This window comes from Myotis nattereri, assembly GCF_964212035.1.
Source record: "Myotis nattereri genome assembly, chromosome: 7".
NCBI classification, from domain to species: Eukaryota; Metazoa; Chordata; class Mammalia; order Chiroptera; family Vespertilionidae; genus Myotis; species Myotis nattereri.
This window is the reverse complement of record NC_138082.1, coordinates 19,605,099-19,749,277: the sequence shown is the minus strand read 5'-3', so window position 1 is coordinate 19,749,277 and position 144,179 is coordinate 19,605,099. Positions and strand designations below refer to the sequence as shown.

At 39.9% G+C, this 144,179-nt stretch overlaps 2 protein-coding genes across 3 annotated transcripts; one reads left to right on the top strand and one right to left on the bottom strand.

The window, feature by feature from the left end:
- Window positions 1-38,105: 38,105 nt before the first annotated feature.
- On the top strand, window positions 38,106-103,918 carry FN1 (fibronectin 1; the record flags this gene model as incomplete). Its single annotated transcript, XM_081095997.1, has 46 exons — window positions 38,106-38,199; window positions 39,139-39,267; window positions 40,175-40,312; window positions 41,661-41,792; window positions 42,737-42,874; window positions 45,741-45,899; window positions 46,649-46,840; window positions 47,982-48,161; window positions 48,793-48,969; window positions 50,014-50,166; window positions 51,625-51,753; window positions 52,787-52,930; window positions 59,126-59,247; window positions 59,767-59,938; window positions 60,361-60,537; window positions 61,299-61,427; window positions 61,523-61,612; window positions 62,336-62,530; window positions 63,538-63,810; window positions 65,655-65,921; window positions 70,337-70,431; window positions 72,331-72,499; window positions 73,180-73,266; window positions 75,304-75,495; window positions 76,793-77,065; window positions 78,486-78,668; window positions 81,192-81,281; window positions 82,576-82,845; window positions 83,611-83,727; window positions 84,295-84,459; window positions 84,899-85,054; window positions 85,926-86,039; window positions 86,838-87,101; window positions 88,247-88,434; window positions 89,242-89,329; window positions 90,157-90,333; window positions 90,983-91,072; window positions 91,306-91,485; window positions 92,606-92,695; window positions 93,835-94,295; window positions 95,304-95,442; window positions 98,021-98,173; window positions 100,901-101,026; window positions 101,535-101,641; window positions 102,197-102,307; window positions 103,101-103,918. The coding sequence occupies 46 exons, from the start codon at window positions 38,106-38,108 to the stop codon at window positions 103,170-103,172; spliced, it is 7,347 nt and encodes a 2,448-aa protein (XP_080952123.1). The 3' UTR covers window positions 103,173-103,918.
- A 7,565-nt stretch (window positions 103,919-111,483) lies between these two features.
- ATIC (5-aminoimidazole-4-carboxamide ribonucleotide formyltransferase/IMP cyclohydrolase) lies at window positions 111,484-139,408 on the bottom strand. 2 transcript variants are annotated; one of them, XM_081096052.1, is made up of 16 exons: window positions 139,278-139,408; window positions 138,848-138,974; window positions 136,369-136,445; window positions 135,169-135,235; window positions 130,973-131,061; window positions 130,276-130,427; window positions 129,817-129,973; window positions 127,571-127,696; window positions 126,649-126,756; window positions 125,916-126,001; window positions 124,796-124,885; window positions 123,493-123,621; window positions 114,944-115,036; window positions 114,039-114,221; window positions 112,309-112,464; window positions 111,484-111,977 (listed from the first exon to the last, which is right to left on the bottom strand). In XM_081096052.1, the coding sequence occupies exons 1-16, from the start codon at window positions 139,294-139,296 to the stop codon at window positions 111,858-111,860; spliced, it is 1,779 nt and encodes a 592-aa protein (XP_080952178.1). In that variant the 5' UTR covers window positions 139,297-139,408; the 3' UTR covers window positions 111,484-111,857. The 2 variants fall into 2 exon arrangements, with proteins under 2 accessions (XP_080952178.1, XP_080952177.1); XM_081096051.1 differs by lacking the exons at window positions 111,484-111,977; window positions 112,309-112,464; window positions 114,039-114,221; window positions 114,944-115,036 and adding an exon at window positions 118,536-121,303.
- Between the last annotated feature and the right edge of the window lie 4,771 nt (window positions 139,409-144,179).

Sequence of the window (144,179 nt, the reverse complement as noted above, 5' to 3'; positions counted from 1 at the left end):
TAGTGGATTGCAATTGATTAAAATGTTATAGTGGTAGATTACATTGCTACATATAAGCTCTTTCTATTTTATAAGGATTATGTTTGCTCAATAGTCCATGTGGATTTCTCAGGACCACATCAATGTAAGAACTATGTTATTGACATAGAATCCTTAAAACACCTGGAAATCAGCTTTCAGCCATACCACCTAGTTAGTTGTAGATTGCTGTAAACAATTTGCCTTAATCAAGTTTAAGGATTTTGTGAACCGGAATCGTATCCAAGCTGTCAAAACTGGAGAAAACCAGGCTGAAATGGTGATGTTGACCTCTAAGTTAACTGAAGTGTGTATCTGAGAAGTTGGCCAATGCATCTTGACAGATTTCTCCAGCTCATTCTGTGACTCTTAGGCCAACCACAAGAGCCATCCTATTGAGTTACAAATGGGGAAATAACTTTAAACTTGTCACAACCATATGTTTCCAGACTACCTGGGACTTGCACATTAAGTAAGAACATAACTTACTTACTATGTCTGTCCTTACTGCCTACTCATCTGCACCCTAAAATTTTATTGTTAGAATTTCAGACTTAGATCAGGGTATGATCTGGATCATTTTTGCTTCAGAGTAGGTACACAGGGGTGGCATCATCATGGTGCTATCTGTGAAAGTGCTCCTTCAAGAGCAGAACTTAATGGAAGCATTTTAATGCAAGCCAATCAATTTTTTTTCTAGTTCTATGGACTCACAAAAACCATAAAGCAACAATGTCTGGCTACTTCCTGTTCTAAAGTGGTCTCACTTGTTTCTCTTCTCCAGGCACTCACAAAAGGGGGGATTCTATGTTCAATAGGAGGGGAGATACATTAAATATGCCAGGCATTGTTATGGTTCAGCATTCGATTTGGAGGTGCAATGAAACTCAAATGATTTGAGCAATGTAATTTTTACAGTGTCAAAGAACTAGCTTGTTGAACGCTATTCATTATCTATGGCTGCATATTAAATTCTTCCAAAATTTAGAGACTTAAAACAATGCCAAGATCTATTTTGCTTACAGAACGGTAATTTAGGCAGAGCTCAGGGAGGACAGCCATTGCTGCTCCACTGGACCTCAGCCAGTGTGGCTCAAAGGCAAGGGGCTGAAATCATCTAAAGTCTCACTCATTTACATAAGTGATGGCTGATGCCAGATGCCAGCCTAGCTATTAGAAGGAGCTTTTAGCCAGAACAACTGTATGTGTCCCTTTTATGTGATCTGGCCTTTCTCATAACATGCTTGCTGATTCCAGAGGGGCAAATACCCTGAGCAAGAAAGGGAGAGCCAGGCAGAACTTGGATTTCCTTCTATGTCCTAGCCTTGAAAGTTGTGCAATGTCACGTCCATCCCATTCTATTGGTTGAGGCAGTTAGAAAGATCTACCCAGCTTCTGGGGAAGGAAAGAGACACCACCCTTCCCCAGATGGAGGCATGTCGATAAGATAGTGTAAGAGCATGTGGGGTGGAATATTTGTTGGCGCAGAAATGTATGGAAAACACAATCAGCCATAAAGGCCTACTATTTCTTTGGACATTTTCTCTCAGCCCAAACAGAGCAATGCCACTTTCATGGAGGCTTGTCTTACAGCCTCCATTTCTTTGAGGATGCCCAGGAGAGTGTTGGTTTTTTTACTTCTTTCTGGATGCAAAGAGGTTAAGTCTTTTTCTCTTACTCTAAGATGGACAAAATTCCATATAAAGACTATGCTATAGACAGTATCTTTTTTATGTCTGTGGTCTTCAGAACAATGTTTGCAATACTAAGGGGGAAATATAAAAAGTACATGGGATAAATTTTAATATTTATGATTAGCTTTATAATATTATGTAGATTATATTATAAAACACTATTGCTTTCTTGTTTGAAAATACTGGTATTGGTATTTTTTCAAATCCTTGGATTGTTATAAAATCAAGTTAATGAGTATAATGTGTTTGCAGTGCTAAAAAAAAAAAAAGAAAAAAAAAAAGAAAGAACCTGTGCAACCAGAGAATAATCATTTTATCTTTGAAACTGTAGATAACAAGTCACAAATTCACAGTCAGCATTTGTCAGCAATCCACTTGACAGATGGTTTGGTGAGATTCAGTGAATTAACAATATATTCCCAAAGAGGAGAAGCACTATAACAATATTTTAAATCAAGATTGTGTGTGCATTTGAAGATAAGATGACCATGAAACATTCATACCTTTTGTGAACATTTTGCCTTGATCTAGATTTTGCTAATTGTGCTAATCACATTCTATCAAATATACCAAATTAAGGAAAAAAAATTATGAAATATCTTCAAAAGACCAGATCTCTGTGACCAACACAATGGTAAATACAGCTGAAGAAAGATTATCCTACCTTTAATTCAGAGAATATTAGTAGAAGAAAAAAAATTATCAAAGAAAGAGAATTGTTGATTTAACATCTAATCAGTGTCTTAAAAACATGAAGAAAGGTAAAAACATTTTGGATTTATGGGCAAAATTCTGCATAACTGCTGACAATAGTAAAATTCTACTGTGTTTTTTAAGTTGGTGATTTTATAAGGAATGAAATGAAAAGCAAAAAAAGAAAATGTGCTGCATTTGTTTTAAGGGGAAAAAATGCTGACATGGTGTTTTTTTAAAGGAGATATGCTCTGAACATTTCTTGACAAGAACCAAAGGGGTTCTTTTCTTGTGGAGGCTATTTTGCTTGTGTTTTGTTTTGGTTTGTTTGCTTTTTGTCTTTGTAGTGTCTATACTTTTAAAAATTCCCCTAGTAACTGATTTTTAAAGACTATTGGTCAAACCTGGTAGATTTGAGGCAAGTAATTGATAAAAGTGTGGTTTAAAAAAAGCCAAACAAATAAACCTTGAATAAGACTATCTTTAAAATTAGAAGCTATGAATTGAAATGCTTAGAAATTTTTTAGCAAACTAGAAATTACTTTCAGCAAAGCCAAAATTGTTAGTGAATCAAGTTAATTTTCACAAATAAGTGTCTGAATTGCAAGATGGGGTAAAAGAATAAACAACTGAGGGGCCAATTATTACAGGTTAAAGTGAAATAAATAGCACAACTGGACTAACCATCACCCACCCACATACTTGCACACATTCGTAATGACAGTTCTGTCAATACATACATCTAAGTCACTTTTATTCTTTTGTACTTGTACTTGGTGTATGGAGAAACAAATAGATGAGGAGGAAAAGGAGAACTGGAAGCTAAAATATAATAATATGAGGACTCCATGTCATTTTTAAATATTATTTTAATTTCACATTTCCCCTCCCCCTTTGGACCGAACCAGTGTTTTAGTAAACCTTCTACCTATGACAATAGTGCTAGTAAACTAAGAAAGAAAATAAACTATTCAATTCACAGTGAGTTAATGCTTTCCTCATCCTCTCTATCGTAGACAAGGCTTCAGACCAAGAGAGGAGTTGTGCAGGCTCTAAATTTTGGGTTGAAAATAATGCATTGTATTGGAGACAATGGAGTACAAATGTAAAGTGCCCCTAACTTATAACAGATTTTTATTAGTTGTTACAACTGTATTCAATCAACTGTACCCAAGCAACTGAACTAAACTATTCCTAAGCAAAAGCCAAAAAAATGACAGGCCCATGAAAAAATAATTTTGGATGTGGGAACCTTTGCCTTGGTATCACACTCTTAAGTTACTTGTAAATTTTGTGCATTGGGACAGACATAGTACACACACACACACACACATACACACACACACACAAACACACACTCCTATAGCTGGCAAGCTAATTGGTACTGTAGCTATACAGTTCATAATTAAGTGAGAGAGAGGGCGGGGATGATATCATTGTCAGGCTCAGAGAGATGAATAATTGGGATGCCAGCTCTATGCCAACAACCTACAATTGATAAAGCACTGAAATTAGGTTCCAAGTTAAGTAGAAAATAGGCTAGGCTATATTTCTAGAGTCATGGTTTCTATAACCACTAACAAAGGAATAGAATATAAAATTTAGAAATCCTAAATATTATAATCTGTACCTTGCATAGGAAAGAATCACTGTTTTTCTTTTTAAATTGATTTTAGAGAGAGGAAGGGGGAGAAAGAGACATGGATGTGAGAGAGAAACATCAATTGGTTGACTCCCACACCCACCCTAACCAGGGTTTGAACTTATAACCTAAGCATGTATCCTGACTGGGAATCAAACCCACAAACTTTTGGTGTACAGGACAATGCTCCAACCAACTGAGCCATATGGGCCCCGGCAAAAATCACTGTTTCAAAGTTCCAAGTCTGAGGTTCACTACTTTTACAATTACAATGCCAACATTTTCCCTAAAACAAATGTATAAATTAGTTAACAGTTCCCAGGAAATAGTGTTGTTTGAATTTGGGGGGGGGGGGGTTGTTTATTTATTGTTTCATCTTTGCCTATCTTAGCAAACATTTCTTTTCTTAACCAATAAATGTGAAATGGAAAGAACAAAGTCAAGGCTATGAGAGATGATGGGATTTTTTTTTTTTTTTTAAGTCTTTGCTTTCATTCCTGGGGTAGAGAAAAGTGACTGTACATTGAGATCAGCCCTTCAGCAGTTTTAGAACTTTGACATTAATCTCTTATCATCACTGTCTCACAAGAAGATCTTTTCTCAGAAAAATCCCTTCCTTTTGACAACAGACCATTCATATCTATCCTGACATTTATCTCGGTTTACTCATCCTTACAAAAGCAAGTAGACATTTCATCCACTTATGTGGGTTGAAATGCTTTCATCAGAAATTGCAAGGGTACCTATTCAAATCACTGATTTTTAAAAATATATATATATTTTACAGGCTTTCTCAGATTGGTGGCCCATCAGCTTGTGTGGGGAACTCGAAGCCAAAAGCTGTTATACCCGAGAGCTCCCTTCAGTTTGGGAGAATTCGTTTTCTCCTTTGCTGTGGCAGCCAGCTGGCTGGAGCAGGGTTCCCCTTTTCTCACTGGCACATCTGTCCTCATGAGGAACCAAGTAAGGGAGCCTTAGATTTTTGCCTAGGAATGGCCATCTCCATCAAGTGTGAGCTCCAATAATTTAAGAATGATGGCAGGAGCCATGCTCTGTGTGAGCTATGGCCGTTAACACAGATATTTGTACCTCAAAGACCCCAAAAACCCCCTCTTCCCTCCAGCTCCTATCCTGCTGAGCTAAGCGTTCTTCCACCTACTTGTACTTCCAGCTTCTTCTTATGCAGTAAACCAACCATTGGTTGTGCGGCCCATCACTCATGCCCATCTATTTGCATAATATAACTGATGAATTTCATGCCATTTGAACATATGAATGGTACCCTTTCGTGGCCTCAGAAATGATTCAGAGTTTCCTTTGAATTTTTATGAGAATTTGGGAAAAGAAGGATCCAAAATACCACCTTGAAGCAGAAGCATTGTATTCTTTTCTGTGAAAAGGGCTTAAATAATATGCTTTGTGCACTAAAAATTTATTTTCTGAAAAATAAAGATTTCTTACCAAAGACATGTTTTTGTTTTTGCTTTTGTTTAGTTTTCTTCTACATTTTCCTCCTTATCTTTGAAAAGTTATATATTGACAAGATCTGACACTTGGTTCTCTGAAAGCTGGGTGGAAGATATTCACCAGACTGAAAGCTCAGGGTGATCAGAGACTGTGTCTTTGTACCTCTAGCGCCTCTCATAAAATAGGTGTTTAATTAATATTCTTAAATTAATGGAAGGAATGGCTGTGCAGACAACTGCTTCTTCATCACAGGGCAACATGAAGACTTGATGACAATGCCAAGGAATCTTGGAGCCGAATGACCACACACAGGGCAACATATATCCTTATCTAAGGTGAGAGGAAAGCAATATTCTTCAATTGCCTGGGCAGGAAGTAGAATTCCATAAACTCGACATGGGATTCGGGGTCATAATGGTAAAATACATCATGGCAGGTTTCATAAGAACCAGGATGTAGCACATTTTGTCACATCCCTCTACTTGAAATGTAGGAAAGACTATGTAACATTTCTTAGGAGGGGGAAAGGAGCTATTCTGGGATGATTTACTTTCCCTAAATCTATGAGAAACATATTTTGGAATTCTCACTAGAACATTTGACGTCCTTAGATTTGAAGCTTCATGAGTTCAGGAAATTGGTATTTGGCCAGGAATTTAAAGATTGTTTTCTTTATTGAGTAAGAACATAATTTCTGAATTTACTAATGCTTTTGGAACATGAGTCTTTTTAAACAAATCTAAAATGTGAAAAACATTTTTTTATTTCAAAATATTTAAAATGTGGGGGTACTTTGTAAATGAAACTGTTAATATTCATCTAAACCAGGGGTGAGCAACCTTTTTGTGAGTGCATGCCAAAACCAGCAAAATCTCTGACTCAAAATTCTTCTGCATGCCAACCCTAATTTTTTGAGAACATGTTATGCCTACTTGATATCTCTTAAGGTGTACGTATGTGAAGAACCTTAAAGAAATAATAAAATTCATTTGCGTGACAAAAACACAGTATATGATGATGAAAAATACATTTATTTTTTAATGTATACATGTTATGTAAAATTATTTATTTATCTAAGATGCACCTACACTGAATTTATCTGAAAAATAAAAAAGTCGATATTAAGGAAAAAAATTGTAAATGGAAGATTATAAGAGAGTGTTTCACATGCCAGCAAAAGTTACTGGCATGCCATGTTTGGCACGTGTGCCAGGAGTTGCCCACCCCTGATCTAAACCAAGGGCAAGAAAATCAATAATAGAGTGCTGCCTATTGTCTTACATTCAAAAGAGCTGAAAATGTAGAAAGAAATTTTTTATAAGGAATAAAATGTCATTCTTACTAAAAAGTTGTTTTAAAAAGCTGTTTAGAAAAAAATAAGAATGATAGGGTGTGATACAATTTTTAAAGACAATCCTTCCATTTGGCAAATAACTATCAAGGGTCTAGTATATGATAAGTACTGTTCTAGATGCCAGGGATCAATAACAAACAAAAAATTCCCTACCTTCATGGAGGAAATCCTAGTGGGTAGATATGAAAGCAAACGCAATAAATGAGTAAAATATGTGTGGTGATAAGTACCACAGAGAAAACTAAACAGGTGAGGAGAATGGAGTATACAGAGGTGGGGGGTTGTATTAATTTCCTATTGCTGTTATAAATTATCAAGTGGCTTAAAACAACACAAATGTATTATATTATAATTCAGGAGGTCAGAAATCCAAATGGACTTCACAGGCTAAAATCAAGGTGTTGGCAGAATTCTGTTTCTTCTAAAAGAGAATCTGTTTCCTTGCTTTTCTAGCATCTAGAAATCACCCACATTCCTTGGCTCATGGCCTCCTTCTAGTCATCACATCACTCCCACTGTTGCTTCTATCATTCACCCTTCTCTGATTCTCACCCTCCTGCCCCCCTCTTTAAAAAACAACCTGTGATTACATTGGGCCTACTCTGACAATCTAGGATAATCTCCTCATTATAAGATTTTTTTAAATTAATGTAAAAATAATTCCTAATTACAGTTGGCATTAGTTTCAGGTGTACAACCTAGTAAGTAGACATTGATATCACCTCAATAAGTCTCGAACCCATCTAACATCAGGATAATCTTCCCATTAGAAGATTATTGCACACATGGATTCCAGGTAACCAGCATTGACCGACCTGCACTTGGCGAGACTAACGCCAATATTTTAATCTACTTCTCTTTCTTCTGTGTCTACTTCCATGTTTCTGTAATGCCCTTTGGAAACACTAAATACTCAGTCCTGGGTACATAATTTTGCTGGGAGCGACTGTGTCAGGGTTTGGGAATTATCTTGTTTCCTAAAAATGATGGATATGAGGCCAGTGCTATGGATATATTGTGTGTCCTATTAACTCTTTGGGTTTTTTAGAAAGTGAGAAGGTAGACATTAAATTAATATAACTGCTGAGGTCCTAAAAACTCACATCCTTTTCTTCTTTTTTTTAAAAAAATATGTGTTTCTGTAATTGATTTTAGAGAGGAAGGGAGAGGGATAGAGAGATAGAAACATTGATGAGAGAGGAACATTGGTCAGCTTCCTCCTGCATGCCCCCTACTGTGGATTGAGCCCGAAACCCTGGCCTGTGCCCCGACCGGGAATTGAATCGGTGATCTCTTGGTTCATGGGTCAATGCTCAACCACTGAGGCACATCAACCAGGCATCGCACATCCTTTAATGAAAAAACAGCCCAGGTTGCACATGCTCTAAGAACCTCACCTCTCCCGAGCTATCCAGAGCCCCATACACCAAGACTAAAATGCTGAGTTGTAAATTAGGAAGAATAGCTTCTAAGCTTAATTCTAATGTAAGAATTTTGAACTTTGGCCTTTTAGCTCACAAGGATAATGACATTTATTTATATAATTTAATTTCTTTGGATTTTAATATCTACTGATTTTCATTTAAAAGGAAACTTTGTTTATGGATTTTATAATTTCTTCCTAGAACTGTGATCATTGAAAAAATGTTATACTTACATTTGAGAAATCTCTAAATTTTTGGAATTGTACTAAGACTTATCCGGCCCAAATATCAGTAGCGCCAGTGGAATTTCTCTGCATTTCACTATTGGAGTGTCTTTATGATATCATTTGATCTCTGAAAGACTAGAAAGGAGTATTCTGGACATCTTGTGGGCTGCGGAACAGAAGAGGATGTGAACATTCAGCCTTGGATCTAGACTGGCTTTGGAGTTAGTTGAATTAATACATTGCTCTGACCCACTTCAGAATTTTCTGGGTACCAAATCTACCCGATCCACTGGAGGTCCCAGGGGGAGCATCAGTAGAGGAGTGCTTGATATTGCGAGTGGCCCCAAAAAGGAGGGAGTAGGACTGTCCCTAGAGGGAGGTAGCCACTCTCCCGGCTGCCCATAGGTTTAATAGTTAATTCAGTGGGTTAAGAAAACTAAGAGCCAGGAAATACTAGTAGGAACCTTCCCCACATCCATGACATTTTCTTCCATATGGAAGTTACACTAGCTGTAACAATTCTGGCCTTTCTTCTCCCACCCCAAAGTCCTCAGAGACAGAGTGACTTACCTTATCAGTAAAAATAAATTGTTTACATTCACGGGGCCAGCCTGCTCACAGAGGCCCCTTTGGGAGGTCGGCCCCAGTACAGCCCTGCCTGGACTGGGGACTGGATAGAAAAGTCTGCTCAGGACTGTGGTTCACATTAGGAAATCCAAGCGGATCTAATGCCAACTGACATCTAATGGCAATTGATAGTCTTTATCAGTAATAAAGGTGATATTTGGAACCCTTATGATTTGTCTTATTTCTTGACTGGTTCAGAACCCAGGCACGGATGAATGGTGTTATTTACTGAACCCTTGAAAGATCCTATCAATGGGCAAAGAGTTGTCTTTCTGTTGGAGTTACTAGGTTAGTAGAATAGGAACCTGGAGCTGCTGGTAGACATCTTATCACTGTATTTGGGTGGGGAATGTTCTTTTTGAAAACAAGCCAATGAAAAGAAGGCAGAGCCAGGAGTAGTGGAAAGAGACCGAGTCCTGATGACAGATATTAAGCATCTGTATCTAGCTGTGTCTGATGCCCGTGAGCTTTTCAGTTACAGAAGCCAACACATTCCCTTGTTTGCTCAGGACAGTTAGTTAGATTTTGGATCCCTGCATTGAAAAAGACCTGACCAATATTGTTTAGGGATGAGCTGTTTTTCTTGAATCCCAGTCACAAAAACATCTGCTTTTTAGTTTATTTCTGAAATGGAAAAAATGTAAATTTCAAAGTTGCAAACCATTAGCATTAAGGGCAAGACCCTGGCTTGCAGACAAAGTAAATAGCTACTTTCAACGCTACACCCTTCAGAGATGTTCTTGTCAGATATCTGGAGGAGGCAGTTAGATGGTTGTGGCTGAGGAATAGAATGGTATTTTCCCAAATAAAAAAAGGGCTGCTTGGTGGGTAAACACATTATGTAACACTTGGTTTTGTGTGTACGTGTGTGTGTGCGCATGTGTGCAATTTTCTTGTTTTTGAGCTTTTATAGCAAGTTAATTTTCTTTACTTTTGAATATATATTTGATTTTAAAATCTCATGACAATAACTTTAGTAGCTCATAATATGAAATTTTAGAAAAGTGGCACTTCTTATTCAGGAGATGTTAATGGGAATGGAAAGAAATGTGATAGCGAAATTACATATGCTTCCTTAGAGAAGATGTCAGAAGAAAAGGCATATTAATTAGAAATTAACAGCAGTAACAGTTTAAAACTGATTTCACGTCTGTCTCTTTAACATTTTAGGAATACAAATAGGCCTGTCATCACAGAAGAATTTTCTAAAGACGCCTTATCAAGACTCAATTGTAAAACAGAGGCAAATGCTCCAGGGCAAAGGAAAATCTGGTGGAACAGCAGAGGGTGGGAATCCTACTAGACATGTTCTCCACTAGGATCAGAGCCACTGGGTCGCATCTCTGAAATGAGATACCCACTGTGGTATATAATTGGTGATCACAAGGGAAGAAGACAATAGGGTTGAAGATACCAACAGGAAATCTAAACACAGACAATTCACTTAACTGTGAAATTGGTTGCTTAATGGTTGGTGTGTCTAGACTGAATCCACATATAATCATGCACAGAAACAGGAAAAATTTACCCAAAAGTTGGGGATGAAAAATAGTTTATCCTTATGCTTGAATTTATGAAAAGAAACCATGTGTAAATTAGATAACTCTTAGAGTTCATAATTTTTCTGTGCTTTTGCAGCTTTTCTTACTTTCAAGTACAGTGGATTCTTTCGGTAGTTACACATTGTTGAAACTACCTCTAAAAGCCACTGTCAAAATCGAGTAGATTCACTTCATTACTTTTAGCAAAACCTGTTCATGAATATGTGTAGTAAGAGCTTTTTCAGAAGGATGCTGCCATCTCAGTCCTAAAGTAGACAAAATGGAAAGGTAATCTACTGGAGTAGAACAAGTTGAGGAGAAATTTGTCTTTTATTCCTTATCAAAGGAACTAGAAAAAAACTCAGGGAAAAGAGAAAAGAAACCAAATAAAATGACACCATTTACCTTTGGGAGAAAATAGAGTTGAATTGTGCTTTATCCATGTCTATCAAATGTTAAACTGATGTAAAACCTTAAATATTAACTTTAAAAATGAGCTTCCCAGCATATTCAGAAAAAACCCTTTTAATTATTATAAAAAGAAGACAAAAATTTTGATAGCTTTGAAGCTTTTCAACTTTATGTCTAATACATGTGATTTGATGTCATGTATATCAAACTTTGATATGTGTGTATATATATATGTATTTTTAATCCCCACCCAATAATATGTTTTTATTGATTTTAGAGAGAAGAAGAGAGAGAAACATTGATGTGAGAGAGAAACATCGAGCACTCACTCTGTCGGGAGAAGGATAATCAAACTGCAACCCAGGTATGTGCCTGACTGGGAATCTAACCCGAAACCCTTTGCTGTATGTGACAATGTTCTAATCAGCTGTGCCACCCGGCCAGAGCATGTCCTGAAAGATATATCTTCAAGTTCATGCCTGGTGTTAACATTGGAGCTTTTTTCTACACAATCTGTAATTTTTACAACTTTCATTTTTTAAGTACAAAGAACTTGATCCAAGAGAATATTTTTCATTTATTTTCCTCCTGAAGAAAATGTATGTATAATCTTTCTACTGGTCACAAAGGGTTTGCAGGCCAGGCAGAGCAATAGGAATGACCATTTTGTTCTGTTTCTTTTTTTTTATTTTATTGCTTAAAGTGTTACAAAGAGTATTACGTATGTCTCCCTTTTTTTTTTCCCGCCCTTGACAATCTCCTGGCCTCCTCCCCTCCCGTCCCCCCCTCCCCGAGTGTCTTATGTCCATTGCTTATGCTTGTATGCATGCATACAAGTCCTTCAGTTGGTCTCTTACCCTCCCCCTTCTTGCCCCCCAACCCTTCCCAGCCTTCCCACTATAGTTTGACAGTCTGTTCGAGGCTGTTCTGCCTCTGTATCTATTTTTGTTCATAAGTTTATAATGGTCTTTATTATCCATAAATGAGTGAGATCATGTGGTATTTTTCCTTCATTGACTAGCTTATTTCACTTAGCATAATGCTCTCCAGTTCCATCCATGCTGTTGCAAATGGTAAGAATTCCTTCTTTTTTACAGCAGCATAGTATTCCATTGTGTAGATGTACCAGTTTTCTAATCCATTCATCTACTGATGGACACTTAGGCTGTTTCCAGATCTTAGCTATGGTGAATTGTGCTGCTATGAACATAGGGGTGCATATATCCTTTCTGATTGGTGTTTCTGTTTTCTTGGGATATATTCCTAGAAGTGGGATCACTGGGTCAAATGGGAGTTCCATATTTAGTTTTCTGAGGAAACGCCATACTGTTCTGTTTCTTTAGTCACTAAATTAAACTGAACATCTATCTCATCTAAATCAGTGCCATCTTCATTGTTACTTTTTTTAAAATATATTTTATTGATTTTTTACAGAAAGGAAGGGAGAGTGATAGTTAGAAACATCGATGAGAGAGAAACATTGATCAGCTGCCTCCTGCACACTCCCCACTGGGGATGTGCCCGCAACCAAGGTACATGCCCTGGACCGGAATCGAACCTGGGACCCCTGAGTCCGCAGGCCGATGCTCTATCCACTGAGCCAAACCGGTTAGGGCATTGTTACTTTTACACATCACATTACTCAGAGTTCTTTCATTACAACAACAGAAATGAACTCTAGCTATTGTAAACAAAAGGAATTTATTGGAAGAATATCAGGGTTTCCTAGAATCAGCATGAAACTGGAGAACTGGGTTTGGGGGTCAGAGTCTTTTCTGAGCTTAGACCTACAATATCTACAAGTGGATTCCTTAAAGACATCTCAGATGTCTTCCTCCCCTTTCTAGACAAACATCTGTCCTGCTTAAAGCCTTTCCATGACTCTCCATTGTCCTTAGTATAGTCAAGTATCCTCAGCAAGGCCTCTGTCTCCTTACACAATCTTGAAGGTATTGCCTATACTAAGTTCCTACCTCCCAATCACAACCAACTTCTCCAGTCCAGCCCCTGTCTACTTTGTCTGCATTCTTTCATGCCAAGTCCTCTCTTGAAGGCCAAGCTACAGCTTCCCAACTGGTTTGCCAAAGCTCAAAGCCCTTCTGCAAATGGATTGCAGATAGGCCAAAATTTGGGGGCATTTGGGACTGCCAGAGGCACAGGCTAGTCCAGTGATGGTGAACCTTTTGAGCTCGGCGTGTCAGCATTTTGAAAAACCCTAACTTAACTCTGGTGCCGTGTCACATATAGAAATTATTTGATATTTGCAACCATAGTAAAACAAAGACTTATATTTTTGATATTTATTTTATATACTTAAATGCCATTTAACAAAGAAAAATCAACCAAAAAAATGAGTTTGCGTGTCACAGTTTCGCCATCACTGTCCTAGGAGGACTTCCCTGACAACCCACATTTGGTTAGCATTCAGTCCCGCAGAGCTCTTTACTCCACCTTTTGAAATATTTGTCGCACGTGAAATTACATTAATTGGTGTGTGACTCTCCTACTCTATACCCAGTGGAGCAAGAACTCAGTCTGGTTCACTACTAAATTCCCAGCAGTAGAGAACAATTTGTTGAATTGATATTCAATACATTTTTGTAGATAAATGATTATCAGTCTTGATTTCCCAGATTTAGGTAAAAAAAATAAAAATAATGGCAATTACTATCTTATATGTGTGTGCTCTTTTAAAATTGTTTTTGAATTACAAGCCTTTCTTATTTGAAAATAAAGAAAGTGAATCACTGAAAACAAAGAAATTAACAACATGCCTAAGGCAGCACAACTCACCAATGGGAGATTAGTAGCCAAAAGTCAGGCTCTGTGTTATTAGAAGTTTAGGAAAACTTTGGGATTCTTTAAGGCTGAGATTCTTTGTAGGGTAACTAGAATTTTTTTTTTTCTTTTTTTAATAAACATGCATGACAGCCACAGTAAAAGCCAAACTTTTTGGTGACATGATATATTGGTCTGACCAATTATAGCAATCACCACATACTCATAATCACTTCCTGCTGGTATGTTGAAATTTTCAAGTACTAGGAGAAATTTGGTCATGAAAATTCTTGATTATCTGTCATCTATCAATTTATGTTTTGATTTGAAGAATACATCCAAAAATATGATAATTAACTAGATAAGGGAAATCCTTTTGCAATGTACACATAATCAAATCACCACAACGTACACTTTAAATATCTTACAACTTTGTTAATTTCACCTCAATAAAGCTGAAATTTAAAATAAATAAATAGATAAATAATAAATGTGATGGGCAAAATTCCCCTGAAGAAAGAAATAAAGAAAGGAAGAATAGAAAAGGAAAAGGAAGGAAAGGAGAGGAAAGAAAAAAAAACACAAAAAAAGATAAGGAAGAGTTTTAAAATATATTCAATTGTGATGGTCAGACAAAGAATTTCTTTTACCATTTTCTGAAACTGGGTTTTACTATAATGATTCCTCACAATTTAGCAGAAGAGATGGGCTTCTAGTAAAAATTATACCAGGAGGTAAATATAGCAATGACCCGTAATTCTGATTTCTTTTAATACATCATGTGACATTTCTGATTATAAATTGATGGCAGATGAACATCAGTATGAAAAATTTACTATTACGGAATGCAGACATGTTATTCATAACAGTATGCCACATGGAAATATGAGTATTTTAACTGGAAAGTGAGTTATTTGGTCTTTCTATTTTGTGTAAATCTTGAAAGCATAAATTAAAAGCAGAAGATGTATTGTATGGATTCAGGATTTAAAAACCTCTGCCATACTCTATAAATCTTTGAGCAGTGTGAAGGCCAGCTTATTCAACTGGCCAGACAGACACTCTTATCTCTTCTCTAGTGTTGTTGTTCTACTTTGGGATGATGGGATTAAAGAAAAATGTACCCTGAAATGAATATTTCCCACTCTAAATATTCAACATAAACCCTAAGGCCAGATAAGGTTCATTTTAGTTTCTATTCAGTGCTCCGTATGGTGCATGAGGTTGAAAGCTTTTTTATTCAGAAAACATTTCAAATTTCACGGGTTTTCAGTGTCTATATGAAAGAGGACTCAGTACACAGAGTAATGATATCCTAGATGCCTACTTGAAAGGTATTTATTTTATTTTCATGTTGCCTGAATAATTTATGGGGCATATTTTGCTACTTATGGAGAAGAGGAACTCAAAAGGCAATTTTTTAGAGCTAAGAAAGCTGTTTCCCCCCATAAACATCAAGCTAGTACTCAAAATGTCCTTATGAGCAATATAATAAAATAAAAGATGACTATTTAATATGTAAGTGGAAGTAGAAAAATTCACACTTACATTATTGCCATATACCTCAATAAATAAAAGAATTACGAAGCATGAAATATCAAGATGACAGAACCTCCAAAAGAGAAATAGCTCTGTTGGCCAGGAATGTATAAATTATTCCTACCCTAAATACCAGCAGAGGAAACCATACAGCATATTTCAAATTTGGGAACTAGGAAATAATTTTAATCTACTATATGTGATCGTGACAATGAGGAGTATTAAGTGCTTATGTTGCCCTGTACTGTCCTGGTCCATCCCACACATAATTGCCAGAATAGTCTTTCTAAACAAGCACAATTCTGAACATGTTGCTCCCCAAGTAAAAAAATGTTCAAAGGCTTCCTCTTATTTTAAAAGAGTTAAGAACCTTTGTTTAGCTATATACTGAAATATTTATAGATAAATTATTATTATGACCAAGGTTTGCTTTAAAATAACATGGGGCATGGGAGAAAGGGAGTGGAGGCATGGATGGAATAAGATTGGCCATGTAGATCACTGTGGAAGATGGGGAATAACTAGATGGGGTTCATTACCAGATTTTCTCTACTTTGTATATTTTATATGTGTTGGTGTTTGTTTTTTTAAGTATCTCTTTCCATTGACATTCAAAAACTCCTGTAATTTGAACCCAATAGTTTACTTTTCAAGTTTTATAGTCAACTTTTCAAGCATCCAAAGCCATATCCAAATCATTGTCAAAATATTGGCCCTGAGCATATCTTTTCTGAAATCATTGTCTTTGCTCAAGTTCTTTTTCCTTCCAGGAATGTTCTTCCCTCTTAGTTTCACTTGTTGGATTCTCTCTTCTATAAAATGATGGGCTTGAACTAGATAACTTCCAAGATCTCTTTCACCCTATAATTACTGAGCTAGGTTGACCATTCACTTCTAAAAACAAACAAACAAACAAACAAACAAAAAAGAAGAAGATAAACAAAAAAGATCTACTTAGGAATAAGTCTATAAATAGAGGACCCAACTAAGCCACAGTTTGAGCTAGTATTGTGAAGTGCCTACAATATCAAGTTGTCTGGAACCCTAGCTAGTTTGGCCCAGTGGATAGAGTGTCCGCCTGTAGACTGAAAGGTCCTGGATTTGATTGTGTGCAGGAGGCAGCCGATCAATGATTCTCTCTCATCATTAATGTTTCTATTCTCTCTCCCTCTCTCTTCCTCTCTGAAATCAATAAAAATATATTTTTTAAAAAGTTGTCTGAAAAATAATGATAAAATTAGATTTTCCCCATTTTTTATATTTTACTATTATTGACTTCCTGGAAACATATCATCCCAAAAGAAAGCTGTTCTAATTAATCTCTAAGGTCTACTTAGCAGTATATTCGATGATTTCATGGAGTGAGTGTGCCTTAGGGAAAGAGGTTGTTGGAAACAGAATAGAGCACCGGACTGGTTGTAGGAATTTGGCTAGAGTGTGAGACGATGAAGCATGGAAAGGAAGGATGACTAACCTGGCTTTGGCTCACCATTGTACCATGTGAGCACGATTCCCCTTATTTCAAATGACTTAGAGGAAACATTTTTTATGCATGTATTTCTGTTATTAAATGTTAACTAAAGTTATTTCAGAAATAAAAACTTTTAGCAGCCACTGAATTTAACAAAAGAGCAAGATTTTTAAAAAATGTTATTCTCCGATTCTAAACCTCACACACATTTTAATTGTTGTAGTTTTGTAATAACTAGCACAGTTCTCTTTTACTAAGTGTCAGGCACTGTGAACAATGTTTTTCCTAGATTATCTCATTTAATCTACTCAAGAAGGCAGATTATTGAAGATGATGCTTATTTTGCAAAAGCACAGAGAGGCTAACAGACTTTATTCAACGTCATATAATTAGTGATCAAGCATGGCTCTGAACCCTGACAGTTTGACTCTCAGACCCACACTTCATTTCTCAGCCTCTGACAGCACTGTTAGTCGGTATCACTTATCTAGAGCACTGTACCTGGCACAGAGCGCACGCTCAGTAAATAGATTTTATTGTTATCATCGTTACATTGCAATATTAGGGTCTTATTAAAATGCCCTGTGTTTTATTCTCCTCATAGCACCGTCCCACAACTTGTGACACTGGCATAACTCTTAACATGTTGTTGAATTAATCTATCAATTAAACCAGAAGTAGAAACATGCTGCATATCACTATCTCTATCAACAGAAAAGTAAGTGTGTGTTTTTTTCCAAATTTGAGAAGCAGAGGTCTTTTGTATTTTCTAAATTTCATAAATGTACCAATGATTTTAAATCTTATGCTAGGTAAAAAATACAGAATGGACTCTCTGGGACACTTTCTCAGATTCTCATAAGATTTATTTTAATTTTATTTCCAGCTTTATTGAGACTATAATTGACATATAACATGGTGTAAATTTAAAGTGTACAATGTAATGATTTGATACATGATGTATATATTGCAAAATGAGATTACTTTTATTTTTTATCGTAACATCTTCCAGCTATTTTTAATACTGACTCATAACATGACAAATGTTATTTTATAATTTAGAATGGAACAAAGGTTAAAATTGAAATGTATTAGGACAGGGGTCCTCAAACTTTTTAAACGGGGCCAGTACACTGTCCTTCAGACGGTTGGAGGGCCGGACTATAGTTTAAAAAACAACTATGAACAAATTCCTATGCACACTGCACATATCTTATTTTGAAGTAAAAAAACAAAACTTAAAAAAAAAAGGCTCTCCTAACTTCAAAAAAAAGGCCCTAATAACTGCAAAAAAAAAAAAAAAAAATAGACCTCCTAACTTCAAAAAAAATAAATCCTAATTAGTTCTTACCTCGGTCCTCAGGCAGCAGCAGGCTCTGCACAGGCAAGCTCGTGACTCGTCTGATCGCACCCGAGACTGAGAGAAGGAGTCGAGAGACAGAGAGAAGGAGGGGAGTCGGAGAGTGCTGCACACATTCCACACATGCGCACTGTGGGCCTGGGACGAGTCGGCTGCTAAGCAACAGGCAGCAGCGGCAAAAACACCCAGCGGGCTGCATGTGGCCTGCAGGCCATAGTTTGAGGACCCCTGTATTAGGAGAACACTGACTACACTGAATACATTAGAAAAACCCTTCAAGGTTTGTCAGTTTTGAAAATACACTGCATCCTCTCATGGACATCTTGTAGCTGGAAAAGGGTTCTAGGTCAGGAATAATATAATTATAGTAATTAAGGATTTTACAACCAAGACATTTAATATATGTTGTAGACAAAATTCTAAAATGTCCCCCCACCCCATGATTTCCCATTCTCATATAAACAGCTCAAGCCTTGATTAGTTATAACATTTGAAAAGGGATTTTGCAGATGTAATTAATAATAATCAATTGGCTTGAGTTAATAAAGAAATTATCTGGATGGACCTAATAAATCAGATGAATCCTTTAAAAGAAAGAGCTTTCTCAGGCTTGTGGCAGAAGTCAGAGAGATTTAAGGCACGAGGAAAGATTCAATACACCATTGCTGCATTGAAGATGGAGGGGTCCACATGCAAGGACTGAAGAGTCACTGTATGTGGCTCTGAGACCAATCCGACAACAACTGTAAGGAACTGAATTCTGCCAACAATCTTAGTAAACTTATGAAGCGGATTCTTCTACAGAGCATCCAGATAAGATCCTGCCCCACCCTGATTTTTGGCTTGTGAGGTCCTAATCAGAGAATCCAGTGGAGCCATCCCAGATTTCTGATCTACCCAACTGTGAATTAGTGTTTTATTTAAGCTGCCCAATCTGTGGTAATTTGTTACACAGCAATAGAAAACTATTTTTCATTGATTGATTGACCTGTCAACATTCACTTTTTTGATCTACAGAAATAATGATTTCATTTGGTTCAACCTAATATTATTTGGATGTGTTCAATCTAATACTATTAATTTAGTTGATGGGTTCTTATAGACTTGACATCTTTGAAAGACAGCAAAAATAAATGTCCACAGACTTTACTATTTTGTCCTTCATTCCCCAAATTGCATATGCAAAAAAAAGTATATATGCTGATCTTGTCATCAGTCCTACACCAGAGAAAATGTCTCCCACCTCTCATCATGTTATTTTTAACTGCTGTTGTTACCAATTATGAGCTATATTATAGTTTGTGCCTGTCCTCAAATGTGATCTTCAAGTGTTTGAGTTCAGAAACTGTATCTCTGTTTCCAGTAGAGTACTTAAGGTAATATTCTTTTAATAAATGAATATTGCAATCTTCAGGCTTACACTGATGGTGCTTTGTAATGCAAACTATTAATGATTCTGTTATGAAGAGTGATATAAGGGATTTTGCTTTAGCAATGGCCACTGGGGAAAAAAGATGTTTTACAGTTTAGAGGAGAGATTGAGACTTTTAAACTTTTTATCTGCCAAGTGAAAGAGCAGTTGAGGAAAGTAAGTTCCCATATACAGAAACAAGACTGAGAATGTTCATGAGTGAGCTGACAATTCAGTACGCCAGCCTTTCAAAACAGCTTATGAAAGTATTTGAGAACAAAAAAAGGGCAGAGGAATGAATCTTCATTGGCATAAAGAATCCAGCAATCAGATTTTCTTCAAATACCTTAAAATGTACGCATTTTTCTTTACCTTTTACATATGCTAACCAAAAGATACAAAGGGTGAACTCATTTCAAGTAGGTGCAATGTTTTGACTTCAGGAAGAGGGTTTTGAGACAGAGTAAAAACCAAACAGCTCCTCCTAGTTGTCACTGAGGGTGTGGTATTTATTACCAAATCAGGAAGTCTGTTCCTGGTGAAGCCCAACTGTACACTGGAATAAAGAACTTAGTCATGTGTCTGGACCATTGTTGCCTCCAGGACTGTAAATCAATGTTGCTCCAGCCATCCAGACAACAAGAAGCTGTAGTTAGTTTATAAATTATGGGCATGTCACTGGAATCCATCTACTTAGCAAATCCTCAGGAACATGCTTCCAAATTATTACTGTCTCTTCTTTGGGCAGCCTTTGATCATGAGTGTCCCTTATAAGTTTTAGAATATGCCAAGTAATTTTTTTAAAATATATTTTATTGATTTTTTACAGAGAGGAAGGGAGAAGGATAGAGAGTTAGAAACATCGATGAGAGAGAAACATCGATCAGCTGCCTCCTACACATAACCCACTGGGGATGTGCCCACAACCAATGTACATGCCCTTGCCTGGAGTTGAACCTGGGACCTTTCAGTCCGCAGGCCGACACTCTATCCACTGAGCCAAACCGGTCAAGGCATGCCAAGTAATTTTACCAACAGAATTTTGGTCATTTACATTATTGATTAAGGAGTAACACACAGAAACTATTTTTAAAACTAGTAATAGAATGCTAATAGAATAAGGCACTTCTCACCAGCAAGGATCCTTTTTTAATCTCTAGAAATTGAGATGGTTCTTAACATCTTAATTTGTAAAAATTAATTTCAAATGGTTCTGTTCTTCCCTAACTGGTTTTAAATGTTCCAGATTCTTTGCTATTATTGTAAGCAAAGGAATACTGGGTAGTTTATTATGTTCTATTAATGAATATAAAGAAAAAAAACTTTAAAAGAGTTGACATCATTACATGTTTCAGTAGCCCTTATAGAATATTAGAATTGAAAGAGAACTTGGAAGTCACCTAATGCATTATAAGCACGAATGAGTCTCCTTCAAGAACTATCACCAAGTGATTGTACAGCCTTTGACTATGTCAGCCCATTTGAGTCTTTCCATTAGAAAGTTCATCTTTATGTTGAAATAAAATCTACCACCCTATAATTTCTATCTATTGTCATAAAATTCAAACTGTATTTAAGATTGCAGCTATTTTGTCCTTATCTTGCAGGTCTTTATCTAGTTACTATGAAAATTCTGCTAACATACCTATTCTATAAAAAATACATTCTACATTGTACATTGACATTGATTTCCATAGAAGCAATTCCCGCAAGTAGGATTTTAATTTCCAAATGGCACAGTCTTAAATATTAGCTCAGAAACCATTTCACTCTTCAAATCCATTCAAAGCCATTTCTGAAGTTTCTTCCGAAACACTTACATGAACTTGTATTGTAGCCCGGTCGGTGTAGCTCAGTGGTTGAGCATCAACCTCCATTGATTCCCGGTCAGGGCACATGCTGAAAATTAGTTACAGCTCCTTTGAAGTGTGTTATTTTTTAAATTTCTCCAAGTAAAAATGTTAAAACTAAAATGTCAAAGTAAGCAATAGTAATACTAACACAGTTAATTTTGAAGATACATGTTCAACACATGCATACATTTCTCTGCAAACAAGCATCTGCAAATGGAGAACCACGAGTGGTTTCCTTACAAACAAAAAGCGACTTGAAAAGTTATACTAAATTGCTCTACATGTCATATGTTGGCATTTCCTGAGATATTTAGAAAGTCACAAAGGTATATTTCTAGGCGAGATAGCAAGTAGATTTTGAAAGGGAACATTTTTACCCCGTTCCTGATAATTTTCCCAAAGCACAGTCCTTCTAACTCTCTTGGACCTTTTTCTCATTTTCTCTCTCCCCTGGAGAAGTGAAGTTACTTACTGAATTTGTAAATTTGGGAAGACTAACCAGACAAGCTGGATCAACTCTGCACCCCTTCCTCTCCCCTAGGTGTTAAGTCTGTTCATTGAGATCCTTATTGCTCCTCCATGCAGTTGGCCTTGTGGGGGCAATCACATGGGCGGTGTGGGTCACTCTGCCCAGCGGGGCCTGCAGCTGGCAGATAAGCCTCGCTAACTCCGAGTACAGTGAGCAGGCCCATTTTGCTCTCTGCCGAATCACTTCCTTCACCTTAGCCCCACCAGTTATCTTTTTAGCACTCAAGCAGGGAAGAGAAGTCTGTTTTATCATCTATACTTCCCACCTCTAGGGACCCCAAAAAGGGGAAATCATGAAGTAGAATAACAAATATATTTTGATTACTTAAACAGAGGGGAGAAACAAAGGTTTTATTCTTCCTAGAAGTAAAGCTTTAGTTCTTTACCTTTTCTCGTAAGAACAGAAACAAGTTGAGGATATATATTCCAATATTCTGGATATATGCGAATTATGCACATAAATAGATAGCAAGTGTAAATGTGTCATTTTATATTTAGGCATTTTTAAAGGCAAAGTTTTAAAAACTGTAATTGACAAGAGTTGTTTTATAATTGTGTACTAATTTTTTAGCCCATGGAGTAAAAAATAACTTAAATCAACACATTTGTTTTACAAGTGCAGAACCTGAGGCACAGAGAGATTGAAGCATAGTCAAGGACACACAGAGACCTAGCTGGTTTGACTCAGTGGATAGAGCGCCAGGCTGCAAACTGAAGCGTCCTGGGTTCGATTCCAGTCAAAGGCACATGCCCGGGTTGTGGCTTGATCCCCAGTAGGGGGCGTGCAGGAGGCAGCCGATTAATGATTCTCTCTCATCATTGATGTTTCTATCTTTCTCTCCCTCTCCCTTCCTCTCTGAAATCAATAAAAATATATTTAAAAAAGGGGGGGCAAAGTAGGAACCTGAGCACCAATTATATTAAAAATACTAATGATAAATATCATAAAGCTGAAAGCCATAATGCCACTGTAGACCACTTGTGTGCATCTTTTGACATATTAATGATGCAGGCAGATATAATTTTATTTAATTTTTACAAAAGAGAGTGATTAAGTTATAAAAAGAAGTACTTTTCCTGCAATCATAAAGCAAATGAAGAATAAAATTAATAGCCTATTTTCTATCAGTGCTTCCTATAACAGATTACACATATTTGGCACTTGATAGAATTATACACTGAGATGTTATAAAATACTAGAGGCCTGGTGCATGAATTCGTGCACAGGTGGGATCTGGCTGGCCTTCCCCGATTGGGCCGGGTAGGGGAAGGGGCCGTGGGCGGTTGACCAGCCTGCCTGCTTCCGATTGGGTGGAGGGGGCCGAATGGGGGCGGGCAGGCCAGGAGGAGGGTCTGAGAGCGGTTGGCCAGTCAGCCCCACCCCCTCATCGAACTTCCCTTTGAACTCCTGGTGGAGGGGACAATTTGCATATTAAGCTTTTATTATATAGGACTGGGTTAATTTTCAACACAAAAGCATTTCTTCTTAGAATAACAAGGAATCTTAGACTAGACCAGTGATGGCGAACCTATGACACACGTGTCAGAGGTGACACGCGAACTCAATTTTTTGGTTGATTTTTCTTTGTTAAATGGCATTTAAATATATAAAATAAATATCAAAAATATAAATCTTTGTTTTACTATGGTTGCAAATATCAAAAAATTTCTATATGTGACACGGCACCAGTGTTAAGTTAGGGTTTTTCAAAATGCTGACACTCCAAACTCAAAAGGTTCGCCATCACTGGACTAGACTGCTACAACAGAATCGTAATCATATTCCTGGGTAGCTAAAAATAAAAACAGCTAAAACAAGAATTACATGAATTACATATAATAATGGGCCTTTTTGAGACAGGTCTTTTTTGTTGTCAATATTAATGACATCTTATAACTAGGCTTTTAGGCAGTGTGCAGCAAGCTCTTCCATTTTGCCAAAACTGAGCAAGCTTGTAACAGCATCCTCATCGTTGTTGTGAACAATAACTAGTGTGCCCATTTTCACTAATGTTTTATGCACCATGAGGTCACTTAAACCTTATGGTCTTCTTTCACATCAGCAATTCTGGGAGCATTTTCTTTGAATTTTGCTGCTTAGGCAAAAGTCCAATATTGAAACGTTAGATGAGAAAGCAGAGAAATAAATCATGAAAGCTGATGTGTCACTTGGGAGAATGGCAAAAAAAGATTACAGCATCACAAATCAAAACAAATTGTGGGTCTAAAAATCAGTGCTTGAGCAAATGTTTCTATGTGGCTATGAGAAACTGACAGACCCCAGGAACTGTCACCTCTAGCTGGTGGAAGCTTCCTCATCTAACCTCCAAAAGGTGTTGTTTATTGTTTTTTGTTGTTGTTAATCCTCACCTGAGGATATTTTCTCCATTGATTTTCAGAGAGAGTGGAAGGTAGGAGGGAAGATAGAGTCCATGGGCTGATGCTTTAACCATTGAGCAACCGGCTAGGGCCTCCAACAGGTATTGATTGAGCATCCCTTCATGTGCTTAACTCAGTGTTCCAAGCTTGGAAGAAAGATTCAAAAGAAATGTAAGGATGATCCCTGCCCTTAGGGGGTTTATACTTTAGTTTGGAAGAGAAAACCAAACAGCTGACACAATCAGACTATAATCTCAATGTGAAGTCTCGTAAACATCTTCCCCTCAACCCACTCACCACATTAACCTATGCTCTGCTTTCTCTCCATATAACAGGCTAGTGAGACCCAAAGCATGTTGGCCATGCTGTGCTCACGGCCCATGGTCCCTCCCAACATGCCAGTGCTCTTCTGCTCCTATCAGTTGAGTTCAATGTTTACCAGTTATTGGATACTATGGTGTTTATTCCAGATGTATTTGTTTTTATAATCATGAAATTTAGCTAAATATATTTTTTGAGCTTTGGAAATAGAATATTTTATAAGAAAACTAATTTAAATTACTTTGAAAAGACAAAGTTGAGACACTTAAAATATTGCTTTTTAATTGGGTGTGAGAAAGACAACTAAAATGATTAGGAGAAATCCTATATAATAAAAGCCTAATATGCTAAGTGTCCGACCATTCATTTGACCAGTTGCTGTGATGCGCACTGACCACCAGGGGGCAGACGCTTGGACCAGTATGTTAGCTTGCTACTGGGGTCCGGCCTATTGAGATGGGCCGGACACGCCCTGGAGCCCTTCCGCGATCCCTTCCCTGCCCTGATCGTGCACCAGTGGGGTCCCTTGACCTGGCCTGCACCCTCTCACAATCCGGTACCCCTTGGGGGATGTCAGAGAGCCGGTTTCGGCCCAATCTCTGCAGGCCAGTCTGAGGGACCCCACTGGTGCATGAATCTGTGCACCGGGCCTCTGATATTATAATAATCTGAAAAGATACTTCACTCAGATGGTCTCCAGGGGTCAGCAAACTTCTTCCTACAAGGACAAATGATAAATATTTTCAGTGTTGTGATCCACTGGGTCTCTGTCACTATAAAACTCTGCCATTGTAGCACAGAAGCAGCCATAGACAATCTTTAAAAATGGGCATGGTGGTGTTCCAATAAACCTTCAGTCATAAACACTGAAATTCGAATTTCATATGATTTTCTCATGTTATAAAATACTAGTGACCTGGTGCACAGATTCGTGCACATTGAAAGGAAATTAATTAGAAGGTGGCCAGCAGGGCGGGACTGGGCGAGATGGGCCAGACACACCCTGGAGCCAACCTCCCACGGTCCCGCGGAGTGTGTGGGGTACCTCCAGCAAGTGGGAACCCTTGGCCTGGCCTGAGGGGATTGGACCAAAACCAGCTCTGCGACATCCCCAAAGGGGTCCCGGAGTGTGAGAGGCCACTCTGCAAAGTTGCTGTCATACAGAGTGTGGAAGGCAAATAAATGCAAGTGTGCAGTAAACCTGATTCAGGGCCAACAGTGCCTCAGAAACAACATAACCCATGGCCGAAGGTGGAATCGCGCCACCCTGCGAGGAATTGGGCTCCCTCCGCTCTGGTTTCAGGGTGCATCACCCAAGAACTGCCTCTGCCAAGTCACTACAGCTCAGCAGCTCCGGCATTGAGCATCTGCCCCCTGGTGGTCAGTGCATGTTATAGTGACCAGTCAGATGGTCGGACACTTAGCATATTAGCTTTTTATATATTTGGAAGATTGTTCTTTTGATTTTCTTCACCATTTTATAATCTAAAAACCATTCTTAGCTCATCGCCTCATAAAAACAAAAAGTGGGCTAGATTTGACCCTCAGGTTTGCCAATCTCTGGGTTAAGTCAGGTGTCTTTAACAAAACACACACAGAGAAATTTGGGATTTTTGCATTTTAAAAAAGCATGTGCATTTTGTTTTTAGTGTTCATTTATTTCTATTTAATTAAATACAGCTATAGTATAATTTTGAATATTTTTAATAGATATACATTAGATCAGGAGCATGTTCTGGAAATATTCAAGAGTCCTCTCTTCTGATTTCTGACTTAATGTCTACAATTCTTCATTCTCAAATGTCCCCTTGGTCAGAACACATTGCAATATCTGGGATCTAGGAACGAGCTTTTTTCTTCCCTTCTCAAAGAGCTGAAATAATTCTTGTTCGGCAAAGACTGCTAATGGGATTTGGGTAGTAGAATTCTCTCACTTGTCCTGGCCTCTTGTTATCCTTCCAACTCAGAAAATTACTGAAATACAAGAAACTACAAAATCTGTCTCCAGTATTAAAATAATTAGGAAGCTTCTGTTTAAATCAAATATCTTGGTTATTTTTTATTATTATTTTGCTTTTTTATAATTTTATTTTAGTTTTTATTTTTACTTTCTCTTTTAAACAATTTTTATTTTATCGTATTAAAAGATAAATAGTACTACAAGATTTATGACAAACAACTGTTCTCATTCTGTTCCTCCACATCTTTCTTTCCACCATCACCTTACCTATACTCTAAAAACTTCCCTTTCTCTCTTCTCAATTCCACTATAATTTTAAATAAAATCGATAATCAGAGTTTATGCTACCTTATTCTTTACATTTCTGATAGTTATTTCTTACCCTTTGAATGCTTATACACATATAGATTACTACTTTTTTTATTCATATGATATATTTTCTCTCTTCAGTCACTGATTTGGGGTTTTAATGTTTTGTTTCTCATTTTCTTTTTTATTTTTTAAAATGTTTTTATTGATTTCAGAGAGAGGGAGAAGGAGAGATAGAAACGTCAATGATGAGAGAGAACCATTGATCTCATTGATTGGCTTCCCCCTGTGTGCCCCCTACTGGGAATGGGGCCTGCAGCCAGGTACTTACCCTGACCACTGGGAATTGAACCGTAACCTCCTGGTTCATGTGTCCACATTCAGCCACTGAGCCACATTGGCCGGGCTGCATTATCTCTTATTCAGATCTTTTTGTTTTGTCTTCTGTAAATCCATTTTGATCTTCTTCATATTAGAAACTGTCCTCAAATGTTTGCTGACCCTGGGCTGCCTATTCAGGGTTAGAATCAAGGCACTAAAGATCTGATTGGAAACTGTCCACATGGAGGAGCTTATAAACTGACTGGTATCACTATAGGAGATTGGGTTGGAATCCATCTGTTTTATTTGACCTACAGATCATTATCTCCAAAGAGACAAAGTCCAGGGAGAAACTGTCTAGTCTGCCACATGGAGAGTAAATAAGGAGAATATCACTCTGTCCTCCTGTTTTTGGCACTGCTTCACCTTTCCCACTGATGCCGGTGAATGAAACTCCCCTGTCTTTTGGGGGAGTGAGGTTCTTGGGGCACTGCTAAAAGAAACATCTTTAGAAGCCCTCAGGGGAGGATGGAATGTGGAATAAGGCTTTACTTGTGTAAAGTTACATTTCTCGGGTTCCAATGTCCCCTGCCCCTTAGCCAGCCCCGGAGGAGGGGCAACTAAGAGTTCAGCAGAGTCAGAAACAGGGCCGGCATCCAGAATTTCCATTCCATGTTGCAGTGGGGCATAGTTCAACATTTAGGGCAGATTAAAGTCCGTCAGTCCATGTGTGGAATCCAACAGGGCCCTGCACCATGAGGGCAGAGGGGAGAGCAGCCGCCTGCAGCAGGAGTCCCAAGAGGGGGAGAGAGCACACTTTCTTTGTTTGGAAGTTTATGTATTTAGGTTTGTCATGCTTGCAGTGGCCATGCTCATCCTGGCTAGTGAATCACTCCCAGATTTGATTGATGGGCAAGTACTGTCCCATGTCATTCAGATCTTACTGGGCAGGCGTCTATCCGGTCTTCTCTTTCACTCCTTTCCTGTTAAATAACTAGGTTATTACAACAGTATCATCACCACTGTCTGCTTTTCTTCTTCCAAAAATTTTGTTGATATCTCCTATCTGCTGTCTTTGCTCTTTCTTGTTCTCTTTATTCTTGTGGCTTATACTTAGTTCTTCAGAGATGTTAAAAAAATATCAGAACAAATTTGATGCTCTAATTATAATTCCATCTTATATTTGCTTATTATTGCTCTTTTAAATGAAATGGGTTTATAATTTGAAGTTATAAATATTCATATTATTTTCCTTCATAATTTAATTGGGCAAAGAAAGTGGAAAAAATTAATTGAATGTGTAAGTTGGTAAAGTATCAGGAATCTTTCAAGAATTTTGTATAAACTGACAAAAATGTGACCAATTTGCTGTAAAAAAAAAAAAAATAGAGAATAAAGTATCAAGCATCTTTGCCTGACTGGTGTGGCTCAGTTGGTTGGAGCATCTCTGGTGTACCAAAAGGTCACAGGTTCAATTCCTGGTCAAGGTACATACCAGGTTGTGGGTTTGATACCTGCTCAGGGCTGTGGGAGAGGCAACCAATCAATGCTTTTCTTTCTCTCTCTTCCTCTCTCTTTTCCTCTATCCCTAAAATCAATAAAAGCATGTCCTTGGGTGAGGATTAAAACAAATAAAGTATCAAGCATCTTCAAGATGTAAAAAAATTACTGATCACACACATAGCTAATAATTGCTTTGAATTTCTAGATTAATCCCCAAATAAGTGGATTCTATAGTTTTCAAATAATGAGTAAAGCAAATTAAAAAATCAGCAGAACACTAGGAGTTTCAAAGCATTTCAGAAATAGTGTGTTCCTGATAGTCTGACCATTCAAGACATGTGCAATGCAAGGAAATATCACCAAGTAATATCAGTTGCTAAGTTTGGAAAAGAATTCATATGTCCTAAATCAATTTTCCTGCAATTTACAACCCAAAGGATAGCTTTACATGAACTGTTCATATGTTCGACTGGCATGGTTAGATTGTCAGGGTTACAGCAAGAACTAGAATTCAAATTATTTCTATGAAAAGGCTTTGGTGAAGACACTGTTAAAGTGGTGTGGGCACAGCCACAGGATAAAGGACTATTAAGCTCCAAAGACCAGTAGGGGGGAAGTTTTCTCTCCAATAGGCTGCAGGTCGTCATCACTGTCACTGGGAAAGAAGGGAGCTAATGCAAGCTGGAGCCTCAGACAGTAGCCTGGCACAGAGCAGGGCTTCTCCCCATTTCTTCTCAGTCATTATTCCCACCCTATACACCCCCAAAATCAAATCTAATTTAAACTCTACCTAATGAGATCATTAACAACTAAGGAGTAAGACTGTAGGGTTGAGTTTCTTGTTTGTTTATTGTTCTTAGTACCATATCTCCTGGGAAAGAAGTAATTTTCACTTCCTTAGGGATCAATATTGCCCCCCTAAGAGAATGTATGTTCTGGAGCAAGCATGTCAAACTCGCGGCCTGAGGGCCACATGCCTCGTTTATTTGGCCCATGTGAGCCTTTGAGTTTGACAGGCTTGTTCTAGAGGGAGACAGCTGCCACCAGAACTGTGGACCTGAAGCCAGAAGAAGACTTCAGAAGAATCACCCTGACCTCTCTGTCCTTCTGCCTGCAGCATGCAGAGGAGCATGCTGGACAGTGCAAAGGTTCAACCCTAGGGTAGAGCAAGGCAGTGAAGGGCAGAGCATGAGGGTCAGGAAAACAAAGAAAATAACTACCAGCTATTTTTTCCCAATTTCTTAGAACTTATATGGGGGGAAATCTCTTTAGGAAGCCTTGCATGTCATGGTGAAAAACATGCATTTTGTGTCAGGAAGACCTTGATTTAAATACCAGCGTTGTCCCTCTCTCACTGCATAAACTTATGAACCATTTTTAAACTCTGACCCTCAGAGAATAAATGGGGCTATTAATATCTATTTCTGGCAGTGACTTTGAAAATAAACTAAAATAACATTTGCAGAGCACTTAGTAATGTGCCTGGCTGGATAAATAATCACTAAATGTGAATGTGAGAGTATTTCTCTTCTGCCATTCTATCCTTTCATTCATTGTGCCCAGTGCTGAGCATACAGAATACACAAGACTTGGACTCTGCCCACCCAGCTTGTGGTCCAGCAGAGTCAGAAGTAACAATCTTCCACATCTGACTCAAGATGCCAAAATACAGTCAGACAGGTGAAACTGATAGCATATCAGTTAGTAAGGTTCTGTGACATCTTCTGAATAAATTAGCCGCATGTCCAAGAAGTCATCCACAAAATCCTTTAGCCCAGGGGTCCTCAAACTACGGCCCGTGGGCCACATGCAAATACAAATATTGTATTTGTTCCCGTTTGTTTTTTTTTTTACTTCAAAATAAGATATGTGCAGTGTGCATAGGAATTTGTTTATAGTTTTTTTTTTAAAACTATAGTCCAGCCCTCCAACGGTCTGAGGGACAGTGAACTGGACCCCTGTTTAAAAAGTTTGAGGACCCCTGCTTTAGCCACTTGCTTTGCCCATACTTTTGTTCCAGATGGAGATCAAGTGACACCACAATTTCTATAAAGCTGGTGGTTCAGAAAACGCCATTCCAGTTAGTTTTGTCAGCTTTGTATCCTCATCTGTAAGAGCGAACAAATGATAGCACTTCCCTTAGAGCAGTGGTTCTCAACCTTCCTAATGCGGTGAATCTTTAATACAGTTCCTCATGTTGTGGTGACCCCAACCATAAAATTACTTTCGTTGCTACTTCATAACTGTAATTTTGCTACTGTTATGAATCGTAATGTAAATATCTGATATGCAGGATGTATTTTCATTGTTACAAATTGAACATAATTAAAGCATAATGATTAATCACAAAAACAACATGTAATTATTTATTCAATATGTGTTTTCCAATCGTCTTAGGCGACCCCTGTGAAAGTCGCTCGACCCCCAAAGGGGTTGCGACCCACAGGTTGAGAACCGCTGCCTTAGAGGGCTGTTGATGGTTGTGTCATAGGCAGTTAGAAGGACATGAGCAGAGCAAGGACGATGGGCCAGGTACAGAAGGTCACCGGAGCAGAAAGCCCTGGGTGCCTAGCAAAGGACAATCGTAGGGTGGGACCTCGCCCCCAGGGTGACCTTTCCTCTCCCAGCCTACTGCTGATCATGCAGTTTGGACCCCCTGACCTTTCCTCCCTAGAGATAACTTCTAGGCCTCAGTTGTACCTAAGTTCTTGGCCCAGAAAAGCAGCAAATCCAGACAAACAACACCAAGGCTGACCTGAGGATCAGCTGCATTGGATGTTGATTCCCTGCCTTGGTGCTCACCAATCAATCAGTGGAGACCTAGACCCTGAAAGGACACACCTAGAAAGCTGCTGAATATCTACTGAGATCTTCCCTTGGGACCTACCCTAAAATTTCCACCCTTAAAACCCTTAGGACAGCCCTAGCCAGTTTGGCTTAGAGGATAGAGTGTCAGCCTGTGGACTGAAGGGAACCAGGTTTGATTCCATTAAGGGGTATGCAGGAGGCACTGATCAATGATTTTCTCTCATCACTGATGTTTCTATTCCTCTCTCCCTCTCCCTTCCTCTCTGAAATCAATAAAAATTAAAAAAAAAAAGATAAATAAAACACCGTAGGACGGAAGACCCAGTGTGTTCTCCCTCCAGGGAGCACACCCAAGCTTTTCCTTTTCCTTTTCCCTTCCCCTTCCCCTTCCCCTCTTCCCAGGTACATTACCACTACCTTATTCACTCCCTATCTCCTAGGGCCCTTCCATTGCCTCTATAACTTGTTTTTTCAGCTCATTTATTCTATGAATTACTTCTACCTCTATGATTACAAAAACTCAAGGATTAAAAAAAAAAAAAAAAGCTAAAAGAAAGAGGTCTGGAATTCCAAGAAACTCACCCAAGTCCACCCGATGCAAAACGAGCAGATGATGGGGGTACAATGGGTCCCTGCTGGAACCTAGCACTGGTCTGGGTCTGCAAAGCAGTCCTGGGTGGGCGTCTCTGGAATCCTGCCACACAATCCAAGTCACAATCTGAGTCATGGCACCATAATGTTGTGGGCAGCAGGAAGGGTCTCAGGTCAGACAGGTGAGGTCAGACCAGACCTGGGTTCAGCAACCTCGGTACTTGAGTTCTGGCTAGGAAAGAATTCAGAACCAAGACTCAAACTATAAGAGAACACTTACCAATCAATCTTCCCAGGGGAAGATCTCAGTAGAATATTCAGCAGCTCTCTAGGTCCTTTCAGGGTCTAGGTCTCCACTGATTGATTGGTGAGCACCAGGGCAGGGGGGGCATCATCCAATGAGGCTAATCCTGGTGTTGTTTGTCTGGATTTACAGCTTTTCTGGGCCAAGAGCTGAGGTACAACTGAGGCCTAGAAGTTATCTCTAGGGAGGAAAGGTCAGGGGGTCCAAACTGCATGATCAGCAGTAGGCTAGGAGAGGAAAGGTCACCCTGGGGCGAGGTCCCACCCTACAACTGTCCTTTGCTAGGCACCAGGGCTTTCTTCCCTGGTGATCTTCTGTACCTGGCCCATCATCCTTGCTCTGCTCATGTCTGTCTAACTGCCTACCACAGTTGAATTAAAAAAAAAAAAAATGCATATAAAGCATTTAGTACCATGCCTGGCTCAGAGTAAGCACTTAATATAATCTAGCTATTTAAATATCTTTTTCTTCAGTAACTGAAATCTTTATGACCTTGTGCACTCAGTTCAGCTTGCCTTAGTTTTTCATGTTTAAAATGAAATGATTTTAAATGTCCATTTCATCTCAGTCAAATTTTCATACCTAATGAAAAAACATACGAATTTTATCTGGAAAAGGGTTCAGCATTAATTTAATGATAGTTATATTTATACTTTAATTTTATAATTCCGGTAAATTTATCTTTGATTTATTATAATGATCAACAGAGTCAATAGAAAAAGTGTCTGTTGACCACCCATATCACAGTAGTCTATTGTCAGAGTAAAAGTTTATTTATGATAAAACATAAAAGGTTACCATTTCAAAGCATTTGACACAAGCTTCATGATTAGCTGCAAAAAAGATAGAAAACAATTTAAATACTGGAAGAGAATTGTTTAAGTGTTTTCTTTTAAAATATATTTTTATTGATTTCAGAGAGGACAGGAGAGGGAAAGAGATGGAAACATCAATGATGAGCTAGAATCACTGATCGGCTGCCTCCTGCACGTCCTCTCCTGGGGATTGAGCTCACCACCAGGACATGAGCCTTGATGGGGAATCGGACTGTGACCTCCTGGTTCATAGGTTGACGCTCAAGCACTGAGCCATTCTGGCTGGGCTAAGTATTTTTTAATGTAACCTTTCAAAACAAACCTTTAAAGCTACCAACATAAAATAAAGCAAAATTGGAAAAAGGAGCAACAACATTGAAAAATAAAATATATCTAAGAAACCGCTACCTACCTAAGAAAGCTGAAGTGTTCTATAACATAGCTGTGGTTGTGTTCCAGCTACACAGGAGTTAGTTCCATTTTACTGGGTGAATTAGACTCCTTTGCAAAACCTTTTGGGAGTTACTGTCCTTTAATGAGAAAGGAGACCTCCTGCTAAGAATCAAAGGGCATAGATTAAAACTTTTTAAAGTGCTGCTTAAATAATAAAGTAACTTAAAATATAAACAAAATGCTTATTAAGTAAAAACTGGCTGGCATTCAAGGCATAATTTAAAGACCTCATCAAGTATTTTCTTCATGGCGGCAGGTCTAGACAAACTGCTCAGACATTCTACCCATGGGGCTGCCCATGAGGCCTTTATTTTTCATTCTTGCACCTGTGCTTAATCAGTATCAGTTTTTCAAGCTTGGCTGTTTTCAAGGGAAGAAGATGGGAAGGAGTTCATGCCAAAAAAAAAAAAAAAATCAAGATAAGAAATACAATTATTGTAATGTATCTCTATCCAATCTACATATAGGAGCTCATGAATTAGAAAAAAGATACTCCAGGTTCTTAAGTCAGAAAGTTCTAAAGGTCACCTAGTCATTGGCCTCTGTAACAGGACTAAAAGAGATTAAGAACAAGATAAAAACCAAAGGTTTCCAGAAAAGAAAAAAAAAGCCCACCTACCTCAAAATGTAACCCATGGTGTCAAGAAATTATTTCTTTATCAGAAATAATTTTTTTTCCATAGGCAAGGGATTTGGCTGGAAGGAGTATTGTCTATGATGTGTTTAATTATTCTAAAAGAAAACCCCTTTTTTTAGATGGAAATAATTGCCTTTTAAAACTTATCCCTTACATTGTTTTAATTCGAATCCTTTAAAATTGGCTAGATCTGATCACTTCTTTTTATGCTTAAACATAATCTTCAATTCAAATGAAGTAAGTTCAATTCAGATTTCCGTAATTGCTCATGCTCCTCACTAACCTTCTCCAATAACAAAACATGCAAATAATACTCCCCCACCACCCACAGATACATGCGCTCTTTTTTGCTACTGAAAATTTAAGTTGACTTAAGTTCTGGGAAAATTCTATCGCCATGGCAATTTCAAGAAGACACAACACACAGTCTTAAATGAACATTTGTTCTGTCTCTACCACATACATGCCATCACACCAATACTAGGTTTCGTAAGGAGGTACTGGTGTGGAAGAAACAATCCACTACTGTACTAAAGGCAAACTTCCTCTTAGAAAAGTTAAGAAATTAGGACACCTTGTATGTGCTGCTGCCACCTGGGAGTGTGATCTTGAACAAATTCAGGAGACGGTATAAGTAAAAAAGAATAAATAAATACTACTTTTAAATCAATTATTTAAAAACGTTATTGAGGTATAATTTACACACCATTCAGTGTACTACTCAATGACTTTTCATAACTACCAAGTTGTGCAGCCACCACCACAATCTAGTTTTAGAATATTTATTTCCATCACCCCAGTAAGATTCCTAGTGTCCATTTACAATTAATTCCTGTTCCCAGCCCTAGCCCCAGGCATCTATGAATCTTTGTTTGGTTATGTTCCCCTGTCCCTTCGAGATAAGAAAAAGAAGTCTAAGGATATTTCATACAAGCAGAAGCATACTGTTTACTAAAGAACCTACTCTGTCAAAATAGTCTTTAAGATTTTAAAGGAAATACAAGGGAATCTTGGACACTAGGCATGTCTGCTGAGTTAGAACAAAGTGTGGTCTTTAAGTTTTAATTATCTCTCTAGTTAGAGCGAATAGACTTACATAGTTATAAGGGATTTTGATAATGAAAGAATATTGGTCTCAAGCCTTGTTAACTTAACCAAGAAAATGTTTCTATGTCCTAAGTTTAAACAAAACAAAAACTTTCAAGTAAAAGAGTAAACTCCCAAGCATTCCTATAAAATTGAGTTAAATATCATTAAGTTTTTGCTTAGGAGACATTAGATATATATACCGTTTCCTTAAACAAATTATATTTCAATGGGGTTGAAATATAAACATTTCTTCTGAAATGTGAGGTGGGCTTTTTTTTCCTTCCAAGTTCGCATGTGTATATTATTCTAATGTATTTTGAGTACAGTAAATATACCAAACTCTCATGTTTTTGGTTGACAACATACTTTTCTAAGCACTTATTTCCTTCCTCCAGAATCTATGTGTATTAAGAAACCTGTGTGTGTTAGCCCCAAGTCTATCTTGCTGACATCTGACTTCCAGGTATTCTTACCTCTGGAAGGAACATTGGCTTCCCAGACATTTATTAAGAATTTACAAGAGGCCCTTTTATATTTGAAAGAGAAAACTGTTCTGTTAAGTGATGATGAGAAATTTTAAAAAAACCCTCGAACCTAGACAGGACTCCGCAGGAAGTTATTTTACACCTCTTGTAGGAAACTGCTATTTGCTGTTTTATTTTGAATTCCCTGCATTAATAAAACAAATGTTAGTTTTGCGTCTTTGATGTGTTAGGTATTTTAGACCATGGAGTTGGAATTACCCCACGGCAGTTACCGAAGATGGAACTTTTGGGAAAAACAAGCCCTTATAGAAATAAACATATTGTTAGTAGCTTTCATAGGTTTTCAAAGCAAACGGGAAGCCTGCACTAGTAACAACACTGGAAGGCAACGATTTGAGTTTGGGTCTCTCAGGATTTACTGAAGAAGGTCGTGGACTCCGCCTTTTTGAAAAATTTAAAAAGCAAGTGTGACTTGTGTCTGTCTGAAAAAGGACTGATTTGAGGGGTTGCTCAATGCCAGTCCGTGTCCAGCCTCCGAGTTTAGAGGGAAAGCCAGCCCCGGGAGATCTTAAATGGGAACCTTCCACATTCTTGGAGTAGATAATAACTGAAATTTAAAAAATCTGGCGGCGGGGCTGGCTGGGGGAGGGGAATCCTGTGACTTAACTGATGGCTACAAAAAAGAAAATGCCAAATTACAGCAAGGAAGAAACTGTAGGAAGGCAAGGCCGTAAATGGTCTTTTCTTAGCTTTCCGTGATTCATACAAGATCTCTGCTTTGTGTGTCACGGGCACGGAGAACATGAGCAAAGACACGGTCTTGCTCCGGAGCCGGTCCAATTTCCCAGGTTTCAGGTCGACCACGGCTGCTTGCACTTTCAGAGGAAACAGACCCCATGGGGGAGGGGGTTGAAAACAAAACCCAAAACCCAAAACTTCTTCCTGCATTTTTTTTTCAAGCAAACTGCTGCTTTGTCCTTTCCAAAGAAACCTGGGTCCCTGAAGTCCCCCCAGACCCGCCCAGCGCCCCGCGGAACTCCAGGTCCTCAGGGAAGCTCAGGCAAGGATGGATGCTCCCCTCTGTCCCCGGCCAGCACCTCCTCAGAACCGGGCTGGTACCGCGCTTGCGAGGAGAGGGCTTGCACAGGAAGCTCTGAAGGCGAACTCTAGGGAATCCCAAATCGGTGCACATTAAATTAAACCGAAGAAAGGGAACCGGAGAAAAGCCAGCCCCGCCCTGGGACTGCGAAGGCTACTTTCCTACAGCTGCAAGGTGGTGGCCACTTCGTGGTTTTGTCCTCCCCCCAAATATACTCCAGTGAACAGACTTTTTTTTTTTTTTTTTTAAGAGAGGACGAAATGTCCTCACCCCCCACCCTAATAAGAAAGAAAAGGGAAGCGGAGCGGGGGAGGGAGGAGGACTTGCAACCCCTCCGCTTCACTGAACTCCAGCCCCTCCCTTTCCTCCCGTCTACCCTCTCCCAGTCGCTTCCCATCCCTCCCCCTCAGCCCCCAAAAAGTTGGACGACCGCAAAGGAAACCGAAAAAAGTTCTCTAGCCCCAATGCTGGCGGAGGATCAGCATCTCTTTTGTTCGCGGCGAACCCACAGTCCCCCTGACGTCACCCGGAGCCCCGGCCAATGGGCGCGCGGTCGCGGCGGCAGCGGCCGCAGGAGGGGCGGGGGGAGCCCGGCGGGCCCCTCCTCCCCGACGCCCGGGGCCTCGCGGGGGGCGGGAGGGGACGGTCCCATATAAACCCCGGGCCGTCCAGGCTCGGCCGCTCGCGCCGGCAGCTCCGTACCAGGGCAGGAAAGGGAGCCCCAAGCGCGAGTCGGGACCCGCAGCCACAACTTCTCTCCATCCTTTCCTTCCCCTCTGTCCCTCTACCCGTCCCCTTCCCCATCCTCTGACCCTTACCTGCCTTAAGGCATCACCCCCCTGGGGGCCCTGGAAGGGACCCTCCCGTAGGTTTTTCTAAGAGAACTGAACTCGGTGGCAATTGCCTCGTGGAGAGGGCCTCTCCCCGCACCGTCTCAAGATGCTCAGGGGTCCGGGACCCGGGCTGCTGCTTCTGGCCGCCGTGTCCCTGGGGATGGCGGTGCCCTCCGCCGCAACCTGGAGGGGCAAGAGGCAGGCTCAGCAAATGATGCTGCCCCCGTCCCCGGTGGCTGTCAGCCAAAGCAAGCGTGAGTATGGACTGCGGGCTGAAACCGGCTGGCGCAGGGATGGGACCATCAAACCAACTAAAGTTGGGGATGAAGTTTTGCGCGCGCGCGCGCGCATGGAGAGTGTGCGCGCCTTAATGGGAAACCACTGTGGGCGCGGGAGGCATCGGTTTGAGCAGGCTGGGTCTGCGGGCCTAGGATAATACATTGGAGGACAGAGGCTCCTGTGCTCTTATCAGCTCTACACGTTCAGGTCGTTTTCCTGTGAATGCAGCAAAACTTACCTTTAAAGAGGAAAATAATGGAAGCCTTTACAGGTTCTTTTGGGCTTAGTGTGGTCTTTCTTGTTTTCTGCGTTACTAAATAGCTGGTTAAATATGGTCAATATGGGTGGGAAGAAGGTAGCTACATAGCTGTGTTCCTCACTACATCTGAATGTGAGGTAATTTAGTTTGCATTGCCTAGGGGCCCCTCAGGACACTTCCCCAAGAACAGAGCTCAGAATTCCTGCTCCAGTTTTTCAAAGACACACCCTCCTTTGGCCTCGGCTAAAGGAAACTGCTTAAAATTGTCCTCTTGACTTACTACCCAAGAAGATCATGGAAGTTCCTTGCATATTTTAAAATGCATTTGTAGTTATCCGCGTTTTAAAATGTTTCTTCTTCCTTGATATCGACCCTGGCCAGATGGAAATTACATCATTGTATAACATTTAGCTAAATTAAAAGAAAGGGCGGGAATACCTAAATATCTACGTGTACAAACTGGTTGAATCTTTAGATAGCTAGTTTCTACCTCTACATTTTAGTGCAATATTGCTTTTCATTCTCCTCACACTCTGAAGAATAACTTATTTTTCTATGTTTGTTGCTTAGACTCATCAATTTAATTGTGCAAGAAAATTCCATAATCTGGAAAAAGGGGGGATGCAAATGTAACAACTTCTTTGTTCATTTACAGCTGGTTGTTTTGATAATGGGAATCACTATCAGATAAACCAACAATGGGAACGCACATACCTGGGCAATACCTTGGTTTGTACCTGTTATGGAGGGAGCCGAGGCTTTAACTGCGAGAGCAAACCTGAAGGTAAGTGGTGAGGAGTATCTTGTAACTTCTTGGAGAAGTGGCGTTTGTTGATTAAATTCAGCACTGGTAGTAAAAATACGTACACCAGTTTTTCAATAGAATGATCTATGATTTCCTCTTTTAAAACATTTAATAACTGCTGATATTTGTTTTTTCCATGTTATTTTTGCCTTTGAAACAAAAGAACAAATGTATCCCCAAGTAATTCCTCAAGTGTTTCTGTTTTACTCTCCCAAAGGTTTTGATGAGAAAATAAAAGATTTGTGTATTCTTCCTCCAAAAACACTTGTAAAATTTTAATTTATTAGAAAGTAATTTTAAATCTTAAGCAATAAGATTATGGGCCAGAAAACACTTTGGGCATTATAATGTAAAGTGACTTTTTTTACACAAAACCACTAACCACTTCAAAGTTCTCATTCTTTATGACCATTGATATGTTGCTCGCAAATTATGGCAACTTGCACAGAGCAGCACAGATGACGCTAAAGTGGAAATAGTAGGATTAACAAGTGACTGTGCCTGGTGGGGGTTGGGCTCTTCAAATTGTTTGCTTTTATGTGGACCTTGGTTGGACTCTCTGAGTCAGAGATCTGAATCTGCAGTCCTTCCTTCACCATCTAGCCTGTCCTATGGTAGTATTGCCTATGGCTTTCTCCTAGGGCCTGAGAATCCTTTGCAATAGAAATTAATTTACAGAAAATTAGGGAACTTGCCAAAGATCAAAAGTCAAGGCTTTATGAGAGCCTAAGGGAAATTCTAGGTCTCCCACTTCCATCTTTAAAAACTTTTTGTGGTACCGTGTTGCTCATAGAGTGGAAAAGCGAGTGCTCCTTTGGATGAGGTTAGTGGAATAGAAAGGCTTTTACATATATGAGGTTCATGTACACTTTCCTTCTCCCCTCAGCTGAAGAGACTTGCTTTGACAAGTACACTGGGAACACGTACCGGGTCGGGGACACTTATGAGCGTCCCAAAGACTCCATGATCTGGGACTGTACCTGCATCGGGGCTGGACGAAGAAGAATAAGCTGTACCATTGCAAGTAAGATGATGCTAAAATACCATAAATATGAATTTCTCCATTACTGTCACTGTCACTTTCTGTTATTGATGACTGGATAGTCCTAATTTTGGGATTTATTCTAGGTGACCAGGTACTGTTATGTTGTCACCCAACTGATTCCTGCGCTTCTGGGAGATGTCTCTCAGCACAGATAGAATCAGTGTGGTTTTAAGTGTGTGTGTGTGTGTGTGTGTGTGTGTGTACACACAGTGTAACCAAGTGGATCTCCTGGGTTCCACTCCAGTAAGATGTACTTAGAGAAGTTACCCATTTTATATTCCTGGGCATCTTCAAGCCAGACTGACCATGTGATTATCTGCAATGATTGGAAAATGGTCATGAAGAGTGCACCTTCCATTGTGTGGACTGCTCTTCTTGTTTGCAATGCAGAGACCTCTTGCATCCCATACAAACAGTCTGGTTTCTTTGTGACCAATAGTTTATACCCAGGAATTGGATCTCTCTATTCCCAGGGACAATGTGGAATGATTAGCTTAATAGTGTTTCCAAGGTACTTTGGGGACTGGGTTGACTCTCATCAATTGTAGTTTAGTTCAGGAGGTCTCTCCAGTATGATTCACTGTGTTATAAATGGATTCTATTAACATAGCATTTGCTTTTTTGCTTTTTTTAATCCATCCTGTAAGTCACTTTAAAAAGTTATATCCAAATGAACAAGAGAGTCCCTTGTGAATAGGCCCAATCTGCTTTCCCCATCCTCAATGTTAGGGTTTAGCCAAATGTATTGGCAAATGATAAGTCAGTAGTCCATAGTGTTTACAGTGTAGTGGGTAGATGTGCCAGCTTGCTTAACAGCCTAGAAAAGTACCTGGTTTTTCACACTTGATATGCACACATCTATTTGCTTTCTGCCAAAATTATGTATGTAACCTAGGATAAAACACAGACTCTCCACACTCCCGAAAGCTGAAATACTATACCCAATATGGCTTTTCATTGAATTAGTCTCAGGCTCAACCTGCTGTGTCTGTATGGAGGTCATGTCTGCCAGCCTTGCTTTTCTGCTTTAGGACCCAATTTCCTGCGATCCCTCTGGGAACCAGGATTTATGACCTCTTTCTTTGCCATTCATTTTTCTCTGTGGTTTCCCATTGTGCTTAAACAAAACATTTGATTGAATGACCCCAAGTCACCAGACCTGTTAACTTTTCCCCTGTCTCTGATGGGAAAGCTGTTCTCTGAATACTTACAGTGGCTAACCTAAGTACCTACTTTGGATAGAACATGAGACTATTTCATTTTTTTCTTTTTTTAATGTTTTTTTTTTGTCCCACTCTCTTTAATTTTCTTTTTTTATCTTGAACAGACCGCTGCCATGAAGGGGGTCAGTCCTACAAGATTGGTGACACCTGGAGGAGACCACATGAGACTGGTGGTTACATGTTAGAGTGTGTGTGTCTTGGTAACGGGAAAGGAGAATGGACCTGCAAGCCCATAGGTGTGTGACTATTAGGGACAAATGAGGGGTGGGGATGCACAGTCAAGATGTTGGGTTGAACCAAACTCCACATGAACAAGAGATCTGAATTCCAATGAAAAAAATAATGAAATGGGAACTTTATTGTAAATAATGGAATGTTTTGTAATCCATAGTCTTAAAGAATCAGATCAAAAATATCCACTGCATATAAGTCTTGTCTTAATTTTGTTTCAAAAGCAGAAGATAAAGTTGAAAGGTTTAGGAAGAAGTTTCTTTTGTCTAATGTCTAATCTCAGGTTTTCCTTGGTCAAGATATGTTATTTAAAAGAAAAAAAAAATGATACTTTTGACATTTTTATTGGAACACACTAGACTGAAACATAAAATTGTGTGTGCTCTGTCACACCTTAGTAAATTTTATTTTTCAGAATAAAAATTATTGAGTTTCTTTTGGTCTCAATCCCAAACTTGAAAGTTTCTGTCTATCAATTTTACTCACGATTGTCCTCTAATTCAGATACTTTTATTTTCCTTTGGGTTGTGTTTTCTTTTTTTACAGAAATCCAAATTCCAAAGGCTTTCTTGTCATTTTTTTTAGACATTCATAATTGGTCATTCATAATTCGATTGGAATTTTGCACATTTAGTGTGCTACAGACTGGATACATACATAGATCCTTTTCACTTAAAATACTGGTGTGAAGCAGAATAATACCAGCTGAAACTATACCGTCCGTATTCTTATTTGAGGCACGGAATTTCTGCCTGCCAGCCCAGCTTGAGCTTTCTTTTGCTTTGGTTACCATGTGCTTAGTTACAGGGCATGCTTTTCTTTTTGAACAGAGTACTACTTAAAACATGTGGCTGGATTTTTGCTTACACAATACACTTTAAATTACAGGGGAGATGGCACAATTTGAAATAGCTTTTCCCCCCTCTTTTTCCTCCACATTTTCCTACAGCTGAGAAATGTTTTGACCACGCTGCTGGGACTTCGTATGTTGTTGGGGAAACCTGGGAAAAGCCCTACCAAGGCTGGATGATGGTGGATTGTACTTGTCTGGGAGAAGGCAGTGGACGCATCACCTGTACCTCTAGAAGTATGTTCTAGATTTGCGTGTTAAGATGATTTTCTGGATTCTTAGAAATGTAATGTGATGTCACTTAGAACACACCCAATACATCAATTTTTTTTGTAACTTTTGAATGTCGAGAAAAGTTCTATACTAAGCTTACTTTGCTTCTTCCAAGAAGACTAAATTTAAAAAAAAATCTTTGTTCATTAAAGACTATCAGCTACTAGGAACCTTAATATTCATATAAAAGTCAAATGTGTTGTGGGCATGAAGATTAGTTGCAAATGTTTAATCTAAATTATCGCTGAGATATTTTCAAAGTATTAAGAGCAAAGAAATCATTGAAATAACATGCCAACGCATGTTTGAGCATGTGAGTACTATTGACATAGAAGGGAGCCAAGCTCTAAAGTTTTAGGTTTCCGTATGTTTCACATTTAAATAAGGCCTATTCATAAGCAAAACTGATGGAAATAAAAATGCTCATCCCATTGGTTAAAGTGATGTGTCTATTGTGGGTTAAGGACAGTGTCTCTTGCTCAGAATCCTACATAAGCTTAGTAGTGCTAAAAGCTGACTTCTGACAGCTTTACTGCTCCTTCTAGGGCTGCCTGACCTTACTTGTTGCCTTAAGGCAGGGATGGGGAATGTCAACCCAGGGCTGTACTAGGCCTGAGACATCATTTGGTCTGGCCCAAATGATTAGGGGTGAGTTAATTAAATGTTTGACCAAATATAGCAGGCTAATTTTCAAGTTTATAATTTTTTTTGTTAACCCTCACGTGAGGATATATTTTTCCATTGATTTTTAGAGAGAGTGGAAGAGGGGGAGAGAGAGAGATAGAGAAAGGAAAACATCGATTAGTTGCCTCCTGCATAGGCCCCGACCAGGGGAGGGCTGGGGATGGAGCCTGCAACCAAGGCATGTGTCCTTGACCAGAATCGAACCCACGACCCTTTAGTCCACAGGCCAATGCTCTAATCACTGGGAAAAACAGGGTAGGGCTTAAGTTGATGATTTTGTATGGCCCGAGAATGATGTTATAAATATCCAAGTGGCAGAAAAAAAAAGGTTTTCCACCCCTGCCTTAGCGGTTCAAAACGTGTTATGTTTTGTTTTGTTTTGAAACTTCAAACTAATAGCAACTATAGAGTTTATAGAAGCAAAACAGCCATTAACTATGGGTGTTATTAATAATTTTAAAATCAAATCTAAATATTATGACCTATTTCATTTATCTAGCTTAAAATGTTTAACTGTCTTAAAATGTTCATCATCCAAATTTAAATTCTTTGCTAACAAAAACTAAATCTCTCATGGAAAGTAATAACGATTATGACCAAATCTTTTCCAAAAACTTGGTGCTTCATTAGATCTTTTGCATTTAAAATGTTATTATGATCATCAGACTTCCAAGACCTTGGTGGTAATGTTTTTGGCTTATGACAAATTAGATGTCTGACTTAAACTCTCATCTGTTATTTAAAACTCTTCTAATACAAGTTGGGTAAAGTTTCTCAAAGAAAAGTCATTTGTTTTATGAAATAATTTAAGCCCCTACTTTGTACAAGAGGGTGCAGGGATGAAAAAATGAATTGGATATTAATTCAACTTTCAAAGACCACTTAGCAAGTAGGTCAAGCAGATGAGAGAAGCCTAGATAGTCATCTTCTATAAAGCACCATATTAAAATAGTGCTATGGAGGTTCAAAGGAAGGCGATCCTTTCAGCTAGGGATTAGGAAAAAAGCTGTAACCAGCCATATCTTCATTCAGATCTCTGTTCTGGTGGTAGATCAATGTGGGTGTATATTTGTGTGAATTTACATCAACTGTCCAATTATTTTTCTCTCACCCAGTGCAGAAAAACACAAATCAAATCCTCTATACTCACATTGCAGCATATGGGCAAAGCCAGATTATAATTGAAACAAACTATTTGACAAATAATTGAACACATAGACTGATGGTAATTTCGTTATAAAACATCGCTTTGCAATCGTAATCTCACTTTTCCATTGTAGAGTTAACACTGAGCAATTCAAAAGAAGTAATTTTATTAGTGATTTTAAATAGGTATGTGTGTGTGTGGGTGGGTGGGGGGCGGTGGAAAACATAGTCTGAGAAGTTGGTAACCCCCTGAATTTTTATATGACAAATGAAGAAAGGGATGCTGCTGTCTTTTTCTGGCTTCTTTGGGGCTTCTCTCCAAGACCATTTGAAACCTACTTGCCTCCCTACTGCTCCTAGTTTTGTAAAGAAAGCCCCTTATTGAAAGGCAGGTCATCTACAGCAATTACTAGGAGAGCCTGAAAAGACAAGGGAGATCAAAAGCCAGAGAATGAATTTGGTCAAAAGAACGATGTGAAAACTCTAAAAATAATAAAATAAAATAATGGATGAATGATGATGAAAAAGTGTTTTGGCAAACAGAGAAATGGAACTAGATTAAATCCCATAGCTCTCTTTCTGCTGGAACAAACGTAATCCCATTGTTTGGAAGTTCTGCTCCTGTGGCACCACAGCTAAATAGAAACATATCATCAAAAAATAACTTACCAAGCTTTCTTTATTTTTTATTTTTTAAAATATATTTTTATTGATTTCAGAGAGGAAGGGAGAGGGAGAGGGAGATAGAAACATCAATGATGAGAGGGAATCAATGATCAGCTGCCTCCTGCACGCCCCCTACTGGGGATTGAGCCTGAAACCCGGGCAAGTGCCCTTGACTGGAATCGAACCTGGGACCCTTCAGTCCTCTATCCACTGAGCTAAACCGGCTAGGGCAACTTATCAAGTTTTAAACTACTGCATATATTTTTAAAGTTTCAGTGGAGCATGTGGAAGCTTGACCTGGTTCACATCTTCGAATGCTCTCTTTCTAACACAGACAGATGCAACGATCAGGACACTAGGACATCCTATAGAATCGGAGACACCTGGAGCAAGAAGGACAATCGGGGGAACCTGCTCCAATGCATCTGCACAGGCAATGGCAGAGGGGAGTGGAAGTGTGAAAGGCACGCGTCCCTGCAGACCACATCCACCGGTGAGGAGCAGAGCGAGCTGGGTGGAAACGGGATAGTGTTACCAAAATTGTTCCTGCAAATCCATCTTTCCCTTGACATGCCATTCAAGGATGATTTGCAGTGTTCGGGCTGGTAAGCTGAGTTCATTTACCGATTGTTAGCTGTTAAAACTTTACTTAATGTTAAGTTGTAAATGTACATGAAGATGAAATAAAAATAGATCTTAAGGGGAAAACACACAACAGATTCACAAAATGTGGAAGGAGGGGCAACTTCTAGAGAACTGTGTGGCGGCGCAGGGCACGTTCTGATGAGCCCACAGCAACGCAGATGGCAAGGGTCCCTGCAGAGTGTCAGGGATGTCTCAAAATAGGTCAGGAAGAGAAATGCCCAGATATTTTGAGCTATTTGAAGGACGTGGTCAGAAGTGAGCTGGGATGAAGGCAGGTGTGAAGGGTTGTGAAGGCATGGACTGTGAGCTTCCTGGATGTGTAAAGAGTTGTTGAAGGTACCCGCTCTGTTAAGTGGCAAAATAATGTCTGTGATTTAGAAATATAATCCCAGTAGTTCCAGCTGGAAGGTGGGGACCATCTGGCATAGGCTGAATGCAAAAACTAATGCAGCATGGGAGAGCCATTTCTTTCTAGGTTTAGGTCAGAAACAACGTGGATTTCAAGAATGATCTGTATGGGACCCTAAAGATCTCAACTTCAGAAAAGAGTTCTTTTCTCTTGTCCAATGTTGTGACTTTTCTTTCTCATGTCCTTAGGATCTGGCACCGTCACAGATGTTCGAATGGCCGTTTTCCAGCCTCAGCCTCACCCCCAGCCTCCTCCATATGGTCACTGTATCACAGACAGTGGTGTGATTTACTCAGTAGGGATGCAGTGGCTGAAGACACAAGGAAATAAGCAGATGCTTTGCACTTGCCTGGGCAATGGAGTCAGCTGCCAAGAGACAGGTCTGCCTTATCTTTTAACAGTACTGAACATTTTCTTATGATTTAGTTTTTGAAAGGTAGTACATTCATTTACCTAAAAAATAAAGCAAACAAGACAAGCTTATAATCTTACCACTAGTGATAACAGTCAGGATTGGCATTGATACACTTTCTTCCAGTCTTTTTAATCTATGTATTTTCTTTTCTGTAGTGAGGATTAAGTGCTCTGTACTATCTTTGTTGTTATAAGAGAGTTGCTTTCTGAATAACGAATCATCCATACTTCATACTATAAATCTCAGGTTTCTGGAGCTCTGTAAACTTCTTTTAGCAACATCTAATGCATCTCTTCTGGGCTACAAAAGTGGTAGTTAGTAACTATAGCAATTATAATTGATGCATTTGACGTTATCCCTAGAATAACCTCATGTATTAATACTTATGCCACCAACAGAGGCATGCATATCCCTCCAGTATCCTTTGAGCAGCACCCTTAATTAACCTGTGTTAATATAGCTTTACAAATGGGGAAACTAAGGCATGACAGCACAGGTGGTAACAGGATATCAGCAGAGAAACAGGTGTTGCTCTATCCACAAAAAGCATGGCTTTCTGAGGAGTTGTATTTTGACTGAAACTCACCAGATGATCATCTATATTTATAGCACAAGCTCAGTCTCTAATCCTATATAATAAAAGCCAAACATGCCAAGCGTCCAGTCGTCTAGCAGTCTGTTCAACCAATCAAAGCATTATGTACTAATGATATGCTAAGGCCGCTCAACTGCTCACTATGATGTGCACTGACCACCAGGGGGCAGACGCTCTAACCAGTAGGTTAGCTTGCTGCTGCATTCCGGCTGATTGGGACTGAGTGAGATGGGCCGGACAGGTCCTGGAGCCCTCCCACAGTCCCTCCCCGGCTGGCCAATGATCATGCACTGGTGGGGTCCCTCAGCCTGGCCTGGGCCCTCTTGTAATCCAGGACCCCTTGGGGGATGTTGGAGAGCCAGTTTCAGCCCAATCTCGCAGGCCAGGCCAAGGGGCCCCACTGGTGCATGAATTCATGCACCAGGCCTCTAGTTTTAGGTATAAATAAGCAGCTACCAGTGGTAGATCCATGCAGCTCTATTTACCAAGACCCTTTTGGTTATGCTTGTAGCTGTCACTCAGACTTACGGTGGCAATTCCAACGGGGAGCCATGTGTCTTACCATTCACCTACAACGGCCGGACTTTCTACTCCTGCACCAACGAAGGGCGACAGGATGGACATCTCTGGTGCAGCACGACTTCCAATTATGAACAAGACCAGAAATATTCTTTCTGTACAGACCAGACTGGTAAGTGTCCCAGGGGAAAACACACGATGAGAAAGAGCCATTTCTCATGCCCTCTTTTTATTAGTCAGCAATGTAGCCATTAATCTTGAGGCTGCATGAGAAGCATCACTTTTCTACAGTCTGGACCCAAGAGACGTGGAGTAACTTGGCAGTTGAAGATCCTTCCATGGTCCCTAGTACCCTTGGGAAATGACACCAAGAGAAAGGGCCACCAGTTCATTTATTTCTGACACATTGGGCTTATGATGTGATTAAAAATACTGATATATTAAAACCAGGATGTAATCCCACGGGGCTGAAGAATACACAGGATGGTTGACTGAGTGTTTTTGTTTCTCTTCTGGTTGAAACACTGTTTTATTCAAAGTGATCATTTAAATATTTTTTTGGCTGGGAAAAATGTGAGGGAAAATTGGACTTAAATCTATTTTGAACGCAAAGGTGAACACACTTCAAAAAATGAAGGAAACATAGAACGCTATTATCAGGCAGCTTTTATTATGACATGGACTCTTTGTAAATTAGCTGCAGAGACCTGGCTCTCTCTGAACCTTTCTGTAGTCACTCCCCGCTGCCCATTGGAAAGCTCCGTGGTAATGTTTTCTTCCTATTTGTCTATTGTGCTGGGCAGTTTTGGTTCAAACTCGAGGTGGAAATTCCAATGGTGCCTTGTGCCACTTCCCCTTCCTGTACAACAACCACAACTACACCGACTGTACTTCCGAGGGCAGGAGAGACAACATGAAATGGTGTGGGACCACATCGAACTATGACGCTGACCAGAAGTTTGGATTCTGCCCCATGGCTGGTAAGAGGAAGCCCTTGTAGACACTATTTTTGGAGTCAGACAGAATAGTGGCCACTTTACACTACTTTACCCATTAACACTTAGTTTTTGAGATCGCAAACAACTTTATGTGGTATAATACATTTATATGAATTATGTAATTATTTATAGAATTTTAATATTCCATTGATACAATTTAATGTCCAAAAGTATATAAATACAATAAAAAATACTCCTTAAAATCTCTGTGCATTTAAATTTTGCACAAATTTGTCTTTTGTGTAGAGCACACAACTGAGTAACTTAAAATATATCAAATGTAACTGACTGAGAGTCACAGACCTGACAATATTTACGCATGATTTTGGCTTAACTGGCATAAGCTCTATCATTCATTAAATACTCAACTGACAAAACCTCTATGTTTTCTGACAAGTAGTGATCTTTTTTTAAAAGTAAGGTGGGGCTCTAGTTTGTATGAATAAAAAAAGAGGAACCAGTGCCTTTTGTTTTCAAATTTCAAGGGTCCCACAGATTACATTTGATTTTCCAGTTGTAGAACCAAAAAACCTGTACATTTCATTGTCAAGTTTGATAATGAGGCAACAAAACATAAGAAGAAAAAAACAGCTTACTTTTATTTCTATTATTTTAATCAAAGAGAATTTAGAAGGAAAACATGCTGGAGCTTACAGTTCAATATTCATACACATAGTTTCCCTTAGAATAAACTGGAACTAGAAAATTATGGAGCAGTGGTCAAATCCAGGCTTCTAGAGTAATGTAGACCCTTTGTATGAATGTGTAGGGATCATTGTGGTTTAACGGCCACTTACCCTTCCTGTAAGTATTTCCTGCAACACGCCTCACCTTTGCATTATGCTTTCCTCTCTGGCACTCAAGGCTCTATTCGAGCACAGAGCAGCACTGAGATTTCTTCAAGGCACACAAGACTTCTTTCTAAGTGAGCTCGTAGGATAACCAAATTTAGCTGATAATACTGCATACCTTTTAAGAACTTGTGACCACTTATCACTTGTACATTTCTCATCCGTTTCCAAACAGCCCATGAAGAAATCTGTACGACCAATGAAGGGGTCATGTACCGCGTTGGAGATCAGTGGGATAAACAGCATGACATGGGGCACATGATGAGGTGCACATGTGTGGGGAACGGCCGTGGGGAATGGACCTGTGTCGCCTACTCCCAACTCCGAGGTATGCTTACTTATGAGTGAAACTTTTGAGACAATAAAGGGTACAGAGAGTGTGGCTTTGATGTGAAAAGTTGCATTTAACCAAAAAGAGGAGATGTGTAATACCATCCCATTAGTCTACTGTGCTGGATGAGTTTCACATTTTAGACAGCTAAGAAAAGCTGGCCCAGTGATTTGGAAACATTTCCAGGATTTAGGTTCTTAGGCTGAGCCAAAAAGATGACTTCAAAGGCTAGAGCATGATCATTTGACCCTTTAGTATTTAGTTATGCAATTGGATTCATATCTAGAAAAGTTTGAGTAATTTCTGTAAAGAAAAAATACTTTGCTATTCTAAGATCAGATCCAGATTTAAGGAGAAAAATACATAGAGAGGCCGATTTATTTTGCCCAGATAAGATTTTCCCCTTTAGACCCAGGCATAGAATATAGGGATATTGATTTATTAAAACTATTTTAGCCCTAACCGGTTTGGCTCAGTGGATAGAGCGTCAGCCTACAGACTGAAGGGTCCCAGGTTCAATTCTGGTCAAGGGCATGTACCTTAGTTGAGGGCACATCCCCAGTAGGGGGTGTGCAGAAGGCAACTGATTGATGTTTCTCTTTCATTGATGTTTCTAACTCTCTATTACTCTCCCTTCCTCTCTGTAAAAAATCAATAAAATATATATATTTTTTAAAACTATTTTAGTTTTTCTACTTCTTTCACTTGAAAAGTAAGATACAGGGAGCACTGTGAGCTGATAAATAGTCCATGTAGCCCGTGTGTTGACATTGGCCTGAACTTGTTCTCTTTTTGTAGAAAACATTTTTGTGTGTTCAATGGGTAACACAATCCAGGAGTAATGAGAATGACATATGATGTTGCAGAGCTGAGAGGGACCCTACTAGAAAGGCAGACAGACCAGCTCCTCATTTTACAGATGGAGGAGCTGAGACCTGAAGAGAGAAAGTAATTTTCTCAGTATCTCTCAGGGAGTTAGGAACAGAGCTCGCATGATTTTTTTTTTTTTAACTTTATGAATGCCACAGATGCCATTTTCTTTTCCAAACCCAAATATCTCCCATCCCCACCATCACACTATATGGGGTGCTGTGTATAAGTCTGTTTAATCTTCCTCCCATTTATCATAACAAACAGAGATCTAAAGGGCATTATCAACTAAGCAAGAATTTTTCTGAAAGAAAGACATGTATTTGTTAAAAAATGGGCTTTCCACAAGAAAGTGTATTTTTACCACATTCTTTAGTTTATACGAGATACTTCTTTTGTGTGCAGAAATTGTATTACTGACTAAGCTTTAAAAAATGTTTATTCCCTGCCACTAAAAAAGTTATTTTAATGGGTGGTCTTGATAATTTAGTGGAGGAACTGTGTGCTTTGAAAAGCATAGCTTTTTTAAATTCCATCATTGAAGCCTAAAAACGTTCTCCACCCATCCCACTGTTTCCTAAATAGATCAATGCATTGTGGACGACATCACTTACAATGTGAATGACACATTTCACAAGCGTCATGAAGAGGGACACATGATGAATTGTACCTGCTTTGGTCAGGGCCGGGGCAGATGGAAGTGCGATCCCATTGGTAAGTAGCCTTGTCTCTCCTGATGGATTTGACCGCTGAGAATAGTTAGCAGGTTTCAAATTAAGAGAGTGATTTGATGTTACATGATTGAAGTTGGATTTAGACTTTGGTCAGTGGCTGTCAACGAGGTTTGCAAAGTCTTTCCTCTAATCATGGACCGTATATAATTTTGATTTTGGTAGTCATCTCTTTTTGCTGAATTTGGTGACAAATACAGATTTATTTTAATTAAATGCAATTTATTCTTTAGTTCTGAATCATAAAGATAGTCTGTGTTATGAAAGAGAACTGCCCTTTGCTGATGGTGCAATAACGTGGGCAAATGATTAGGCCAGTAAATACCTCCCTTCAAGTACTTTATTTTTCTTGGCTGCCCTTTACAATGGAGCTAAGCAAATAGTGAAGGTTGAGCCTTAAACGAGCTGTGTTACCAGCTTTGAGGTAATCCATTAATACTCCTTTACTAAAAGAGACAGGTTGCTCACTGAGAAAACAAACTGATCAGATACTCGAGTTTGTTTGACCCGAGATTGCCAAAGCTGGGGGAAAAGCCCGAGAGGTTTTCTTAGAAACTGCTCAGCAAGTATTCACAGTGAAAACCTGGTTCATCGATTTACATGTAAAATTAAATCCTCTGAAGTTTGAGAAAGTATTTAAACTGACATACTGTCCTTGCTATTCAAATGGGAAATCAGTTGTATTAATAAGGGTAAAATATATGTCATTTTTACTCAAAATATTCAGCCTATCAATATATACTGAAATTTAAATCTTCAAATTTTTATTTAGAAATATTGTTCTTTTAGAAGACTAAATGTCCCCCTCCCCTGGGTACCTTTTTGTTTGTTTGTTTTTACTACTAATTGTTCTGTACAGTAAAAGATAGGAACAAAGTATTTTTTAAACGACACGTGTTTGTCAGAGCAGTTGCCAGTTTCTAGTGAAACGAAGAATGAATGCTCTAGCACACTGAAATTAAATTTGTAGCTTTAAGTCTTCAAGGCTGCTTAACTTTTACATGTATATATTTTAGACCAATGCCAAGATTCAGAAACCCGAACATTTTATCAAATTGGAGACTCCTGGGAGAAGTATGGGAATGGGGTCAGGTACCAGTGCTATTGCTATGGTCGCGGCATTGGGGAATGGCATTGCCAACCTTTACAGACCTATGCAGGTGAGTAGTTCAATTACTGTAAAGTGAGAACTGTAGGCTGGGTTATAAAAACAGGGCAGCGTCAGTGTTTATTAATATTCTGATGCTTCAGTTAAAATCTCCTTCCTTTTCCATCCTTTTCTTATATCACTGTCTAATAATCAGCTGAATTTTTGACAAAAACGATTTTCCTTCCAATCAACTAAAAGGTGTGGAAGGTGTGGAAATGTGCCTGAATGTAATTTTTTTCTTTTTAAAAAATATTATTTTTATTGATTTCAGAGAGGAAGGGAGAGGGAGAGAGAAATAGAAACATCCATGATGAGAATCATTGATTGGCTGCTTCCTTCACACCCCTACTGGGGATCAAGCCTGCAACTCGGGCATGTGCGCTGACTGGGAATCGAACCGTGACCTCCTGGTTCACAGGCCAACACTCAACCACTGAGCCACGCCGGCTAGGCTATAATTTGTTTTTTAAAACTGTAGAACATTCTATTAGGTTAAAACATTCTGACTGATTTCATCTCACATCCATAATAAGGATAGAAACCAGTGAGCTATGCTGAGAGTAAGGGGGTTAGCATTTTATGTCATGAGTCCTAACAGAGAAGTCGTATAGAGAAATTACGTGAAATACAGTATAGGGTTTGTTTGCATCCTACTTTCCATCTAGGCTTTTTGTCAAAATTTTCAATTTGTTTGATCAGTTTGCATGTGGAACAAAGTATCCTGGGTCAAGAGTTGAGTAACGAGGTCCATTTTCCACCCACACAGTTCAAATACCCTCAAGTGTTTATTGCTGGGGTTTTTTCAGGTCACAGGGCATTATTAAAATGAACGAATACTGGTTTTGTTCGTTCATTTTAGGAAAAGAAAATTTGAATTTAGTTTCCACTGAGTGATTAATGATAATAAAATGTACTGAGTTATGAAAGTCTAATTGCAAAGCCTCCTCCTCCCAGACCTCTGTTACCTTTAGACATAAAGCATGGCCTACACTCAGAAATAGAAAGAGATTTCCAGGGTCTCAGAATATACCTGTAACAGGAATTAGGACTAAGTTAACTGAATCCCTCCATCATATGATCAGAAATTCACTGTCCCTGACCACAAGATATGAAACACTCCAGCGAAAGGCAGTGCTCACCAAAGCATGGGTTCCAGCTCTCTCTGTGCTTCTGAAGAGACATATACCACGCTTCACTCATTATTCCATCATCTGTAAAATGAGGCGATTGTAGCTGATTGCCCTTAACGTTCCTTCCAGCACTAACAGACTTAACGTTCTGGGATCCTGACTACCACCCACGCAGACACTCTCTTCCTATGATCTTTGAAGTGATCCTGCTCTCCCCACACCTTACACACTGTCAGGGCTGCCCAGGTGACTTTGCTTTGGGCAGGCTCAGAGCACAGATTGACCTGGCTCTAGATTGTATTTTGTGGTTAATTTGAATATAGGAATCATTAAATTTTTTTTTTAGTAATTTTTTAAAATTTGGCTGCAGAATTACCGTAGGTTCAGAAAGTACAACTGGGTTTTCTTTTCTTTAATTATGCAGCCGAAGGGTAGAACATTCTAAATGGCAATGCTTTCTACTTTCTATGTTTGTGGCTGTTGTTGGTGTGCTGTGACAATCTGTTGAAAGTCATTTCCTCCTCCATGGTTTTGAGGGAACTTCACCTCGCTGCTGGCTGGGAGCATTTTGGTGGACATGTCAGAGATGAAGCTTAGATGGGAAGGAGCCCTTCTGTGATGGAGTCTTACATGTCCACCTGTTCCTACTCTTTATTATTCTTTAAATATATTTTTATTGACTTCAGAGAGGAAGGGAGAGGAAGAGATAGAAACATCAATGTTGAAAGAGAATCATTGATCTGCTGCCTCCTGCATGCCCCACTCTGGGGAACCAGCCCACAACTAGGGAATATGGCCTGACCTGGAATCAAACAGTGACCTCCTGGTCCATAGGGCGATGCTCAACCACTGAGTAACACTGGCCAGCCTGTTACTACTCTTTAAAAAAGAGTAGTGGTCCAGTCCAGCTCATTGACCATAGAGGAGATTTAGGGGCGAGGAGACTGGCATTTCCTCTCAGTAAACAGCTTATCCATATGTCTAGTTTGCTCAGTGATTCGTGACTTGCATGTGTGACTCCAGGAATATGTAAGAAGAAAGGAACAGCAGGTTACCAATAGATTGTCTCTGAGCCTTGCCCTGTCTGTTCTTCCGACCAAGGACCCGTTGAGTCGTTTAAACTAATAGAAGATAAGAGGCAGTTGGTGTGTCAATAAACAACTAGGAAGGCACAGAGCTTAGCAAACTAAACAGGAAAAAAGAACTGAGTCGCAAACCCATAAATGTTTAACTTCTCCAGGGTCATCATTACTGGAAATTACTCATTTTGACTTTTTTTTTTTTTAAATATATTTTATTGATTTTTTACAGAGAGGAAGGGAGAGAAAATAGAGAGTTAGAAACATTGATGAGAGAGAAACATCAATCAGCTGCCTCCTGCACACCCCCTACCGGGGATGTGCCTGCAACCAAGGTACATGTCCTTGGCCGGAATCGAACCTAGGACCATTCAGTCTGCAGGCTGATGCTCTATCCACTGAGCCAAACCGGTTAGGGCAATTTTGACCTTATTTTAAACTAGTTTTTAAAGTATGATTTGTATCATATCTTTACTTAACTGTTTTATTGCTAGGCCAATCATATTGAGTAAGAGAAGGAGTAAAGTTTTCTCCATAGTAATTGTTCAGTTTGGATAATTTTATTTTATTTTATTTAAAATATATTTTATTGATTTTTTACAGAGAGGAAGGGAGAAGGAGAGAGAGTTAGAAACATCAATGAGAGAGAAACATCGATCAGCTGCCTCCTACACACTCCCTACTGGGGATGTGCCCGCAACCAAGGTACATGCCCTTGACTGGAATCGAACCTGGAACCCTTAAGTCCGCAGGCCGATGCTCTTTCCATTGAGCCAAACCAGTTAGGGCCAGTTTGGATAATTTTAAAAGTTTTACTGACCTACCAGTTTTGAAAGGATTATCAGAATTTTAAGTTTAAATGGTGGAAATGGTTTTTTGTTTTCCAATCAGATGTAGAATAAGGTAGAGTATAGTGATAATAGGAATCTAGTTGACCTTACAAATAGTGGACACAGGTTCTCTACTTCCTGGACAAGAATGTGCTAAAGGCGTGACCTCCCCTTGTGTTCAGTGCAGTTCCCTTCAAGGGTGCTGTGCCACAAGCCTGACATTGAAAACAGAATTTCAAATCAGTGCTTGTAGTTTTAGAAAGAAAAGAAACTTCTGCCCTAGCTGGTTTGGCTCAGTAGATAGAGTGTTGGCCTGCGGACTGAAGGGTCCCAGGTTTGATTCAGGTCAAAGGCGTGTAGCTCGATTGCAGGCTCAATCCCTGGTTCCTGGTTGGGGCACATGCAGGAGGAAACCAATCGAAGTGTCTTTCTCATCATTGATGTTTCTCTCTCTCCCTCTCCCTTCCTTTCCGAAACCAATAATATGTATATATATAAAGAAAAGAAACTTCTTTAGGTTTGCTCCATCACTGAGGTGAAAATCACTAAGTCACCTTTACTCTTCCCTCCCTTCTCCTTTATTAGCCTCTTGGTCAGTGGTTCTCAACCTTCCTAATGCCGCGACCCTTTAATACAGTTCCTCATGTTGTGGTGACCCCCAATTTCATTGTTACAAATTGAACATAATTAAAGCATAGTGATTAATCACAAAAACAATATGTCATTATATATGTGTTTTCTGATGGTCTTAGGCGACCCCTGTGAAAGGGTCGTTTGACCCCCAAAGGGGTCGCGACCCACAGGTTGAGAACCGCTGCTCTTGGTGGCTATGGGTGCATGATTAGGCTTAAAGGTGGGCAGGAAAGTTTATCTCTGTTGCCTTTCTAAAACTTCATCTTAATAGACACTTAACCATCATCAATTTTTTTAAATTAAAGCTTTTTTAGGGCCGTGTTAGGTTCATAGCAAAATTGAAAGGGAGATTTCCCTTATGCTCCCTGCCTCCACACATGCATAGCTTATTGTCAATATCCCCACCAGAGTCATGCATTTGCTACAGTCGGTGGACTTAACATGGACACATCATTGTGTCCACGGTTTAGGCTAGTGATCATTATATATTTCCATAGCATCAAACTTTCCCCCCTCAGAATCACAATTGCCAAACTAAGTAAAACACCTACCAGGTGTCTCTTTATATGAGGAAATTATAGTAGGATTCCTGGGAAGGATCAATATTTAAATCTTATGCTAATTATTGTAAATAATGTAAGGACACAATATTCCTATAGTTACTGATTTGCATGGAAGTAGTACTTTAAATCATCACATCTCTAAAACTTTGCTTCAGTGTTTATCGTTCAAAACTCATTTACATTTGTGAGCATCTTTTTTTAAAATATATTTTTATTGATTTCAGAGAGGAAAGGGGAGGGAGAGAGAGATAGAAACATCAATGATTGCCGAAACCGGTTTGGCTCAGTGGATAGAGCATCGGCCTGCGGACTGAAAGGTCCCAGGTTCGATTCCAGTCAAGGGCATGTACCTGGGTTGCGGGCACATCCCCAGTAGGAGATGTGCAGGAGGCAGCTGATCGATGTTTCTCTCTCATCGATGTTTCTAACTCTCTATCTCTCTCCCTTCCTCTCTGTAAAAAATCAATAAAATATATTTAAAAAAAAAAAAAAGAAACATCAATGATGAGAGAGAATCATTGATCGGCTACCTCCGGCACACCCCCTACTGGGGATTGAGCCTGCAACCCAGGCATGTGCCCTTGACCGGAATTGAACCTGGGACCCTTCAGTCCACAGACTAATGCACTGAGCCAAACTGGCTATGACAAAGTATTTTATTTTTTTATAATCTTCACATAAAGATATTTTTCCATTGACTTTTAGAGGGAGTGGAAGCGAGAGGGAGTGACAGAGAGAGAAACATCAATGTGAAAGAGACACATCGATTAGTTGCCTCCCACATACGCCCCTACTAGGGCCAGGAATCCAGCCTGCAACTGAGGTACAAGCCCTTGACCAGAATCAAACCGAAGACCCTTCATTCCGAGGGCTGATGCTCTGTCCACTGAGCCAAACCGGCTAGGGCTATGAGCATCTTCATGAACAGAAAGAGTGACTCAAAGAGGGACATGCTATTGGCTTCTGCCAACTGATTAGAACAAACATGCCATGTTCTGGGAAATACATACTATTTTAGAATGGAAAACTGAGAATTTTGTACATGAATTGTGGAATTCACATGGTTTGGAAATACTTGCAGTAAAATGAATTTAAGATTCAAAAAATACTTGTTAGTCTTCAACCAATGTTGAATTATTCCCAGTGTGAAAATAAATATATTATTCTAGAACTTTTGTGTCTACACAGATTTGCAAGTGATATATATATAGGCTAAAGAAAACTTTATTTTCAAAGAGAATCTAAAAACAGAGACAATTTTGAAATCAACATATAATTTTCTAAGAGCTTTCAGGAAACCTACATCTGTTGATCTGGTGAAGTGTTTTATTAAACGCCCAAATTTTTGCTCTGTTTAACAGAATGGCTGTTAGAAATTCTTGGAAAGGTTATCATAAGGAACTTTACTTTTATTTCTAATAAGTTGAACATTGATTCATGTCATAAGAAGACAGAATTTAGGAAAAAGAGTGTTCTGTTTTGCTAGTGTAAGTTATTCAGCTAATTTATTATTACCCTGAAGTGAGTCTACACTATTAAGACATTAATTACACTTCCCTTATTTTGCTTTACAAACAGAACTAAAACCATACTTTAAATCAATATGTGGAAATATTGAATTTAGTGAATCCTGCAAAATGTCATTTCAGTTGATAGCTGCTCTAGAAAAAATTTTTCTCTTTAATAATTTGACCAAACAATAGTATAATTTGTAGAGGATAATTAATTTTATTTGTCATAAAAAGTTCTAATTGCAGTTCTCATGATAAGCAATAATTTACTATCTAAAAAAGGACTTGATGCTCTGTTTCCAATGTCAATATGTGAAAGGTTGATTCCAGATCATTCTTATTTATATTCACATTTACTGATAAGCCAAACTATATTTAGCGATGCTGTCCATGTGCACTGAATTTTAATTGAATTGAATGAATAGCTAAGATAACCAAATCTCACATTTTCATCTTCAGGTGGGTCTGGTCCTGTCCAAGTAATCATCACGGAGACCCCCAGCCATCCCAACTCTCACCCCATCCAGTGGAATGCACCTGAACCATCCCACATTACCAAGTACATTCTCCGATGGAAACCTGTGAGTATGCCGCTCAGAAACTTGGACACTGAGTCTCCTGAAATTGACAAATGCTGAAATTCTTTTCCTTCAGATTTTGAGCTGATAGATCTGATTAACTATCCATATGACATTTATATTTATTTAGTGACAAAACAATATGTGATCAATTGACATACAGACTTAGCTTTTCTGGTATTTAGAAAAATTTATTTCTTTATGTTAAAAAGATCTTAGCAAGGACTTAGGAATGATCATGCTTAAAATTATCCTTCCCCAACATGGGAAGAGAATTTAAAGTTTTCATACATTTTATAACTGTATCAAAGGATAAAAATGATTGGTGTCATTTTCATCGTTTGGAGAAAAACAACAGCTAAGTTAATATCTTTCTCTTTTATTTTACTTTCTACGTGATCATTTCTTAAAATCTGACTTTTGACCCTCTGAAGTTCCTTAGGTAGATTATGCCACATCATCTCCGAATATTCTTCCTTGTGAATATTTGTGTGATTTTTTAATTTTCATTTAAATTTTTAGAAAAATTCTCCAGGCCGTTGGAAGGAGGCCACCATTCCAGGTCACTTAAACTCATACACCATTAAAGGCCTGAGACCTAATGTGGTATATGAGGGGCAGCTCATAAGTGTCCAGCAATACGGCCACAAAGAGGTGACACGCTTTGACTTCACAACCACGAGCTCCGTGACCAGTACGTACCCCAGCCACCCTGTCTGTGCCTCATTGTTTCTCCGGAAGCTTTTCCTCTTGATTCATACTCTTCCAAGGATCACACTCACATTTTAAAAAATTATATTCTAGCCCTACCGGGATTAGCTCAGTGGTTGGAGGGTCTGACCGTGGACTGAAGGGTCCCTTGTCAAGGGCACATATCTTGGTTGCAGGCTCGATCCCCGGCCTCAGTTGAGGTGTGTGCAAGAGGCAACCAATCGATATGTCTCTTTCACATCGAAGCTTCTCTCTCTCTGTCTCTCCCCCTCCCGTCCACTCTCTCTAAAAATCAATGGGGAAAAATATTCTCGGATAAGGATTAACAAAATAAAATTCTGTTCTACAGGTGATAGTAGATTTTCTCGATGGCTAAGGCTCTCTTTCCCCTGTCTGTGACTCTAGGCAACACCGTGACAGGAGAGACAACACCCCTTTCCCCTGTTGTGGCCACTTCTGAATCTGTAACTGAAATCACAGCCAGCAGCTTTGTGGTCTCGTGGGTCTCAGCTTCAGACACTGTGTCAGGATTCCGTGTGGAGTATGAGCTGAGCGAAGAGGGAGACGAGCCACAGTACCTCGGTAAGCTGAAGTGTTGTGGTGACAGGTTGGGAGTGGGGAGCCCTGCTTAGGACATGGCACCCAGGCAGGGGGTCTGTGAGCTTCGGAACTAGTTGACAGCTTGGTCTGAACAATACCTTCCAGTATGAGAAAGGGAAACGACCGACCCTTTCTAGGACTGCACTGGGCTTTTCCTGAGCCAGCTTCACGACTTCCTGGTCCCTGATGTGAGCTGCATTACGTGTTTGCCCAGACACTAGCTGCTAGGATGAAGACGGTGGTAGAAAATGTTAGCTTTGGGGGTGCATGGTAACCTCATTTGTGCTTTTCAAAAATCTCATGTTTATGGGCCTTTTGAAAACTTGGTTGTGGAATAATCTATATACTGAAAAGCACACAGATCATAAATATAGAGCTCAGTGAATTTTTATAAAGTGAATACACCCACCTGACTACACCCACCCCACTCCCCATCACCCCTACCCATACCACTGCTCTGACTTCTAGTTACTTTGCTTACAAGAGGACTATGGTCACACATTTAGGGGTGGGTTACAAAAATTATGCATCTCTAGAGAACAAATTTGAAAAAATGAAAAAGTAGGAAGAAAAATTATCCCATTGTGCATTGATAATTTATTAAGTATCCATGAGTACATTTCCTTCTAGTCTTCCCCTGCCCCTCATGAATGTATCACTTTTTAAATATTCTTCTCCTGGGCTGTGAAGTCATTTGAGGAACTGGTATCCTTGATTAGTAACCTTTCCTGGTTATTTCAAAGACCTTCCAAGCACGGCCACCTCTGTGAACATCCCCGACCTGCTGCCTGGCCGGAAATACATTGTGAATGTCTATCAGATATCCGAGGAAGGAGAGCAGAGTTTGATCCTGTCTACCTCACAGACCACAGGTACATGTGTACCGCCTGCTGTCAGATAGTCTTTTTTTGTAAAGCAGACCGATAGCAGTCTTTTCTGACTGTTTTCCTTCTTTTTCTTTTGTTAGCACCCGATGCCCCTCCTAACCCTGCCGTGGACCAAGTTGATGACACCTCAATTGTTGTTCGCTGGAGCAGACCCCAGGCACCCATCACAGGTCAGCTGAGCTTCCTCTTCGTGGCTGCCATGTTAATCGTGATGGCATGAGAAAGGGGTGAGGGAGCAGATTCTGGTCTGAGGATGGAGTATCACTGTAATCTCCTACATAATTGCTAGCCTAGGGTAGACGTGTGTGTGTGTGTGTGTGTGTGTGTGTGTGTGTGTGTGTGTTTGTGTAATAATTAAGAATGTGATTCTTTTCAGGTCTTCCAGTTCTACTTTCTTTTGGATCATTTCCCCTCAAATCCATTTTATCAACCCCTACACATGCACACACACACACACACACACACACAATCTCTAAAGCCACTTTATTGATTCTTGAAATCAGGCATTCCCATAGTAGAAGGGGGAAAATTTTTCTGAAAATCTCACTCTAAGACTTATCCTTAATGAGGTAGCTGAATTGCTTTCGTACTTAGCTCATTTGGTGACTCTATTGTCTCTGAAGTTCCTAACGGAACAGACCGTGCTGGGTGGTGCTGTGCTCGGGGTGGCTCCCTAACTGCTTCCATCTAGAGCATAAAAAGAAGATCCAGTCTAACAGGACATTTATGAAAGCTCTCGGGTCTTCAAGAATATTTATTATGAAAGCGGTTTGCATGGCTGTTCCTATCTCTGTTCTAAATGGTTCTTAAAAGGTGTGGCGGCATTGAAAGGGTCGACTTTCCGAGAACCACTGCTTCTTAGCTAACCGAGCTTTTCCTTCATGGATCTGTAGGATACAGAATCGTGTATTCACCCTCAGTTGAAGGCAGTAGCACAGAACTTAACCTTCCTGACACTGCCAACTCCGTCACCCTCAGTGACCTGCAGCCTGGCGTTCAGTATAACATCACCATCTATGCTGTGGAGGAAAATCAAGAAAGTACTCCTGTCTTCATCCAACAGGAAACCACTGGCGTCCCTCGCCCAGGTAACTTAGAGACACTTCCCATGCTATCTTATCTCCTAGGATTTAACAAGGTAACAGCTTTAATCTTCATTTTGGTAGAGCAGCAATTTTTATCTCATGGCATACATAAACTAATTACTAAAATTCTGCACACCAGAAAATATCTTTTTTGTTAATCTGGCCAAAAAAAAAAAAAGGTATAATTTTGATTTATTCACACCAGACAGCTATGATTGTATTGGCTGGTGTCATATTTTTATTTGACAGTCTAAGGGAAAAAGGTCAGTGCCCCAGCCTAAATAGTTAGGTATTGCATGTTTTAAAAATTCTTGTGGCATACAATTGGAAATCACTGTGTTAGAGGAACAGAGCCATCCTTGAATTGTGCTCATTCTGTTAGCCTGCTTGGGAGGACCAGGAGTGTAAGAAGAAAGAATAATTGTCTCGGGTGGGGGGGGTGGGGAAGGGGTGTATATCTGTCAGCAGTTCCTATATGTTAGTAATCATAGATTAGTGTATCCCTAAATTTATGAAATTTGGCTGAAATGTCTTTATTATAAAACAACATCAAACCTGGCTATTGACTTTCCTGATTAAAAAAACTGACAGAATGAAGCCTTTGTATTTTTCCGTAGTAACTTAGGGGGTCAGTTCATCTATTGCTCTTAAGTATCATAGAGTGATTCAGTAAAATGAAAATTACCACATATTTTTCTGTTGTCTCAGTGAGGTGTTTTGTTTTTTTCTGTATGTTCATTTTAAACCCCTTAGTAAGACCCTTCACGTGCTGGAACCTCACCTGCTTACTGACATATTTGAAAGAAAACCTTCAAATGTCAGATGAAAGCAGTAGGACGGAACCATAAAAATATAAGCAAAAAAAGCATAGCCTCTGGCTAAGAGATGAAGCTTAGTGTTGCTCTGGGCTGAGAGGCCCTATGAGTTGCCTCATGCAACTCAGGAAACTGGCTTTTTAAAAATAATCTTCAGCCGGAATTGTGAATGACCATTTGGTTCTTGTCTGTTAGATAAAGTTCCTCCTCCCCGGGACCTGCAGTTCGTGGAAGTGACGGACGTGAAGGTCACCATCATGTGGACACCCCCTGATAGCGCGGTGACCGGTTACCGCGTGGACGTGATCCCCGTCCACCTGCCCGGAGAGCACGGACAGCAGCTGCCCATCAGCAGGAACACCTTTGCAGAAATCATGGGGCTGACCCCCGGGGTCACCTATCACTTCAAAGTCTTTGCCGTGAACCACGGCAGGGAGAGCAAGCCTCTGGTAGGAGAACAGACAACCAGTAAGTCCTGCTCCCAATCTCACCTCCACCTCCGTCTCCACTCTCACTGCCAGCCTGGGATGTGTGTGCACACACCATTTACTCCTCCATCTACGGTTAGAAAGAGGAAAATGCTCAGCCAATAAGGGACATCAGAGTGGACAGAAAGCACATTAACCTCGAAAACAAAACTCGCCAAATGGTGATCCATTTCCCAAATACATGTGCCAGGGAAATGGCACTAAGAGAGGGGAACTTAAGAGAACCTAATTTTCTTTTTTTTTTTTTTAAATATATTTTATTGATTTTTTACAGAGAGGTAGGGAAAGAGATAGAGAGAGTTAGAAACATCGATTAGAGAGAAACATCGATCAGCTGCCTCCTGCACATCCCCCACTTGGGATGTGCCTGCAACCCAGGTACATGCCCTTGACCGGAATCGAACCTGGGACCTTTCAGTCCGCAGGCCGACGCTCTATCCACTGAGCCAAACCGGTTTTGGCAAGAGAACCTAATTTTCTTCACAATGGAGGTATGGATTGAAAATTTGAGTGCGTTTTTGTGTAAGTAAATATATCTAGATCCAGCTCCAGATGTAACCTAAAACTTTTGTAGTAGAGCTGTTTACAAATAATATCTATGAGTCTGCTTCTGTTCTGTTTGCTCATTTTGTTTTTTAGATTTCACATGTAAGTGAAATCATCCGGCATTTGTGTTTGTCTGACTTATTTCATTCAGTGCATTAACCTCTAGATCCATCCATGTTGTTGCAGATGGCGAGGTGCCATTCTTTTATTATAGCTAAGTCATACTACATTTTATATGTGCACCACTTCTTTATCTACTCATCTTTTGATGGAGACTTCGGGTGCTTCCATATGTTGGCTATTGTACATAATGCAGCTATGAACATATGGTGCATATGTCTTTTCGATTTAGTGTGTTGGGTTTCTTCAGATTAATACCCAGTAATTGCTAAAACAGTTAGTGCTTTTTAGGCATCAGGTCCTCTGCTCAGTTCTTTGGGAGCTTTATTATCCTATTTAATCCTAGTGTTGACTTAATGAGGAAGGTCTTCTTGTTACCCTTTTTGGGTACATGAAGAAACTGAGGCTTAGAAAAAAATTCTATAGCTTGTGAGGTCTCAGGTCTAGGAAGGGATGGAGCTGGACAGGTTCATGCTTCCAATTATTACACCTAACTACTTTGTAGACATTTTCTGCCTCTTAAAAGTGTTTTAAATCACTGCAGGTTAACGGCTAGTTATCATACTCAAGAAGATCACTCACAACTTACTAGTATGTGATTCTTCCCGTTAGTGCAAACTCGCTAGTATCCTGCCATGATTCTGAAGTTCTGAGTCTATGTTATAATTATTGTCTAACTAGAATCCTGTGAAAATTAATTTTATTTCCCCATCAAAGGACTATTCGTTTAATAAATGCAGAACATACTATTTTTGTTCCATGTGGAGCTTTCTTCTTGCCCTCGTTTTATTTGGCTTATTCATCGTAACTTGTTTGGCTCAGCAAATTGTTGTGTTTACAAGTGTTGTGTGTCTTTTTTTTTTAATGCCATCTCTATAATGTTAGTATCATTCTGGAGGGTAATGAGGAAGTCATGCTGGAAAATTAGACTTTCCACAGAATCACAGCCACGTAAAAAAGGTCAGCAATTTCTCATGACTGACACAGAATTTTACAAAGTATGTAGCACTCACTCTCTTAATGGCTCAGTATTTCCAAGGTTTTGACGTATATTGTTTCAACCTTAAGAAAACTTTAGAAAGTTCAAACTATAGAATTTCAGTATGATAATTACTGAGGTTCAGATATGTCTTGATGTGTTTTATCCTTTTTTTCTAGAATTGGATGCTCCCACTAACCTCCAGTTTATGAATGAAACTGACTCGACTGTCATTGTGACCTGGACTCCGCCTCGAGCCCGGATAGCTGGGTACCGACTGACCGTGGGCCTGACCCGGGGAGGCCAACCCAAGCAGTTCAATGTGGGGCCCTCCGCCACGCAGTACCCACTGAGGAATCTGCAGCCTGGGTCCGAGTACACGGCCACCCTCGTGGCTGTGAAAGGCAACCAGCAGAGCCCCAAAGCCACTGGAGTCTTTACCACTCGTAAGCCCAAATTCAGTGTCTTTTCTTAGTGATGCCATTGGTTCTCACCTACAGTTACATTCTCTGTTCTTTATCCATTTTTTAAAAAAGCTAACTCAAAAAACTTAGTACAAGATTTAAATAAGAAATACAATTTTAATATATTTTTTATTTTTTTATAGATTTTAGAGAAAGAGGAAGGGAGAGGGAGAGAGAAACATCAATGTGACAGAGAAACATGGGTTGCCTCCCACATGCACCCCGACTGCATATTGAACCTACAACCTGGGCATGTGCCATATCTGGGAATCAAACCGGTGACCTTTCAGTGCACAGGATGATGCTCAACCAACTGAGCCACACCGGCCAGGGCAAGAAATAAATTTAAAATAATTTTTTTAAAGATTTAAAGTAGTGCTACTCATCATGTGGTCCATGAACCAGCTGCTGGTCCTTGAACTGTTTGTGACTGGACAGTAAGGAGCTTGTGCCGGAATGTAAATCATGAAGCACACTGTTGAGTCCAGTTGATAATTTTTTGAGGCAAAATTTTCTTGACGAGAGAAACAATGTGTTAAGTTACATATGTTGCCAGGCTCTTTATTTGCTCCAGGACTAACATGGAGTAACATGGTTTAAAGCACCCACTTATTTGAAAATTGAATCCTATTGTAGTAAGTGAATTTACCAAGTACTGGTTAAGGCAAGAGAAGATCAGCACCTATGTCTACATGCTACTACTTTGGGTATCGAATGACAGCAGTAAGTGTAGGATAAAAATATCTACCGAGTGAACAGTCACCAACAGAACAAAAGCAAGGAAATGATTTCTTTGCAAGTGTTGCTGCAGCAGATCAGAGTGCTCCTGCAGAACAGAATAGCTTTTTTAAAAAAGAATTTAATCTTTCTTAAATTTCTCTTGAAATTCCACAGAAGGAAAAATTCTGACAGTAATTTTTGGTCTGTCCTTTAGGTCAATTTACAGAAAAGTGGCCTTAAATCTCTTTCATTTCACAATGAAAGCCTGTCTTCATAAACTGACTTCTACTAAACACATTCTCATTCAAACTACAAAGAATTATGAGAGCCTTTATTTCTAGCTGAGCATTATTTATTTTTAAGTTGACATTTTGAATTATAAGAGCACCTAACATAACACTTTTTTTTAGCATATATATATATATGCAACTATGAACTAGCTTGCCGTTTTCATAAAGCTCTCAACAAATTTTCTCTTACTAAAAATATAGATGTTAAAAAACATTCAAAGTGAATATAAGTTTAGTTTAAAAGCAACTATGGAATTTATCTCCCAAAGAAATTGTCTATAAATATTTCCCTATAGAAATTTATAATTTACCAAAAATTTACTTCCATTTAAATTTAGTGTATGGAGTTTGGCTAGTGAAGGCTTCTACTTAAGTAATTGCTGTTCATCAGCAAGTAAAATCCACGTTTTATTTGTAAGTTTGCCTTAAAATTTTGCTATTTTATATTACATGTTACTGAGATACCCTAAAATCTATGAACATGAAACCAGTGTCTTGATATTCTTATAACTATAGGTTTCATATAGATGCCTTCACTGCAATGGCAATAAAGGGCTCAGTAGATGTAGTCTTTTTCTGACTACATATGATTCCGCAATTATATAAATATATTAGTAAATGTAGAATTATATAGTTATCATTTTTACTCCTACACATAAGATGCATTTCATGTGGTTTCTTTCATTGGATAGGGTGCCTATAAAAGAAAAAGGATTTTTAATGATACTAACAATAATTGAGTGGGGTAGGATGGGTCAAGATGGGCTATTTTAAACCTGTTAGGAGACTTTGATATATAGGACGTGTTATTTTTTGCTCTGTACAATATATTTACATATTATCAAGATTAATTTTACTAGCTAGAGGTTACCATAGTACCTTGTACATAGTATATATTTTTTTAAATATATTTTATTGATTTTTTACAAAGAGGAAGGGAAAGAGATAGAGAGTTAGAAACATCGATGAGAGAGAAACATCAATCAGCTGCCTCCTGCACATCTCCTACTGGGGATATGCCTGCAACCCAGGTACATGCCCTTGACCGGAATCGAACCTGGGACCTTTCAGTCCGCAGGCCGACGCTCTATCCACTGAGCCAAACCGGTTTCGGCCATAGTATATATTTTTTAAGTATTTAATAAATGATTGGCTGAGGAAAAAATGATGCAAACAGCCCAAACAAGCTTAGTTTTTTAAAAAACCCACGTAAGCAGGGAGTTTTACAACTTTTGTTGAACTTCCAGTACTCTCTGCGGCTATAAACATCAGCAGGGCTTGCAAATTTTTGAAATTGCTTTAAATTTCTGTAACTTTTTACTGTCTTACTAAGCTGAACCTTGGGAATAACTTTGCTAGGTTTTGCTAATTTTTTAAGAGCAACTGTGGGGGTGGGGGAGGTGACTCTGGGGGGGAGGGGGGGGGATTCCGTTTACTCCTTTATAAATCCGGTAAATTCATTCCTTTAACAGCCAGGCTGTTCTTCACCTAACAAGACCTGCCAGAGCCATGGCTCCGACTTACAGTCACATCCTTTGTTTGACATCAGTTTGTAGGTTTGTGGTTTGGAGATTTTCCTGTAATGGTCTTCCCAGGCTGAGAGCATCATCTCCAATCCGAGGAGCTTCTTGCTGGCTGGCTCAGGCAATAGGAAATTCCCAATCGTAAAGCCCAAGGCAGTTGAGGAGAATGTAATTTGAAAAAGTTGTGGCTTTCACAGATGTTCAGTGAAAGAAGCTGACTGCTGACCGAATCGTTTCTTGTGGCCATGAACCTAGTCACACGGGGCTGGCTGTGGCATTTTGGCCAAGTCAGCAGCAGCTTAAGTGGGGTAAGATTTAAGAGACACTGGAAAGGGATCACGGGTCACTCACCCTAGTTCCCCGCCCCCTTCTCTCCCCAGATGCCATCAAAATAATAGCATACTTCAGAAAGCTCGCTATATGTAGTGAGCCATTAGAATAGTCACTGCAGAGTGGCCCACACACAATTTATTTCCCCCACACACACACACACAATATTTTAAAAACATACTTTTAAAAAATTGCACATTGAAATCCAAACTGGAAAAATAAAAAAGAAGAAAAAATTGTAATAGCGGGTCTGAATTCCCACAAGACAAAGGCAAAATAATTGACTGAAGCTGAGTGGAGACGGGCACTTCTCAGTCCCCGTATAAACGTATAGTTCTGGAGGGAAACACTTGGCCTCGCCAGCCCTTCATAATTTAGTATAAAGTCATTTAATAGCTTTTATTCCTCCAGTAGGCACAGATTTGGCTGGGAGGTAAAGAGGCAGCAACTGTAAACTAGGACCCAAACACGTGACCAGGACCATTAACACACTTAAAATCCTTGAATTTGACTCACTCACTCAGATGACTTGGTTTCTGAGGCCTCACCTTTCCCAGAGCAGCCAGTTACCAGTTCAGCCCATTCTACTTTAGAAATCTACATTTATAAGAAGATCTCTAGGACTATTACAAATGTCTGTCTTAACTTTCTGCACTCCTCTTTTCCTTTTTCCTTTTCTTTTCTTTTCTTTTCTTTTTAAAGTAATACTTTCACTGAGAAATAACAGTGGTTTCAGAATGCTAGACTGTGTGAGTAAGCTTCTGTGATGATCCCTGATTCCAGTGGCAGAGTATTAAATATCTGCAGTATTGTTATTCTGAATGCTCACATACTAGTATTTAAGGACTCTAGAATTTATAAGTGTATCCATGGTGGCCAGTTTTGTTTAACTTTCTAATGGCATCCTTACTGCAACCAAAAATAATTAGCCATCCTCATGGAGTAATTCAGCACAAAGCTGTTTTTAGATCACCATCTAAAATTTAACATTGTTCTCAAATTAGTGATTAACCAGTTAACTGCCATGCATCCAAAATGGAAACCATCCCCATTTCTTCCATATGTGCTGGGATATTTACAAATTTAAGTTACCATAATTTTCTTTACAAACCCAGAGATGTCACTAATAAGCCTGATTTTAAAATTGGGTGAGCAGAGTTGATATGTGAGGTTTGCGGCTATATATGCTTATGGTGTACAAAGAGTTAAGAGCCAGAAAGATAATTAGTTGGTAGTGACCAGTTTTACATACTAACACTATCGGGAAATTTATTGCCCTCAAACTTAAATCCTAACTATGGTGAAAAGACACAAACCTGCCTTTCAGCCAGAGCTCAGATGATTTGGGTAACTCATGGAAGACTGGGAAGCCCTGACCGACTCCAGATCCTCGCCCAGGGAAGGGACAGGTGTTGTTTTCTGGATCCAGCTGCTCATTAAACTGAGGCTCTTGATAAAAATACTCACTGTCTGCATTCTGTGCAACCGCCTGTGAGGCCGAGGTTTTGACATGTGCATTGATCCCATTTCACAGTGCAGCCCAGGGGCTCCATCCCACCTTACAACACAGAGGTGACTGAGACCACCATTGTGATTACATGGACGCCTGCTCCCAGGATTGGTTTTAAGGTAAATCATAGATGTTCTCATCTCTTGTGATACAGCCCTGAGGTGCCCCCTTGTTTCTGGATGCAGCAGAAGTCAAGATGTTCAAAAGTCAGGAGATCTGGTTTTGTTTGTTTGTTTTTGATATATGTTTGTTTGTTTTTGATTATATATATATATATATATATATATATATATATATATATATATATATTTCAGAGAGGAAGGGAGAGGGAATGAGAGATAGAAACATCATGATGAGAGAGAATCACTGATTGGCTGCCTCCTGCACACCCTACGCTGGAGATCAAGCCCGCAACCTAGGCATGTGCCCTGAACGGAAATTAAACCTTGATCTCCTGGTTCATAGGTCGATGCTCAACCACTGAGCCACTTTGGCGGGGTTTTGTTACCTGCTTCTGTTCAGACCTCTCTGACCACATTGTCAGGGCATAACAATATTTGTGTCTCGCTGGCTAGAAAGATGGACGAAGGCAGAGAAAGTGCTTTGCAAAAGATAAAACATTAGCATGTAACTGTCACTGCTGTTATCTTATTTTCTCTATCCTTTCCCCCAGGGAACTACATTTAAAAATATAAAGGAAACTCCATTTGATGTTGCTCTAAATGGGTGTCAACAAGTTCATGAAAGCCCATTTAGAGAGACCAATTAAACTCAGAGTCATTTAAAAATCACATTGTTATCCAATCGGTTTCATCTCAACTTGTTCTAAGCCCCTGTGGGTGAATCACTTAATAGAAGTTAAGATTAAGGTCTTCCCTGTAGATATACTAGTATGGATTAATATTCTCTAAAGTGATAATATTAGGGGAGTGATGAATACAAATGAGTTGTTCAAAATAATTTTTTTTTTTTGCATTTTTATAGAGAGAAATATTTATTGGAAATCAAGACTAACGCCCCGTGATTATTGGTTTAAGAAAATACACCAATGTTCATTTCTTCTTTGAGCTGTACAAATGGTCATATTGATGATTAAGCTACTTAAATTTAGAGAAACCCTTTTTGAAGATTGCCAGCTTACCTTATAAATTTCCCTTAATAATGTCATTCTGACTTTCAGAAGCCTTAACATACAAAGGATGTCTCTAGAGTTGGACACCGATGACACAATATTACTCAGGTTTTTGAAAGAAATTCTTTTTTAAAAAATATATTTTATTGATTTTTTACAGAGAAGAAGGGAGAAGGATAGAGAGTTAGAAACATCGATGAGAGAGATCGATCAGCTGCCTCCTGCACGCCCCCCAGTGGGGATGTGCCCGCAACCGAGGTACATGCCCTTGACCGGAATCGAACCTGGGACCTTTCAGTCCGCAGGCCTACGCTCTATCCACTGAGCCAAACCGGTTTGGCTGAAAGAAACTCTTGAAAGAGTTTCAAATTATGGGCACATTTGTTTTAACTCTGCTTTTGTAACATATGATCCTGCAGTTGAAGTTCTGAACCTACTTCTACAAAAGGAGTGTTACAGGGGCTGGTACCCTAACTGGCAACTAAATGGTAATAACTCATTAAAGCAGGAACTAGGGGATTCCTTCCAGTGAAAGAAAATAGTAATGAACTGCTGTGTGGCCCAAAGCCCCTGTGTGTGTACTTACGGTTTGTACCGGGAGATGATTTATCTAGAAAAATAGTAGGTAATAACATTTTCCTGGAGCCTTTTATTACAACCACCTTTGTGCAGTTTTAGAGGACACCTCCCCCACCCCAGCCCCCCAGTACAGAGAATTCCCAGCTAAAGTATTTTAACTAAGATAAGGCTCCAACTCATTCCCCAGTAAAAGCACATTGTGCCATTCCCGAGTTCACAGTCTATGAAACGTAACCACAACCTCTCGGAAGACACCCAGCTCTGGAAGGATTTGTTCTTGGTGTTTATTTTGCTTTTCTTCTTCCAGCTGGGGGTACGACCAAGCCAGGGAGGGGAAGCCCCGCGAGAAGTGACTTCAGAATCAGGAAGCATTGTTGTGTCTGGCCTGACTCCAGGTGTGGAGTACGTGTACACCATCTCAGTCATCAGAGACGGGCAAGAGAGAGGCACACCCATTGTCAACAAAGTGGTGACACGTAAGAGGAGTTCTTTGCCCTTTTTTCTTTTAAGTGTTTACAACTGTTCCACTTTCAAAGAATAGCTGAAATCAATTACCCCCCCCCCCCTTTTTTTTAAGAGAGAGAGAGAGAGAGGAAGGAAGAGGGATAGAGATAGAAACATCAATGAGAGAGAAACATCATTGATTGGCTGCCTCCTGCATGTGTCCTACTGAGGATTGAGCCTGCACCCTGGGCATGTGTCCTGACTGGCAATTAAACTGGTGACCTGGTTCATAGGTGACACTCAACCACTGAGCCATACCCGCCAGGCCAATATCACTTTTTACATATGATAATGGCATAGGGGAAAGATCTACCCCTACTTATATTATTAGCTGTTGCTAAATTTCGAGTAGCAAGTTCAATTTATACCATATAGTCCATGGCATCAGAAGTGTTCTTTCCATGTCAAGAGTATTTATGAACTGGTAAGATGGAAAGGATTTCAATAGTATTGCAAAATCATTGATCATAAAAACGTTCTGTCAGAGAATTGCTTTCCACCTTGGTTTCATAGTACAACTTCTATATTTTTACTGATTCTTTCAAAAAGAGAAAATCGAAGGAAGGAAGGAAACATAGGGAGGGAGGGAAGCATTCCATAGGTCAAGTGTTTTGTGTTAGCTTTAACTTTTAATTTTCAATTATTTTTCTAGCTTTATCTCCCCCAACAAACTTGCACCTGGATGCCAACCCTGACACTGGAGTGCTGACGGTCTCCTGGGAGAGAAGTACCACCCCGGGTAAGCCTGTGAGGTACCAGAGGGCACGTGTAAGCAATGCCTTTCCAAGACAAGGGTTGTGGAAGCTGGTCCTTTCAGAGAAATGCAGGTTGAAAATGATAAGTACCTATCCCTCCATAAAAAGCACGGGAGGACGTGAGTATGCATCATAGAGTGACAGGGAGGGTGTTTAACTGCATGTTTACTTAAATCACAGGAAAGAGAACAAGGCAGGTGCCTATTGAGCTCTGTAGGGAGTCATGAGGGCTGTGGAAAAGCATTCTGGAAGGTGGCTTTTGCCCAGCGGCATTCAAAATCGCCAAGCAAATAGTTGAAATCATACTGTGTAATTCTTTTATGAGTTATCACAGGTTCAAGTTTATTATTCAGCGAACTTTCGCATATATTTTGTCATGAGTTGCACCACAAAAATCTAAGGGTGATGGAAGGTAGAAACGATCCACTTTGCAGAATGAAAAATTGAGACTAAGAAAAAACTGACCTACCCATGGTCACAAATTATAAATGTTACAAAATCGGGATTGTAACTAAAGTTTTCCAGACTCTTTCTCACACCCAGCATCACATATTTGGAACCTAATTGTTTGTGTGTTTTTTTATGTATAGTCAGTACCAAGGAATTGCTTTCATGGAGTTCCATCACTATTTTTAAAACTTTGAATGTAGCTTTTGTTTAAACTCCTTGACCACACATATTGAAACTTATCGTGAAATATTTTTAGCTATAGTAATGTTCAAGTAGCATGATGTATGTACTGTGACTATGACAGGAGAGATTTTAATATTCCTGACCTTTGCCAAGCCCATGTGAAAGTCTCTTTAAAAATGAGAAATGTTACCCAAAATGTAATTGTATTAGTTAATATTGGGTATATTAAGAGAATCACTGTTGAGATATCGGGATAGTCATAAATGAGAAAATTCTAAATTAAACAAAAACAGAAGTTCCAACTCACATTGATTTCACCCATAACTATTACACTTGTTACTTTAAGGGCCATATTTAGTTTATTATTTCTGATTTACTAATTCTGATTTTAGAAATAGTTTTTACATTTGCTTAAGCATAAAACTAAGAGAATTACCTCTAATTATCTGATCAATGTGTACAATCACACAGAATAAAACTAGCTCAACCTATCTTTTTTAATCTCCCTCTGAAATAGAGTGATTCTGGTGAAGATTTCATTATCTGTGGAAACTTTGTTTAAGCCAGAGTTATGCTATTTCCAGCCAAGTGACTGAATTTGAAAATAAGTTGGCAAATTTCATGCATGTCAAAAGCTAGGTCCTTAATATTTAGTCTTAATGGATGGCCTCGCCTGCCTGTCTAGATGGTCACTAGCAAATGCAATGACCGCCGCATGTATTTCCCATCTGGTTGGATTTCCTTGTCTCTACTTTTGTTTTCATCCTGTTTCTAATGGCAAAATATGCCATCATTTCCTTGCCCTTTATTAAGTTTAACCTAAATATACTTTCTCGTTTACTTTAGTCTGTCCCTATAGATCGCTAGTCATCACTGTTTTAATTTTAATATCTCTTCCCCCTCAACCCTCTTATTGCCTAACTTCTATGATTCCTGAAATCTTCATCAATTAATATTCTTTCACTTCTTTCTCCCACTTTTTCTCCTTTCCTATTCCCTTCCTGTAAATTCCATAGTTAGACTTTGTACGTTAGGAGAGCCTGCTTTGGGGAATGTGCCTAGGGTTGAGAGCCATTTCATACTAAGCAGGTAAAATGGAATATTCCTCAGGCGTCATGCAGATGATCCAGTAAGGACAATCAGGGTACAATTTTGAGGCAGGAAAGCCTTTGGTAATCACTTTCCCATTCCAAGGTTTTCTTTAAACCAAGGATATTATTGCCTGCCTCAAAGGGTTGTTGTAAGCACTAATGACAGTAAATCCTTAATAAATGCCAAGTCCTTTCCCCATTCCCCTTTGGGGGTTCATCATTGGATTCTGGTTTCAAATGCTCTGCGTTGCAAATCCTTCCTGCAGTCACTAACTTACTCCTTTCTGTTTTCTGCAGACATCAGTGGTTATAGAATCACCACCACCCCAACGAATGGCCAGCAGGGATATTCTTTGGAAGAAGTGGTCCATGCAGATCAGAGTTCCTGCACTTTTGAAAACCTGAGTCCTGGCCTGGAGTACAATGTCAGTGTTTACACTGTCAAAGATGACAAGGAAAGTGTCCCTATCTCTGATACCATCATCCCAGGTAATGGAAAAATAAGCTGTTATCCTCAGAATGGCAGCTGCAGTAAGAGTGGGGATTAACATCTTAATCCCCAAGTGGTTGAGTGTGTCAGATAGAGGTGGGATTGAATGCTGACCTCCCAACCGCACTCTTCAAAACCGAGAAGTCAAAGCAACAATTTGGACAAATGCTTGCTGTTAACACTGCTCACTGCCTGCTTCACTGGGAAGCTGTCTGTTGCGATGAGTATGTAATGGAGTGGCAACCGTGGCATTAACTCTGTCTGCTCACGTGGAAATATTACTAAAATGATGTCACGTGTCTGTACTCAGTACTGACAGGCTAAAAGTAATATGGTAAATGCATCCCCTCAGTCCATTTGTGCCTGGTCTCACAGTCCAATTGTCAGCTGCTGGCTGTAAAATAGTACCTGTCTCCATATGTAAGCACTGAAATAGCACCTGATAGACACATCCAATTCTTTTTGTTTCAAATCCTTCTTTTTTAAAAAATTGAAAAAAAAAAAGAAAAAGAAAAAGAAAGACCACACCTTCAAGGCATTCTTTCTTGTGGATTGAAACACAGATCTGAAAAGACCTATCCAGGGATAGGCTCGTTGTTTGTCCAAAATGGGACTGTGACAGATGAAAGCGGACAGGTTGTGTTCCCCTTCGCGCATTTTGGTAGAATGCTTTTAGTAGTGCTAATTAAATAACTTTGGTTATGAATTAAACACAATATTGGCACTGGCCTTGGACTCAGGCCAGTCTGTCTTCCACCTGACTCTGCTTTTAGATGGCACATTTCACACCATATATTCATAATGTGTTAACATTATGGCCATATCTTGTCATGAGTTTTTGTATGGGGAGAAAATGAAAAAACTCATCAATCAAATTTTTAAACAAATCTTCCTGCAAGCTTTATTTTCCTACTAAAAAAATTTTGGATTTTTAAGACAACATTGCTGATACTACAGGTATTATGTCCAGATCCTACGGATGGTTTTGACATCCTAAACAGGCCTATAATTTTTAGGAGCCTGAGAAGTTCCAATTGTACTGTTTAGAGACATTTTTAAAATTCAAGAGAATCCCTAAGATTAGTGTAATTTGATTCTCACAGGGAAGCAAACTATTCAGGATGCTCAGGAATATTTCAGATAATTTGGAACAGACTGCATACTACCATCATTGCTTTAACATTCCGTCAATTTTACTACTAGTGACCTGATGTACACTGCTTTATTTTTTCCTCTTTTTTGCCTCTATTTTCCTTTTGCCCCCCTCCCTCCCCCTTTTGCTTTGTAACTCAATAGAGGTGCCCCAACTCACTGACCTAAGCTTTGTTGATATAACCGATTCAAGCATCGGCCTGCGGTGGACCCCGTTAAACTCTTCCACCATTATTGGGTACCGCATCACAGTAGTTGCGGCAGGAGAAGGTATCCCCATATTTGAAGATTTTGTGGACTCCTCAGTAGGATACTACACAGTTACAGGGCTGGAGCCGGGCATTGACTATGACATCAGCGTTATCACTCTCATTAATGGCGGAGAGAGTGCCCCTACTACACTGACACAGCAAACGGGTGAATGTTGAAAACTTCTGTGTTTGAGACACGGATGGTGTTGCATGCTGCCACCAGTCACTGGTTAAATATGGATGTTTTCATGGGAAAGCCAGCAATTTGCCAAAGATTAAGAGAAGGTGGTTTGGGGAGTAAGGAATCCAATGCAGATGCTAAACTGATTGGGTGAAGACATAATCAAGCAGTCTTAAGTAGACTTTCATTCAAAGCACAAATATGTATAAAGCTAACAAAATGTAGATATCGGATCTACAAATACAAAATGGCAAAGATTAATTGAATTTGCAGACCTGTGATTTGTCAAATGATCTAACATGAGTGCCACAGTGTATCATGAGCACCAGTTATTAATAAGAAAGTACTTCCAAAATGTGCTTCCTTCTACTCTTTGATCAACTCTACCATGTTCCTTCTTTGGAGCTGACTAAAAGCCCATTGAAATTTAGGGTAGAGTGGAAAGGGGTTGTTTTGAGGTAGAAAAACAAAACAAAACTTTGGCACACTCTAAGTTCTATTGCTGTGGCGAGGTAAAGAAACTCCTCTTTAACCTCAGTCTGGGACGAGCATGCAACATTATACACGTTCTCTGCCCTGCATGGTAAGGAACATGCTGAGAACCAATTTGCATGAACCCTCTTCACTTGTAGGTAGTAGTCACGGAATGGAATTGTAGCTCTCGTCCTCTCGTGTCTGGGGGCATCTAGGACCCTGTCTTCTTTTTGTCTGTGTGCATGTGTTTCTTTGGAAAGTACCGCTGTGTTTCTCTTTGCTGTGTGGCAACTTGAGCCTCTTCAGCCTGGGATAAAATAATCTTCAGTGATGTTAATAATGTACGTAAAAGCAACATATTTGGATGTCAGTTAAAATTATTGTTTAAGATATATTGATGGCAGAAAGGTTAAAGGGGCCTAACAGTACGAAGTGTAGTGTTTTATTTTTAACAGTACAATTGACCCTTAAACAATATGGGGATTAGGATCACTGACTGCCACGCAGTTGAAAATCTATGTATAACTTTTGATACCCCTAAAACTTTATTACTAATAGCCTACTGTTGACTGGAAACCTTACTAATAACATAAACAGTCAATTAACACATATTTTGTATGTTATACAAATTATATACTATATTCTTACAGTTAAGTACGCTAGAGAAAAGAAAATGTTAAGAAAATTATAAAGAACAAAAAATACATTTACAGTATTTTTAAAAATCCAGACAGACCCACACAGTTCAAACCTGTTTTGTTCAAGGGTCAACTATAGTTTACTCTCATTTAGATTAGATTTAGATTAGACTATGCATGATGATGACTTGTTTCCTTTATGCATGAAATACTGTTTTTACCTTTCCAGCTATTTCTGTTACCTTTCATTTTAAAATGATATTAATTTAGTCTTCCTTCTTATTTGAAACCAGCTGTCCCTCCTCCCACTGACCTGCGATTCACCAATGTTGGTCCAGACACTATTCGTGTCACGTGGGCCCCGCCTCCATCCATTGAATTGACCAACTTCCTGGTGCGTTACTCACCTGTGAAAAATGAGGAGGATGTTGCCGAGTTGTCCATTTCTCCATCAGACAACGCAGTGGTCTTGACAAGTAAGAGGTCAAATGTATCTGTTCAATAAATACCAAGCATAAGGAAAGAATTCTGACTTCTCAGATGGGAGCAAATAAGATCAAAACAGCTATAATAGAAGTACAAACTAAACTCCAAATCTGACCTGAGACTTTGTAAATTTTGAAAGATGTCATGTTTATTGTTATTTTAATACATCTTTCATATCTACAACTTTAAAAAAATCATAGTGGAAAATACCAGCAATGAAGTTCAAAGACTTCAAACATGCTCTGCTTCCAAATAAGCACATTGAAATAATGTATGTCAGAAGAAATTACATGACTAAATTTGAATGTTTGGAGAGAAAATGAAAATTGAGAATAATGTCCCTGTATCTATTTTATTATCTCTTTTTTTCCCACGTGTCAGCAGGCAATCTGTTTAGCATCTGAAAACATGGAAACAGTGACTGGTTACTCAGGATAGATCAGGATGCTCTTTGAAGAAAGAGCCAGTTTGATTTGTACTTCAGAAAGAATCTGTTGGCGGGATTTCTCTTAAGGCTAAGGACTTAGAAAACAACTGACATGAAAATAAACAACAACAACCATTTATGGAAATTGCCTCTTTCCAGTTCCTACTCTTTTGAAATAGATATCGTTTATTAAAGAAAATATAAGTGGGCTGCAACATGGTGCTGTGTTTCAAGTCAATGTTGTTTTTCAGCATTTTCACTGTACTAGTTAAAAGACATACATAAGAACAGCCAAAGTTAAGACATAAGACAGAAATAGTTCATATTTAGGTCCATTACCAAACGGTGGTCTAAAAACATTCTCTATGTTTCAGACATAGTATGACCGTAGTTTTGGTTTCTCATTTGTGGCTGAGGGCAAGAGCATCCCTGTATCTACCTATCAGCGGGAAGGTTGTTTCCATCTGGAGCACCCTGTGATCAGTAGCTATAACTTCACCCACTGCAGAAGCCCTGCTTCAGGACCACCATCTGCCCCCATCATAGCCACAGATCTGTCACATGTCCATCCTGTGTTCTAAGACCTCATTCTACTCTAGATCTCAAAGTAGCCATTTCCCCCTAGAGCAGCAGTTGCCAACCGGTGGTCCGTGGACCCCTGGTGGTCCGTGAATTCCAAAAGGTTGGCAACTGCTGGTTTAAAGAAACCTTTGGAGCAGCGGTCGCCAACCAGTGGTCTGTGAGGTCCGAAAGGTTGGCTACCGCTGCCCTCGAGTAGCCATTATATCCTGTTTTACAGATGAAGCAATGCAGGTGCCCAGTGTTTAAGTAAATTGCCCCTGGCCAAGCAGAAAAGAGGAAAGTGGAGTCTAAGCTCCATCAGGGACCTCTGCAGAAAGGCTGAAGGGAAGATGATATGAGGGGAATGGGGATTTTTGAGTAGGAGGTCAATGGTTAGAAACCTTACTCTGTACCTTTATTCCTCAAAATAGGAAGCTATCCAGGAATGTATATTTAAATTTTTTAAGCTGAGTGCAGTGGTGCGCACCTGTAGCCGCTGCTACTCGGGAGGCTGAGGCTGGAGGATCGCTTGAGCCCAGGAGTTCTGGGCTGTAGTGCGCTATGCCGATCGGGTGTCCGCACTAAGTTCGGCATCAATATGGTGACCTCCCAGTAGCGGGGGGCCACCAGGTTGCCTAAGGAGGAGTGAACTGGCCCAGGTCGTCAGGTCGGAGCGGAGCAGGTCAAAGCTCCCATGCTGATCAGTAGTGGGATCGCGCCTGTGAATAGCCACTGCACGCCAGCCTGGGCAACATAGCAAGACCCCGTCTCTAAAAAAAAAAAAAAAAAAAAAAAAAAAATTAAGTGTCTGCTCTTACCTTAGTATGGCAGAACCAATCACTTTCCCTTTGGGGTATGACTCTTCCAGTAAAGGTTAATTGTTAAGACCATGGGTCATGGTCTGGGTCAACTCCTGTAGGATCTTGGGCAAGTATATCAAAGGAGATAACTTTATGCCTCAGTTTTCTTATTTGTAAAGTGGGAATAATTGTAAACCAATCTTTTGGAGGTAACGGATTTGTTCTTTAATGTGGTGATGGTTTCACAAGTGTATACATATGTCAAAGCCTGTCAAACTGTACATTTAAAATATATGCAGTTTATTATATGGCCATACAGCTGCTTTTAAAAACTAGCAGACTACCTCACTGGGTTGTTCTGAGGAGTAAATGATAATCCACAGTGCCAAGGTCATTGTCAGCACATGACCCCAACAGACGTACTATTAAGTGGGTGATAGAAATATTACTATGCTACAGCAACTCCATCTTATTGCAGATCGGGCTGAGTCACATGCATAGAGGAGGAACAGAGGCCAGGGTTTAGAGATGCTACAGGGCAAGGTGACCTTTCCTTATCACCCAGTTACAGCCCATCTCCGGGTAGCCACCCACATTCACTTAGGAATAAGTAGGCTGCAGGACCAGACTCTTGGATATTTTGTAAGGCGAAATAGTCCCAGGGGTGCTTAGGTTTTTGATGCTTTCAAGGGCAGTTTTAAAGTAAGTCCCACTTACCTCTTCAGATCTCCTGCCTGGCACAGAATATTTGGTCAGCGTCTCCAGTGTTTATGAACAACACGAGAGCACACCTCTCAGAGGAAGACAGAGAACAGGTGAGTCATGTTGGCAATATGCTTATCAAGTAGCATTCGCCTACTAATTTTAAATAACAAAAATGGAATCGTCCTTCTAAAAATACGTCTCCATCTGTTGTGGTGGTGATGGTGGTGCTCGTAGCCTTGTCATTACTTTGTGATCACTGGTCTTGAAAATTAAAAGACGCCTTATTCAACTATTACCCTGACTTCCTGTCACTAAGATTCTACTCTCTGTTTCCAGAGAAGACTGAAATTAGTCCAGAAACTTTGTTGTCTATCTTTTTAAAAATTCTCCCAAGAAGAATATCTCATAATGTCTATTATTTAGGGATGATAAACATTCCTTCTCTTTAGCGAGCTCTGTCTAATGGTTGACCCAACACTGTCATTGTCATATTTTCCCTCTTTTACTAAGTCAACAAGTTTATCTCTTTTTTTCTACTTTATTAAATCTTCATTTACTGTAAAAACGAAGTTGAATTGAATCCCATAACGTGATGTCCTTTCTTAAAGGTATTTCTTTTAATTTTTCCCTTTAAAAAAGTGCAATGCAATATATCCACTAATTAATTCATTACAGCCCACTTGCTTCCAAAAAGGTGTTGTGATATCTCAATTTGGTTTGAGTATGTTACCGAATAGAATAAGTAAATGTTTTAACTGAAATAGAATTTGTTAGAAGTCCCAGAGAGGTTACATGATTTGAATTTGAGATAAACTCCAAATTCTCTCTGGTTTTTCTGCACTGCACTAAATTCCGATTCATGAGGAATTACTTGCATTGTAACTTGTCTAGAATAATGTCTTAGTTTCAGAAACTTTCATATTAGGCATCATCATCATCTGTTGACATATCAGTTCCCTCTTGAGTGTAGAAAGCTTCTTTGAGAGCCAAACACTTAACTCAGGAGTGGGAAGACCTTCTCACTTTCAGAGATTCACTTATAGGATAGAAACACAGACTACTGAACACTGAAACACTTAAAAATAACAATTCCTAGAATATATTAAACACCTTTTCTTCAATAGCATGTAGAAACATCCTGTAATGATACTTGGAACGCTTAGCAAAAGAACAAAGAAAAGAATGCTTGAGTTGGCCATTTTGAACTGAGTCAGTTTATGATTTTGAAGTTTATATGTGGTTTAGAATCAGTCCATCATAACCTGAGTTTATGGCAATTCCTTGTATTAATGAAAAAAACAAACAGAAACATCAGCTGTATGTTACTTTCCACTATTTTCTCACTTCCTAATCTGGTGGTGTTCCCCGCCCCATCTCTCTTTTTCCCCTGGGTGGGAAAAACAGGTCTTGATTCCCCAACTGGCATTGACTTTTCTGAAATCACTGCCAACTCTTTCACGGTGCATTGGATTGCTCCTCGAGCCACCATCACTGGCTACAGGATTCGCCATCATCCTGAACATGCTGGTGGGAGACCTCGAGAAGATCGAGTGCCCCCGACTCGAAATTCCATCACCCTCACCAACCTCAATCCGGGCACAGAATATGTGGTCAGCATTGTTGCACTCAATGGCAGAGAGGAAAGTCCCTCATTGGTTGGTCAGCAATCAACAGGTAACTTGTTTTCTGGTCTTCAAAGAAATTCAAAGGGCTTTCCTAAGCAAGTGATATCTTCTGTGAAATAGGTTGGTGTTGTCTGAGTCATCATCTCTTAAAAATTAGATCATGGTTATGAGACATAGGGAAGTGACAGAATATATGGAGAAAAATCTCCATCTTAGAGTATATGAGAGAAGATACTTTTTTTATTCTAAGAAATGTCTCACCTGATTTGGGTATTTATGCATTTTTAATAACTGCAGTCTTATTCAAAATACAGAAAACACTCAAAGTTCTCTTAAAATCATGATTATTTTAATGTAATAGTGTCAAAGTTCTTGATAGATGCTGAAATACTTAAGGGAGTATTATCATGATATTTGTACCCTAGTCTCAAATGGATTAACAAAAAGACAGGGGGAGGGGTGCAAATGTTATCAATTGTTAGATACCTAAAGGAAGGGGATATGGGTGTTCATTATATTATTCCTGTGGCTTTTTTTGTTGTTTTAAAATTTTTCAGGAAAGAAAGTTGGCGGGGGGGCGGGGGGTGGGGGTGGGGAGGGAATCCATTCAATAAATTTGAAATAATCATTTTTATCAGAATTTGAATTGACTCTTTAACCCCTTACCTTGTTCATAATTTTTAATTTTGCTAATTTTGTATGTTATTTACACTGTTATATAAAAAACTCACAATTATCTGGAAAATGAGCCAAGAGTGAATCTGGGCATTGTGTGAAAGTTACGGACGTGAGAACTTTCCCTTGCTTTTTCTAGTGTCTGATGTTCCAAGGGACCTGGAAATTATTGCCACAAACCCCACCAGCCTACTGATCAGCTGGGAAGCTCCCGCTGTCACAGTGAGATATTACAGGATCACCTATGGAGAAACAGGTGCGTTAGTCAAATGCTATTTCACCCTCTAATCAAGTCAGATCCTGTTGTGGGCAATCTGAAAGCCCAACGGTGAACACATAATCAAAGAAAGCTTGGCAAGTTCATTCAATGGAGCCTTGTCTTTTCCAAGAATATGTGGAAAATATGCATGAAATAATTGATAGCAAAATCAAGATAAGAAGTTGTTTGTATAGTCCTAAAAGGGGAATAGTAGAGTTGAGGAAGAAAGGATTGCAAGTTCACATACCTATTATCAGCAGTGAAATGATAAGCGATTTGTATTTTTCTTTTTACTTGTTTGTATTTAAAAAATGTTATTTTACATGAATATATTCTATTAAAATTTTGAAAAAGGAACACAGCTTATGCAATCCTGGGTTGAGGACTTACCTTCTTCTCCCTTCTCATGTTAATCTACAATTCTGACTTTTTTGTTCAAGCCCTATTAAGAGCACTTTTTTAAAGGGTCACTTGCAGGCTGCTCTCAATACGTTAATGCAGTAACTCAGCAATCCCCAAGTATCTCTCAGCCACTCACACTTTTACTAACTTCTTTTCAAACAGGAGGACACAGCCCCGTCCAGGAGTTCACTGTGCCTGGGAGCAAGTCTACAGCAGAAATCAAGGGCCTTAAACCTGGAGTAGATTACACCATCACTGTGTATGCTGTCACAGGCCGGGGGGACAGCCCGGCAAGCAGCAAGCCAGTTTCCATTGATTACCGGACAGGTATTGATGCCTCTGGGATGAAGAGAACACCTACTGCCAACAGTTTTAAACAAAATGTACAAGGAAATACCCACAAGGGCAGGGATTTTTGTCTGTTTTGTTAATTGATGTATTCCACATGCCTACAATAGAGACAGACATAGAAGGCGTTTAATGAATGAATGAATGAGCTGATATGGTAAGAAGGTAAACACCTAAGTTAGAATGTAGTTTTTGTGTGAATGAAGCAGCCATCTTGAAAATAGGTAATGGTATCAAGGTGCTCACCTCACCTCCCAAAAGTTATCTCTGTTTCTACAAAAGAAAAACTTGGGAGTCGTTAATCATAGTATGAGATTATCCTGTATGTAGCAGAACTGGAGACAAGGACTTGTCCAGTCTTGTTGCATGGGCTGTGGCTTCATTGGTTTCTCCTCTTTTTTTTTTTTTTTTTTTGTAGAAATTGACAAACCATCACAGATGCATGTCACTGATGTTCAGGACAATAGCATCAGTGTCAGGTGGCTGCCATCAAGCTCCCCTGTCACTGGTTACAGAGTCACCACTGTTCCCAAAAATGGCCTGGGACCAACAAAAACGAAAACTGCAGGCCCGGGTAAGAATTGCAGCATCTCACATGCACCAGAAAAAAATAGGAGGCCCACTTTATGTTAAAGTTTCCCCATTTGTGAATTCAGGGCTCACGACTGTTACTCCCTCCACAATAGAATTTTTCGAATAAGTGCATTTCTGTTTTTCCATGCATAGTCCTGCTTAATGGTGTGGACATCTTAAATGATGAGACCCACCTTGGTGGTTTTGTTCACTGTGCACACCAAGAGAGAGATTGGCTTAAATTATTTTTTAAATATCCTTTTAGCCCTTGTTTTTGTTTTTATATAAAATACTTGTGAAATGAAGATCTTAAGGCAATATTGTTGTTTTTTTTTCAAATACGAGTGAAAGTTTATTTAGAAAGTCACAGAGGTAGAAAAAGTGAGCCAGCTGGGCTGTGTGGGCTCAGGAAACAAGTTACAGATGCAAAAAAAGGGCCTTTGGAGCTTTGGGGAGAGAGAAGCAAAGGTATTTGCCATCAAGCAAGAAGGGGGGGCGGGGGAGTGCAGACATTCTATAGAGAGAGAGAGAGAGAGAGAGAGAGAGCGAGCCTTAAGGCAATATCTTAAAGTCAAGTTAATTTTCTTTTTTTTTCTTTTTTTCAAAATTGTTATCATTCATTGTTGGGGGTATCATATTACATTTTGGAGCTTATTCTTTAGTGTGACTATACTCCAATATGATGATTTGTATTAGCAATGAACACATTTATCCAAGAGGAAATCCATGTCTGACTCCTCTATATTTTCCTGATAAGTGTACCAATGAAAATCTAGGCCAGCACACATTTCCTACTGAAATCTGAATGTCCGTTGGATGACATTACAGTGGAATGACATAGATGCTGCATTTGCTTTTCACTCCCTTTGCAGATCAAACAGAAATGACCATTGAAGGCTTGCAGCCCACAGTGGAGTATGAGGTCAGTGTCTACGCTCAGAGTCAAAACGGAGAGAGTCAGCCTCTGGTCCAGACGGCCGTCACCAGTACGTAACCCGTGCTCATCTTCCATTTTCAAAGTTAGATCTTGTTCTTAGGCACCTGAATGCCCTCTGCATGTCATTTGCAGTTATACACAGGGAAAGCCAACTGGTTGGTCAGTTTCTATGTTGAATTGAGCCCTTTACAAGCATATTTTTTCCTTCCAGTTCCAAGCAATGAACATATAGGGAAAGAAGTTGTGGAACCACCATAGTTGGTTGCTGTGCTTTAAGTTTCTTTTGCTTAAATGGCCTCAGCAAAAGCTTATTTGCCTATTGCACATCTACAGAATATTTTGCCAGGACTGTCTTTTCTACAACTGGATGGTAAAGTTGATTGAAGTCTTTCTCATGAAGCTTGTATGTTTGGAGCATTTGCAGGACTGGCTGCACCAGAGTTATTAAAGAAGGATTATAAAAATCTAAATCTAGCATTGAAAATCAATTTTACCATTCCCAAAGGTGTAGAAAATTCGGGTCTGTGAGACTGACATCACATTGCAAAAATTAATTATGGTACAAAATCTTAAAATCAATGCAAATAAGTCCTCTTTGAGAGGACACTTTGCAAGGTGTCTACACATCTCGTGTACACCTGTCTTAATAAATGATGTGACATTAAATATTTTCAAAATCAAAAATACTTCAACAGGATCAGGTAATTTTCTCTGTAATAGTTGGGTTGATTGGAATTTAATTCATCAAAGAGAATGGTATCTGCAAAACTGCTTTGCATGTTATAAAAAAATGCTTATTTCACAACTTGCTTTTCACATAACCTCTTACCATTAATTTGCCTAACAGACATTGATCGCCCTAAAGGACTGGCATTCACTGATGTGGATGTCGATTCCATCAAAATTGCTTGGGAAAGCCCACAGGGGCAAGTTTCCAGGTACAGGGTGACCTACTCAAGCCCTGAGGATGGAATCCATGAGCTATTCCCTGATGGTGAAGAAGACACTGCAGAGCTGAAAGGCCTCAGGCCTGGTTCTGAGTACACAGTCAGTGTGATTGCCTTGCACGGTGATATGGAGAGCCAGCCCTTGATTGGAACCCAGTCCACAGGTATATCGTTAATTGCACCACTGGGTGCTCATGGGAGCAGAGGCTTTATGCCCTGCTTAATGAATTTATCAGGCTATTAATTTCCATGTAAGGGGGTTAAAAAAAAAGTTGCCTCTGTTAGGAAAGGCCCTCTTTACGAGGAATTGTACTAAACAGTGAAGTTTAGGTGATCTTTAAATCAAGTCTAATACGCGGACATTTTGGAGTAACTTGGCTCATCAACAAGGCCATAAAATGAGACATTTGAAGATAATTCTAAAATTGTGGATTATTTTCTGAACTATGCCTCCCTGTGGCTATACTCACTGTGTATAAAGAAAAAGAGTTTGGCATCCTAGAGCTTACTCTACAAAAGGAACCCAAAATGAGCCATAGCAGCATAATTCTGAGAACACGTGGGTAAGACCTTCCTTCTCTGGTTAGATAATCGTGTGCCTGGTGTGTAATTTGCTTAAAGGATTGAGAATCAGACACATAGGGCACATGCTTTCCACAATACTTTATCTTCTTGTGCTTTGTTTCTGAAGCACAGGGGAATGCTAAGATATGTCCTTGTGACAGCAGAAACCCTGCAGGTGACAATCTGTGTTATTGCTCTTTGCTTCTCTTTGCTGCTTCTGTTATGATCCAATTTTCTTATGCTGCACCACAGAGAATACTTCAAATTTAGCAGTGATATCTGCCACAGGGTCCAAATAAAGCGAATCAAAACATAATTCTAACTTTGGGGGCATGGAATTCTCTGGGAAATGGATTTCCATACGAGGATAATTTATATCGGAAAAGGGCTATTGCTCATCTTTCCGTACAAATGGAAAATCAATCTCAATGGCCTAAATCAGTCATTCTGACTTTTCAAAAAAAATTTTAAGGGAAAGCAAAAACATCTTCTAAAACCTAAAGTCTTTCAGAATTCTGACATTTATCTGTGTTTCCAGTGATGCTGAACATTGGTGGATATAAAACATGCTTTCAGCAAACATTTTCTTCATTTTGCATCCCTTCTTGTTGTACTTTCTCATACTGAATCTTTGATCAGGGAAATCACCTAACCCAAACCAAGCACAATCTTCTTGGAATTCACTTTATTGTCCGTTTTCCCCATTTCCTATAAGATAACCTCTAACCAATGACCCTCCTGACAGCCATTCCTGCACCAACCAACCTGAGGTTCATTCAGGTTACACCAACGAGCCTGACTGCCCAGTGGACAGCCCCTAATGTTCAGCTCACTGGATATCGGGTGCGGGTGACCCCCAAGGAGAAAACGGGACCAATGAAAGAAATCAACCTTGCTCCCGATAGCTCATCTGTGGTTGTATCAGGACTCATGGTAAGAAATGCTCTTTTTCATTGAAATAAACAAGTAGGCCATCTCTAACAGTTTAAGGTGGTAGAAATATAACATCATAGTAAATCTAATGATATTCTTGGCACCTGCCATCAAATACTTTTATTGTGATTTTGTATCAATTTTATAAATAGCTTTGGATTGTGCACAGTTCTTTAAATGTATTCTGTTCACTTTAAAAGGGTATGTGTGGGTGCAGGGGGAAATTTATATACAGGTTGAACACATGTATCTTCTTAGTTATTATACATTTTCTGCACTCTGTTACTTTGGCAGGGAATATTCTCCAGCTTGCACCAACCCAGACTGACCCTACCTTCATAAAAACACTTTTAGTCCTTCTGGACTCATGTGCAAAAAACTAACCAGTAACCTAGGAAATTGATATACATTTAACATAAGTCCAATTCCAGAAGAAACTATAGAAAGAGGGTTCAGAGATAGAGTCGTCTCTTTGCTTCTCTATGATCAGAAAAATTCACAGTTTATACCTGTCTGTTCATAAAGAAACAGGCTAATACCCATTTTCCTCATTTTGTATCAGCTTAGGATAAGTATATCAGTTATGGCTTACTTGGGCTTTACCCCTAAGGGCATTTTAAAATTCATATAATTTAAATTTGTTGTTGATCACCTGTAGTGTAGGAAGGAAATTAATCTAGGAATGTATAGTGCTGTAGGTTTTGCTAGTTTATTTATTTTTCTTTTATAACTATGGCATCTTTCTAATGCAGCAGTGAAAGTCCCCGGGCTTCCGATTGATAAAGCTTACCGTGCCCTTCTTTCTAGGTGGCCACCAAATATGAAGTGAGTGTCTACGCTCTTAAGGACACTTTGACAAGCAGGCCAGCTCAAGGAGTTGTCACTACGTTGGAAAGTGAGTGATCAAACTTTTAAGTATCAAAAAACATTCTGTATAAACAAAAATTAAAGAATGCTAAATGGTTTTCTAGATCACTAAGTTAACAATGGAGTGATTCCCAATCTGGGAATTGATTAGTTCGCTCATCTTTTTGACTTAACTACTGGCGCCTTTGGTGTTATGAACGAAGACTAGTTTATGCTTTACTTGTTGGAATTTGTTTTCATAGAGTTAAGTTTGGGGAGGACATGCTGCTTTGTACTGTATCTTAACAGTACAGTACAGTCTTGGATTAAGTTGGGCCCAGATTCTCATTTTCTGCCATATCAATGAACTCCCGATATACTCTTTCAGAAATCATATAAAGTGTCAATGTTTTCTCATCTATAAAATAGGGATGGCATTGCATCTGTTGAGAGAGAAAAAATATGAAGCCCTATGGAAATGACACAATACTAGCATTGCATATATATATATATATATATATATATATATATATATATATCATTGCTGGCTGGCAATTATTCTAACTCCTGCTACACATATTTTACATTTTAATAAATTAATAACTTTCACCTTTATTGAGGGATTTGTAGATGCTATAAACCAGCTTTGGGAACCACTGGTAGTATCTCTTACAAGCTTTTCAGTTCTTCCGAAAAGAAAAGGTGAATATTTTTATATTTCTAATTATTGTCAACCTTTGTTTCTGGATGCCATAGGAGAAATGCTCTACACTGTCATGTGTAGAAATGGCTGTATTTGTTGTATAATAAGGAAACATTTAAAATATCAAAACCTTACCCATATGAGCACTAATCTCAGGCTATGATCCCATGCAGATGTCAGCCCTCCAAGAAGGGCCCGTGTGACAGATGCTACTGAGACCACCATCACCATTAGCTGGAGAACCAAGACCGAGACGATCAGCGGCTTCCAGGTGGATGCCGTACCAGGAAATGGCCAGGCTCCAGTTCAGAGAATGATCAGCCCCGATGTCAGAAGCTACACCATCACAGGTCAGGGCACTCGCTGTGCGGACCACACTTGCTCACTGCTGCTCACAACATCCATTAGTTCATTAGTTATTCCAGCACTTACACTGATTAAATTATTTCCAAAGTGTTATGATAACCCAGCTCTGTTCTTTAAAAGCTTATTTTTAAACAATAATCAGAATTGGTTTGTCCTGTGAATGCCTGATTTTATCTCATGTTTGCCAGAGAAATGGCCTACGTTCCACTCATCATTTTGATTTTTAATCATTGTACCCTTTCTTATATTAAAAAATTGTAACATAATGCTTATAACTAAAATAAACTAAAATGGTTCAATATTAGCATCGATGATATAGCATGATTAAATTTAAAAAATCAAACAACACTACTTTATAAAGATCAAAGTTGTCAGAGAATGTTCAATATCTGGGTTAATTCAGCTCTCTCTGAGATTTAAAATTCTGATTCCAGTTACCAATCAAAGACCATCTAATTATGATAAAGAGAACAGTTATTACCCATACCATGTTCTAACTGTATTGTTCAAATACGAACCACTTCTGTCGTTCATATAAACATGCGAGGGTAGAGGAACCATGAAAATTGCAGATGAGTTGAAACTTCCTAGTGAATCAAGATCAGATAAAAATTGTCTCTTCACAAATCCCAGGTTTACAACCCGGCACTGACTACAAGATCTACTTGTACACCCTGAATGACAACGCCCGGAGCTCCCCAGTCGTCATCGACGCCTCCACGGGTAACTATACTTTCTACTGAAGAAATGCCACTGACTTGTCTGTGATCAGTCATGTGAACTTAAGAAACAAAAATGAGGCTGTTATTTTTGTATTATAGATCACAGTGGATCCCTTATACAGTTTTCAGAACTCCCAGATTCTCTCCAGTCTGTTATTAAGGGCTGGAAAAGAGTGTGGGAGTAATTTTCTTGGTTATTCATTTTCTTAGAGACTTCATCTTGATTTTTTTTAGCCATCGATGCACCATCCAACCTGCATTTCCTGGCCTCCACACCCAACTCCTTGCTGGTAGCATGGCAGCCACCCCGAGCCAAGATTACTGGTTACATCATCAAGTATGAGAAGCCTGGGTCCTCTCCCAGAGAAGTGGTCCCTCGGCCCCGCCCTGGTGTCACAGAGGCTACTATTACTGGTATTGCTGCTTCCACGCTGTCATTCTCTCCTTACTCCCTAGGACAGAAAGTGCCTAGCAGACTCCAGCTGTGTCTTTGATGCTACACCATGAGAACAAGAAGCCCAAAGAGCATTCTCTGTGTAGGAGCTGTAGAGCTCAATACATCCCAAAAGGCATGAGTCCATGTGAAGGAAGTAATTTCAATACTGACCTAATGGCTTACCATCTTTTTATATGCTCTGCGTTTGCCAGATACTTGTCAGTCCTAGAAAAATACATTGTTCAAGGCAAGCTAGCTCATTTTAAGCTCCTTCTCTCTCAACTCCCTCAAAAGCAGATGATCTTGCAGGACTTGCCAGGGTACCACCTGCCCTCGCCCCTCATTATCCACTTTCACAGAATAGGTCTCGAGGCAAAGTGATTCCCAGCTACCCTTACTGGAGAGCATGCCTGGCCTGGGAACTAGGAGTTGTCCGTTTCAGTAGGAAAGATCAGAAGCCTCTGGTATTATTTTTCTCCAAGAGATTATATTTTCAAACTGTGTATAAGGTATTGTCTGGACTTTCAAATCCTATGGAACACAAAGGTACCAGAAACAGACACTGTATTTTTAAGAAACTTTGGGGCCAGGAAAACAGAATCTGATATGGGAGGAGTTGAATTGGATACTTCCTCTAGGGACCCCCCAAAGATTGCTCATTCTCTCCTGCAGAGCCCTTACCTGTCCTCTGACTTTGCATCGATCCTGTTGCTGAGGGCCATCTGGTTATTAGGCCTAAGCACATTCATGGATATAATCTGCAACGATCTCTCCCAAATGCTTACTCCACAATGCTGGTAGATTTTTTGCAATTCAAAAAGCAAAATAAGATCACGTGCTAAAAGAATGCCCAGAAAAATTTAGCATGATAGTGCTTATTTGGCTGTCAAGTTGGATAGTGAGAGCATTGTTTAGTGGCCATCGCATGCATAGTGTTTGGGTGTTTATAGAAGGGAAGGAAGTCAATTTTACCTTTCCAAGAGGACAGTGGGGGGAGGACAGAGGAAGCTTGCTCCCCAGGGGTGATTCCCAGCAAGATCCATTTCCACTTGACAAGCTGAGCCCACAGGTGTAACATGATGATCTGTCCTCCGTCAGGTTTGGAACCAGGAACTGAGTACACAATCCAAGTCATTGCCCTTAAGAACAACCAGAAGAGTGAGCCTCTGATCGGGAGAAAAAAGACAGGTAAAGAAAGGGTGCCTTCTGGGTAACCTGGAGACGGTCAAGGGAAAACTAATTACAAATGTTTAATTTTGCCGTGAAAAGGTTCTCCGGGTTTGGTTGCATTTCTCATGGAACCTTTTTTTTCTAACAGCGCAGCATATATGTTGTGCTCTTTGATAGCAGGGATAACGTAACATAATCTGTTAGTTCAGTTTTATTCTTTTCTTAGTCAAAATAAAGCCTTTTATTCACCTTTAAAAATTTCAAAACAGATCTGGAAATGTACAAGTGAAATGGCTACAGTTGCTATTTGTCTCTACCTTGTGTTGAAGTTAAAAATGTTTAAGAAAAAACGTTGGGAGAAAATTCCCTATTTGTCTTTATTACGTGATTTCTAAAACTTGCAGCCAACAAAATGTCTTACTTTTTCACCCAGTTTCAGTTTAATTTGAAGAAAGTGCTATATTTATGCTTATGGAAATTTGAAAATGAATATATATGCATTTTAACCTATTTCTACCATTTCAAACCATTGACCCAAACCTCTGGAATTCTCATACTTCAAATGCTGATATAATTAGTGTGGGTTCTAGTCCTTAAACTCAATTGTCAAGTGAAAAAACAAAAGTGGGGAAAGGCTGCACATTTAAATCCCAATAGGCTTCATTTGAGCAGAGGCAGCTTCTATGGGGCTGAGCGGTCTGAAGCTTTGTATGATAAATTCATACTAACACTTTTTTCCATTTTAAACTCTAAAGCAGGGGTGGGGAACGTTTTTTCTGCCAAGGGCCATATATAACATCATTCGAGGGCCATACAAAATTATCAACTTAAAAAATTGGCCTGTTATATTTGGTCAAACATTTAATTAACTCACCCCTATTGCCTTGGCAGGGCCAGACCAAATGATTCCACGGGCCTTACACGGCCCACGGGCCGGATGTTCCCCACCCCTGCTCTAAAGGAATCTTCGGGGGGGAAAATCATTAAGATTTCTTTCTGGAAAAAGTGTTTTGTGATCTAAGAACTGCTAATTTTCCAGGGGCTTTGATCAAATCAATAAACAGTCATTGTTGCCTGAGTTGATAATGACTACTGCTGGTACTTCGGGGAGCTTATTAACAAGCTTTGCTTTTTTGGCTCTAACCTCTCTTGGCTAGATGAGCTTCCCCAACTGGTAACCCTTCCACACCCCAATCTTCATGGACCAGAGATCTTGGATGTTCCCTCCACAGCTCAAAAGACCCCTTTCATCACCAATCCTGGGTCTGAAAACGGTATTCAGCTTCCTGGCACTTCGGGTCAGCAGCCCAGTGTTGGGCAACAAATGATCTTTGAGGAGCATGGTTTTAGGCGGACCACACCACCCACAACGGCCACCCCTGTAAGGCATAGGCCAGGACCATATCCGCCGAATGTAAATGAGGAGATCCAAATTGGTCATGTCCCCAGGGGAGACGTAGACCATCACCTCTACCCTCACGTTCTGGGACTCAAACCAAATGCTTCTACAGGACAAGAGGCTCTCTCTCAGACAACCATCTCTTGGACCCCATTCCAGGAAAGCTCTGAGTATATAATTTCATGTCATCCAGTTGGCATTGATGAAGAACCCTTACAGGTATTTAATGAATTTTTATCTTTACTCCTGACTGGGAAGCTGGGAAAGGAGCAAGCTAGACAACAGAAGTGAGCAAAACTCCCATATCAAGTGGCTAACATTTTCAGGATCTCTTAGGTGACTCAATTAGCCCTGATTTTTTTTTTTCTTTTTAATCTCAATGTGGTACTACTTCGGGTAGGGGTTGGGGGGAGTGTCATTCGTTATTATTTAGCAGAAAGAATGAAATCCTCTCTATTTTCCTCACTGATTTGAGGCTCCTTGGTAATGCAAAGAAATAATCCTAGAAAAGAGAGAAATATTCTGCCTGAATTTAAATTTGTGCCCATAAGGGTTGAAATACCATCCTATGGTTTGTCCTTGAAGAATCCCATTATCTACAATAGGTCTGAGGAGAAAGAACTTAGGTGAAGCTGTGCATATCAGCTGTTGTAAGTGATTGATTCTCTAACTAAAACTTCTGTTCTTTAATTTGTCTTGCTGGTATCAACTTTATTGTGTTCTCAGTTTTAGAAAGTGGCAGAATTTTAAAAACTGACTACAGCTGTGGCAGATTTATGAGCTTAGACACTTGAGTTGGAGGATTTTCCAAAGTGCCTTAAGGATTCTAGTGGGGGTCGGGTGCCACCTCTTGTGGGATGAATAAATCTCCCTACAGTGCCCACCTTCTATGTAAAGGGGGCCAGGCCAGGGTTTCCTGGGCTCGTGCAGACCTGCGACTGCAGCAGCTGGGACGGAGCCTGTCTCTAGAATTATTGAGGTCCCCAGGTAACTGCGGAGCACGTGGGGTAGATTTTTGGCAGGAAAATCTTGCAGGTAGAATTGTTGGCTATTCACCCCAAGTTCCATTTCTCTCCTTGGCTGTTTGGGTCCTTTTACCCCCTCTGCTTTATTGGTGTCCCTTTGTTTTGTTTACACAGTGAGGGTTATTGATAAGAGCATAGGGAAAGTCATGGATTCCTCTCTCTAATGCTTTCTCCCCTACTTTGGATGTGCTAATAATGGTAGTTCCGAGTTCCTGGAACTTCTGCTAGTGCTACCCTGACGGGTCTCACCAGAGGGACCACCTACAACATCATTGTGGAAGCACTGAAGGACCAGAAGAGGCACAAGGTTCGGGAGGAGGTTGTCACTGTGGGCAACTCGGGTATGTGAATGCCTGTGCTACTCAGGCCAGACTCCCCTCTGGGGGATGCTTTCTCCACTGACTGTTCCGTTGTTGCTGTTTTCCTTGAGCTTTGGGAAATAATGTTACATCATGAAGTAAATGAGCAACTTTAAATTAAATTACAGTGGAACCTCGTTTCTCGAACTGAATTCGTTTCCCCCATTGGAAATAATATAAATTGAATGAATGCGTTCCAGAACCCCAAATGATTCCCTGTTTTAACCCTTCTTAGATACAGTACACGTCTAATGTACTGTTTATAAATAAACACTTTAAAAACAGAAAGGACATGAAATGTAAATGAAAATTTAACAAAAAAGAAAAGAAATGTACAGTAGGAAAATGAAAATTAAACAATACTTATAAGCAACAAAAGCAAAAAAAAGCACGAGAATATTCATAGCACAATATCCTGAGATTTTAACAGTAGTAAACTGACTCAAATTCGCACATTCTCTCCTTTGTTACTTGGGAGATGCGTGACTGATCATACAGGCATCAGTATGAAAGGGTGGTCAGGTTGAGAAGTGAATTGTTCGATATGGGAGACATTCGAGAAACTAGGTTTCACTGTATTTTCCTAGTATCTTTGTAAAATGCATACATATAGGACAGAGTCACAAACGGGGACGTAATGATAGACCTGGCACAAGCTCAGATCCTTCGTCTGACACTCTTGAGTCCTTGCCAGAGTGCCTTTCTGAGTTGATACAGGGCACAGGTCCCCTGACCTCTCTGCCCAGACCATCTCCATGTCACCATGTTGGAGTCCTCTGGAGTGATTTTTAAGTACCTACCGAAACCCATGAAAGGAAATTCCCCATCCGTGGACATTAGGGGCAGCTGGTGTTTGTTCCTCATGTAAAATGCTACCAACACAGCCCATTTCTGTCCCAAGGGCTCCCTTATTCCAGTGTGATCTCCTTTTTTTTTCTGATGACATAGATCCAAAACCTCTGTCGAGGTTAAGTGGTCCTTGACTCTCTGCAGCACCCAGGAAGTGCTTTTAAACCAGTAGCGTGTCTGTCCCTTGGCTCTTCAACCTGCAGCAGCTGAAGATTCTCCAGGAAACATAAGATAGGGAGTCATCAAAACCCTGAGTCCTAAATCTTCCAGCCAGAGGGTGTCCTACCAGCAGGGAGACTAAATCCTTCCCCTGCTCAGGACTGGCTTTATTTCTAGGGTCAGTTGACCTGGTTTCAGCCTCCTTCCTCATCTGACGGTGCTGTTTACATGTATGAAGGCATGTGAATGAAGCAGTTGCATATCTGGCAGAGGAGGGGGGACGGGGTGTTATTTTGTGCTAGTTGTAGTATATATCCATGGTAACACACACCCTTTGCCTCGTGTGGTTTTACTAGTAGAACGCCACGTGAAAGACCTTGGTGCTTTTCCACATTTTTTTTTTTTTTTAAAGATTCCATCTCCCTAACTTTAGTCAGGTGGAATTTTAACGCCTGGTTATTTTTAGGAGGCTGAGTGAAACCCTTCATAGTCGTAAGTTCCTTCTATTTTTCTTTCCGCCTCCGTATTCCCAGCAGTGGTATTCTGCATTCTAGCCAGGTTCTCCTGGCTTTGAAACAGACTTTTTAGCCTCCCCAAACTATTTTTTTCCAAGGTGTTGCCTTTTAAACTATTAGGCACTTCAAATATCTGTGGCTTTTGATTTTTGCATTGTAAACAGTGAGATTGCATACACAGTGAGATGCAAAGACATGGAAGTTAACTTACCTAATTTTTAAAATAATTTGAAACATGCTTTGTTTGCATAAATTACTTTACAATAAGGTTTCCCCAAACACAAAGATCTAGATCTTAGGCAACGTGAAGACACCCCATTACCAATTTCTAAGTCATTCATATCCCATTGCTTCCTCTTATCCGGAACAATTGAGCATATTGATAAAGTAAAGCAGTCCTACAGTTAATTGCGATAATGGGCAAAATGTCAAAGTTTAGCACTATTTTCCAAAACTTGCAAAAATAAAGGTGAAGATCACATTATAATGGAGTATTGCAGTAAAAACAAAAGATGCTCTCTAGAGATTATTTATTTGGTGAGCACGTCCTAAGTGTTGGTAATGGACCAGTACTTTGACTTCATGATCTCACGTGACCATCACAAGATCCAGAGCAGGTAGCGATGTTCTGAGTATTATCCCCATATTACAGATGACTATAATATAATAACTAGCTTAAGGGCATCAGGTACTGATGGAGAGGTGTTTCCAGTCTTTGCAACTTAACTCGCTTAAATTGAGTCCAGATCTGTTTCATGTTCTATAGACTAGATTTACCAGAAATGAATTTTTAGAACTGATGACAAAAGTGAAAGATGGGTTTACTTTAAGATGCCTTTTCAAGTGTCCACTGGCAACATTTGAGCGTTGTTTATTAGAGCAGCTGTTGCCCTGATAGACAGGTGAATGCTTCTTAGTGCTACTGGGGCTTTTGTTTCAGATTCAATCATTATGTGGAATAATCAGTTTTCTTCTTATCCTCCAAAACTGCCAATAAGATGTCTTTTTTATTGCTTTTCCTCCTTTTCTTCATGTAGTTGACCCACCTACGGATGACTCGTGCTTCGACCCGTACACGGTTTCCCATTATGCCGTTGGAGAGGAGTGGGAGCGGTTTTCTGAATCTGGCTTTAAACTCTCCTGCCAGTGCTTAGGCTTTGGCAGTGGTCATTTCAGATGTGACTCGTCTAGTGAGTAGCTTGCTTGTCCATCCACTTATCGCCCTGTCTCTTCCAGCCCCACGCATCCGCACAGTGTGCCAGGGAATCATGTTTGGCAGACCCAGGCTCTTCCAAACATGAAGCAAACAGGGAGAGACTGCTTGACTCGAAGTAACATTTTGCATCATAGAAAAATGATGGGAAATTTTACTTGTGGAATATTGCTTATTTCAAGGGTAGTATGCCAATACGACAATTAAAATAAAATTTGTGGTGGTAGTATGATTAAACTCCTCTGTTAAGATACATGAGCTAAGTCAAATTCTTTGGAGCCAGGTCAAATGAGAGATAAAAGAAACCCCAAGGTTTTATATATATATATATATATATATATATATATATATATATATATATATATATATAATTGGTTTTTACAGAGAGGAAGGGAGAGGGGTAGAGAGTTAGAAACATCGATGACAGAGACACATCGATCAGCTGCCTCCTGCACACCTCCTACTGGGGATGTGCCTGCAACCAAGGTACATGCCCCTGACCAGAATCGAACCTGGGACCTTTCAGTCCGCAGGCCGATGCTCTATCCACTGAGCCAAACCGGTTAGGGCAACCTCAAGGTTCTTTTAACCTTTAGTGTTGAATGAGCTCACAGGTAAATACCTATGTTCGCAAATACTCTTTCTTTTTTAAAAAAAATATTTTTATTTATTTCAGAGAGGGAGAGATGGAAACATCAATGATGAGAGAGAATCATTGATTGGCTGACTCCTCCACGCCCCCTCTGGGGATGGAGCCAGCAACCCGGGCATGTGCCCTTGACCAGAATTGAACCTGGGACCCTTCAGTCCACAGGCCAATGCTCTATCCACTGAGCCAAACCATCTAGGGCAGTGGTCGGCAAACTGCGGCTCGCGAACCACATGTGGCTCTTTGGCCCCTTGAGTGTGGCTTTTCCACAAAATACCGACTTCTGCGCATGGGCCACGAAGTTTCAATCACACTGTACATGCACATCCGCATGTGGTATTTTGTGGAAGAGCCACACTCAAGGGGCCGAAGAGCCGCATGTGGCTTGCGAGCCGCAGTTTGCCTACCACTGACTAGGGCACCACTATCTCAACACAAACCAAACAAACTTGTATCAGAGTATATATACACACACACTCTCTCGTATCACACAAACACAGATGCATACCAAGTAGTTTGAATCTTTCTAAGTAATGCAGGGAGTACAGATAATGTGTAGATAATTAAGAATCTTTAATTAAAATTTATTTAATTTTCAACTTATAAAGAGATGGTAATATGAATTGTTTTAGTTAAAATGATCTGAGGAATTATTATATTTTGAGACTCAGTAGTAGAATTTATTAACCTTTTATTTATGCTTTGATTTTAGGGGATGTATTATTGATAACTGGTTCATTTTTGTTGGTGTTCATCATTATATCTTATAAACAAACCTTGTATAGACATATACCCAGAAATCATATTTGGAGAAATAAAACATAATAGATTTTTTCCCCAAAGTATTTTACTTAATTTGTGTACCTGAAATGGTTTAATTCAGACTGAAGCATAAAACGACCAATTTTTTCACTGCAGACGACTATGCTTGACCATCTGAAAATGGAAAGAGCAACAGAGGTGTCATCATGTTTAGGAGTTGGCATAGTTTTTAAAGTATATTTTATTGATTTTTAGAGAGGAAAAGAGAGAGATAGAAACATCAATGATGAGAGGGAATCATTGATTGGCTGCCTCCCGCACGCCCTCCACTGGGAACCGAGCCCGCAACCCAGGCATGTGTCCTTGGCTGGAACCAAAACTGGGACCCTTCAGTCCAGAGGCTGACGCTCTACCCATTGAGCCAAACCAACCAGGGCAGAGTTGGCATTTTTAACATTTGGCATCAATTAAGCGGTTTTTCATTTATGCAACTGAACTATTTTTAAGCTTATATATATATTGCCTATATAAATGTTAGGTACAATTTTGGGAGCAGAGCTATAATTTGATTTATGTGGCTCAAATGACATATTCTTTGCTTAGATGTCTTAACTGTTGATTAACTTAAAGTGTAAGGAATGACATTGATAGAATGGACGTAATATACTGTTTTACAAACTTCTGAAATGTGTTTTGTTTCAGTATGAACTGTGGGGATGAAAAAGTTAGCTTTTATGTGTAGTAGTAAAGATATATAACTGTTAGCTCTCCTTAAAACCAGTCTTATTATTAGGGATAGTGACCAATGTTTATCATTTTGTTTGCTTTTTTTTTTTTGATACACAGATTTATTCTTTTTCTCTTCTCATTTACAAGACACACATTGTGGCATATAGAAACCTGCTGATCTTTGTGGGGGTTTTTGGTTAATGGAGCTACTTTGTATCCAGGATCTCTGCAAATCCAAAGTGATTTTCTACTCCTAAAATACTCAAATCCTATTTTAGTGTTACCTTAATAATGAGAATTCAAATGAAGGTCACTGACTGTTCTTGTGATGTGATTATGGTGGAATACATTGAATCTTCAAAGAGCCTAGAAAATGTTAAATGGTAAAGATAATATTTTAAAATCCAGTCCCCCCACCCCCAAAAAAATGGTTTGTCTTAGGCATGATGACCTTTAACCTTCCTTACCATTCTTCCAGATGCGTGTGTGACATGTCCCAGTGCAGTCACTGTCTTGTGAGTCAGAACCCACCACTAACTCTTTGCCTGACCCCCCGCCCCACAGAGTGGTGCCACGACAATGGTGTGAACTACAAGATTGGAGAGAAGTGGGATCGGCAGGGAGAAAACGGCCAGATGATGAGCTGCACGTGTCTTGGAAACGGAAAAGGAGAATTCAAGTGTGATCCTCGTACGTTGCCACAGATCATTTTTAGGGTCTTGTCAAGCACTCCCACACTCATTACTGAGCTGCCGCTCTCATTCATGGGAACGAGTGGAGTTGTTCAGTCTCCCTGAGGAATGGACAGTGGGTTTATTAATCTTGTGATTTGGGAAGGCAGAGACAAGCTTCAAAAATGAGCCATGATTTAATGTTATTACAGGCACTTTAGCACTTTTCCATCCTGAGCATTTTGACCATAAACTGCAGTGAAAAGTTAGCAGAAAGCTTTACGGGTCTTTAGACTCAACTTTTAAAATACAATCTCCATCTTCTTAGTTTATTAGATCAAGTTTTTGGAAATGCTGCCCTATGGTCCGCACAGCAGTTTCTCTATTACGAATAATTCCCATAAATGTGGTATTTTGGTTGTGATGATGCAAATTTAGGTGGAAACAGAAGCCACCCCCACACCGGGGTCCCGTCTGTCTGATTGCTCTCAGTCTTACACGCACTTCTGACTTGGGTCTTCATGTAGATGAGACAACGTGCTACGATGATGGGAAGACGTACCACGTCGGAGAACAGTGGCAGAAGGAATATCTCGGTGCTATTTGCTCCTGCACATGCTTTGGGGGCCAGCGGGTAAGGCTCTCTGCAACTTAGATAAGATCAGGAGAAGATGATTCAGGATTGAGCTTCTTGTGTGCATGCTGTACGTACGAGTGTGGCAGTACCCCCTATGAAATGTTGAAGCACCTCATTTCCTGTTGGCACATAGCTGCCTGAGTGATACCCTTTCCAGTCCTCCCCTTTTGTGGCAGCCTCAGCCCCTCCCACACCCAGTGTTCTCAGGCTGTTCTCTCTTCTTTGGCGCCTAACCTATTAAGGTTGGGTAGCACTCAGCCTCCAGCTCCAATCTAAAGTACAGGTGCCCCTTTGGCATTGTTGCTAAGTATGTTGAATAACACCCCAGATCTAAGACAGTGCCCCTTCCTTCACCTTTTCTCTTGAGTATTCAGCCTAAGTATATTCTACAAAGGTTATAAATTCATGAAATCATCATCAAAGTGTCCTTTGTGACTAAACTGTTTATATTTTGCCAATGAAGAACTGACATTCTTTTGTAAACCCACGCACTAACCCTGTGATGTGCTGCTCTTCTTGTAACCCCATCTGACTGCACGCCTTTGCTCTCAGGGCTGGCGCTGTGACAACTGCCGCAGACCCGGCGCTGAACCTGGTCACGAAGGCGCTACTGGTCACTCCTACAACCAGTATCCTCCGAGATACCATCAGAACTCAAACACTGTGAGTACATTTGCACGAGCATTTCTCCCCTAAGTGCAATTGGTCACATAGTAGGGATTCTCTTTCCATGGGTACTTTTCTTTTGAATGAACCTATTTTAAAAACAAAACAAAATAGCCCTGACCAGTTTGGCTCAGTGGGTAGAACATCAGCCTGGGGACTGAAGGGTTCCAGGTTCCAGGTTCCAGGTCAAGGGCATGTACCTTGGTTGCGGGCACATCCCCAGTAGGAGGCATGCAGGAGGCAGCTGATCGATGTTTCTCTGTCATCAATGTTTCTAACTCTCTATCCCTCTCCCTTCCTCTCTGTAAAAAATCAATAAAATATATTTTAAAAAAAATAACCTTTAAATAACTTGAGTACTGTATCCTATAACATAATTTTGGTTCTAATGGATAACCTCTTGAACATTACCTTTTACTCAGTTTATTGAGTTTGTTGCTAGGTTCTCTTTTTTTAAATATATTTTTAATGATTTCAGAGAGGAAGGGAGAGGGAGAGAGAGATAGAAATATCAATGATGAGAGAGAATCATTGATCAGCTTCCTCCTGCACATACCCCACTGGGGATCAAGATCACAACCCGAGCATGTGCCCTGACGGGGAATCGAACCATGACCTCCTGGTTCATAGGTTGACACTCAACCACTGTGCCACACCAGTCGGGCTATTGCTAGGTTCTTAACGCTAGAAATATTCTATCTGGAAGTAATTGCCATAGAAGGCCCCCCTCTTTTTTCTGTACACTTTGCAGTATTTGCTGCTAATTTTTCTTTGTCTTCCATTTTAACAGAATGTCAACTGCCCAATTGAGTGCTTCATGCCTTTAGATGTACAGGCTGACAGAGAAGATTCCCGGGAGTAATATTTCCAGCCCAGAAAACCACGCGTGGATCTCTGCCACGGCCCATCCCAACTGGAGCGACATTAGCAGACCCCATCCTAGAGTGTTCGTTTCTTTCTTAAGCCCTTTGCTCTGGAGAGTAACTTCTCCAGCTTCAGCTCAGCCCACAGCTTCTCCAAGCATCACCCTGGGAGTGTTTTGAAACTTTTCTAGTAAAAGGGGGCAGTTCCTTGCTTGTACTGCTCCAAAGTGTTCAACACCGCTCAGTATTTTTAATGAGATGATTCTAACTTGTGACTTGGTTTGGGATCCGCAGGGAAGCGCATGCACCAACCCAGATGCAGAATGTACTGAAATGATATTACCAAAACTTTAAGTGGGAAAGTTACCCAAACACTTCTGCTTCCACTTAACCGTCTGGCCCGCGATATTGTAGGAACGGCATGTCCCTGTTACTGTGACATTTAAAATATCCACAGTGCTCACTTTTTCCAAATGATTCTAGTAATTACCTAGAAATATTTTTCTCTTACCTGTTATTTATCAATTTTTCCCCAGTATTTTTATATGGAAAAAAAAACTGCATTGAAGACACTTAGTATGCAGTTGATAAGAGGAATTTGGTTTAATAATGGTTGGTGATTATTTTTTATACTGTACATGCCAAAGCTTTACTACTGTGGAAAGACAACTGTTTAATAAAAGATTTACATTCCACAACTTGAACGTCATGGCTTCTCTTTTATATAAAGACGTTTTGGGGCACATAATTCTTATGGATGTTCTTTTTCTTTTCAGTTCAGCAACATTTTAAAAACCTTTGTGTTCAGTTCTCTGATTCTTGGTGATTTCAGTGCAAGAGTTTCTAAATCGCTACAAAAGCACAGATTCATTCTTGTCATTTCATCTCCTCAGCAGTGGAGAAACTTTTGTATTTTCCACTTTACCACATTTAAGTGGATGTAAATATTCATCCAACTTGCTAGCTAGTTCTTCAGAAGTTAAGTCGAAACAACCTCTAGTTGCTCTTTTCTAATTATAATTCTTCCCTCCCCAGAGATTACCTGCAAGGGGAGTGCAAAGGTGACAGATGCAGAAGCTACTTGAATAGTACAGCATGAAGGAGTTTTGTCCTAAGGAAACCCCGTGGTGTAATTACCTCAATCCAACTTGTCTGCATTTGTGTCAGCCACAGTTTTAGGGTCCCCCAGCTGAACAAAGTTGTGGTCTGCAAAAGCCATTTCCTTTTCAGTTTAACTTTGTGGAAACAACAAAACTCTGAAATTAAACCTGGCACTCAGACTAATAGTGGCACTGGGAATAGTTGATTATTAATTAGTAGAATATTAACACATAAAATAAAAGACATGAAAATACATTTTACATGCAACTATGCAATGTAGGAAAATATTTTTAATGAATAACCTGGCAATGAATATTAAGACTCTATAGAAAGAGATTTCCTCAGGTTTCTTTGTTTTAAAAAGCAAATTTACATTTGAGTTGATTTTGTTCATAAATGCTGATGGTTAGCATCTCATTGGGGGTAGGTTTTATGGTGTTATTTTATAAAGACTACTAGTGTCCCAGTGCACAGATTTGTGCACACTGAAAGGAAACTAATTAGAAGAAATATTTTCATGTTGCTATTCACCCTTTATAATAGAGTATCAACCAAATTCACAACCAACAATGACAGGTTGAAACAAACACATGTGATTGGTGCCAGCGAGCGCTTTATATGTGTCGCACATGTCTGAGTCAGCTTAGCCTTTTATAGATATAGATAAACTTGCTTAATTAGACCTGCTTTCTGATTTAACTTTTTCCAGCCCAGTGAAGCAACCCAACTTCTCTTTCAGGTAATTGTCAGCAACACAGCAGTAAATATCAACACGAAGCAGATTATTATTGTAGATCACACAGGGAGAACAAAGGGTAAAATATTTAACTGCAGCAGTGTTTGACTACATTCTGCACAGTGAGAAAACCTGAAGTCATTTTCAAGTTCCACCATTTCTTACTTCTTTTCAGTCGGGTCAAGTTTCCAAACTCTAAATTTCCATTTTCCAGTTAATGAAAAGAAAATAGGATTCTGCTGAACGGAGTCTCCTATTTACCTACTCCAGGATGGACCTCTGTGAGGATCAAATGAGATGAGGCATGTGAAAACACTTCACAAACATTTGGCTAAAATGTAAAATGTCTGCACCTGGCTATAAAGCAAATAGGGTTAATAGGGTTCCTGGGCTGAAGAAACTCTAAGGAGGCTAGTCGCTAGGGAGAGGAAGCCAGGTGTTGCTACGTGATGTCATTACCCAGTGCCACAGCAACCGTTTCCAGGCTGGGCTGGGCTGTGGGCGGCATTTTTCGACATGGGGTCTTGGCAGCGTCGGCTGTGATTTGGTGGGGTATCACTCTGGGGTGGTGGTGGGGCCTGGTTTGTTGGCGCCAGGTCCATGGTGCCGTTGGTTTTTAAATGGCCAGTGCGCATCATGGCAGCTCCTGCATTGAGCGTCTGCCCCATAGTGGTCAGTGTGCGTCATAGCTACTGGGTGATCAGATGGATGAACACTTAGCCTTTTATATATATAGATAGACTAGAGGCCCAGTGCACGAAATTTGTGCACTGGGGGGGGGGGGAGGTGTCCCTCAGCCCAGCTTGCACACTCTTGCTGTCTGGGATCTCTAAGGGGATGTCTGTCTGCTGGTTTTCTTCTATTTTTAAGATGTTCTCTGCCTTTGGTTTTTTTGTGGTTTCCCTCTAATGCACCCAGGTATTAATTTTCTCCTAGCAGTCCTTGCAGTCTGGGACCCTTTGCTCCTTACTGCCCACCTGCTCACGCCTTACCACTCAGTTAACTGCTCCTTAGAAGCAGGCTCCTTACCATTCAGCTCGCTGCTGCTTAGCGCTGCTGCAGAGGTGGGAGAGGCTCCCACCGTGCTCACCAGCCATGAGCCCGGCTTCTGACTGAATGGCAGTCCCCATGTGGGAGCACACTGACCACCAGGGGAAGCTCCTGTGTTGAACGTTTGCCCCCTGATGGTCAGTGCTCATGGCGACCAGTCGTTCTGGTTGTTCCGCCATAACGGTCGCTGGGCTTTTATTATATACACTAGAGGCCCGTTGCATGAAGATTTGCACAATAGGCTTTCCTTCCCCTGGCTGCTGGCACCGGTTTTCCTCTGGCACCTGGGACCCAGGCCTGTGGTCCGGCTGCAGCAGAGAAGCCAAGCCTCGAGGCTAGGCTTCTCCTCTCCAGCCGCAGTGAGGCTTGGCTTCTCAGAGAAGCCAAGCCTCTTCAGTCTTTAGTCTTCACTCCTGCCAGAGCCTTCACTCTTCGCTCCTCGCCTACATATGCAAATTAACCACCATCTTTGTTGGGTTAATTTGCATAGTCGCTCTGATTGGCTGGTGGGCGTAGTAGAGTGACACTAATTTGCATGTTTCTCTTTTATTAGTGTAGATACTTCCATTGGAAATTCTATACCATTTCTAGTTGTACATAACTCTTAAAGTGATTAAGAAATATATCCACATATTTAAGTGCCGAAATCGCTTCCCATTTAGTAAATTTCTCTTACTGTGGTAGAGAAAGTGGCAGGCTACAACTGAAAAATCATTTTCAGGGGATACGTTCCAACCATTAAAAAAAAGAAAACACCCACTCTTGGGATGTCTCAATTTGGGAACATTTAAACATTATCATAAAGGCTAATAAAGCAGAAGCAGCACAAAGACGACCTGGCACTGCCATAGGGTTTTCAGACTGAAAAAGTTCTTTTTTTTTAAAAAGTTCTTTTTAGAGCATATGTGATGCTCATGCTATTATCACTGCCGCATGGTCCCATTCCATGTCCTCGTTAAAAGATCCCATTGGGATTGCAAACAAAAATCTATATAAATTACAAAGAGAATATTTTAAGTAATAAAAGTGCCAGAGAATCAATTCTTCAGTTGAAAGCCCAAAATGGGAAACTTTTTTAATAACAATCCTCAGTAGAATTCAGGTAAGATATTAAAACATGTTTTACATTTCCTTGAATTCCTATGTAGTGTTTAGAGACAGATAGGTTTTTTAACAATCTCAGGAGGCAACTTCATCTCTAACATAGCACTGAGTGGAGCTTCCAAAGACTTGCAATTAGTATTATTTGGAGGCTGAGAAGGTGCCTAGTGTGGGGTGGTGGTCAGCATCCTGCACCTGCTGGGGCTGGCATCACCTTTCCTCCAGGCTACCTACCACAGCAGGCTCCCCTTGCAAACAATATGTCAAATGGTAAGGGATTACCCCTGGGCCATCTCTCTTTGCATCAGGGTACCTTGGAACCAGCCAAAGGGAACATTGCCTCTGCCAGGAGACTGCGGGCAGGACTTCACAATAAGACCTGATATGTATAATCCAGCATCAGCTGTAAGATGCTGACCCAAGAGCGGAAAAGATGTACAGTATTTCACTCCAAAACATGCTACTTTGGTGGAGAAATTGGAACCCTCATACGTTGCTGAGGGGGAATGTAAAATGCTGCAGCTGCTGTGAAAAAGTTTGGTGGTTCTTCAGAAAGTTAACCCCTATTTCCATAGGGCCCTGCGATGCTACCCCTAGGTATACAGCCAGAACTGAAGCATGTTCACATACAAACTTGTACAAAAACGTTCATAGCACCATTATTCACTGTAGCCCCAAAGTGGAACCAACCCAAATGTCCATCAATGGATGAACGAGTAAACAGAATGTGGTCTATTCATTCACTGGAGGATTATTTGACCATAAAAAGGGAAGTACTCACACATTCTACAACATGAACCTTAGAAACATTGTGCTAAGTGAAAGAAGTCAGGCACATATCACATGATTCCATTCATATGAAATGTCCAGAATAGGCAAACCAATAGAAAGAGAAAGTAGATTGTTATCAGGGGCTGAGGAATAGAGAGTAACTGCTTACTGGGGATGGAGATTCTTTGTGGGATAATGAAAATGTTCTGCAACTAGATCAGGGGTGGGCAAACTTTTTGACTCGAGGGCCACAATGGGTTCTTAAACTGGACCGGAGGGCCAGAACAAAAGCATGGATGGAGTGTTTGTGTGAACTAATATAAATTCAAAGTAAACATCATTACATAAAAGGGTACGGTCTTTTTTTTGTTTAGTTTTTATTCATTTCAAACGGGCCGGATCCTGCCCGCGGGCTGTAGTTTGCCCACGGCTGAACTAGATAGTGTGATGGCAGGACTAGATAATGTGAATATACTTACAATCACTGGCTTGTACACTGTAAAATGGTTAAAATGGTAAAAGTTATGTTTCATAAATTTTATTTTAATAAAAAAAGTTAAAAAAAAATGCCATGTTAGTTCCAGAAAAGTCTGTTTATTGGTAAAAAGTGGAGTGTGGGAAAAAGAATAGGTGTTAGGGTGTAGGAACTCTGAAACATTTTGGCTACCTATTTGGAAACTGAAATAAACTCTTCCATAAATATACACTTACTACTTTTTATGGAAATTTCCATACATTAATATCCTCCAGTACCTTCCATGCCATCATATACTCAAAAGCATTATGAAAATAATCAGCATTTTTTATAAACAGCATTTCCTTTTTTTAAATACATTTTTTTATTGATTTCAGAGAGGAAGGGAGAGGGGAAAGATAGAAACATCGATGATGAAAGAGAATCTTTGATCTGCTGCTTCCTGCACGCCCCCTACTGGGACTTGAGCACACAACCCAGGCATGTGCCCTTGACTGAAATGGAACCTGAGACCCTTCAGTCTGCAGGCTGATGCTCTATTCACTGAGCCAAAGCAGCTAGGGCTAGACAGCATTTCTTAAGTTCCAGGTGGTGTTCCAAGTGCTCTTATTATCTATTTACCCCTCAGAGCAACCGTTAAGAGGTGGGTACTGTCAGCACCATTACTCCACAATAGTGAAGGAAAGGCTGAGGAATTAGCCAGGTCAGTAGCAGAGCTGGGACTTGACCCTGACAAATACCCAGGACATTTATTTTGAAAAGGGAGCTACTCTCTTTTCCAGGAACAAATTTGCCCCCAAGTTATAGATGAAAAACAAATTTCAAGAGGTTAAACCAGCTGTGGGCAAACTACAGCCCGCGGGCCGGATCCGGCCCGTTTGAAATGAATAAGACTAAAAAAAAAAAAGACAGTACCCTTTTATGTAATAATGTTTACTTTGAATTTATACTAGTTCACACAAACACTCCATCCATGCTTTTGTTCCAGCCCTCCGGTCCAGTTTAAGAACCCACTGTGGGCCTCGAGTCAAAAAGTTTGCCCACCCCCAGGTTAAACCATAAACCCAAGCTCACCCAGCAGTGAGTGGCAAAACAAAGTAGTGATTATCTCAAAGAGCTTGAGACAGTTTTGTGGAGGGTTAGATGGGGCCACAATCTAGAACGGGCATGGGAGGGGGAGGGTGCTATTGGAGAAAGTATTTTTCTTGACCTGGTTGTTGGTGACACAGTTGTTTAAAAATTATTCCTTGCCTGGACGGTGTGGCTCAGTGGTTGAGCATCAACCCATCAACTAAGTCACTGGTTTGATTCCCGATCAGGGCACATGCCTGGGTTGCAGGCTCGATCTCCAGGAGGGGGTGTGCAGGAGGCAGCCAATCGATGATGTTTCCCTCATCACTTTTTCTCTCTAGCCATCTCCCTTCCTCTCTCTATAAATATCAATAAAAACATATTTTTTTTAAAAATATTCCTTGAACTGTAGCTGTTTTATGCTCTTTCCATAGGCATGATTTATTACAATCTACTGTGCCTAACAGACCACACTGCATACTTTCTACAAGAGAGATACTCAGGGGATACTGCAAGAGATATGTGAAGTAATAGTGAACAGAAACGTTATCTTTAAAAAAATAGCTAAGGAACAATTTATCTCCCTAACCCAGAATTGAAAGCTTAGGATTCATTATGGGAGTTTTGAGGGGGGTGGAGGAGTGGGGAGGGACAAAGTTGTGAAAGTGGGCACAAGTTCTTAACTTATTAGGAGAAAAATAGAGCTATCAATTCAAATTTCAAATCCAAATGTATCAATAATTGATTGACAAGAATATGAATGAACTGAATGTCTTTATGACCTACCCTCAGAGGTCACACTTTCTTATACATTATTTTATTGGTCACATCACACAAGCCAGCCTTGGCTCAATGTGGGAGGGTTCTATACACAGACTACATTAGTCAATATATTAATGACTAGAAGAATGACCTTAAAAAAAAGAGCTGCAGAAATTTTAATTGGGGAGGAGGTAGGTTAAAGACATGGCAGAAGGTGGGACTCATCTGTTTAAGGCAGTGGTTCTCAACGTTGGCTGCACATTAGAATCACTTGGGAATCTTTTTAAAATCCTGATTTCTGGGCTTCATCCTCCGGAAATTCTGTTTCTTTGTTATGGGGTGGGGCCACAACATAAGTAACAAAGAAACAAAACTTCTGGAGGATGAAGCCCAGAAATCAGGATTTTAAAAAGATTCCCAAGTGATTCTAATGTGCAGCCAACGTTGAGAACCACTGGTTTAAGGGGAAAGATGACAAAAGCTTTTAGCTGGTCTCAGGTGTAAGAGGTTATAGTCAGGACCACACGTGCAGGACGTAAATGCACGATGACATCATGACGCAGGGAGGCGCTGCCCTCCCCCACTCCCGGGCGCTGGACTTCTCCGTGGGAATCCCGAAGTGGAGTGTGGTCTGCGTCTGGGCACTAAGCAGTCGTTATATTTTTTATGCAGCTGCAGAGGGGACATTGCTGAAGTGACGGGAAACATTTCACTTCTCACAGAGGGAAAGGTAAGTACCAGCATTATCCATCCGTATGGGGTCAACAGAAGACATTAATCTCTTCCTAGGTGTTGGTCCCCAGGGACAATCTGCTGTGCTTAGCAGGCAGAAAGCCATGCTTTTCATAACTGTGATGGACAGAAACGGAGTGGGATTGTGGCATCTAGTCAGCGCTGCTCGGCTTCTCTGGCTCACATGATGGTTCTCAGAAGTTTCTCACAAATAATGTGTTGGGATGTGCTGAACTCCAAGAGGTCGGGATACTCCTGTGTTTCTTACACACAAATGTTTGTGTGCAAGACCCTAGATCATTTTCCTCCCCCAAATTATCAGAGAAAGTTTGTTTAGAGATAATAGAAGCGAGCCAGCTGGGCTGCGTAGGCTCAGAAAACTAGTTACAGAGGCAGAAGAAGGGTCCTTGGAGCTTAGGAGAAAGACAAAGGTAACACACCTGGGGGAGGAGGAGGGAGACGGGAAAGGCACACCTGTGTCCCTGAGAGGGAGACACCTCAAGAACCTATATCGTTTTTAAAAAATATATTTTATTGATTTTTTACAGAGAAGAAGGGAGAGGGATAGAGTTAGAAACATCAATGAGAAACATCGATCATCTACCTCCTGCACAGCCCCTACTGGGGATGTGCCCGCAACCAAGGTACATGTCCTTGACTGGAATAAAACCCAGGACCCTTCAGTCCACAGGCCGACGCTCTATCCACTGGGCCAAACCGGTCAGGGCAAGAACCTATATCTTTAGAAAAAATTACATACAACTACTGGACACCATGAATCAAAGGTTATTATTCCGATTTATTCTTATTTTTTCCAAAGTATTTTCAAAATTGCCCACATGATTTTTCACCCACATAAACAAACTTAAAGCGTGTGTGATGAAATTAGTGGTGAAAGAGCCGAAGATTCGTGTGAGCGAGGACTATTCCCAGTTCATCGCAGGCCTCAGTCACAACCTTGTCAGCAGCAGAACCGGACGGAGCAGCAATATACGCCACGCCACTCTAGGGGGTGGGGGAGGAGGAGGAGGAGGAATAGATACTGACTTTCTGAACACAATTTTATGTTAAAATGCACAAAAGTCAAAATCCAAATGACCAAAGCATAAGCTAAGAATGATTCACACTGCAGACTGATTCACTCAGACAAAAGACAGAAATAACAGGACCAGAGTGATTCATACATCACATGGAGAAGTCAAACAGTTCTCTAACTAACTATCCTGACATAGCACATAAAATACGTAACTCACAGAACTTACAATCAGAAGCAGGCTTTCTGCGACTTTCTAAAGAGTGATCAATTCTCTGCACCGCACACGCACGCCACACTTACCCTTTTAGCTCTGTCCACATTGTCCCTGAAAGGAAAGAAGGCATCCGAGCTGACAGACACTTCACTAAGCTTGTCCACCCATTCCTTCTTCTCGGCCTCGGTCAGTAGTTCAGGGACTTCCTCAAACAGAGCCTTCCACTTTACCAGATCTTCATCCTGTGCGTGGGGGGAAGAGAGAGAGAGGAAAGTTCTGACATCCTCTTTAGGGCTATCTGACGCCACGATGCTGGAGAGCACTTGGGCATTTCTCCCAGGACTTCTTCAATATAAATAGTGGCATTTACCTTCAGGCTCATATTTCTAGAATCTCTCTCTCTCTTATTTTTAATGCTTTAACATTTCATTAAGGAAGAAAACTGGCCGAAACCGGTTTGGCTCAGTGGATAGAGTGTCGGCCTGCGGACTGAGAGGTCCCGGGTTCGATTCCGGTCAAGGGCATGTACCTGGGTTGCAGGCATATCCCCAGTGGGAGATGTGCAGGAGGCAGCTGATTGATGATTCTCTCTCATCGATGTTTCTAACTCTCTATCTCTCTCCCTTCCTCTCTGTAAAAAATCAATAAAATATATTTAAAAAAAAAAAAAAAAAAAAGGAAGAAAACTGATTCTAAGTGTAGCAAATAAAGACTATCCCATTTACATTCTACATCAGTTTATTCCAAATATATTTTGTTCTTTAATCTCTGCTCAAGTTAAATCTACCACTTTATATCCCTGTATCAAAGCAAGACTAACACTACATTTACACAATTAGCCTCAGTATATAGTCTTGACAAATCAAAACACAATTCATAATATTCATATTTTAAGAAGGTGCTTCCAATTTGGGTTTTCTTTTGGGGGAGGGGCAGCTTAAAGCACATACTTTTATTCCTGTTCACATATAAAGACCTTTCTAGGAAAATTAGAAGGGTTTTGGTTGGTAATATTAAACAGAAAAGTACACAATTAAAATAAAAAGGGAAAGTTGTTTCAAGTACTTCAGTCACAAGGCACACTCTGCAGCCTCGCTTTTCAAGGACACTCACTATGCCGGATTCCTGACCCTGAATGAACACCTCCGTGTAGCACTCACCCTTCAGAAAACCACTGAGATTTTGATTACAGGACCTTTCTCTCTTTCTCTTGTTTTCCATCCAATATGTCTTAAGCACTTGCTAATAACCAGAAACTGGACTAACCCCTATTCTTTTGGCAGGCTACCTGATTCTTGCAATTTTTAATGTTCCCATACACCTTCTTCAGAACAAAAAATATTAAAGAGCATGAAATATAACAAAAGCATGAGTTGTTAACGGTGCTTGGAGGAAATATGGGTGGAGAAGAAACATACTGGTTATCTGCTACCAGGCAATTTGTATGTAATGTTGAACATACACCTAACATGTAGTGTCATGCATGGCACTGTGACTGACACCTTAAGATGCATGAAAATCAGTCCATCCTGTCAAAAACTTACCATCAACAGGGGAAATACAAACACACAAAACTAAACCAATGGTTATAATTTGAAAAGACAGAGAATATTTGTGGTGTCAGAAAGGGATGAAGAAAGTTAAATGAGAAAGAGGACAATGAGGAATTGGTAACCAGTTTAGAGTAACAATTTTAAGTAATACAGAATTTCAAAATAATAGCATTTTCTCTTTGTAGCGATGAAGATAAAAGTCACACAGAAAAGAGTGAACATACTAACACACCCTACTCATAGTCCAACGAAAAGCCTTGTACCTCGCCGATGGTCCCAGTAACATACTGATCGATGGCGTTGGAGATTTCTGCTCTCTTCACTCCGGTTTTGAACTTCATCGAGAGCACTCGTGGGTGATGCCGGAGCCACCAGAAGTTCGCCTTATCTCCTGCCAGGCGTGTGCAGTGGATCCGAGACTGCTGTCCTGCTCCAATGCCAATCACCTGGAGAACATGGAAATCGCCATGAATGCCTCTTCCAACTACACATCTGTCTCAAAGCATCTTCTGTGCAGATTCCCCCAAACCCAGCTATTAATTTCATGAAGAAAAAAGCAGGCCAAAATAAGAGACATGCAAATACGTGAGGGTAAGAGGTTTATGACTACTATTTATACAGTTTACCTCTTCATATTCTGTAAGTTCCTACAACTCCTGGACATATGTAGTGAAGCATGGTCTTACTGGAACTTATTAGAGCCAGAGGAGATTAGTAGCCACAACTCCCAGGTTTCTGTCATCGGAGACTAGCAATCTTTTAAAAGTCTGACTTTGAGAGGGTCTTCCTGGGCACACGCTAATGAATATCCACCCTCTCCCTCCCCTTATGGGCCAAACGAATGCCAAGAGAAGAGCTGAAGACAGTGAGAAGAAAAAATAAGGGCTGGTGGGTGGCATCATCATTTTTTACTTCTCTTCTACTAATGGTGGGGAGGGTGAGTAAGCCAGTTTTGCAGCAGCTGTTCTAGTCCCACTAATCCGAAATGTGCCAACCCATGCTAGACTTGAACCATCCACCAACTTACTCAAGAAATTCCGACAAACCCAGGAGAGAAAAATTTGGCAAACTTTCCCCTTCAAGTTGGTCTAGCACCACAGGCAGGCGGACTTTTGAGTATCATTTTGTAAAACCACAGCCCCTCGGGTGAGTGTCACAGCTCTGTTACCTGCCCGTTCTTGGCGTAGCACACGGAGTTGGACTGAGTGTACTTCACAGCAATGGTGGCCACAATGAGGTCTCGGAGCGCAGATTCCGGCAACTGAACAGACACAGGATGGTAAGTGGCACCAGGCTTCGTTAAACTTCATTTAACTTTTAGCATCTTATTTGGCATTTGTTGTGATAGACTTACAATGTGGTTAAACTATTCAGGCTAAGCACTAGCATGAAAAAATCAATATTGAACATATTTGTCATGGAACTTAGCGCAACGCCTAATGCATCACAGATTCAAACTGACACCGCTTTGCAACAGCTTTGGCTTAAGCCTGTTTACATTGTCACACACCAGATTAAGAAATACCATATCCACTCCAACACTAACAAATACTATTCTCTACCATAGTACCAGCAAATACCTGGAGGCACAACATTTATATTCAGAAAAAAACACTGAGAATAATTTCCAGATATTACAAACAACTGTGATGCCCACACACAGCCAAGGCTGTTTGGGGAAAGTCAAATTAGGATCATGTTCTGCTTTATCTAGCATAGACTCAGTAGAAATATTAAAAAATGCATTGTGAACTACCAGTTCCAATATAAAACAAATATTATAGCCTCAAAGTCACTATCTTTAACATAGCGGGGAATACAAACTGAAAAGGATGATGATCTATGTTGGTATGCTAAGTGGGTAAAGGACCTAAGCAGCGGCTAACGGATAAATTAGTTAACTGAAAAACTGATGAATCAGACTTCATCAAAATTCAGAACTTCTGCTCTGCAAAAGACACAGCCTAGAGAGGATAAAAAGGCAAGCTACAGACTAGGAAATAATTGCAAACCACACACTAACAAAAAACTAGTGTCTAAAATATATAAACACCTGTCAAAACTCACCCACAATAAGAATCTAATTAGAAAATGTTGACAAAAGACACAGAGACATTTCAGCACAAAGGATTTATAGATGGCGAATAAACCCATGAAAAAAAGTCCAACATTCATTATTAGAAAATGCTAATTAAAATGAGACAATGCCACACACCTATCTAAAAAAAAAAAAGCTGGTAAGAATGCAGAGTAACGGGACCACTCATACACTGCAGGTGTAAAATGTAAAACTCCCAAAACTCCCAGGAAAAGTTTGGCAGTTTCTTAAAAAAATAAACATGCAGCCTGGCTGGTGTGGTTCAGTGGTTGAATGCCAACCCAGAAACCTGGGGTCAATCTCTCGGAGGGGGCGTGCAGGAGGCAGCCAATCAATGGTGTTTCTTGTTTCTATCTCCCTCTTCCTTCGTCTCTCTCTAAAAATCAATAAAAAACACATTGAAAAAACTAAACATGCAGCTACGATACTATCCAGCACCCAGAAATTACAATAACAGAAATAAAAACATATGTTAACACAAAAACCTGTTCATGAATGTATAATGAACAAAAGTGACAGAAAAGGGAGAACAGATTAGCCGTTGCCCACGGTTCAGAAGGGGTGGAGTGAGGAGTGTGGCTGCAAAGAGCAACAGGAGGGATCCTTGGTGATGGAAATGCACTGTCTTGACTGCATCGAAGTCAATACCACAGCTGGGATACTGTCCTATAGTTTTGCAAGACTCTACCATTAGGGAAATGGGGTACAAGGTACTTGGGAACCTGTAAAACTGCATGAGAATCTACAATTTTTTACTCTCAAAATTAAAAACTTAATTAAAAATCATTTTTAGCATTTTTTAGGAATGTGTAATTCTAAGGTGCTAATAATGTAATATATCCTCTCCTATCTGTGTCGGCTGTCTGAGTCACTGGCTATACATCCATTCCTGTTTCTAAGAAATAGTCAGTGCCGGCCTCCTAGATGTCCACCTTCAAGTATAACCTGGTGCTCTGGGTTAGGATGAATAGGAAACGTCAAGGAAGGGGTGCAGGTGAGGGGCCCTAAAGATGTCAAAAATGTTAAAGCAGTATTTTAAAACATGGAAGAGGAAGTAATTCAGGGATGTTCATTAATATTTAACACCTGTGCTAGCTAGTTTGGCAGTGGATAGAGCATTGCCTTGTGGACTGAAGGGCCCCAGGTTTGATTCTGGTCAAGGGAATATGCCTGGGTTGCGGGCTCAATCCCAAGTGTGCAGGAGGCAGCCAATCAATGATTTTCTCATCATTGATGTTTCTATTTCTCTCCCTCTCCCATCCATCTATCAATCTAAAAGCCTGAGCTGGTAGCTATGATGTGCAATGACCACCGGGGGGCAGACACTCACGCAGGACCTGCCGAGCAACAGCAGCTTTGTAGAGTGCCTTCTCATACTCTGGGACCCCTCGGGGGATGTTGGACTGCCGGTTTCGGCCCAATCCCCGCAGGCCAGGTCAAGAGACCCCAACTGCCAGAGGGACCCTGCTCATTCTGCAGACACCCTTCGAGCCCCGGAACTGCCCCAGGTGCAGCTGGCAGAGGATGGACCATGGGAGGTTGGCTCCAGGGTGTGTTTGGCCTGCCTCGCCCAGTCCTGCCCCACCAACCACCTTCTAATTAGTTTACTTTCTTTGTGCACAAACCCGTGCACCGGGCCTTTAGAATCCTATCTAATAATAGACAAACATGGTAATTGACCATACCTTCACTACGCCTCCCATTGGCTAATCAGCGAGATATGCAAGTTAACTGCCAACAAAGATGGCAGCTAATTTGCATACTGCAGGCATGGTGGGACAGCACAAACCGCCACCCAGGGGAGTGCCACTCAGCCAGAAGCTGGCTCATGGCTGGCCAGCGCAGAGGTAGTGGCAGGAGCCTCTCCCACCTCTGTGGCAGCACTAAGAATGCCCAACTAACGGTTTAGGCCCCATTCCTTGGGGGCCTCAGCATTTAGTTGGACATCCCCTGAGGGCTCTGAGAGCTCCCTGGCTGCCAGGATGTCTGTCTGACTGCAAGCTTAGACCTGATCCCCCCAGGGAGTGGACCTAAGTCAACCAGTGGACATCACCCCAAGGGGTCCTGTACTGCAAATGGGTGCAGGCCGGGCTGAGGGACCCCCCCCCCTCCCCCACGAGTGCACAAATTTTTGTGCACTGGGCATCTAGTATATCTCCCACTTCTTTTACTTCTGTGGCTCTCTCAGGACCGAAACCACTCTAGACCTAATCGTGCAATCTGATGATTTAGAGGCTGGAATGTTAACAAAAACCTGTTTTTTTAATTGGTTAAAGGTGGGTTGTTTTTTTAAAAATTCTTTATTGTTGAAAGTATTACATATTACCCCCTTTCCCCCCACATTGTCCTCTCCCAGCCTACCCCTGCCCCCCCCCCCCAGGCCCAGCCTTCATTGCCCACCTCCCTGTGTCCATTGGTTATGCTTATATGCATACAAGTTCTTTTGTTGATCTCTTACCCACAACTCCCCTCCCACCCGCAGGCCTCCCCTCTGAGATTTGATGGTCTGTTAGATTCTGTCTCTAGATCAGTTTATGTTGTTCATTATTTCTCTCACTGGGTTATTTTGCTTAGCATAATGCTCTTGAGGTCCATCCAGTACATATGTGTACTGGGTACATATGTTTACCAGTAAATGGTAACTTCTTTCTTTTTTATAACAGCATAGTATTCCATTATGTAGATGCACGAGTTTTTAATACACTCATCCGCTGATGGGCACTTAGGTTGTTTCCAAATCTTAGCTATGGTTAACTGTGCTATGAACATAGGAGTGCATATATTCTTTCTGATTGGTGTTTCTGAAATCTTGGGATATATTCCCAGAAGTGGGATTACTGGGTTAAATGGGAGTTCCATTTTTATTTTTCTGAGGAAACTCCATACTGTTTTACAGTGATTGCACCAGTCTGCATTCCAACCAGCAGTGTACAAGGGTTCCCTTTTCTCCACATCCTTGCCAGCACTTGTCCTTAGTTGATTTGTTGATGATAGCCATTCTGACTCATGTAAGGTGGTACCTCATTGTCGTTTTTATTTGCATTTCTCGGATAATTAGTGCCATTGAGCATTTTTTCATATACCTCTTGGCCTACTGTATGTCCACATTAGAGAGGTGTCTACTTTAGGTACTTTTCTCATTTTTAGATTAGATTCTCTTCCTTTAGTTAAGTTGTATGAGTTCCCTATAAATTTTGGAGATTCAACCCTTATCAGACATCACATTGGCAAACATGTTCTCCCATGCACTGGCTCTCATTATTTAGTTGGGGTTTTTTTGCTGCGCTGAAATTTTTTATTTTGATGTATTCCCTTTCGTTTATTTTCTCTTTAGTTTCCATTGTCCTAGATGTGTCAGTGAACATATTGTTATGAGCTCTATCTGATATTTTGCTGCCTATGGATTCTTCTAAGATTTTTATGGTTTCCTGTCTTACATTTAAATCCTTTATCCATTTTGAGTTTATTTTTGTTTATGGTGTAAGTTGATGGTTTATTTTCAGTTATTTGCATTTATCTGTCCAATTTTTCCAACACCATTTATTAAAGAGACTGAGTTGACTCCATTATATGTGCTAACATCCTTTCTCAAATATTGAGCATAATGGTTTGGGTTGATTTCTGGGTTCTCTGTTTTGTCCATTGGTCTATGTCTGTTCTTGCACCAGTACCAGGCAGTTTTGAGAACAGTGGCTTTGTACTGTAGCTTGGTATATGGTATTGTGATCCCTCCAACTTTGTTCTTCTTTCTTAGGATTGCTGTGGCTATTTGGGGGTCTTTTTTTAATTCCAGATGACTTTCGGGAGTTTGTTCTAGGTCTGTGAAATATGCCATTGGTATTTTAATGGGAATTGTGATGAATCTATAGATTGCTTTGTGTAGTGTGGACATTTTAATGATGTTGATTCTACAAATCAAACACGGTATATCCTTCCATTTGTTTATATCTTCCTCTATCCCTTTTATCAATGTCCTGTATTTTCAGAATATAGATCTTCTACCTCCTTGAAAATGTCCCGTGTGCACTTAAGAAGAATGTATATTCCAATGCTTTGGGGTGAAATGTTCTGAATATGTCAATTCCATATGATTTAGTGAGTCATTTAGGATTGCTGTTTGATTTTTCTACTTCTAGATTTATCCAGTGATGTCAACGATTAAAGTACCCTACTATGATTATATTGTTGTCAATCTCTCCCTTGATATCTTATGTATTCTGGTACATGTATGTATTGGGTACATATGTTTACCAGAGTTATATCCTCTTGTTGTATCAATCCCTTTAGTATTATGAAGTGGCTTTCCTTATCTCTTGTTAGAGACTTCACTTTGAAGTCTATTTTGTCAGTTATAAGTATTGCTACACCAGCTTTTTTTTCATTTCCATTTGCCTGAAAAAATTTTTTTCCATTGTTCAACTTTCAGTCTGTGTGAATCCTTTGTTGTGAGGTGGGTCTCTTATAGACAGGATACATATGGGTCATGTTTTCATATCCATTCAACCACCCTGTCTTTTGATTGGAGCATTTACTCCATTTATGTTTTAGTTTATTATTGATAGGTACTAGTTTTGTTGCCATTTTTATTCTTTGTGCCTGTGTCCCTTCTTCCCTTTCTATTTCTTTTTCTTACAAAAGTCCCTTTAGCATTTCTTGCATTGCTGGCTTAGTGGCAATAAACTCCCTGAGCCTATTTTTGTCTGCGAAGCTCCTGATTTCACCTTCAATTATGAATGATAGCCTTGCTGGATAGAGTATTCTTGGATTCAGTCCATTGCTTTGCATCACTTTGTATACTTCATTCCATTCCCTTCTGGCCAGATATGTTTCTGTTGAGAAATCATTTGATAGTCTAATGGGAGATCCCTTGTAGGTAACTTTCTGACTCTCTCTTGCAGCTCTTAAGATTCTTTCTTTGTCGTTAATGTTTGCCATTGTGATTATGATATGTCTTGGTGTGGGTCTTTTTGGTTTCATGTTGTTTGGAACTCTCTGTGCTTGTGTGACTTTTTTCTTCCCCAAGTGAGGGAAGTTTTCTGCCATTATTTCTTCAAATAGGTTTTCTACTCCTTGCTCTTCTTCTTGTGCTTCTGGCACCCCGATTATGCGTATGTTGTTTCGTTTCATGTTGTCCCAAATCTCCCTTAAACTCTCCTCCTGCTTTTTAATGTTTTTTTCCAATTGCTGTTCAGCTTGGGTGTTTTTTTCTACCCTGTCTTCTAATTTGCTGATTCGATCCTTTGCTTTTACTGGTCTACTGTTGGAACCTTTCAATGCGTTCTTTATTGCAGCGATATCATTCTTTATTTCCTCTTCATTCTTACATAGGACAGTGAGTTTCTCATCCAGATGGTTGAGCATCTTTAAAAACATAACTCTGAATTCTTTCTCTGTCATATTGCTTGCCTCCATTTCGTTTACAAAAACCTGCTTTAAGAGAGGGAGGGAAACATAAAGGAGGATAAAACCACCATTCTCATCCTTAAGTTCCCAAATTTCTATTAAAAATGGAGATGAAATAATTAGAGAAGAATTTAGGTAAATGAGTAATTAAAATCATACCCTCCATCTTTGTAAATAAACACACACATCCAAGCTAGCACAACCAGAGGCACAAAACCTATCAACTACTGCTAAATTAATTAGACCAATAAAACTACAAGAAAAACTTTACAAAGTCAGAGTTTTAGTAGTTTAGCACAAATGTCAACATGGATACCATGGAATCTAGGTCAATACCCTTTCTGTATTTCTAAAGATACATTAGCCAAATAGGTTAATAAAATAATAAAAGGGTCCCACTTTATTGTAAGCTGTTTAAAGTTACACTGCTGGAAAATACTGTTTCCATGTGGAAATTCCAATTCCTCACAGCCTTGGCCAAGAAAAAAATTGGAAGGGCTGAAAGATATTTGTATGCAAAATGCCTACAAGTTACTTTACTTCAAAGCACCATTAGTTTTCAAAGTTAAAAATGAAAGAATAGCACTAGCAGGTTTGGTATAGTGGATAGAGCGTTGGCCTGTGGACTGAAGGGTCTAGGGTTATATTCTGGTCAATGCACGTGCCTGGGTTCCAGGCTTGATTCCCTGCAGGAAGCGAGCATGAGGCAGCTGATGGATGATTCTTTCTCATCCTTTATGTTTCTATTTCCCCCCCCTCTCCATTCCTCTCTGAAATCAATAAATATATATTAAAAAAAAGAATACTCAATAAATCAACAAAGATCATGTCTTAATCACCATATAGTTACTCACAGAACTTCCCCAATAGAATTTAAAGCTAATTTTCAGCAATTCTCCTTAGTCTCAAGAATCAGACCTGGGAATAGATAATAGCCCCATATTTCTATTATAGTGAGTGGGAGACTAATCCTCTTCAAAGAACAAACAGAAAAGCTAAACACAGAGCTAGTAAAATAGCAAGCAAAGACAGGCAAAATCTCAGAGACAGAGGGAGAAAGGAGTGTGACCATCTATGCTATTTCCCTCAAGGCACTTTCCAAGATGCAGGCAACAAACTCAGAGGTGAATTAAGTTGAGCAAGCTTTGGAGTCTACAGAACTAAAAGGCAAAAATGGAGTTCAGTGTATATCAGAGAAAAGTGGTACTAGTTGACACAGAACAGGGGTTAACCATCAACAGACCAGTCCTTACAAAAACTAAAGCCCAAATTCAAATTAGCTCCATTCCTGCCAGAATAAAGATGATATACTTCCATTTGATCTGCCTTCCAGAAGCATAAGTCTACCCTCTTAAGAAAAAATAATGCCATCCAAAACCTCAAAATATCTCTATAGTCTGATTATAAGCAATAACCAGCAGTCAATCAAAAATGCCAGGCACAGAGGCAGACAAGACCAGAAAATAAGAGTGACACATCTGAAGTATTGAAAAAAAAGTACAGCCAACATTAGACCCAGCAAAAAAAATCCCTCAAAACTGGAGGCCCAATTAAGAGATTTAAAGCTCCTCTATTCGCTCATTGTGTAACCTTGGGCAAACTTCTTAACTGTCTTCTATGTCACAGTTTTTGACCTTTATAATAGAGATGATAGTAGCTCCCTTCCCACCTCCATGGAGTGCTACTGTACTCAATGATATAATACGTAGTTACAAAACAAAACAAAAAACACCATTATCATCCCAGGAATATGTCCTCCTAAAAGATGACTAAGAGTGTAAAAACAAAAACTTGTCTACACAAAAACACTGATCACAGCACTAAAAATGAAAACCACCTAAATACCCACATAGTACGTCTATAAATAAATTGCTCTGTGGCCTTTCAGATGGAGATGTGGATATGTTTACTGACACAGAAACACATTTGTAGCTTAGTGCATTTAAAAAGGCAAGTTACAGAACAGAATTATAGAAGACATGACTCCATTTATGTATAAATGAAGTCAAATCTCTATGTACATATTCATGGAAGCTTCTAATATGGTCTTTTATTCATTTTTTAAGCTCTCAAGATTACCTGATGACTCAAAGATACACTAGCATTAGCATACCAACCAATTTTAAATATGGGCCTTAATAAATGCATAAGCTTATAAATATTAAAACACGACCTACAGAATTACTAACATTCAGTTCAGATATTTTCATACTTACATCTTTATTCTTGGTAACAACATTGCTAAATAATGACCTGTCAATGACCCCATTATTTCTCTTCTGGCTTAAACAAAGACCAAACAGAGTCCGAACTTCATTTTCATCTGGATTGTAAGATTGGTCCATCTGAACACAAATATGAAGAGTTAAAAGTAATACACCTACATCCCTCAAAAATCTTCATTTCATTTATATCCAAAGGATTTCTTTGTAAGCAATGTTATGTGTGTTTTTTTCCTATTTTAGCATACATAGCATCATTTCAGTATAGGTATGAAAGAAAGGCCAGGCACTAATCATTTGTGCCAAAAATTTTATAGGTTTTACAACTCTGTACGGTATTGGGAGTTTGCATTTTTATATAACAGAACTAATAATTCCAGTGAGTGCATTTTTGATTGCATTAACTAAAAGCACTATTTATACAACCCTTTGGAAAGATTAGCAGATAAAACAAAATTTGCTAACAGGCAGTGGCACAAAAAATTCTAATTTTCTGAAAATCTATTATAAAATACCCAACACTTGAATTGTAAGTTAAAAAGAAGTTAAAAGGGGAAAAAACAGGACTGGTAGTCGGCTGTCTTTGCTAATTGAAAGGGGCTATGTCATTTATTGCTCTTTCCTAAATCTTGAGCAAAAGATAAAATGTGGGAATAATCTGTGTAAGACCAGTCTGTCCATAGATATTTTTCTAAACTTGACAGTATTTCTTCACTTATCCTTTGGATGATCTTTTACTTAAAAAGCACTAATATGTAGCCCTAGTCAGTTTGGCTCAGTGGATAGAGCGTCAGCCTGGGGACCGAAGAGTCGCAGGTTTGATTCCAGTCAAGGGCAGGTACCTCTGTTGCAGGCTCCGCCCCGGCCCAGGTCCTGGTTGGGGTGCCTGTAGGAGGCAGCCAATCCATGTGTTTATCTCACATTGATATGTCTCTCTGTCTTTCCCCCTCTCTAAAAATCAATGAAAGAATATCATTGATTCAGGAAAAATCAGCAAGAAATTTTAAATGTTAGATGCTCCTAAAAAAGGTAACCATGGCAGAGGGTGGTTGGGAGACTTTTCTTCAAATGGCCTGTAATAACTTTTGAATAGAAAACCAAGTAAATACACTATTTGAACCGCTTAGAAATTTATTATTAAAAGTAAGGAAGGTACCCTCATCTTAAACCCAGTAATAGTTAAAAAAAAAGGGGGGGGGGCAGGATTCAGGAGTGTCAGCATAAAGGACAATTAAATGTGGGGGGAAAGAGACACAAAATGAAAGAGCAAATTGTTTTAGACATGAAATTCACTAACCTGAAGAACACAGTAGTTCCCATTTTTCTTTTTAGAAAGTATTGTCAAAGCTTCTTCTTCATATCCTGGGGCAATAATACCATCAGATACCTATAAATAAATATTTTCTGTTTTAAAGAATTATAAAACACCTAATCAAATAATGCTGCCGCATATTCTCATTTCTACCTCCAACAGATAATGCTAATCCAGCAGGCCCTCAAATAATGTCATTTTGTGGATGAGATACCAGAGGAACTTAATTGCATTTAAATCATTAATTGGTTTCATCTTTTTGCTTAAAGTGACAGAACCTATCTACAACCTTAAGTGAGGACATACTGTACTAGATTGGGAAAGATAAGCCTATGTTAGAACATAATGTTCTATAGCTGAACTCATCTCATCTGCTGTCCTTTCAAAGTTTTTGGTTGTTATTTCCATTTTAACTATTATGTGAATGATTCGTTCTAATACCCTTACGAAGATAAACGATTTCTTACTATTCTGCTTATGGGGTGGTGTTTTGCTTTAGAAGAACATGTTCTGGTTGGAGATGATAGTGGTCATGGAAAGAATCCCATGAATATTGTCAAGCCACATGTCCCTTTAGCCTTCACTTCTGCCTTTTTTCCCCCTCTTTAAGCTATTTGAGCTATCTTTTTTTTTTTTCTGTCTGTCTCCTCATTCCCAGTGCCACCCTCACTTTTCTGGAATACTTGTTTGGTACTCAGATTAGCTTTTCAGAGTAGTTTATAGTCTTTCCCATTATACAATCTCTTTTGTTATAGACTCATGGAGCTTTACAGTAAAGTTCATTATTGCATCACCACCCAAAATGGCATCCTCTGCTCTTCAGAAAAAATAACTTTGGAATTAAGATAACAACTATTAGACAATTTTAAAAAACTGAATAATTAAAACTTAACAGCCAAATATGTATTTGAAACATTAATTCACTAAATTTAGAAATTATAATTCAGTCAAGATTTGTGTTCTACATAAAATATGAACATTTTAAATGATAAATTAATTTATAGTTATAAATATAATTATTAAAGGTTAAGGTTTCAGTAAACCCTGAACAAATAAAAGCTTGACTCAGTCATGCATGGATTAGGATACACGAATGCCCACTAACCTCTCTGGAGATAATTTTGGCAGTAGGGACATCACATATATCAGATAAGGCAACAAAGTCACCAAATGAAGACATCCTATCGGCCCCTGAAAATAAAAATTATGATAGTGTTTTTTAAAGCTTTGTGGCCACATGGTTTCTCATGTGACCACTGAACTACGTAGTTCTAACCAGCCATTGACACAACATCGACAAAGGGACGTGGCCCTGTTCCAATCAAACCATTTACAAAAAACAGGTGGCGGGGCTAGATCCTGTCCGTGAGCCATAGTTGGCTAACCCCTGTTATAGAAGGTAAACGATAACATCAGGTTTCTTGATAATCTCCCATAAATGTTATAATAACATTCACAGGTTATTAAACTCACAAATTAAATATGTATGAAACATAATTCTAACCAAATTCAGTATAGCTGAAATAACCATGCGATTTTAGTCATATATTAAGCAATTCAAATGCATTCAACAGCCTAATCTGAAATTACATGCATCAGATTCCAATTATGTTTCCATTTATTACATTAAAATGCTAACACACTTTTATAAACAAATTTATTCCGAGGCACTCATACAATCATTCAGAAGTATAAATAAAAAACAAAGATGCTTTAAAATCTTATAATGAAAAAGAGTTATTACTATTTTATTCTATTTCAGATAAAATATTGCTTTTTCTGTTAAAAAAACAACAAAACAAACCAAAACACCATAAAACCCCCGTTATTCTTCTGACCTCTTGCTCGTGCATAGGCAGTGGCTATGGGTGTGAGGGTTTTATACATGTCATAGACCATGCACACTTTGGCCTCATCTTCACTAAGGGGAACTCCAACAGCAGCGCCTGAGAGAGAAAACCAGAAAATAAGCCAAAGTTATTACTTGTCAACATGTAAATGAAGACAACAGTTTTCCTTAACATTGTCTACGCAGCGTAATTTCTAGCACCTGTGCCAAATTAAACAAAAATCTGTTTGGCCAGATAATCAAACATAAAGAATAGAGTCGTCGGGGAGATGAGGAGAGAATCTCCCCTCTCTGGCCTCTGACAACAGAGCCACGTGTCTGAAGTTGGCCAGCACCAGGCATGTGTATGAAGCTGGTTTACTTCAGTGCTGACTCTCTCCATCCTGCTTCATACCATATGACGTTCGCTTCTTTCCGGCTCATGTCACTCTAACACTGAATCACCATCGGAGGATGATTTTATGTGTCGGGCTGTCAAGAGATCTGGTGATGTTGACTTAAGTGTAAAAAAGCAGAAAAGTATCTCACACAATGGCTATAACGTTACCGATAAAGTGTCCTAAGAATAACTTCTTTAGGCCACTCAGTTCCATCTTCCAACATGTGGGAAACTATTTAGTCACCCTGCATTAAGTCATTTTTACGTTTTTCTTTTTTAAAACTTCACGTTTCTACTACCAAAACAACTAGTTCCTAACCTTCCCATCTCACAATGATGTATGTTTGTATATATTTTTGTATGCTATTTTATTATCAGATTTTATGATGTTACTATATTGAAAGTGTTAACAAGCTTGAGAAAAAACAGGCTTCAGACTTCACAGAATGTCTACATTCCATAGGAACTCACCAGTTCTTATTACAATGAGAAAGAAGTGCATTTGGAACAGCTCCCGCATGCAGTGCTTTACCTGCTGGGCTGACATGCTTGAAAGAGGCAGCAGCTGGAATGCCTAAGGCTTCTTTGAGTTCCTTCACCAGCTGCCAGGCATTCAAAGCATCACACAAGTTTATAAATCCAGGGGCTCCATTTAGAACTACATAAAAAATGTACCAACATTAACACCTGGGTCAATAGGTCAGACATGTGTACATTTCTTAAAGCATGTATCAAAACTGCACAGATTCGTTTTAAGGGAAGAGGCAAACAGATCTACACAAACATATATAAGAACTTGATGAGAAAAGTTAAAACACACATGCACATGTGCACACATATGACCAAATCCAGCCAATGTAGAAATAAACCAAGAGCGATCCAGAGCCCAGCTGGCGTGGCTCAGTGGGTGAGTGTCGACCTATGAACCAGGTCATGGTTCGATTCCCTGTCAACATACCTGGGTTGTAGGCACCTAGGTTATAGGCTCGAGCCCCAGGGTGGGGCATGCAGGAGGCAGCCGGCCAACGATTCTCTCATTATTGATGTCTCTCTCTCTCTCATTCTCTCTCTCTCTCTCTCTCTCTCTCTCTCTCTCTCTCTCTCTCCCCCCCCCCTCCCCCCTCCCCCCTCCCCCTCTGAGATCAATAAAAATAAATTTTTTTAAAACAGCAATCCAGGAAGGGAGATAGAATGACAACACTAGTGATAACTAGGGATCCATTTCAGTATAGAACTAAGGTTAATCAAGTATGGCAATTACAGAGACAGTATAAAATTTAAGTTACAAGCTCTGTTGATTTAAGACATAATATCACAAACCAAAGTGCCAAGAGCTGTGAAAGGAGGGAAAAGTGTACGTTTTTCTTCATTTACATCCAACTCAGTAGGTTCTGCTTAAACTGGAAACACAGTTAAAAAGAAGACTGCCATTCAGAGCTCTGCATTTTCTTAACAAAGGCAGGATTTCTTAGAAGTTAATACCTCTTTTGAATAAATATTTTTAAGTTCACACACTTTAAAAAATTGTGGGCCATTAATTAAAATCGATTTTATTAATAATTGCATTTCCTTTGTGTTATCTTGGGTACTAAATACTATTAAATGTAAAACTTTGCCAGATATTTACTGACGCCTGGCCAGCATGGCTCAGTGGTTGAGCATCGACCTATGAACCAGGAGGTCACGGTTCGAGTCCCAGTCAGGGCACATACTCATTATGGGTTTGATTCCCAGTGTGGGGCATGTAGAAGGCAGCTGATCAATGATTCTCATCACTGGTGCTGCTATCCCTCTCTCTCTGAAATAAATAAATACACACACACACACACCACACACATATATTTACTGAGTACCTACTGCAATATTAGGCATTGTCCTAGGTACTTGAGATATTAGCTATGAATAAAATAGGCCCCATCTCTCCCCAAATTGACTGTCTTCATGGAGCTTCTAGGAGAGGTATAGGAGAAACAAAATAGGCAATAAATAGTAAATAATAAGAGAAAATATTAGGTATTTATTTTTTATTTCTTTTTAAACTTCTTAAAAAACATTTTTATTGATTTCAGAGAGGAAGGGAGGGAGAGATGTAAAAATCAATCATGAGAGAGAATCATTGATCGGCTGCCTCCTGCATGTCCCCCACTGCGGATATCAAGACTGTAACCCCGGCATGTGCCCTGAACAGGAATTGAACTGTGACTTCGGGTTCATTAAGCCGATGCTCAACCCCTAAGCCATGCTGGTCGGGCAAAAATATTAGGTATTTATACAAATGAGTTGAAAACATGGGCACACAAAAACCTATACTTGAATGTTTTTAGCAGTTTATATTTATAACTGTCAAAAATTGTCCTTTCATTTTTTATGTCCTTCAGTAAGTGAATGGAAAAACCAACTATGGTACATCCATATGCAATGGAATATATTTAGTGATAAGAAATGAGCTCTCCAGTCACCAAAGGACATGGAGAAACCTTAATGCATACTGCTGAGTGAAAGAAGCCAGTGCGAAAAGGCAGGATAGTGTGTGATTCCAACATTGTAACATTCTGGAAACAATAAAACTATGGAGACAGTAAAAACATCTGTGGTTGCAGGCGTGAGAGGAGTGGAATGTAGGGAATTTTTAAGTGGTGAAACTATTCTGGGTGATATTATTGAGGTGACTACATGACACGCGTTTACCAAAATCCATGGAATATAGAACAAAGAGTAAACCCTAATAATGAAAATTATGGACACAGCAAACCATGCACCCGAACATTCAGCCTTTACCTGTGAGGGGAAGCTTGGGCTGCAGTGTGTACAACTGGGCTGGCGTTTGATGAGGGTTCATTCCGTACCGCAAGGGCATCTGAGATATTCCTTTACTATACTGTCTCCTGAAGTAATCTGAAATTGCTGCATCATATTGTGCCGTGTGAGTGAAAGCCTACAAAAAGTGGAACTTTGGTGAATCCACATGCAGCATTTCCCAGTGGGAACAAAATGGTTTTATTTTAGCATATAGTCAACTACACCCCAAATAATACTAAACAGCACTGTGAATTATTCCCTTTCCAATGCTCTGTTGATCTTTTTAAGGGACTCTCTCTCTCTAATATTTGGTGTCTGTATTTATAACAGAAAGGAAGCAGCTCCCTCCAAGCAGGCCCTGGTGGATGATACAAACTAGGAAGAACTGAGTACCGTTTGGTTTGGCAAACAAGGCACCCTGTAAAAGTGCACGCTCACCTTCAAGGCCAACTGGCGCCTGGTCTCCAAGGAGGTGTCTTTGCTGTCGGAGCTCTGCATCTCTGTGGACACGGCGGCGTAGTCCTCCGGCTCGCACACTACGGTCACTCGAGCGTGGTTTTTGGCTGCTGCTCTCAACAGGGTTACCCCACCTTTCAAAAACAAAATAGGATTTGTATTTTCACATCGGTTAACCTCTTTGCAATACGGTTACTGTACACATACCACTACTTAATTCTTGACTTAAACAATAAGGGAAGAAGACAACCCAAGTGAATCCCTACACAAAGAAATAGCTTCACCCCAGCCAGCATGGCTCGGTGGCTGAGTGTCAACCTATGAACCGGGTCATGGTTTGTTCTGCGGTCAGGGCACATGCCCAGGTTGTGGACTTGATCCCCAGTGTGGGGTGTGCAGGAGGCAGCTCATCACTGATTCTCTCTTATCATTGATGTTTCTAGCTCTCTCTCCCACTCCCTTCCTCTCTAAAATCAATAAAAGTATGTTTAAAAAAAAGAAATAGCTGCGAAAATATAGATAAATTAGAGTCCTCCCAGAGTACAGTCTGGGAGCAGTAACTATTTCCTACTCCCTCAGTAGTGAATTTCAAAACAAAATCTTGCTTAATTAAACTTTAGTTAAAATTTAAATAAACCTCTCCTCTGTCAGTCTTCAAATAATGGTTTTCCCAACTTACCAATATCAATTTGCTCAACAGCCTTTTCAACTGTTACATCCGGAGAAGCCACTGTCTTCACGAAGGGATACAGATTGCAAACCACAACTCTAAAAGAAGAACATACCTGTCCTTAAAATTCAACTTACATGGCAGCTACATAGAAAAAATAAGTCAGTCGCTATTAATACACAACCAAAACCCAAAAGAACTAACGCGTAAACTGTGAGCCTGACAGGTTAGAAGTCTAAAGTTATGTTGAAGAGTCAAATCTCCCATGTGGCTGAGCATACGTTAATAGAGGTAGCTTAAGAGCAGATGCTCTCAATATACATTGTTGCTGCCTGGATAAACCTAGCTGCCCATTACACTATCAAACCATAAAAAAACTTTAAAAATCTTAACAGAAATGTAAAATACAAGGCTACAGAGACTATCCTCATATTGGGATGTAATCATTCAATTTTAGATTCTATTTCCAATGGATTATGTACAATGATGAAAAATGATGGAAAGTCTAAGGGTAAAATATTTGTTTTGTCTTCAGAGAGGTCATATACAAAAGGTGAAAGGATTAAGAAGTACAGATTGGTCGTCACAAAATAGTCATGGGGATATAAAAGGGACTACATCATTAATACTCTAATAACTATGTATGGTGTCAGATGGGTATAAGATTTATTGGAATGATCACTCAGTAAGTTATATAATGTCTACTCACTGGAGTGTACAGCTGAAACGAGTAATTCTGTATTAAATTTAAATTAAAAAGGAAAAACAATGGAAGGCCAAAAGAACAATTTAAAATACAGAACTGATCTAAAATGAACAACCAGTGAAGCAGTTCCACTCCTATGGCTGCAATGTGAGGAGTTCTGTTGCAGGTACCCCAGTGAAATAAGTTCAACTAGAAAAACTGTTAAAAAAAAGAGAAGAGGAGGGGAACATTTCCCAGACAAAATGTCACAAGAAAAAGACCAGTATCTCTTACAAATACTTACACAAAAGTCTTCAACAAAATATCAGCAAACTGAATCCAGCAAAATATTAAAAGAGGTATATACCATAGCCAAGTATGGTTTGTTTAACATCTAAAAATCAGCTAATATAACATAAAGGACAAAAACCACCTCATCATTTAAATAGACGCACTAATAGCATTTGTCAAAACTGAACACTCATTCATGATAACACTCAACAAATTAAGAAGAGAACTTGCTTAACATGATAAATGGTATTTAAGAAACACCCATTGCTAACTTTATACTTAAAGGTGAATGACTGAATGCTTTTCTCTAAGCTCAAGAACAAGACAAGAATGTCCACCCTTACCACTTCCATTTAACAGTGTACTGGAGATTCTAGCCAGGTCAAATCGCAGAGAAAACGGAATAAAAGGCATCAAGACTAAGGGAAGAAGTGAAGCTATCTTAGCAAGTGACATGACCTTATAAATAGAAAATACTAAGAAATCCACACACAAAAAAACCCCATTAGCATTAATGAGTTCAGCAAAGTTGCAGGATATTTGAACAATCTGAAAGTGAAATCAAGAAAACAATTCCACTTATAATATTATCTACTTATAAAACAAAAAACATTAAGAATACATTTAACAAAAGTAAGATTTGTGTATGAAGCAGTACAAAACATTACTGGAAATCTAAATAAATGAAAAGACATCCCATGTTTATGGACTGAAAGATTTAATATTGCCAAGATGGCAATATTATCCAAATTGATCTACAGATTCAACACAATCCCACTTCAACTTCCTTCTTTTGAAGAAATGGGCAAGTTGAGATTCATATGGAAATGCAAGGGACCATGAATAGCCAAAACAAACTTGAAAAGGAAAAAAAAGAACAAAGTTGGAGGATTCACACTTTTCAATTTCAAAATTTATCACAAAGCTACAGTAATGGTATAGTGCTGGCATAACAACAGAGATATAGATCAAGTGTGCCAAGATCATTCAATAGGAAAAGAATAGTCTTTTCAACAAGTGATGCTGGGACAACTGGGTAGCCACATACAAAAGAATACAGTTGCACCCCTACCTCACACCTCTACATAAAAACTAAGTTTCAGAGAATCAAAGACAAAAGTATAATACCCCAAAAAAAACTCTACAAAGGACACCACAAAGTGAAAACAGCCCATGGAATGGGATAACTTAATAATAAAAAGAGAAATAAATCAATTAAAAAATGGGCAAAGGATCTGAACAGACATTTCTCCAAAGATATACACATAGCCAATAAGCACATGAAAAGATACTCAACATCATTAGGAAATGCAAAGCATAATGACAATGAGATACAACATCACATCCACTAGGATGGACAGATCAAAATAATACATAACAAATATTTTACGTGAGGCTGTGGAGAAATTGGGGTCCTTGTACAATGCTGTAGGATATTATGTACAACTAGAGGCCCGGTACATAACATTTGTGCACTGGGGGTGGGGGGGGGGGTGGGGGTGTCTCTCAGCCTGGCTGTGCCCTCTTGCAGTCTAGGACCCCTCGCTCCTTAAGGGCTACCTGCAGCAGAGGCTCCTGCCACCGCCAGCTGTGAGCCGAGAGCTGTGAGCTGTGAGCTGTGAGCCGTGAGCCGTGAGCCTGGCTTCTGGCTGAGCGTGAGCCGTGAGCCTGGCTTCTGGCTGAGCGGCACTTCCCCTATGGAAATGCACTGACCACCAAGGGGCAGCTCCTGCATTGAGTGTCTGCCCCCTGGTGGTCAGTGCACGTCATAGCGAACGGTCATTCTGCCACTTGGTCAATTTGCATATTAGGGTTTTTATTATATAGGATGATCTAGCACTTTGAAAACAATATGGCAGTTCCTTAAAAGTTTAAACAGAGTTACCATAAAACCAAGGAATTCTCCTTGTGGGTATATACCCAAGAGAAATGAAAATAGCCTATTAAAGAAAAGCTTGTACATGAACGTTCATAACTGCATTATTCTTAACATGCAAAAAATAGAAACAATCCAAATGCCCATCAACTAATGAACTGATAAATGAGGCATATTCATACAATGATTTACTTTATAGCAAAAACTAATTACTGATAGTACTGCTTTCTAATAAAATTGATCAGTGATGCTTTCAAGGAAATATCTTGATCAAAAGAAGGAAAATAAAAAAAAATAGTATAAACCATGTAGCTTTACATTTGAGTTGGAGCTGCCATCCCATAGGAACTGCCCTTTTGGGGGACACTCTATATTGTGACTACTGAACTGATGACTTCCGACTGAAAATTAAAAACATTGTTTAGACTTAGTGTCACTAAGTCAGCTTATCTCCACCAACAGAAATGCCTTCCTTCTACTGATATAATTTCTCCTTCCCTTTCTCATAAATGCCTTTTGCCTTTGTCTCCTAATCAAAATACATTTTAGGTTTCTGCCTGAATCAGTGCTTTCAGGAATAGCTTTAAAAAAAAAAAATCTCTAATAAGTGCTTGTTGCCTCTTAAAAAACAACAAAAAAAACTCCGAAGTACTGATGTCATAACATGCAAAGAAGGTAATCCCATAGGACCACATCTTGTAGGATTCCACTGATCTGACATGTTCGGTGCAGGTAAATCCATACAGACAAAAATATACTGGTGGTTGCCTAGGGCTAGAGGATGTTTGGGGAAATGGAGAATGAATGCTAGTGGCTATTTTTTGGGGGGTTTTTGAGGGAAGCGGTAAGTATGTTCTAATATTAACTGTGGTGATGGCTGCACAACTCTGAATATAAAAAAAACTACTGAGTTGCATATTTTAAATTGGGAAATTGTATGGTATGTGAATTGTATCCAAATAAAGCTGTTTATATATTTAAAAAAAAAAACAGTGAATAACTTTATACAAATAATTAAGTTGCTTATATGTATGAAAATTTACATCATAACTTCCTAAAAAAGCAAAGGTTGTTTTTAGTTTAAGTACCCATTTTGGTGATATATACTTGGCAAAACCAAAATGCTAGCACGTACAACATGACACAGAAGGTACTCAATAAATGTTTATAGTCAACAATTATAAAACTAAACCTAATGGTATCTTTTCTATTTTATTTTGTATTGGTTTTGGGTGTACAGCTTAGTTATTAGACAATCTTAAGCTTTAAGTGTTCCCCTCGATATAAAGGGGCATCAGGTTTGGCATACTCTTCATCTTTGTTCCTGTATTGAAAATTCAACTTTGAATTTACCTTATAAGATTGAAATCAAGTCTGGCCATGTCAGCATTATCTTCTGGGATATTACGAGCCAAGATTCCTAATTTAACAAAGTTAAAATATTAGTTCAAAAAACAAGCCAGAATAAGGCACTTCTTTCTAATATAGTCCCTCAATCAAGTTGAAATTTCTAATATAGCCTAGTTAAGAATACCAAACACATAGTTAAAATAAGATTGTGGGTATATTTAAAAATCTCTTTTTGCCCAGCCAGTGTTGCTAAGCACCGATCTATAAACGAGAAGGTCATGATTTGATTCCGTCAGGGCACGTGCCAGGGTTTTGAACTTGATTTCCCAGTAAGGGGCAGGAGGCAGCCGATCAATGATTCTCTCTCATCATTTGTTTCTCTTTCTTCCTCTCCCTTCCTCTCTGAAATCAATAAAAATATATTTTAAAAAAGTATTTTTTATCAGTTCCTGATTCCTCTTTTCTTTTTTAAAAATTTTTTATTGAATTTATTGGGGTGACATTGGTTAATAAAATTATATAGGTTTCAGGTGTACAGTTCTACAGTACATCAATTACTTATTGTATTGTGTTTCGTCACCCCAAGTCAAGTCTCCTTCCATCAGCATTTATGCACACTTCTTTTCTTTTCTTAACAAAATGTAAAAGGAATTTTCCCATAATTGTTGCCAGTTTCATCTATGTGCTCCAATAAGTAAATGGCTCGTCTTAATTCTTAGCCTTACAGCCTTTTATTCTGCCATATTTTACTGTAACTGGTAAGTTGGCAATATACTTGTTTTTCACTATTTTTGAATGATATGCAATTCGTTGTTTCAGATGAATGAACAAAGTAAAGTAGTTTGAAGAATTCTTTTGAAAGTCAGTTATATGGTCATGCTGTATGCTAAGTTTGAATAATGATAAAATCTTTTCACTCATAAGATCAAAATATTTTCATTAACTCCAGCAGGAACTATCACTAAGTTAATTCTCAGGTTAGCACTAACAGCAAGCAAAAGAAAACAATCTGAATTCATCACATAAAAAGCAAACTAGATTTTAAACAAGTTCTAATGTATTATGAACTTTAGCAGCAAATGTTGACGCAATCACTATAACCTACAAATTTTTTTCCCTTTTCTTTGTTTATTCTATAAAGTAATCAACTAAACTATCCTGAAAGCCACTAATTATTTTAAATTGAAAATACCCACTACATACCGGCATGGACTGCAGGGTGCAAGGTTTTCACACGGCCCCCTAACATTTCGGGAAACCCCGTCAGCTCAGAGACATCTCTGAAAATAGATAAACAGAACATTTCTCCTCTTTCTACTTAACTGTCACTACATTTCACACTATTCCACAGCTTCTTCTAACATTAAGTCTACTGTTTTCATTTTGAGAAATTTTTCAGCACCTGAATTTTCAAAATTCTGAGTAGATTAAGGAGGGCCATTTGCAAATGACTGAATTTTCCCAAGGACTCCCAGTCCCAATAGAAAGAGGGTTGGTGACATTATGATTTCCAATTTAAAATTCACTTTCCCAGAGTCCTGGCCCAGTAGCTCAGTTGGTGAGAGCATCCTCCAAATATGCCGAGGTTGTGGGTTCAATCCCTGGTCAGGGCACATACAAGAAGCAACCAATGAATAAGTAGGTGGAAGAACAAATCGATGTTTCTCTCCCTCTCCCTCCCCCCTTTCTCTCTTTCAAATCAATAAATTAAAAAATTAAATAGAAAAACATTTTTTAAAAAAATTCCCTTTATTTCCTGTTCTGTTGGTTGTCATCCAGTGAACGGAAAGGCTGACCATTCTATTCCTGGTCAAGACACATGCCTGGGTTGCAGGCTTGATCCCCTGTAGGCAGGGGGCAGCTGACTGATTTTTCACTTTCCCTCTAAAAATCAATAAAAATGCTTTCAAAAAATTCCCTTTCCCAGACTTTAAAAAAATAAAATCCAGCTTCTCCAACTGAGGATAATAGTTAAAAAAAGAAAAGGCAGTTCTATACTGAGTTGGTGTAGGGATTACGTGAGTTAATATATATTTAAAAGTGTTAACAGTCAGCCTCACTTTAATAGGAAACATATTGACATTCCCAAATTTAAAAAAAAGACATCATCACGATGGGGCTAAACCAGGAATAGGTAGAGGTACAGATAGACAAAAAACAAGACTAAAGAGTTGATAAATATTTAAACTGGAGGATAGGTATGCAACACGAGGGCTCATACTTTTCTCTCTTTTTATGTCTGAAATGTCTCCATAATACGAAGTTGGATGGAGGGGGAAAGGGGATACAGAGAGGACCTTGCTTAACCTGAAGGGTCCAGCTACAAACAACCCAACATGGGGACAATGGAAAGAACAGTTCAGACTTTGGATTCTCACCGCCCCACCTCCCATGATTCTTAGGGGTTGTGGTGCAAACATCAGAGTGGTGCTGCAAAAAGACTTTGGAGCATGTACAGTAAGGCATGTTTGCCACATGAACTTAGTGGATTTAGGGAAGCGGTGTACTGGCCACTTAGGGCAGGATTACAAGATGAAAAAGGTAATCCCTGACCTCTCCATGGATCTAGAGGTCAAGCAGCAACATCTCCAACATGACAAAAAAAGCAGACAGGCCTTTCACTCCTTTGCTAAAATATATTTCAGGATGGGGATGGCCTTCCTCCGAATTCTCACATCAGTTTATGAAAGCCTTTTTCATTTTCTACATTTTCAGCGGTTACTCCCTCTCCCGCTAGAATGCCAGCTCCTTGATGTCAAGAACTGCAGCCTGATCTTTCTTTTGCTGATTATTCCTTCTCCCCATCACTTCGGTGGGTTACTGAATAGATGTGAATAAAGGAATGAATGAATGATAGATTTTATGACTTCATATGGTTACCAAAGATGTTAGCAGCGGTTCTCAACCTGTGGGTCGCGACCCCTTTGGCGGCAGAACGACCCTTTCACAGGAGTCGCCTAAGACCATCCTGCATATCAGATATTTACATTAAGATTCATAACAGCAGCAACATTACAGTTATGAAGTAGCAACAAAAATACTTTTATGGTTGGGTCACAACATGAGGAACTGTATTTAAAGGGCTAGAAGACCCTAGCCAGCTTGGCTCAGTGGACAGAGCATCAGCCTTTGGACTGAAGGGTCCCAGGTTCCATTCCGGTCAAGGGCACATGCCTGGGTTGCAGGCTCAGTCCCCAGCGGGGGGTGTGCAGGAGGCAGCCGATCAATGATTCTCTCTTATCATTGATGTTTCTATCTCTCTCTCCTTCTCCCTTCCTCTCTGAAATCAATAAATATATTTTTAAAAAAATAATAATAAAGGGCCAGAAGGTTGAGAACCACTGCCAGGGAAGGGAGGCAGGCTTGAATCTTGATGTCAACAGTTTACTAAAGAGCCAGTCAAAACAGACTATGCAAATTATAAACTCTGTGGTGCAAAACAGCCCGCCCCAGTTAATTTCTTACAAGAAGTGGCTTGGAAGGGGGGCCCTGAAATGAGGACATCCGGGGTTCTAACCCCTAGCTCCGCCCCTTACGTAACTCTAACCTGGAGCAGCACCTTCCTCTTCTATAAAGGGGCCAGCAGCACTGGAGGCGCGGGTGAATAGCGGGCTTTACCCACAGCGCCCGGCAGGCATTACTTTCTGATGGGACTTAACCTACACACTAAGTTGTGCCTTACCTGACGGCCAGACCCGCATCCCTGAGAGCTTTTGCGGTCCCTCCAGAAGCGACCAGACTCAAACCCACAGAAGTGAGGTTCCTGGCAAATTCCACGAGGCCGGTTTTGTCAGAGACACTGAATAAGGCTGAAAGAGAAGACGTGTTTTCCTCCCCAGTCGCTGTACAGGACAGCATGTTCTTCAGGGCCGGGGGATGGGGTGCGTTTGGGGAAGGGCAGTCACGGATCTCAAGCCACCATCACCTCCGCCCACGCCACCCCCGGCCCAGACTCGGGGCCCCATTCTGATCCCAGGCAGCCGCACAACGGCGGGCCGGGGCCTCCAGGCCTGCAGCGCAGCCGGCCCCCCAGCGCCCGCCACCGCGGGGCGAGGGCGCATCGGGGCGCGGGCTGCGCTGCGCCCGTCACCGAGGACGCGCGAGGGGCTCACCGAGCTGGCCGGGCGCCATGGTGCACGCTCGGGGTCCGGGGCGAGCAGGGCGGCGGGGCAGACAGCACGTGTAAAGGGAGGTGGAGCTGCTGGAGGCTCTCGAACCGGAAGAGAGGGAGGCGGGACCCGCGGGCACCAGATGGGTCACCTGACCCGCCGCCCCGCCCCGCGCCGCGCCCCGCCCTGCTCATTGCAGGACCTGAAATCCGAGCCTGCGGGCTGGAAGGGAAGGCGGGCTGGGGCTTCCTCGGACTTTCCTAGACCCCAAATTTACACTTGAAAGATTCCGGTCCCAACCTCACCCCGCGGGCCTGGCTTGTCCCCGCCCTCGGGAGCCACCGCCCGTTGCCCCTGGCATCCTGTCCCCAGAGGCTGGAAGGTCGATGAAAGCATCGAAAGCCCTGGTGCAGAACGTAAGGGCAATCCTGGGGAAAGTTCATGCGGTGGCAAAGGTAGACAGCATCTTGGCAATCACCTACCATCCTCCCGTTTCAGTAAGTCAAAAAAAAAAATAAAAGAAACGGTAGACCTAACGATTAAAGATTAAGAGATTGACTCCACACTTCCCATAGTAGAGGCAGAACAAAGTGGACGTCCATTTGAGCGTTTGATTCCACGTTATAAAATAGCTTGAAATCTGCATCTCCTTGCAAATCAGAAAATAGTATTTGAGTCAAACCAGAGAGGAATAATAATGATTTATTTTTAATTCATTAAAAAATAGGAAAACTGTCCAGCTGTGGCTCAATGGTTGAGCATCGACCTATGAGCCAAGAGATCACTGTTGGATTCCTGGTCAGGGCACATGCTGGGCTTGTGGGCTCAACCCCTGGTAGAGGGCATGCAGAAGGCAGCCTATCAATGATTCTTTCTCACCATTGTTTTTCCCTCTCCCCCTCTCCCTTCCTCTCTGAAATCAATAAAAATATATTTAAAAAAATAGGAAAACTGAATATATTCATTTCTCTTTGAAAATAACAAATTGCATATATATACATATATATGTATATACTACTGTCTACAGAAACCTTTTAAATTACTCTTTATTAGAATTATATTACAAAAAGAATACTACTGCCTGTCTTTTATTCTTCATCTGGAGCTCACAGCTGCAAAAAGGAGTCTATTTTCTCATTACCTTGAAGGAAAAAAGCTCTATGGAAAATAACCTCACAGGGCGATCTGATCATAAATTCCTAACTGGGCAGGTCTTAGTGGGTAGTCATGCCCAGTCAAATAAAAGGTTTATCTTTGCCTTAAGCAAATCCTGTCCATTGTTTTTGTGCATCTAGGTTAACACACCTTTGAAACACCAGAAATAATACCCCTCTAAGTTATTAACTCTCAAGAGAGCACAAGGTCTTAACTGTCCTGTACTCCATCGATTTTCAATCAGTGTGCCCCAAGAATTTTTAAAACATAACGCCTGATTATTTAGTCAGGCACACTGACTTCTTTTCCCTTAGATTGCCAAATTAAAAAATGACAACAGCCAACACCACAGTAGCCATCAGTGTGAGTGGATCAAAATTATACCTTTTTTGCCCTAGCGGATTTGGCTCAGTGGTTAGAGCATCAGCCTGTGGACTGAAGGGTCCAGGGTTCGATTCCGGTCTAGGGCATATGCCTGGGTTGCGGGCTCGATCCCCAGTGGGGGTATGCAGGAGACAGCCGATCAATGATTCTTTCTCATCATTTATGTTCCTGTCTCTCTCCCTCTCCCTTCCTCTCTGAAATCAATAAAAATATATTTAAAAAAAAAAATTATACCTTTTTTTTTTTTTGGTCAGATGGGCCAAAATATAATATACTTTCTGGTGTGTTACAGAATTTTAATAATTAGTTTCTGTGTGCTATGAGATGGAAAAGGTTGAAAATCCACTGCTATAATCCAATCCCCTGCTTGCTTTCTCCAATCTCCCTTAGGTATCCTCCTCCTTCATGTAAAGTGCCTAAAAGAAGCCATAGAATGGTTGTTAATATAAAAACCATTGAAACCTGTAAAGAATTTTTGTGAGCTTATTTGAGCCAAACTGTGGACATGCCGGGAAGTAGAACCTCAAGGAATTGAGATAATGCTCCGGAGAATGGCAGGTTACATCTTTATTTATACATTGCAATCAAAGGAGAGGGACATAGGTGGGTTACATGAAATTCATTGGTGATAGATTAAGGAGGTGGGAGAAAGCAAAGCGGGGAAACCTCTGGGATAGGGTAAAAAGTGAAATGATGGACTTGTGCTTCTTTTATATAGATGAAAACAGGATAGTTTTACATAATTAACAGTTGACAATGAACTTGATAACAATAACAATGAGGGAATGTCCTGGTGCCATTGGCTGTGCCCTGAGGGGTCTGGAAACAAGGGAAGTTACAAGTTACCCAGTCATTTCACTGATATGTTATCTTAGAGGCAAAAAGACAAATGGGCTCAGTAAAGGTCTAAGTTGATCTTTGTTTAGAGAGAAATACCAGCCTAGGTCATGACTACCCACCATAACCTGTTTGTAGTTAAATATTTAATTTCAGAACACCTTTTGTGGTTATTTTAGGTTTTTGAGTCTGTACAAATGCCATGAAGGCCTTCTCTGAACTAGTCAGGTTAGCATATGGCCCCTTTCGTCCACACTGTTCTCAGGAGCATTTGAGGTCTTGCTCCCTTACATAGTTCATCAGTTTGGCTCAAGTAAACTCTTCTAAAAATTATCTACAAGTTTGGACATTTCTTATATTAACAAGATTTTTATAAAAAAAATAGGGCCCTGACTGGTTTGGCTCAGTGGATAGAGCGTTTTTGGTCTGCGGACTGAAGGGTTCCAGGTTCGATTCCAGTCAAGGGCATGTACCTTGGTTGCAGGCACATCCCCAATGGGGAGTGTGTGGGAGGCAACTGATCAATGTTTCTCTCTCATCAATGTTTCTAACTCTTTATCCTTCTCCCTTCCTCTCTGTAAAAAAATCAATAAAATATATTTTAAAAATAAGTAAATAAATAAATAAAAATAAAAAAATAGGTAGCAAAGGAAAAATAAAATAATGCTGAGATTTAGTAATAAGAGAAAAATAAACAGTACCTAGACATTCAGCATCTGTCCTGCATGTGAATTTCAAATTTTCAAATTTTTTCTTTTTTTTAATCCTCACCTGAGAATATTTTTCCATTGATGTTTAGAAAGAGTGGAAGAGAGAGGGAAAGACAGAGAGAAATATCCATGTGAGAGAAATACATCGATTGGTTGCCTCCTGCATGACCAGGGCCCAGGTCAGGCCGGGGAGGAGCCTACAACCAAGGTACATGCCCTTGTCTAGAATTGAAACCAGAACTCTTCATTCTGCAGGCCTACGCTCTACCCACTGAGCCAAACAGGCTAGGGCTGTCCATTTTAAATTTAGAAATAAAACAGTTGAGTATATACATAGATTTTAAAGTATTTGACTTAGTATCTGGAAAAGTAAATTTTCATATAATAGGATTTTCATAAACTTTTTCCTGAATTTTTAAAGGAAATAAATTGTATGTGAAGATAGAATTTTTGGGGTGAAATAGGCAGGTTTAGGGACTTTTTAAAAATTAAAGGGGTCCATGGAAAAAGCACAGGCTACCCAGCTGCAAACAAGTTACATTTCCATAAGACAGGGGAATTGGGGGAGGCAGAACTTCATTTCCACATGACAAGGGAACTGGGAGTAGTCAAAGGTCTATATTTACAGAATAAAGGAGGGCCTCACATGTCCCCTGTGAGGTTTGACCTTTGAGCTCAGGAGTTGCTATAGTGACCAAATCAAAGGGGATTAGTGGCCAATCAGAGGGGATATTGAGGCACAAAAAGTTAAGCCTTTATAAACCAGGGACAAAGTTACTGGGTGGGACTCTTTCCCCCTCCCTATGTGGGAGTCTGTACTTGTTCTTCAATAAATTTCCACCTTTGCTATACCATCTTCATTCCATGGTTTCATTGTGGTTTCATTCTTCGACTCCTACAGACAAAGAATTCCATGGAAGCCATCCTGCCCAGGGAAACACCGTGTGTTCCAGTCCAAAATTCCCATATCATATGGAATTATATTTCTTTTTATAACTTTTAAAATAAAATATGTTAGACTGATTTCTACCAATGTGTAATACTCACTACAAGTATATAGCTGTAGCAATGCCCATGTACCATTATAAATATACTAGAGGCCCGGTGCACAAAAATTTGTGCACTCAGGGGGAGGAGGGGGTCCCTCAGCCTGGTCTGTGCCCTCCCGCAGTCTGGGACCCCTCGGGAGATAATTACCTGCTGGCTTAGGCCTGCTCCGGGTGGCAGAGGGCAGGCCCAATCCCTAGGTGCAGCCCCTGGTCGGGCTAAGAGCAGGGCTGATTGGGGAGTTGGGGCGCCGCCCCTGTCATGCACAGAGCAGGGCGGATCGGAAGGTTGCGATGCCACCCTCAGTCACACTCAGGGTAGGGCCGATTGGGGGGTTGGGGCACCGCCCCCTGTCACGCACAGAGCAGGGCCAATCAGGGGGTTGGGGCGCTGCCCCCTGTCACTCACAGAGCAGGGCCCATCAGCAGGGTTGGGGCTCCGTACCCTGTCACACACAGAGCAGGGTCGATCAGGGGGTTGGGGAGCTCCCCCCTGTCACGCACAGAACAGGGTCGATCAGGGGGTTGGGGAGCTCCACCCTGTCACTTACAGAGTAGGGCCAATAGGGGAGTTGGGGCACCGCCCCCTGTCACACACAAAGCAGGGCGGATCAGGGTGTTGGGACGCCGCACCCTGTCACACTCAGGGCAGGGCCGATGGGGAGGTTATGGCTCTACCCCGTTACACACAGAGCAGGGCCCATGGGGGTAGGGGGGTTGGAGCTCTGCACCCTGTCACACACAGAGCCGCAGGGCGATCAGGGGGTTGGGGT

Coding starts and splice junctions, on each gene's coding strand:
- ATIC (XM_081096051.1), bottom strand. Junction 130,428..130,972: donor TGTTGAGCAAATTGATATTG/GTAAGTTGGGAA, acceptor TGTTTTTGAAAG/GTGGGGTAACCCTGTTGAGA. Junction 126,002..126,648: donor TGCCTATGCACGAGCAAGAG/GTCAGAAGAATA, acceptor TTTTATTTTCAG/GGGCCGATAGGATGTCTTCA.